This window comes from Gastrolobium bilobum, unplaced genomic scaffold (assembly GCF_033153095.1).
Source record: "Gastrolobium bilobum isolate Gb01-03AN ecotype WA unplaced genomic scaffold, APGP_CSIRO_Gbil_v1 utg6974, whole genome shotgun sequence".
Lineage (NCBI taxonomy): Eukaryota > Viridiplantae > Streptophyta > Magnoliopsida > Fabales > Fabaceae > Gastrolobium > Gastrolobium bilobum.
Genome location: NW_026897472.1, coordinates 130,164 through 274,342, shown reverse-complemented (window position 1 = coordinate 274,342; position 144,179 = coordinate 130,164). Strand labels below are relative to the sequence as shown.

The following is a 144,179-nucleotide window of genomic DNA, read 5'->3' as shown; positions in this document are numbered from 1 at the left end:
CATTAATTTAATCAAAGCTAATTAATTTCCCTTTTTAAAAATTATTAGAATTTGAATCTTCATTAATGCTGACGAGAATAAATGTCGTAAACGTAATTATTAACAGAAAATAATTTAATTCAAAGATATAATTATTTTTCATATGATTTTCAAATGTGATTACTCTGTAATCAAAAATAAATTTAAATAGTTTAATGTGATTGAGGGTTGAAAATAAGGGGAATGATGGTGGGAGCGTAAAACTTTGAAACTGTAAAGCAATATTCGACTGATTGAGCGTTATAAGATAAAAAAAATCTACACGAAACATACTTATCTTCCTATTTTATTAAAATTATATTTGATTAGTCATTAATTCTGTCTGTAAAATTAATGCTAACGAGAATAAAATTGAAAGTTATTCAATATTATTTTGGGAATCATGTAATCGAACCAAATAATGGTAAGGTAGCTGAGTTGGTGCTGAAGCATATATTCAATCTTTTTTTTGGATATTACATGAAATCGAACAACAAACCTAACACCCTCTAAACACACCCAACACCACTAGGCTATCCCTAGTGGTGCAGCATATATTCAATCTTCTTCGTGATGATTAATAGATTAGAATATTTAAAAAAAAAATCATGTAATTGATTGGATTTTGATGAATGTGATAATAAACTTGGCTATTAACCAAAAGTAATTTGATGCAAAATATGATTTTTTTGGGCTCCACTCGATAGTAAATTTAACCAAATTTAAACAAATCAACCAATTTAATTTAATGTGATTTAGGATTGAAAAATAAAGTTGGAAAAAAGGGAGAAAAAAAAGGACAAAATAAGTGATAGAGTGAAACTTGAAAATTGGGAAGCAATATTGCGATTGATTGAAAGTTGTTGGTAAAAAAATATTGAAATACTATTTTAGGTTAGCTGGACACATATCTACCTTTTTCATTTTTTTAAAAATGGATAAATTAGTCATTATTTGATCAGTCCCTATAATTAATTTACTATCTTATAAATTACTAGAATTTGATTGGCCAATAATATTAATGAGAATAGAATGAAAAGTTATTTAATCTATTTTTATGAATCATACAAATGCATATATATATATATATATATATATATATATATATATATATATATATATATATATATATGGGGAAGGATATTGTGACAATCAAATTGTGTTACTAACAAGTGACTACCAATTAATCTCACCGTTAGATCGATTATGTTGACCCAACGGTTATATTTATTTCCATCTTTGTATGGTCATGGTTTCCCAAATTTAAAGTGAAAGCATTAAATATGGGAAATCATAACCATACAAAGGTGGAAATAAATATAAAGTATTAAATTTGTGAAACCATGACCATACAAAGATGGAAATAAATATAACCGTTGGATCAACATAATCGATCTAACGGTGAGATTAATAGGTAGTCACTTGGTAGTAACACAACTTGGTTGTCACAATATCCTTCCCACACACACACACACACACACACACACACATATATATAGGGATAGGTTATTCTGCCTACTCTTATTTTGCTTACATTTGCCTACCTCTCTCAACACTATTAGATTAGATTACAATCTTATTCTACGGTCGAGATTTGCGGAATAAATATTTTTCCCATTTCTTTCTCCTCATTGCCTCCCACAAGAGGTGAAACTAGGCCGGGCCGGCCTACAGGGCCCTACGACTCGGCCTACGTCAGGTCAGACCTGACCTAGTATATTTCGTAAAATGGGTCGGGCTTGAGCCTTGAAAAAACTTGTTTAATAAAAAGGTCGTAGGCTCACTTTCACAAGCCCAGGCATATAAACCTACAGGGCGCCTATATTGTACTATTTATTTTTAAATATAATATAATATAATAAGCATGCTTTGAAGAAAAAACAAAAGATATAAATTTAATCAATTACAATTATTTATAACTTAATTATATTTGATTATATTTTAATAGAAACCTGACTTTATTTCTTATGTAGGAGAAACTAACATCTCAACATGTTAGATTGTATATATGAATATATTAAAAGGTTTTTGGGAGAGATTATACTTACTACGAGTATCATGATGTGTTTGTTCACTTTGTTGGATTCATGTAGTTATTTTAATTTACATAGTATGGATTTGTTTGTTGGATCTGATGAAATATATGTTATTTAGTTTGAGCATTTTGCTTTTGAAAGTGACTTAAATACAGATTGTATGAGTTTTGTTGTGATTCATGATTCTGTTTGGATGTTGAAATTATGATTTTTGGTTTAACAACAGAATTTGAGTATTTTGTAAGGTTGCTTCATGGTTCTGCTTGGAAGTTAAAAATTAACAGGCTAAAGGGTTAGGCCAGGTCATTTGTTTTTTAATAAACGAGTCAAGCCAGGCTAATAGTTAGACTCGTACTAAGTTTGGGCCAGACCAAATTGAAATTTTTTGGCGTAGGCTTGGGCTTTTCAGGGCAAAGCTTGACCCAGCTCAGCCCACTTTCATCCCTACCTCCCATACTCTTTCTTTCTCCTCCATTTTCTCTCTATCGATTTGCGTAATTTACAACATTAATTTATATTTGAATCTAAATCCATAAAATGATTAATGGCATGATAGTTCTACTGGATGAATAAAATTTTCAAAATTCCTTGAATATGATATAATTGAACACGACAGAAACCACATAAATACAAAAAAATGAAAACCACGAATAATCCCTTTCTTTGAATTAATCCTCGATTACCGTAATATTTCTACTTTATTGTTGAAATTTGAAATCGAATCAATCCTTAACTCTTTGGAAGTACGAGGGGTTAATTGATGGAATTGGACGTGGAGGGTGGTGTTTTGAAAGAGAAATTAACTATGCGTGGTTTCATGTAATTTGCCTTAAACTAAATTCATAATAAAATACGCAATTAATAAAATAATTTTGAGCCTTATATATCAACAAAAGGCATTGGCTTAATGATAAACTAAATGCATTTTCCATATCATGTCATACGTTCGAGTTTCAGTCTGCATTTCCATAAATATTTTTCAAAAGCATCCCTGTCAAATCGGCGATTTCACAGTGGTTTGCATACAATCTGATGACAAGTGCAGACCGGTTGGTGTTCTGATTTTCGGTTGAACAAAAGGGGGGAGGCAGAAGGTAATAATAGAAAAGGTGAATGTTCTATTAAGTTTACCAACATCCGGGGATCAAGTGACGAAGGAACACAGAAAGAAAGAACCGTAATAAAGGAGTCTTTAAAATATTTTATCACACCGTAATTTCATCCTTAGAAGAAAGTAGTATGATTGCATTGATAATTTTAGGAATTAGTATTTCTTACGGTGTAGGAGATAATTATCTCCTATACATAAATAATAGTGTCTGAGACTTTTTTTTTTTCTTTGTTCTTTTCACATTGCCGCAGTCTCATGTACTTTTATGTATTTGAATATAAGAGATAATTTTATGTTATAACATAAAAAACATTAATCTCATATTTTAATAATAAAAATTGTCATAAAGTTATGTTAAATAATCACTTGGACCATCTTGGATGCATAATTTGTTCGAATAATGAGTCCACTAATTCTATGCATGCGTTTTTGCTCAAAATGTATGTTACAAGCATTCATCATTATGTTACTAATAATTCCGGAAAACATACATAAATCATGTTTTGGTACGACTCAGGAGAAAAACTTTTTTTTTTTTTTTTGAGATTTTTGGTAATCCCATAGGTTCCTTGTGGACCAGGAGAAAAACTTTGGTGCACCAATTTAGTGCTCCTTTTTATTAAAAAGGGAAAAAATTACCTTTTTATCCATATATTTTTTTATATTTCCCTCTAAGTTCTAAATAATTTCTCTTTTTAGTAAAAGATAGCATGGAGTTTGGTGCTCTCGATATACCAAAGTTTATTCTTTTTTCAGGTGTTTATATTTTTTTGTCTCATTTTTAGTCATTACTTCTGCTTTACTAAATTGTTTATACAATTAAGTGAAAATAAAAGCAATGGAAAAATGCAGGACATAATTTAAAGGAAATAATGTTTCTCGTCCAGGAGATAAATTTATCTTCAGCAACTTTAAACGACATAGGGAAAAAAATACAGGATTTTTAAAAAAATTTACTTTTCCTTTCATACCAAGAATCTTATTAAAAAATTCTGGTATTTTTTTTTCTAAACCCCAAAAAAAGATCGCTTGAAAAATTAAAATAAATTCTAAGATGTTGAGTACAAGAATAGGAAGAAATCAAAAAGCGGAAGTTTTATGCCATATAATATATGAAATAATAGATTGTAGGAGAGAAATTTTTTCTCTTATACACGGTAAAAAATGTGTGGAATCCATATTTTTTTTTCTCTCTCTCCTGACTTCATATGATACCACATGAGCCCTACAAGATAAAATCTCCTATATAAAACATGAGAACATTAATCACTATAATGTATAGGATTTTATTTTTTTCATATTGCATGACACAAATTGTATCATGAAAATAAAAATAAAAATGAGTGAACCCACTAAAAAAGTGAGAACAAATACCAAAGGAGACAGAACCTCACAAGAACAAAAGATAAAACTGCTTACTTTCCATCGATTTAATCAGCAAAACATCAAAAAGTGCACGATCACAGATGATACTAGCTAGAAAATAAAGCATCATTAATACTATCTCATAACTTAGAATTTAATTTTCAACTTGTATGAATTGTGTATATCACACACTGATTTGTTTAAGAACATGAAGGGAAAAAAATAAAATAAAAAACAACAAAAAAACAATCAAGGCGTGTACTCTTGATATGCCTCCGGCTTCTCATACTCTTCAGCGTTGTCAAACACATTTTGGTACTGATTCTTCTTATAGTAACCACCATTTTTAGTGGTTGCTCTCTCTGATTCGAACCCATTGAGGTTGTAATTCTCGTCATCATTATTGACTTGATAATTGTACTTGCCATCCTCAACGAACCTTGTGTCACTCATTCCTTCTCTTTTACCCTCGTAGCCATTGCCATTGTAATTGTTGTTGTAGTAGTTTTCTTTGTCATTGTAGTTGTTGTCATAGCCATTGTTGCCATTGCTCCTGTACTCTTCCTTATTGAAGTTGTCTCTGTCCACTTCATTGTTGTAGTTGCTGTTGAAGTTGGTCTTGGGATAAGCAGTTTTGTAGCTCTCATCATTAAACTCTTCATTTAGGAGCTCATTTTCAAAGTTTGTGGTGGTAGGAGTGTCCTTGATGGGAGAATATTGTGTAGAAGTTCTACCATAAAGGCCATAACCATCACCCTTATCAACAAAATCAAGCTGTGGCACTGGTCCTGGAAAATATGGTATTAGTGATTCAGATGGTGTTGGTGCTGATGATGGTGTTGCTATTGATGCTGGTGCTGGTGCTGACCCAGATGATATTATTGATTCAGATGGTCCTGGTGCTGGTGTTGGTGCTGATGATGGTGTTGTTATTGATGCTGGTGATGGTGCTGACCCAGATGGTGTTATTGGATCAATTGTTGGTGTGGCTGCAGGTACTGAGGTTGGTGCTAGTGATGGTGCTGGAGATTCACATTTTTGTTTCTGGGGCAAAACTTGAGAACTTTTGACATCGTAGTTGGTTCTTGAAAGGGAAAATAAGTTAAAGGGCTTGCCCACTCTGGCATGAATTTGGGGGGACAGAACAACAACAAATAAGAAAAAGAATGAGAGTTTCATTCCAAAAGAAGACATTGTGTGGAGAGACAATAACAATGAGAGACGAATACTATTGAGTGAATGAAATTGTTAGGCTTATTTTATAGAGAGAGCCTGCTCCTAAATCAAAGGACCATAAATTATAACTATGCGAGGATTGTGGAAGGAAGAATGTGCAGAGACAGCACATTAGTCTTAGTCAAAAAGGTAGCATTTTTATTTTTATTTTGTTAAATCTTTTTTTTCCAGTTTTAACTACTGATATGAGTCCGTCCTTTGCTTTTCGAAATTGATTGGCTGACTTAACGCAATCTTTAGTGTTTCTAGTTTATTAGACAACTATAATAAAAATGGAAGTTTGAAAGAAAAAAGGGAAAAAAATATGTAAATGATAGCGTGAAATTTGGAAAATGGGAAACAATATTTCACTGATTGAATCAATAAGGGGAAAAAAAATTAAGTTACTATTTTGGATCATAGGAATCATATTTATGATTTACCTTCCAATCTTATTAAAATTAAATTTGATTAGTAATTATTCAATCAAAGCTAATTGATTTCCCTTTTAAACAATTACTAGTGCAGACTGTGCAGTACCCGTGCAATGCACGGAGGAAAAAGATCAAAATTTTTGTCGACATCTGTCATCGGTTAATTGCTACAAGAAAGAATCATGTTAGTATTTTGTCCTATATAGAGAGGTGAAAAAGCTACAACATTCACATAAAACTTTGTAAGTATCTATCACAAACAAAACTCTGCAAATAAGAAACATCAATTATTATACAAATAAAAAATAGTTATATACTCTATAATTGATTATTTTCATATACAGCAATACATACAGCAGCAACAGTGATGAGATACAGATTGTCCTACCAGAGAGAAATCTTCAAAAAAAAGATGAAAAGTTCATAGAATTTGAATCTTCATTAATGTTAACGTGAATAAATATGTGGTAAACGTAACTATTAAAAAATATTAATGCAAAAATATAATTATTTTCAAATGTGATTTACTCTAATAAAAAATGAATTGAAATAATGTAATCGAAAGTAATTTAATGTGATTTATGATAGAAAATAAAGGTTGAAAAATGGGTTTTTTTTAGCGTCAAACTTTGAAAGTGGAAAGCAATATTGCGACTGATTGAATTATAGAATAGCAAAATGTACACGAAACATATTTATCTTCTTATTTTATTAAAATTAGAATTGATTAGTCATTAATTCCGCCAGTAAAATTAATTTACCTTACTAAAAATTACTAAAATTTGATTTCTCATTAATGCTAACGGGAATAAAATTAAAGGTAATTCAAAATTATTCTAAGAATCATGCAATTGATTGGGTTTTTTTTTATGAATGTGATAATAAACTTTGCTGTTGACCAAAAGTAATTTGATGTGAAAATATGATTGTTTTTGGCTCCATTCGATAGTAAATTTAACCAAATTTAAGTAATTCAACCAATGTAATTTAATGTGATTTAGGTTGAAAACAAAAGTTGGAAAAAATGGGCAAAATAAGTGAGATAGTGAACTAGAAAATCGGGAAGCAATATTGCGATTGATTGAAAGTTATTGGTAAAAAAAAATAAATTAAAATACTATTATAGGTTTGCACAAAACATATTTACCTTTTCATTTTATTAAAATTAGATAGAATTAATAGTCATTAATTGATCAGACCTAGGGGCGGTAAACGAACTAGGGGTCATTCAGTGGTCTTTCACCTGGTTCGTGAAGGCCTAGGCATACATGTTTAAAATTAATTGTTATAACCAAGCTTGGACTTGTATAAAAACTCGTTTAATAAAAAGATTTCATGCTCCAATTGAAAAGTTCGGCCTTAGAATCTCTCAGGCTAACCTAGCATACTAACTTTTATTTATATTTTTTATTTTTTATACTACTAATAGTCCTTTCTCTCTCCTCAAACCATTTTACCTATTTTTTTGATTGAAAAGACTTTTTGAATGATTTTATTTTATATTATGCTATTTGGATATACATTGAATTTATGAATCTTTGTGGAATTATTAGTGTTGTTGATCATATATGTTTGGATAAATTTTTGTTGTCTTATTTTTTTTAATAGGCTAAACCAGACCTTTATTTTATTTTGTAAATAAGTCAGGCTACATGCCGATAATTATATTCATAACAGGTAACAGGCTAGGTCAAACTGACACATTTAAACACATACTCAACTTTTTAAGATCAAAGTCCGGCCCGCCTCTACCTGTTAACACCCCTAATCAAATCCTATAATTAACTTACTTTCTTATAAATTACTAGAATTTGATTGCCCATTGATTTTAATGAGAATAGAATGAAAAGTTATTTAATCTACTTTATGAATCATACAAATTCGCCTATCCATTTTAAAGTAATTTTATTCGTTTGGGATGAACGCAATATATATGAACAAAAGACATCAAATGGTAGCGGTTCAAGGGAGCTTAGTAGTGAAAAGAAAATGGTCTCGTTTCGATTCACACATGTCACTTTTGGGAGGGAATTAAATATCTTCATCTCTGACTTATCATGCACTTCAAATTAGTCTCATAGTTGGCTCAAAAAGTCGAAGCTTGTAGGGATATCAAGAGGAGCCAACTATCCTCAAAAAGATAATTAGAGTTTGGATAACTAAAAAAAAAAGACGACATTTTGGTTAAAAAATAATTGATTTCGTGGGGCATGATGGTTGTAGGCTTCTAGCTATCAATCAAATAAGTAATAGTACACAAAGTGGTGCCCATGTTTTTGAAAGGAAGATTGCTAAGTTAGCTTAATGACCGGCATGATTAGTTAAAAGCAAGTCTGCACTTTTGATATTCCATATGTTTTTGAGTGATGTTGAAGGAACACACTTTATTACTTTGGAGAGTGACTGTGGCGTGATCAGCGGCAGAAAAATTGAAAAACAAAGGCAGAATGAGGACATTTGGAACTTGGAAGTACCGAACATGCCTCTTGGGATGGGTGGGTGACCACTTTTTGACTTTAGATTTGACATCTGCTCCAAAATATGAGGCGATTTTTTGGAAAAATGTCAAATTTTATATGATAACAAACACAATATTGGGGGGGCTGAATGTCATTCAGGCATTGAAGGCCCATGTTTCCTGTGTAAGTAACCCATTGAATTTTATTGGGCCAATTTCTTAAGACTCTTTAAACTCCAGAGAGCAACATGTTGTGTCTTCTTTTAGCAAATAGAAACCCGAATCCATAGACTCCAATATAGTTGTTGGACTACCACCTTACATTAAACCGAAGTCCTTATTCTATTATTTCACATCAACCATGCCTGTCCTGAAGTACGGTTGGCCCAAAATAAAAACAACGTATCCAAAAAGGTTGAGGAGCATCGATGCTCCAGGCAGTATATTTCATATGCATATGATTTATACTTTAGCATATTTTTTATTTAATTATTTTTTTTCGTAGACAATTTCTATCCGATCTCACTTCCTTATGAATTTATCTTGAATCGAGATCTTTTGGTTCTTTTCGATCTCTATGCATTTCACCGCTCCACCGAAAATTTCCTGATCTATGAACTAGTCCATGTTTGACTAGCCAAGCACCATTTTTCCTATTTATATGCCGATAAGCCGAAACCAAAATTTTTATTTTCTGTTGAGGAATAGTTCAAAGAAGACAGCAATAAAATCATATTACGCACAAAAAATACAAAATAACACAAATAAAAAAATGAAATAAATAATAGAATATTCAGGAGGCCGGTAAGGATCAAGAGAAAGATCAAGATTGCTCTGGTGTATCGTATAAATTGTTTGAAATGAAAAAATCAAATAATTCTATGTGGTGGAACAAAATATATCGTGCCCAAGCTGCCACAGCCCACAGGTACGAGAATGATGCAAAAAAAATTTCGTATCGGAGAGGATTCGGTATTCAAACATATCAGGGGCTCATGTTTGTTACCTAAAGAGTAAAACCTGTAGAAACATCTATGGGTGATTGGTATGTTGATCCCTAAAAACAACAGAAATTATGTGGACATTCAAAAGATATAATATAAAGTTATTAATGGATCTTCACTTAATAATTTAGGGTTTGTTTGATGGGGAAGGATATTGTGATAACCAAGTTGTGTTACTACCAAGTGACTACCAATCAAACTTACCGTTCGATCGATTATGTTGATCCAACAGTTATATTTATTTCTATCTTTGTATGGTCATGATTCTCCATATTTAAAGTGAAAACATTAAATATGGGAAATCATAACCATACAAAGGTGAAAATAAATATAAAGTATTAAATTTGGGGAATCATGACCATATAAAGATGAAAATAAATATAACCGTTGGATCAATATAATCGATCTAACGGTAAGATTGATTGGTAGTAACACAACTTGGTTGTCACAATATCCTTCCCCTTGTTTGATTGTGTTTTTAATTTTTTTGTTTTTGTTTTGAAATCTATTTTGTAGAATACTTTTTAAGAATTGATTTTCAGAATAAAAGAAGAAAAAAATCTATTTGAAAAATTTATTTTGAAAATAATTTTAAAAGTTAAAGAACTAAAAAATTTGCTTGATAAATTTGTTTTAAAAATAATTTTTAAAACAAAATAATAAAAAACTCGTTTGATTGGTTTTTTTTTTTATAAATAAGTTCTATTATTATAAATTTGAAGAGGGTAGTGACAAGAGAAGAGATTTCTAGCAATTTCTAAATGTAAGCACAATGGAAGAGGGCCAGGTTTGGTTAACGTTTTGAATATTTAGAAACTCGAGTCCAATCTTGACCTGAGAATTTTTTGAAATACAAGCTTATCGGCCCTATTACTTGTTAGGGCTCTGGTAAACTTGAATGGTATTCCTCTGGTTTGACCTGAATATTGAACAGCCTACTTTCAATGTTCACATTCGTTGCAATTTGAGTAAAATAAGAACTACGCACTCGTCTGTGATTAAAATCTCACTGTTCATTAAGGTTTTTATTCAAATGCCATCTGAATAATATTATTTTTCAATATGACACGCGGACAAGTTTGCTACAGTGCCCAGCGAACTTGGTAGCCAATAATTTCGTTACACGTGGCACATTTTCGCAGGAAAAGTTGACTGTCACGTGTCCAAGTTCGCTACGACTGGTAGCGAACTTGGTAGCCAATGATTTCGTGACACGTGGCATACTTTTGCAGAAAAATCTGACTGGACGAAGTTCGCTAATAGGGGTAGCAAACTTGTTGTGCTATGTGGCACAATCTCGTTGCCCGATCATAATTAATTTTCCAATCTCAATAAAAAAATAGAAAATGAAGGAAAATGACAATTAATTGTAATTAATGTATTAATCACAATTAATGTACCAATCACCAATCACAATTAATGTATCAATCACCATTCACAATTAATTTTGATCATAATAAATGTACTAATCACCAATCACAATGAATGTATCAATCACAATTAATTTTGATTGATACATTACTTGTGATTGGTGATCGGTACATTAATTGTTTATGATACTATTGTTACAAATTCGAACGATGTTTTTTTTTTGTGCGAGATAAAATATGACAAATGAGGTGTCATTGAGTAGATCTCAAAAAATTATATGAAACAACATAAAAAATATCTAATTTGGATATCCGAATTAAAAGTTATGGCCCTCCGAAGTGATTGATGATTTATACATTAATTATGATTGATACAGTCAAAAGTTAATCCCATTGGTATGCTAATTGTGATTGGTGATTGGTATATTAATTGTGATTGGTATGTTAATTGTGATTGGTGATTGGTACATTAATTGTGATCGGTGATTAGTACATTAATTTTGATTGGTACATTAATTAAATAGTCATTTTCCTTCGTTTTCTTTTTTTGATTGTGATTGGTACATTATTTCTGATCGGGCAACGAGATTGTGCCACGTAGCGCACCAAGTTCGGTAGCGAACTTCGTCCAGTCAGCTTTTCCTGCAAAAGTGTGCCACATGTCATGAAATTATTGGCTACCAAGTTTGCTACCAATAGTAGCGAACTTGGACACATGGCAATCAACTTTTCCTGTGAAGATGTGTCACGTGTAACGAAATTATTGTCTACCAAGTTCGCTGGGCACTGTAGCGAACTTGCCCGCGTGACATATTGAGAAATAACACTGTTCGCGTGACATTTGGATAAAAAACTTAATAAACAATGACATTTTGGTCACTTTTCCCACTCGTCTTTGGGTTCTTTTTTTTTTGGATTACATCTGGGTATCCCCACAGCCGATAGCTATGAGACTAATCCTCACCCCGGGTCAGCGCACAAAGCGGTAAAGAGCTGGCCACAGAATGCTTTCCATTCACAAGAGTTGGGATTCAAATCCTCAACCACTTGCTTAAGGGACGAGATGCTGAACCATCACATCCACCCACGTGGTTGTCTTTGGGTTCTCTTTTAAACAGCAATAATGTTTTGTTATTTACGGTGCTGTCGTTAATGAAAACAGAGTGTTCTCCTTGTTTTTATACTTCTCAAAATAGAAAAGTGAAAATCAAAACAAAAATAAGCTAAAGGTGTTCTACAAATTTTATTCTAAAAACTAAAAACATGGAATTTATTTTAATCTTTTAGGAAAAAAAATATTAATATTAATTCTTTTAAGAGACTAATTTGAATTTTCTTTAAATTTTGAGGGACTATAATTTTAAATAACTAAAATTTTAGAACGTTCACAAATTAAATTTTTTTCTCTCTAAAGAATTAAAATAGATTTGATGTTTTTATGTCGAGGACAAAAGAATATTTATTCTAATAAAAAAAAAGAAGAACTAGATGCCAAAGTCTGCGTTAGAAAAGGTATTCACGTCAGAGACATGGAGACATGATTAACGAAAATAGGCAGAGGCATAAAAAATGAAAGGAAAGGAACCTGGAAAGCATTCATAAGAAAGGAAACTTGAAAGTAACAAATGTACTGTTGCTCTTGTATTTTTTTTTTTTTTTTTTGCATTACATAAGAATTGAACACACACTACAAATACCTAACACACCCCACATCACTAGGCTAATCCTAGTGGATTGCTCTTGTATCTTTGAATGGACTACATTGGGGACCTCAAAGTCTTCTGGCCATAAAAATGAAGCGAAGGTTAGATTAGAAGGGGGATGGGTTTCTGGCTCTAGGAGAGCTATGGAGTTATGAGGAAATAAAAAGGAGAGATCTACTTCTGAGATGGGGTTTCTTAGAATAACAAAAGAAAAGAGAGATTTTATTCTGAGAGTACCCTCCTCTTTGTGTTTTTAAATGTTGAGAACGTATTTAGTGTTTCATCAACACATAATATTTAGTGGGACGGAAAAGTAAAAAAAAAAAAACTGATGAGAGAGGAGAGAAACAAAAGATTAAAAATATTTTAATCAAAGTGTCAAAATTTCAATTGAAGGACACGGTAGTCCTGACTCACCATAATTTTTTTTTTTAAATGTTGTGCTTGCTGTATATATATTCTGATATATGTATAAAAGTGAGATACACTTCTTTCAAAAAAAAAGTGAGATACACATCTATTTCAACTTTTGATTGCAACGGCTGTCTTATTATCTTTCTTTTTTTTGACATGTCTACGTGAAAAATTATAACTAAATAAATGTAATAAAAAAATGAAAATATTAAAATAAATAATTATAAAATTATAATCGTTATTCATTTTTGTATAATTATAATCTTCTCACATTATCATATACGAAAAAGTGTCTGTCATTTTAAAGGAGGTAAGGTTGTGTCATTTAGAAGGATAAACACTTTTTCCTATCATATTTAGAAAGAGATAGATAAAGGAGGAGAGAGAGTTGACAAAAAAAAATAAAGGTGTGAGTCCCACTACTTTGTGAGAGAAAAATGATGTAAATTGTGTCATTTAGAAGGATAAACACTTTTTCCTATCCTATAATATTTTTTCGACAAATCCATTTCCGAATTTAATAAACACAGCCCCACACCATCACCTCCTTACCATGATGGTTGCCATCTCTGCTCCTTTACCCACAAATCTTTGGTCATCCTCTAATCACCCATCAAGGTATAGACTTTCATAACCATGAAACTCAGTGCAAAGACCCATGATCCTGCCATCCATTCTCCATCATCACGTCTCCGTTACTAGGCTGTCCAAAGCCACCTTTTCGCTGCCACCATATTTCCATAGTGCTCTCGGTTTTCCTCTTTTAATTGCTTAGGGCTTAGATATTTTTTCTTTATTATATTTTAGTTTTATTTTTTTCTGTTTGGTTTTAATTTATTCATGATGTCTTTGCTCTCTTTCAAAAAGAATGGGCCTTGGCCTATTAGGAAGATGGGTCCAGGACAATGACGAAGTGTTTTTGTTTATGTTTAGACAGCTTGTATTATTAAAGTGATTTTTTCCAAAAAAAATAAAGGATGATTAGATTAGAGTTAAACGAGAAAAATTTTATGAAGAGCAAATAAAATAAAAGTATTAGAGGACATTGAAAAATAATAATAATTAATACTGTTATATTTCTTTCTTTCTTTCTTTTTCATATCGTGCTATTGTTTGCTCACATTTTGATACATACCTCCTGTAACCTGTTTTGCTAAATGGAAGCCAAGGCTCTTTCAAGCATATTAGAATAAGGGAAATAGTAATCTCATGTTGTAGGATACTACTATCTTATGCCATAGATACTTCGATAAGTGTGCTGTTATTTTCTTTTCTTTTCTTTTTTCTTTTTTAGTGGTGGGTCCCATCATCTTGTGTCTTAGCATAAGATATGATCTCTCCTACAACATGAGAGTAGACAAACCCTTAGAATAATAGTAATAATAAATTTTAGAATGTTAAGAGACTCAAATTTTTTATATATAATAAAATAAGAAAGTATTGTTGACATTTTATGATGGGTTTGTTTTTTCTGATGTTACTTTAAATAATTTTATCTAATGTTCATCAAAACGACGTCGTTTTGAGACGGAAATCATGGTATTTTTGTAATTTTAATTTATTTCAGGGTTATAATAGTCTTTATCACTCTAATTTTTTAATTTTTCAATCCCAAAACGACGTTGTTTCGATGAACATTAGATAAAGTTATCTAAAGTAACATCGAAAACTTTTTTCCCTTTTATGATATATACATCCATTCTCGAAATCATTTTATGATATATATATAATAAAATAATTGTAAGTTTAGCCACAATGGCTTGCTTAGTGCATGTTTGGATCATCTTTTTTTTTAAGCTAGAAACTACTTATAAGCATAAGCTAGGCCAAACAGGTTTTGAGAAAAGCTCTTATAATGAAAAGCTTTTCTTTTTATAATGAAGAAAAAAACTGAAAATTAAAAGCTCCTTTTTTTTAAGCTCTTATTTGTTTTTCTTGAATTGTGTGCTTTTTTTAAAATGAAGAGTGATAAAGATGGAGAGAGAGATAATTTTCTTGAAATATGTGTTTTTAAGTAATTTTTAAGCTAAGTTTTTTATATAATTTCCAAACAGCTCTTAGCTTCTTTTTTTAAGCTCTTTTTTTTAGCTTTAGCTTATAAGTAACTTCTAGCTTAAAAATAAGAGGATCCAAACAGGCTCTTAGTATGTGGCTTTCACGTTACTTTAGTTGTGACAACTTGGTTTATCATAAATTTTATAATGATAAAACTTATATCATTAAAATTATTTTATAGGGGTGATTTAGCCATGATGGCTTGTCAACCCTGAACATGTTCAGAATTATTTTAGTTGTGCCAGTTGATAGTCCAAAACTTCTTTTATCATTAACTCTGTAATAACAAAACACATAATATTAAAATTATTCTATCATATAGAGATAATTTGACCTCGACGACTTGTTGATGTCACATATTTTATTTCATGTCATTTTGGCTATAATATCCTGATGACTTTAAATTCCCAAAACTTAATGAATTCCCTAAAGTAAAATTATTTTAAACTATTTTTTAAAAATCAACCAACAACATAAACATTTTCTAAAGAACGACATAACTTTGATTTTCTCATTGCACCAAGGGATATGTCGGAGCGGAACACTTTTCGTCAAGTTAAAATAAAATTTTAAAATTTAGTCTTCCTACTTCCTAAACAATCATATTTATTTTTTAAGGAATAAAACAAATATTTTTAAAAGCTAACAATTTACACAATTAATTGAATATAACAATTTTTTAACGGATGTGTCAAGGGTGCAGTGAGATTAAGTTTCCACCTTCCCTGTACATACTTAGACTCTCGAACCTTGATCTAAAATTTTAAAAGATCAGTTTGCAACAAAAAAAATTTCAATTTTTTCATTAAAATAAAATTGGTGGCGACTCCCCATGTTTTTTTTATATATTTAAAAATTTTGGGTCGTTACAATAAGACTTGATAGTATAAACTTATACTATCTATTATGACATTTTTAGTTGTTTGGTGTGATCATCATATAATATAGGCTTATACAACAAAGTCTCCCTAATACATCAAAATGATGTATAACTTAATCAAACCTATGGGGTGAGATTATGTCTGATAAGAGATTAATGTATTAACATTGACCAATGCAATTCTAAAGAATTAATATATTAAAATAAAAAATGAAATTTTCAATATATTAATTTTTAAAATATTGGATCTTTTTATTTTTAAAAAATTAATATATTTTATGGACACACTGATCAATAGATTTTTTTAAAAATTAATATCATATGACATATTTGAAAGAATTATATAAATTCTTTATTAAAGAATATTTTTATCAAAAATATTTATTTTTATCATATCTAGTATTAAACAGTGCATTAACAAACACTAGATGATATTATCTTATATAATATCATGTCAAACACTGGATAATATTAAAATTTAATCAGATCTTATACTATCAGATCTTATACTATCAGACCTCATCATATACGGTGCATCAAACATGCCTAGTTCTTTAACTACCTTCATTTGTGTAAATGTATAGAGGGAAATTATTCCCACTTTAGAAATTGCAAAGCCCATGCATGTGTCCAACTTATGGCGCTTTTTTTTTAAAAAAGTAAAATAAAAATCTTTATCCGTTCATCATAAATCGTATTAATCTCAATTCAAATGGATAGAGAAGGATAGCATCTATATTGCTATATTCTTAGACTTGTGTGTGTACATATGAAAGCTGAAAGTAACTCATTTAATAACTAGATGTCCACCAAAAAAAAATCTTTCAATAAAGTACTTTATTGAGATTCCTCACCTTATTAGTCTCAACATATCATCTACGACTAATACAAAAATCACAGCCATTATAATCACACATATTAGACAAAATGGCTGATGATAAAGACTTCAATTCAAAGTATTCGTGCTGGATACAGCACTTGAACAAATTAAATAAAGATCTTAAAAGTCTCTATTGCTAAAACAAGCAAAAACAAGAACAATATGAAGAAAGCGCTCGCATCCTAGCTTAGATCTATCATGCAATAGTTGAGAATTGAGAAGTCGTCGAATTAGGGTTTTGTGGCCTTCACAGCGCTCCCAATATTTATGAGGGAAAAAAAAATTCCTCTCCCATATAGGATTGCCGTTCAAGCACAAGAAGGTGGAATTTTTGGAATTCCTTGTCTCTGTAATTCACCCATTACACCATCAAGCGCTGGAGCTTTAAGCCCAAGAGGCAGCGGCAACCATGGTTTTGCTAAAACATCTCCAATAGCTGCATCTATGCTCTCCTTTGACTGCCAAAACAACTCACAAGTTCTATTAACCAAGCAATATTATTTATGCTATTCATAAAATATAACTCTATGCTGATATATTTTAAATCAGCGTAACTTAAATTTTCAATCTTGATACTTGAAACTACTTATATTTAATGATTATAATTTTTTAGTTACGGGAGTTATTATATATGAATATATTAATAGACAATACTAATAAGTGGAAAACCTTTTACTTTTACAATTGTAAGAATAATCTATATATATATATGGGCTTATTATTTCTCAGCTTGAAATAATTTATCTCCGGCTACTAAATCATAACCGTACAAAGATGGGTCAATGGTGATAAAGGAAGAGAGAGAAAAAGAGAATCATAACCATTTAAAGGTAAATCAATTAATATAAGGAAATAAATAAATAAAACGACGTAGTTTTGGAGGGATCGGAGATAAAATTATCTCAAGTAGCTAAAGAAATAATAAGCCCTATATATATATATAGGGGAATGATTTGTTTACAAATTACACCAAGTATGATCGGTCATACCCTCTTGATTGAAGTATGACCGGTCATACTCAGTGTAGTTTGTAAGAGTTTGTAAACTGTTAGAGAATAATATAAATCATTAAAAAGGCTCTCACCCAGAACCTTAAGGTTGTGGGTTGAAGTGGTTCTTTAACATGGTATCAGAGCTTGAGTGACTACAAGGTCACAAGTTCGATCCTCACCACCCCCCACTTTAAAGTGGAATTAAAATAAAAAGTACAAAAGGTAAACTAAAAATTGGGCATGTGTAATATTCACGCTTCTAGCCCAAAGGGCTCTTGCGTGAGGGAGTGCATGTGTAATATCCACGCTTCTAGCCCAAAGGGCTCTTGCCTGAGAGGGTGTGTTTGAGAATAATATAAATCATTAAAAAAGCCCTCACCCAACACTTTAAGGTTTTGGGTTGAAGTGGTTCTTTAACATAAACAAAAAGTTTGTAAATATAACCTTCCCCCACACATATATACATATAGGGCTTGGTGTTTGTCATTTTAAACGACATAAGTTATGTCATTTTAGGAGAGATAGACACAAAATGAAAATCATGGGAGAGAGAGAATGCCCGATTTTTTTTATTTTAAAATTTAAATAAAAAATTTATTCTGTGTCTATCTCTCTTAAAATGACGTAACTTTACGTCATTTAAAATGACAAACACTTTTCCCATATATATATATAGGGGCAGGTTATATTTACAAACTTTTTTGTTTACAAACTCTTACAAACTATACTATGTAGGACCGGTCCTACATTAATCACACAGTACGACCGGTCCTAAATTAGTGTAATTGCAAAAAAAGTTTGTAAACGGATCCTGTCTTATATATATATTTCTTTCTTTCTTTTGCATATCTTTTCAGCAAAACAAATATTTAGTTTGTTGTGTGATTTTTTTTATTTTTTTTTTGGCTAGATGTGAAATGAAACATGAAATTAACTGTCCACAAGAAGTACGCGAATCCAACAAACAAAACTTTGTATTCATAGATAGGGAAATATTTTAGTGGTGCAGGACCACCCAAATTGGCTGATCCCTTTTCTCAAAATGAAAAAAATGTGATTTTATTTAAATCCCTTCATTTTTTTCATAATTCCCTCTTAATCCCTCATTTTTTTTTAGAAAGGAATATGGGGATCTTGGAGCACCAAAAAATCTCTCCATATATGGTGATGAACAATGATACTTCTCCGGAGTGTGTAATATTCGAGAAAGAGAGAAATGTGGAGAGAGAAGAAAGAAAATGACCGTAGAGAGGGAAATATACCAAACCATAACTTCATTTGTACACATGCAAACATGTTGGCGTGTGTATGCAAGGAAATAAAACACCAAGTAACAAAGCTTGGCTTAACTATCAAGGCATAACGACAAATCAATCTCGAGTGTTAGTTTGTATTTTATTTAAAAAATATATTTATTCTCACTTTTTTTAAAAAAAGAAGTTAAAAGTCATAAAAAAAATTTAATTTAAATACTATTCTCGTAGATTAGAAAGAATAATTTCTTAAAAAATTATTTAAAAGAAACTAATCTCAACAAAAATTTATTTTATTTTTTTACCGGATGGAAGTCGAAGAGTGGTCGAGGTCGTGGTTGTCCTGCAGGGACGCCAATGCTGGGATCTACTTTGTACATGACATGTGGTGGTAGCATACCCGTGACAGTTGGAGACCCTAATCTCTGCATGTTTTTGTGTTTCCTCCAAAGTGAGTGAGCCAAAATTATACTAGAGTTATTTGCGTGACTAAATAAGCCAATATTAACTTGGTGAAGGTTATATTTACAAAATTTTTGTTTACCAACTCTTATAAATATTATGTCTGACTAGTCATACACTAATCAAGAATATTGAACCGATCATGTTTGTAATTTGTAAATGAATCATTTTCCTATTAATTTTATAGAATAAAGTTATTCGCAACTTTCAAAGGAGAAGACAACTTGAGTTGCTCCAAAAAGAGTAATAAAGGCAAAGAATAGTTACCGATGTTGTCAGAGGTCGTGCAAAACAAGGGGTTCCTGGGATTGGTGCATTTGGAGCCTGTATCAAAAAAGAAAATGCCAATTTAGACAAGCAAAGAAATTGATGGGGTTATAGGATTGGTTGTTTTGGAGAAAGTTTCTTAAGTACATCACAATACAATGAATCTAAGGGTTTGATAGCTCAAATAATTTAAAAGACAAAAAAGAGTTAACCATTTGATGCCAAAATGAAGGGTCTCGCGGTGCCCATGCTGGTGGTGAAGGCGAACAAGGTATATGTTTAGGCCACATGTGCATAAATGATTGGTCCATCGTGTGATGCCCCCATACATGTAAGGGTCTAAAATGGTGTATTGGTGTCATGGGAGGGAAACCCATGGTTGTTGGTGCAAGCCAAGGACTCACGTTTCTCTTGCCTCCACCTCCTCTATCTACACAAAACATTTGCCTCCGTTGACTCCAGCTTGCTGCTTCTGCTTCACGCGCTAGCAAATGTTTCCTATGCGATCTATATTTCTGCGTCCAATTTAAAAGGTTCTATGTTATAGAGAAAGTAACAACCTCTTTATTAACTAAAACAAATAGCTGTAACGATAACAAGCATAATCTTTTTTTTTTTTGTGTTTTGGTCCTTCGAATTTGTAAAAGAGAGTGAAAAGAATAAAAGGAGAAGGAATTGAAGGATGTACTTGAAGGTGGCTAGCAATGTTATGGCGAGTGAGACAATCAATTCCCATAATCTCCAAAATCCTTGAAGGCACAGCCTTATCCACTCCTAGCTGTTCTACTGCCTGCACAAATCGCCTATGCAACTCTGGGGTCCAATCCACCTTCACACAACCCAAGATAAAACAAAATCCATTACACTACAAATAAAAAGTCCGGCAAAATAATCAATGAACAGTTCATTTCAATCTTCTGACACACACACACTCTCTCTCTTCAACTTATAGTACCCGTGAGTACTCTTAACACTCAGGAACTTTGGGAAGATCCATTAAGGGTTACCTCACTGCACATGAACTTCACTGAAACCTAATCAACAAATTACCTATTCAAAAAAAAAAATATTTTTATATATTCCCTAAGCAAGGAAAAGAGTGTTATAGTTAGATAAGTAGTCACATAATATAATATGAAATTATTAAAGTATCATTCATCTAACACCTTAAATTTTTATATAATATCAAGATTTCAGAGATTACGTGATTAAATAGTCACGAATTCGATCAGTTCTGATTTAAATTTTTGGATTAAAATAATTATTTAAAAAAATCAAGTTAATTTACCTTAACCTTTCTCTTCCCATGAGGATTCTTTGATAGGGCTGAAGATTTTCTTACTTTGTCACCTTCCTTAGGCGATGGATTCACAACCACGGATTCGTCTGTTTTGCTCACAATCTCTTCCCCTCTACTTGACCCAGAATTCGCACCCGAATCCGAAGAAGCTGTTTTATCTTCATCGTGTTTTGTCGTGTTAATTATATTCCTATCATCATCGTTATCAGATTTGTTGTTAACCATTGAAACCGAAGAGACCATCTCGGATTCCTCACCGCCACTGACGGAGAACTCAGCCAGCATTTCAGGGTCCATCTCGAGATCTGGCAAGATGTCACCGTCGACGTCGATGCCGGCGAATAGGTCATCGAAGTCAATGCTTTCCAACAAGTTCCCGTCGGAAAGGTCAGCAAAGTCATCAACTCCGATCGAGAAACTCTCCATCTCACCTTGGCTTTCATTTTCATCTCTTGTGATCCTCAAAGGTGACTCCGCTAGCATGAATAGTACTATTTTACCACTCTAACCACAAACTCAACCTTAGAATATAAATAATGAAATGAAAACTCTACTTATATATATGGAAAAACTGTTTATCTTTATATCTTTTTACTCTCACAAAGAAGTGAGACCCACATCTTTATATATTTTTGTTCACTCTCTTTCTTCTTTTATCTATCTCTTTCTCTCACTTAAAATGACACAACTTTACATCCTTTGAAATGATACATATTTTTTCCTATATATATACATATAGGGGCAGGATATTCTTACACCAGTGTAAACCGGTGTAAGAGTTAGAAGTCTTACACTAAATCTTGACCATTAATTCACTTGTATCCAATGACTCACATACTAAAAAATTAGAGCTCTTACATATAAGTAGAATCAACGGATAAGATTAAGAGTGTAACTTACACTGGTGTAAAATGATCGTGACCTATATATATATATATGATTCGCGTTTTCTAAGGTAAATGTATATAACTTATCTATATTGAGTCCAAAACGACGTCGTATTTTTGTAATTATAATTTTTTTTATAGACTTTGTAATTATAATTTATTTAAGGGTTATAATAGTCTTTTTTATTATAATTTTTTAATTTTTCAACTCAAAACGACGTCATTTTGTGAGCGAATGTAGATATCTTATCTACATTCACTTGTAGAAACATTAAAGTCATATATATATATATATATATATAAGTCCAAAAATCATTTTAACTCAAAAATCTAATTATATATGTGTTAACAAATTCCCCAATGCTTAATTATTTATTAATTAAATGGAAGGCATCGAACTCATGACCACCGATAATGGAGGCTCTGATACCTTAAAAGAATCATTTCAACCCAAAAACTTAAACGGTTGGCTGAGACTATATTAATAATTTTTATATTTCTCTAACATAAAGACAAATCATAATTAAACAGTGGTCAAATGCTAGTGCATGTAATTGAATATGAGGGATATGAAAGAAGATAGGGATTTGGCTAGTGAATTCTTTGTAGGCCTCAAGGGGATTAGTGTTACTTTTCTTTCGGTAACAGTTGTCCAATACATCCTCTGCAATGAGAAGCTAGTATTAGAAGTCTTACTCCGAGGACAAGGTGGCTAGAGGAGGTTGTGTGGTGATACCTCTATATTATTAATAAAAAAACTATTGCTCATTAATATGCTTGAAAATTGTAATTAATTTGCCATTTTTTTTTGGAAGCGGCAAGGGAGAGAGTTAGGTTGGATGTCTCACAACCACAACTTTAGGTCGAGTATCAAAACAGAATTGTTTTGATGTTTTTGTTTGCGCCTGTGCAACTAGCAGTGTTGGTCTTCATTGCTTCTCTATATTATATAATATTTCTGTTTGTGGACAACAACCATTTTCGAATATTGTTGAACTGAGTTTTGAAAATGAATGAGAGCTTATTATGGACTTTTGGTAATTTAATTTAAAACACTTCTAATCTGTAATGGATATACATGAACAGAAACGGACAAATTTGAAAAATAACATAACAAATTTGTATATTACTCCAATTATTATTTTTTTTGGTATAAAATATTACTCCTACAATATTCCTGTCACTGTTGTAATTGTAACACTACAAAAGAAACGAAAGGGATGTATGTATATGTATGCCATGTTGATGTTGGGGAACAAATTGACCGCTGTATTTTCTTTCCCCCACTTAACAGATAATGTATATCTTGTTTCCATGATAATCCAAAGATTGAAAAGCAAGTTGGAGAAGCTTACATTAAGTCATTAATTATTTGGTTTCTTTGCTACCCATTTAATTTAAAAAGTAAACAATAGCCCGGGTTTGAAACGCGGATATTGGATAGGTCCAAATTTTTTTTGTTGATTTATCTTATGCTTATTTAATTTTACAAGTGAGGATAGTGAGAATCAAACTCGTAACCTTATAGTCACTTAAACTCTGGTATCATATAAAGAAGTAAAGAACCAATCTAACCCAAAATCTTAATGTATTGGGTGAAAATCTTTTTAATAATTTAATTATTCTCTAAGAGTGACAGTGATTCAAATGTGAAACTATCTGAATTGGGTCAGTGTCGAATACATGCAAATCTAACAGTTATATTTTAACCGTGGTAAATGTTCATTATTAAACGAGTAAATATCATTTTTGGTCCCCAACAAATTTTACGAGACCCGCTTTAGTCCCTAGCAAATAAAAAGGCCCATCGTGGTCCCTAAAAAATTCAAAATGGACCAATTTTAGTCCTTTTGAGGACTAACATGGGTCTTTTTTAAATTTGTGAGGGACCACGATTTCAACTAAATGGGTCCATTTTGAATTTTTTAGAAACGGCATTTTTATTTGCTAGGGACTAAAGAGAATATCGTAAAATTTGCTGGGGACCAAAAATAATATTTACTCTTATTAAATTGTTCAAAGTATAACTCTGCGCTTCTCTCACATAGACTGTTTCCCTACTCATCCCATACGGACTCATTAGATTACTTTGATAATATGTTTCAAAGTTGCATTATTTCAATTTGTTTTTCCTTTTTAAATTAAATTGGTTGCCTTATTAGCTATGCCCATTGCATTTCTACAGAAATTTGATGATTAATTTCGAGGAAAAGGATGATTATCAGGAAACTGAGGACTTTTTAATTTGAACTTTGCTGCGTATGTGATTTTACCTAATTCGAGATTAATCAAATAATTAATTAACCGAGGAATAATATTAAAAAATATCAACAAAAACTTACTCGATTAATTCTGTTTAGAGAATAATTAAGTTTAAAAAATTTGATATATATTCCACTAATAATAATGGTAGTGTCTGGGGCGGTAGCTTCAACGATACGGTAGCTATAGTGGCAGTGGAAATGACTCTGAATAGGGAAAAAATCTTCTATGCTAAAGATGTATGGTACATCTTTGAGGACTTACATAGGAATAAAAATAGAAAAAAAGGAGTAGAAAGAAATTATTATTATTTTTTTCAAAATTCGAAAAAACGAGTATCCAATAGGATACTCCAGCAGCACTGAAGTTTTTCTCCGGGGTAGGACCGTGATTATAAGTAAGAGTAGAAAATTTTAAAAATAAGAAGAAGAAAAAAATTTGTAGAGTAAATTTACAATCACAGCCGGGACCGGTTTATGGGCAACTATGTGTGACAAACTGACACCCATGAATTTAAAAATTTTAAAAACTAAAATTCATTTATGTTCTAAAAACAAATAATGAGAACAAGTTTTGAAAACAATGACATAATAAAAAAAACAGATAACCCAACAAAAGGAAACAAACATCCGTGAATTTCGTAAAATGACAAGAATGTGTGAAACGAGTTTAGATGATAAAAAAAAAAACTGGAGGGGCTTATAGTTACAATCAATGTTATTAAATCACACCCGGTGATTTACTAGGCCAAGGTACCGATTTAATAGGTCATTGGTTCGATTGATATGAATAAATATATTAAATGAGGTAGAATATTTTGATATCAGTGTCAAATTTGAAATTTAACATCTTATCTGAGAGCCGTTAGATCAAAAATATCAATGGTGTCACATGCTTACAAATCAGAGTCGTTGATCTTTTTGATCTAACGGCTGTCAGATAAGGTGTCAAATTTCAAATTTGACACTGGTGTCAAAGGATCATACCTCATATTAAATATATGCAAATTTATATTTTATACTTGAAATTTCACAAAAATATTAAAATACTTAATTATACATATATTTGTGTTGCAATTTAGGAATTTGGATTGCCCGTAGTGGTGTAAAAATACAACATTTCACTATTTTATCTTTGTCTTTTAAAAAAAAATTTGCATGACCACCGGTTCATTCGGTTTAAAGAAAATTTGTCGGGCCATCGATTTTTGTCAAAAAACTGACCGAGTCAAACCGATTCTCACCAAGTCTGTTACATGGCCAATCCATTGACTCACTCGGACCGGTTGTATCATCGGTTCACTGATTTTTGGGTCAAACCAACCAATCCGAGCCAAGTTTAATAACACTAGTTAGACTTAGACCGAAAAAGACTATGTGTGGGTGATTATTATTATTTTTTTAATTTTGATAATTTCATATCATAACTTGGGAAAAGATATTGTGACAACCAAGTTGTGTTACTACCAAGTGACTACCAATTAATCTCCCCGTTAGATCGATTATGTTGATCTAACGGTTATATTTATTTCCATCTTTGTATGGTCATGGTTTTCCAAATTTAAAGTGAAATCATTAAATATGGGAAATCATAATCATACAAAGATGGAAATAAATATAACCGTTGGATCAACATAATCGATCTAACGGTGAGATTAATTGGTAGTCACTTGGTATAGTAACACAGCTTGGTTGTCACAATATCCTTCCCCTCATAACTTATATATCTTTTTACACTTTTTTATTTAGATAAATAAAAGTGAAGAAGATTTGTAATGTGAAAATTTGTGATTTTATAATTTAAAAATATAAAAGTAATGGAACAAAAATAGTGTGCTAATATATATATATATATTTATATATATATATATATATATATATATATATATATATATATATATATTTTACTTCATATGGGAACAATTTCACCAATTTTATTCGTGATATATAGCATTTTTTTGTGAAGGTGATGTGCTACGATGCTGATAATTTGAGATGTGGTGGTGGAGGCATTGGTTGAGGTTGAAGTTAGGGTAGGGAAAATTGAAATTTCGATAAAAATATTTAACTTTCACTTCTACTCTTTTTTAAAAGTCAGAAATTTTAAATAAAAAAAAGTTTCCATTCTTTGTGGGTTTAGAATTTTTTCAAACATTTAAATACTTACTTAGAGTGAGAAACACTTTTTTAAATAAAAAAAATCAACTTCTCGCGAAAAAAAAGACACTCAAACCAACTTTAAAAGTAAGTAAAGAATTTCTGCAGTCAATGAAGATGAGTTATCTCCAGTGAGTTCAAAACGACATCGTTTTGAGACGGAAATCAATGTATTTTTGTAATTCTAATATATTGCAGGGTTATATTAGTCTTTATCATTTTAATTTTTTAATCTTATAACACTAAGACGACGTCGTTTTGAGCTCACTGGAAATAATTTTATCTCCGATGACAAGAAAAATACTTTTTCCTTAAAATTAATAGAAAAAGAGGCACTTACAAATATATTTGGTTAATAAATTTAATTTCGATACTCTAAGTATAAAATGTTTGACACTTGCATATAATTAATAACGTGTTACTATATTATAGGGCTCGTTTGAATTAGTTTTTGAAAAAAATAATTTTTTATGACTTGTTTCGGATGTAATATATGAAAAGCACTTTTAACTAAAAAAATTATTTAGATGTTAAAATTAAAAAGTAAGTTTTATGTATAAAATTATTAAAAAAGTAAATTTTATCCTGGTTCAGTCACCCCAATTTAATCTATGTTCACAATGCTAGTCAATCAACAATTCTTTAGTATTGACCAAACTTTGCGGATACTTGATAAACCTTTATAACCTCTAAACTTTAGGCGTTTGGAAGTCTAATAATCACCAAGTTTTTGAATGTTTTGAAACCTTACAACTTTAACCAAATTTATATGTATTTTATAACGATCACAACCTTGGGGTGGATATATTAAAAATAATAATATAAAAATTATTAAGAGTAAATATCCTTTTTGGTCCTCAGCAAATTTCACGATGCCTGTTTTAGTCCCTAGCAAATAAAAAGGCCCATCGTGGTCCCTGAGAAATTCAAAATGGACTCATTTAGTTGAAATCGTAGTCCCTCACAAATTCAAAAAAGATCTATATTAGTCCCTTAAACGGACTAAAAAGGGTCCATTTTAAATTTCTTAGGGACCACGATGAGCCTTTTTATTTGCTAGGGACTAAAGTGGGCATCGTGAAATTTACTGAGGACCAAAAAATGTATTTACTCAATTATTAATATGATTATTACTTACCAATTTAAGTATTTGGATCGAATTAATTATTTTCATATACTTTAGAATAATTAAACTTTCTCTTGAATTTGCATCTATCCAACTTTTTAATATAGAATGTAATGCTATATAATATTTAAGTTCAATTTTCTTATTGATTATCTTTCTGTTGAGAATTCAGACGTGAAGTTTAAGTGAACATTGAGTTAAAGGATTTTCTCATTGACATAGAATTGATAAAAGCAATGATTTTGTAGAGTGCAAAAATATGTAAATTCATTATTTTAAATTTTGAATCGAGACATAAAGACAAACCGACCACGACACCAGTATTGTGGTTCCTATTTTGAGTTTATTGAAAACTAATCGCTCCTGCCTTGTAATATATTTATTAGGAGACAAGTGTTTCTCAATAACATAAAGTTATATCATTTTAAAATAGAGATTGACACAAGAAATTATTTTTTATTTAAAATTTAAATTAAAAAAAACACGCATTTTTCTCACGTGATTTTCATTTCTTGTATTTATCTCTCTCCTAAAATAACATAACTTATATCATTTAAAATGACAAATATCAAACCTATTTATTATATAATTTAATATAAATTTAATTAAATTGATTGAACCAATAATTTACTTATTGAATTAATTTACCTCAATCAAATCAATGATTAAGCCAGAGTTTTAAAACACTAATTTGTTCTAACACTTTTCTCATATCCTATCGGCTATTTGACCATTTGGTCATGAGTATTTCACATGTTTCGTTACACCTTTAGTAGTTATTTTTCAGTGGGGTGTTTAGTTCCCTGACGGGTTTCGTAGATCTGCTTATATATATATATATATATATATATATATATATATATAATTTGTTCCGCGGACTTCTCTTAAAAGTCATTAATTTTTTTTAAAAAAAAATCAAAAAATCAAAAAATGGAAAAGCACCGTAGGGAATATGGCACGATCTTGGCCATCCAAAATTTTTAACTCTTAAAATAATATTAAGAAGTTTCCCAAAAAACTGGGCCAAACTCAATAAAAAAATATATAAAATCAGTTTTGCGGAGGCAGGCATAACCCTCACCAGAAAATAACTATAAAAGCGTACCAGACAATCGAAGTTACCATTCAATTACTGAAAATAGGCAGGCATAACCTAATATACCGTGTCATTCCCAAAGGCCACATTCCCTATCTTAAAGAAATGAACTCATTGTGTCCATTTTTTTTGCGTTCTAAGATATTCGAACTCCTCCGTCTGGTTACTGAAATATTTCTAGGCATGCTTTGTTCATGGAAAGTTGTTGTAATACTAATATTTCTATGCATTGAAATTCCATTTAAACCTACGGATTTTACAATAATGTGAAAAATATTATATAATGTGGTTCTTAGAACACGTTTGGACTCTAAAAGCTACTTTTAAAAGAAAAAAAAAAAGCACTTCTCACTTTAAATTCGTTTGGATGTCTGCTTTTAAAAAAAGTAAAAGTCAAAAATTTACTTTTTTTAGAATATAAAAATTTTAATTTCTAAAAATAAAATAAATCAAAAGCCAAATATTTTTTTCAAAAATTAAATATTCTTATAAAAATATAAATAACTTTAACTTTTGTAAAAAATACTTCTAAATCAAAAAAGAAATAAAAATTACTTTTTCTAGAAGCTCAAATAAACAGGATCTTAGTCTCCGAAGTACATTAGCTCTGAGTGTCAAGATTACCATGCATAAAGTGTATGAACTATTGGATTTATGCGGAAGCGATTTAGGACATAGTACATTGGTATGCTTACCGAATCATCCTCGTTTCACAATTACCTCTTGGTGCGCAAATCTCGTATAGAATCTTCCCTTGTGTGATTCCTCTTCACCAACTACTCACCTCAACGCCGTAACATGAACAACCTCCTTGTAGCTGGACTATGGTAGATCTTCCAGACTATGTCTCAAGGGGAAATGAAAAGTGTGGGGCACTCTCTCACTTTCAGGAAGATGACCTTACCTCAGCCTTTGCAACCACCCAGTGAAGACTAGAGAGGTTGATGACTATAAGCGTAGAATATATATTGGTCCAAGAAACCCTAACCCTAAGCAGAATGGGCTTTAAGTTTCTTGGGCTCTTCTTACACACTAGGCCCTATAGGGCTTTAGTGAAAGAGCAAAATCCAACAAACTCTCGCTTGCTCTTGAGTACAAACTTGAGCCCAAAGCCCAAGTCCATATATCTCACTAGTCGTCATCAACTGAAATTGCCCTATCCCTTATCTTGAGCTAGCCTGAGGATCTATCATCTGTTATTAATCAAGGCTCTTGATAATCATAAATGATTATCTAATTCGGTGCTACTCCACTAAAAGGCCGAACTTGAACTCTAAGATTAATAACACTTATACCACGAATATGCATCGCCCCTTTGTAGAATGTCTATAATTGATTGACAAGTTTTCTGTAACTTAATCAATTATTTATTCCCTTGCTATGATAGTTTCTCTAATGGATTACATGCACTGGCCAGTGTCTTTAATATCCAAGTACCAAAACATATCAAGGGGATATATTCTACAAACTCCATGTTGTTTATCTCATAAATACCGATAATCAAATAATCTCACTCCCAAAATACCGAGTTATTGGCTTTCAATAAATCGAACCTCACCCGTTAGTAAATCAAAGAATAAAAACTATTTGATTACCTTTTTATAATAAACTTAGGATTAAGAACAATCACATAACTATAGTTAATTGGAGATTTGATACCTTATGACAGAAAAATAACCTTAATCAAATCTTTCCTTGATCCTTTCAATGTGAATGTTAATTCACACCAATATTTTACAATAATTCAGACAAAACCATTTCATAAAATATTGCAGCCTAAATAAAGCGCCCAACTTCATTTAACAGCTATGAACCAGTTCATCAATCGTGAGAACCTATGATCATGTCCTCTATGAACGTATCCAAATGATCATATACTCCACAATTGTTCTGGACCTTAATGTTTGTATATTTTGTGCACTATAAATGAATAAGACCTTACTTATAAAATTCAGAAAATGATTACATTGTTTCATTGTCTTACTCAAAGAGCACAATGAACCCAATATCTCCCACTCGCTTAATGCAAGTCTGAGATCCTCTTAAGACCCAAAGAAGTAACATGCCTTTTGAACTCAAGTTCAGACAAACTCTTAGTAAATGGATCTACAAGATCCACCTCTAATGTTATCCTAGTTGAGTAAAACTCCTAGCTCGAGGCCAATTTTCTTGAGTCAATATCCACTTGAAATAACTAAATCTGTGAAAGCTCAGCTTTTCAAGACTCCTACTAGAATTCACCAGCATAAATTTTCTCTCGTTCTCCGAAGATACTTAAGTACATGCTTAATGTTGTGCAATTTGAATTCAATTAAATCAATCACACAAATACGCAAGTGCACGTGTCACAAGTAATACAGGGATGTGTGAGTCCAAGTATCGTTCCCACGGAGATGATTTATAAAGTTTGAGTTATTCAAGTAAAGAAAAAAGGAAAAAAAGGATTGATTTTGATGATCGCATTTATAAAATAAAAGACAATTAAAACTAAGAAAATAGTAAACTAAATTCAAAGGTATTAAGGTGATGGATGAGATATAGGTCAGGTTCAATTTCCCTGATACAGTAATACTGAAATAATGCTTTAACGGTGATATATCAATGCTTAATTAGTAACCGAACACTAAAGTATGCTGGGGCTTTTGGCCAACTTAACATATATACCCCATAACTAATTCCCACATCTCTATGGCCAAACTATTTACTGAATTGTTCAAGTTCAAGTTCAAATGTTATGTAGTGTGAATTCTACCCACAACTTAATCAAGTTAACTTTAACCTAATTAATCCACATAATTCAACAAGGGTCTGGATTCGAAAACCTCTCGCCCCTAACCTCCTCAATATCACATATGTATCTCTCGACATGCATACATGAATAAGAATAAGCAAACTCGTTGAAAAACTAATTAAACATTAATAAAATAAAGTTTAGGCATACATCTCAATGTTATAGTATAGATACTTTATCACCTAACCTATAGAGCAATTTAGCTCATAATAGAATTAAATAAAACAGAGAAGAGGAAGAAAGAACTCATTGAAAAATAGAAAAGAAATGCTGTTGTAAAACTCTGTCACGGTCTTGCTCCAGCAGCTCTTCCTCCTCCAAGAATCTTACTTTCTCTCTCTTAAACGACCTTTCTGACTTGACTTTCTTCCCTCCTTTTTTCTCTGACTTCTCGACCTCTTTCTCACTTGTCTAACCTCTGGAATCCGTGGGGGACTCCTCTTTAATAGGAAAAGTAGTTGGATAATTGGGCCTTAGGTTTGGGAGTGATATTCCATGAATCGTGTTGCTGCAACCTTATCTTATCCCTAATTTCTTGGGCTGTTGGCACTTGATTGGATAAGATCTTGATATTCTTGATTTTCTTGTGCCAATATTGTTGTTGAATAGATATGAGTTTGTTGTCCTTGATCCTTGCGATTTTAGGATAAGAGTTAATCTTTAAAATCATCCTTGATTTCTGCTTGCTGGTGTTTTATCCAATTGTTTGGGAATAAATAACTTTTGAATTTTGAAATTTCAGTTGTTCCCTTGTCCATACTGTCATGTTGTACCTATTGTTATACCATTACTTCGTCAGCTTCTCTGCTACAACATTCTGACGTCAATTTTTTTGCAAAGACAAACACTCAACAAATCATCTTTTTTTACATAAAATCAAGGAATATTGTCTCATTTTCCATACTTAGTCATCTCAAAGCACTTAATCATGAATATGCAATATTTAGCTTAATTATCATGCAAACAAGACAACTTATATGGAATTTATGCAGCAAATTCATCATAAAAATACCAAATTAACTCTCAATTGGGAAAGTTAACACTTAACAAAATCTAATGTTCCTCTAGGTCCAGAATGGTACCGTCTCACTACTCCCACTGTGTAGCAGATGTCTGGTTTAATGCCTAACATGGTATGCATGAGACTACATTTTGCCAAAGCATAAGGTATCCTACTCATGTATTTTTCCTTCTCAGCAGTCTTTGGTTACTTCTTAGGAAGATGAATTCCACATCTGAGAGTTATAATTCTTCTCTTAGAATTCTCATGTTGAACTTTGGCAAGAGTTTTGTCAATGTAAGTAACCTAAGGTGATTCCAACAATTTATACTTCCGGTCTCATAAGAATTTTATACCAAGAATATAATTGGTTTCCCCAGTACTTCCATACCAAAACACTAACTTAGCCAACTCTTTATGTTTGATATTACCTCCACGTTGTTTCCAATAAGGAGCATATCATTTACATAAAGTACCAGAAAAGCTACCGTCTTCCGTTGGATCCTTTACATACAAATACACATCATTCATCAAGGTTATCTCAAAATTAAAATTTTGATAACCTGATCAAAACATATGTTCTAAGACCTGGATGCTTGCTTAAGTCCACGAAATAGACTTTCACAACTTGCATATCGTGTGTTCCTACCCATTTGCTATAAACCCTTTTGGTTGTTGTATGTAGATATCCTGACATCCAACTCCCAAAATGAAATCTCATAATTGAGACTTATAGCAGCAACTAAGAGAATCTGGATAGACTCAAGCATAGCGTCTGCCAAAAATTGCCTCCAAGCTAGCTTTGAAGGTTTTCACCTTCCTGCCCATCCTTTCTTTGCCTTTTATGTCCACATGCACCTAGTGGGTTTTACCCCTCTTGGTGCCTTTACTAGGACCAAGCAGAGTTGAAATACAAGTATTCCATCTCATTGTTCATAGCTTGAGCAACACTTGATCAATAACATCTTCTAGTGCATTATCGTAACTAGTAGGATCAATGTCACTCAGCAAGAGACAACTTGAGAGTTAACAAGGTTCTCTCCCACTACGAATGTACCGCACTAGACCTAGTGTATTTACAGGTAGATCCAAGATTGGGTCAAATGGTGGATCTTCAATTTCTTGACGATCCACTTATTCTTGATATTGTTCTTCCACAATTGATACTAATATATCTACTAGTTTCACTTATATATTATCATGTTGAATTTCCAATTACGGTTCCCTTGTTTGTTCACTTAGAGATATATCTTTCCCCGCTTTGAACAATCAAGGGAACAACGGATGAAGCTTCTAGAGATTCTAAAAATTCTTGATCTGAGATAAGTCTCATCAAGAATAACCTTACTTAAGAGCTTATAATTTCTCATATAGTCTTCCTTTAAGAAAATCACGTGAGTGTTGATATCACTCACTTAGATCATCTTGTCCTTAGGACTAAATAAGATCTCATCCCTGGTTCTCTTAGGGTAACCAAAATATATGCACTCTCCCGTATAAGATTCCATCTTATTTGACTGCTGTTGTAGGATGTGTGCCATAACACCCAAAATATGAAAACGGTTTGATATAGGCTTGCACTATTTCCATAATTCTTTAGGTGTCTTTACAACAGACTTTGACGAAGCCAAGTTAAAAATGTACATCTTCTTATCTTAGGCATCTCCCTAGAACAATATTAGCAAAGATAAATAACTGAACATGGTCTTCACCAAGTCTAGAAATGTTTGATTATTGCATACTGCAACTTCATTCAACTAACATGTTCCTAGAGTTGACAGTTATCAAAACTATCCCCTCTTAAATCAAGTAAGACCTGAACTTACCAGACAGGTAGCCAACACTTTAGTAAGATCAAAGTGTTTTGATTTGAACACCTACATGCTCAATGTAAACATTTATATAATGAAGTACTCATCACCTCTTCTGGCTTGAATGCTAATTGGTCCACATACATTAGTATGTGCCAGTTTAAGTTGAATAGTTGCACAAATCCTTTTGACCTTGTAGGATTGCTTGGCCATTTTACCTTTCAAATGGGACCAACATGTAGCTTTTAGTTAAAATATTCTTGAACTTTCAGTCCCTCTTTTAACTAAACAATGTTTCCTATTTAAGGTAATCTGACTCAATCATAAAAGCCAAAAATATGTTTCATTTGAAACTTTTATTTCTTTGGTGAATGTTCTTGTTCATCATCCTTTCCATTCGACACAATAAATTTAAGGGGGGTATAGGACATAGGTAATAAAGACTATTTAAACAATGTACCAGAACAAACAAGACCAAGATGAACTTCAAAATATAACTGAGGAATCAATTGCATTGTCAAACCAAAACCACTAACAATAATTAAATTCCTCTTGTAATCCAGAACAAATAAACAGTCACCATAAACCATAGTCTTTTAAATTACTTGTCCTACTGCAAATGCAGACATAAGTTCCCATTTTCAAACTTAAAATATCTTTGTCCACTACTGACAGGCACGCCATGTTTGAACTACTGCAAAGAGTAACAAGCATAATGAGTGATTCCTGAATCAATGATTCATTCACTGATCAGGCCTTAATATACACATATCTGGTTCTTTTCATTACCTCTGGGTAATTTTTCTTTCAATGTCCCTTTATTCTGCACTTGAAGCACTTGCCCTGCGGCTTCTTCATAGCAACTGGTTTGACAACTGATATATTTTGTTCTTGTTATCACCCTTGGATTTTCCCTTGGATTTAACAAGACTTTTAGCAAAACCTGGGCTGACTGAATTTTGTCTAGCAGAGCTGCTATACGCAGCAAACATGTCATTAAGAGTCTAAAGTATTTATACTCCACTCTTAACCATGTATACTTGGTTATGCAAGTATTTGGAAACACTGACAAGAACATAATAGTGAACTACCATGTTTGTCATTTTCCAATCTGAGTATTGCGTCTATGTTTCTTTAGACACATCCTCTGCAGGTTGCTATAGCCCTCGTATTGTCAGGACAAATTCTAGCTTTCATGTTTTAGAACAATATCAAAATTTATTTTCCACATAGTAGATACCATCTAGAGGTTTTTGACTCAAAATCATTTCTAAGATATTTTCTGAAAAACATATAAAGCACACAATTACAAACAAATAATGCAATAAACAAACAAAGTGCAAGTAGATTCTCATTACTACTCTTGTTTATTGTTAACAATCCTTTAGTTTATCTTTACAAGGCTTACGTCGGACAAGTCACTTGTAAAAACTAAAATTATTATTTGGGCCTTCGGTGCCATTATCAGAGCCTCGTCGGGAGGGTTAGTAACTTTACAAAATTTGAATGTAATTAACCATTGTTTAATTTCAAAATTGTCTTTAGTATCCAAATATTGTCGACGACGGGCCGTAAAATATCTTACTAAAATTTTGAAATTATTAAGGTCCAATCAAATAAAATCTGGTCAAGATTATCCGTCAGGGCTTCACATCACCATTTTATTAATGGACCCACAAATGGAGCCCGCAGGTTTTAAAATTAAATACTTAATTGAAAACCTTCACCCATTCAATATTTTTATTTGAGAATTTTCATAAGCTCTGTCAAATTCATTGTTTGATTTTAAAATTGTCTTTAATAACTTAGTATTGTCGACGTTGGGTCGTACAATACTTTATTCAATCACGCTTATCCGTTGGGGCCTCACATAATTATTTTATTGACAGGCCTATAATGCGCCTGGAGGTTAAATTAATTTCTTAATTTAAATCTCCTCCCCCATAATTATTCAGGTCCAATCTAATAAAATTCAATCATGCTTATCTGATGGGGCTTCACATGATTATTTTATTAATGGTCCTATAATGCGCTTGAAGGTTAAATTAATTTCTTAATCTAAATCTCCTTCCATTCAACATAAGCAATTTTTCCAATTTCCAAGAATTATTTAATTGACAATAACCTTTGTTTGATTTCAAAAACTACGTAAGCAAGAGCGCCGATGAACGTGCATCACTTAGCTTATCTGAATTTTGAAATCATCAAGGTCCTAAAATCCGATCATGATAGGCAGCGTGTGCTTCACACAATCATGATACATGATTGTGGTATGCAGCGTGTATTTAACACATGACCATTTTAGAAGACTCACAAATCACTCACAAAATAAACTATTCTCTTAGGAAATTTTCTTAATTATTTTTTTTAGATTTAAATCATCCAAATAACCGATTTAATTATTAATCTAGATTTCAGCATCATAATAATTATCATTTATGAGGTTAATTTGAAATCAAAATAATTTCCATAACGATCATTAAATTATTAAATTCGTTATGCACATATTTCAAAATTATTTTTCTAGATTTAAATCATCCAAATAACTAGTTGAATTATTAATCTAGATTTTAGCAATCATAATAATTATCATTTAAAATGATAATTTGAAATCAAAATAATTACCATAGCGATCATTAAATTATTAAATTCGTTATGCATATATTCCAAAAATTAGAATTAATGGCATAATGACCATTAATTCAGCCTATCAGATGTAATAACAATTAATTTAAAATTTGAAATATGAATTAATTATCATAATGACTATTAATCTAGTCGTATAAACATAACAATCAGCATGCTCATGTAATTAACAAGTTATGCAACAATATGGCACCACCTATTCTATATGGCATGTTATCTCATCAAGCATGTTATCCATCATATAATTCATCCATTCATAAAAATAAAGCAATTATAAATAAAATTTTAATCCATGGTTCACTAGAGAAAAAAATAGAAAATAGGAAACAAAAATAATTTCTTCAGTCCATTTCCTTTTTTCTTTTAGTCCATAGGTTCTATTTCAAGCCCCTTTGGTAATCATGTGCCCAAATGCCTAAAATACCACATTTTGGCAAGAAACCCTAAGTCAACTTTCAGGAACGCTAGCCGTCACGACCACTGCGCCATCACCCGAACTCATCTCAGAACAAAACTTCAGGGTAAGGACCCCTATGCAGAGACGAAGCCATGGCTGCGAGAATCATCCTCATCGAAATTGACACGCGCTGCTTTTTCACCGGCGCATGGTGCCCACACGCAGCCACTTGTGGCGGCGCGTGGAGGCTCCTCCCGGCTGGATCCGGTCATCTTCTTGTTCTTCACCGCTATTTCAACTGGATGATTGCGAAGATACCCAAAACAGTGACGAACACGCTTTTTTTTGCATCTTCTTGATCTTCTTTTATTACAATTTTGTAATACAACGAAAAATTATACAAAAATTGAAATAAAAAATCAAGAAGGAAACCTAATCATAAGGGTTTAGCCTCATTGTTACAACCCAAGAAAATACAACCAAATCTCTACCATGGATTAAAGCTAAAAAACCAAATATAAAAGCATCGATTTTTAAAGAAAAGAATTATAAAGATACACATGTGAAATACATACCAATAAACATAGAACCCTAGGTGCCATATTTCATTAAGCAAAACTAATTACATGAATAGTGAAACTAGATTCACATACCAATGTACAGCCAAGGCTTTGATACCAATTGTAGGAACTATTGGATTTATGCGGAGACGATTTAGGACCTAGTACATTGGTATGCTTACCTAATCATCCTCGTTTCACAATTACCTCTTGGTGCGCAGATCTCGTGTAGAATCTTCCCTTGTATGATTCCTCTTCACCAACTGCTCACCTTAGCGCCGCAGCACGAACAACCTCCTTGTAGCTGGATTGTGGTAGATCTTCCAAACTATGTCTCAAAGGAAAATGGGAAGTGTGTGGGCACTCTCTCACTTTAAGGGAGATGATTGTTGGGTCAAAAGCTTGTTGGGTGAAAAATATATTATGATGAAGTACTTTCTAGTTCAGTAAGAGAAAACACTTGTGTTCTCTTACTTTCAACCCAAGTGCGCAAGTGCACGCATCAAGTAATAAAGGGACTATTAGTGCCTAGATTATCGTTCCCACGAGGATAGAACTCTAATTAATGCCTTAAACTATTTTAAAGAGAATAAAAATGAAAAGAAAAGTTAGCAATTGACATGTTTGGTCAAACGTTCCCTACTGTCTTGACAACGTTCCTCAAGAACAGTAGGTCAATCTGACAGCAAACAGTTCATCGCTCCGTGATGTATGATACCCTTCTTGTTGAGAGAAGGAACATCAATATTCATGAGAGATTTATAGATACAAGATTGAATAAAGAAAGAAAAAATAACAATAGTAATAACAGTAATTAAGAGACAACAATGTGGATTGTTTAAAACAGTTTGACACAAGGAACAGATTCACTGTTCCATTCTTAAATAGTTATTTTCTCTACTCAAGACTTAACACTTTTGGCTTTGTTCCAGTCTCTTCACTGCCAACCTCTGATTCCTCAGCTCATGGACTAAATGGCTCACAAGTATCCGTATTCCTATGGTTCCCTTGACTCCAACAGTTACTTAGCACAGGACCTTTAAATGAACGAGGTGGTCACAAGTTTACACAACACTGCCTTCCCCCTCTGGTTAAGCTGTCTGAAATCCCTTCAATATGGAAGTTCTTTTCTCAATATGTGTTCAATTTTCATTGATACACAATGAATATAGCTTACTTAACCAGAGAAATACAAAAGCTCAGTACAAAAGTTTTGAAAATAATTCTTTAAGAACTTTGCAGCTTTTCCGTTCCCCGGATAATTTAGCCCATGACTACTACTTTAAACAATTATTCTAAACTGAAATCTCATAGACCCGAGATTCAGTTCAGAGATAATGAGTGAAAAGGGAAGAAATAACACTTATGTTTAACTGGAAACAAATTAGGTTACAACAAAATAGAAAGTGGAGAATATGGTTGTTGCTCGTGAGGAGTCTCAAGTGGATGATACAGAATAGAGAAGAAGTGTTGTCACTTAACTGCAACTAAAACTATACAAAAGAAAAAACTACAAAATAAACTAAGTAATCTCTTTTTAAGGAATTCGGTGATGTTCTTCGTGCTGGGACGTCTTATTTATAGCAGAAGAGTGAATGGCAAAGCTTGTAATTTCCATGGAGTTGTTTTCTTGACTGCATGGACGGGGCGGTGTGAACTGTGCTCAGAGGTTTGCAACTTGCTTGGATGAGACACTTATTGTTGAGATTTGTCTTTCCTTCTAATCATCCCCATGCCTTGCTTTCCTCTTAGCCAATGAGAACCCTTTATTCCCTGTTGTACACATTTCTTCGTGCTTGATTGCTACACCGCTTATGCTTTATGGAATATTCTTTTCAACGTTTCCTGCAAAGTGGTCAGAGAGGTTGAGTGAGTGGAGCAGGTGTATTTAATATTCTCAATTTGTTCCCCGTTTATATATTTTTCAAAGGATTACGTCTCCATTTGTTCCCCACTGTGTTTTTGTCATAAAGATATTCAACATGTGCTTTTAGTGCTAAAGTTGCTCATCAGATGAGGGAACAAATGGTATTTTACCATCAAAATGGGCTTAGATGGGAGAAAATTTTCGTCCCATCAAACACCCCAAAGCTAAACTGTTCGTTGTCCTCGAACAACTTAGAAATGAAGGCTTAAGCTGCTCAATTTCAAAGAATAGCTCAACTTCAGAAACTCTAGCCAGTAAGTAATCATAATCTTTTCAAAGACTGAACTACTTTCCATAGGTGACAAGTAAAAAGAATTTGTTCCAAGGTAAGTGAAGAGTGCTTATGTTCTGTCTCACTATAACTCTGGGCTTGGTGTTTCTCTGTCCATTCCTAGATGTGATTCTTCAAACTTGCTTATTTGTTGTCTTCCTAACAAGTGCAGGTGTCTTTTATATCAAAGGATCTTTGTGAAAAAGGATTGATGGGGGGCTTTAGAAATGGCATGGTCACAGGTCTTGGGTCAAGGAATATTTTTCAGTTTTTCTGTTTCAGAGTTGGACTTTTCTAGGTGAGGGAACACCTTGTCTTTTTGTACCCTGTTTTCTTCCTTTGGAGGAATTTTTTTCTGGTATCTTCTTCTGAATTCTTTTGTATGGCTGTTCCTATTTTTCTTTGTTTTCTTTTCTTCTTGTCCTCTTTGCTCATTTAGGATTTGTTCTTTGCTCCTTTTAGTTGACCTGGGGATGGGTATGAGTGTGTGGGGTTGTGCTGCGGTATGAATGAGAATAGAAGTGTTTGTTTGATTGTGAGGGGGTGAGTGTTTGAAGGTTGATCCTTGTTAGTGAAATTCACCTGTTCTTCAGTAGTACTTACAACATGAAGGCATGTTTAGAAGTTTCATTGTGGTGACACCTCAGGAACGCTCTCATGAGTAAGTGTTTGGCATTTTTCTTTCCTCACCAGTTTTAGCTCACACAGATCAGTATCCTTCAAAAATCTGAAGATTAAATTCATTTCACCTTTCCTATTTCAAGCATTCAGAGTAAGAACAAGAATGATTATTTATTGACTTTGTGCTTCATGCCATTGATTATTCAAATTTTCACAGCCACAATACTATAACTGAAATGTATGCTCCAAACAGTTTGAACAAAAATGAGTTTTCTATTTCAAAAAGAAGTTAAAATTTACACTAGGGAACGGAAAAGAAAACAAAAGTAAACTTGCAGAAAGCAATAAATGGGAAATAAACAAAATAGGAGGGTATTTCTCCATTTCACTGTGGACGTCTCTTGCCCAGCTCAGAATTCTTTTCAGCATCTAGTTCCTCCTGCGTAAGTGGCCTTTCCCAAGCTGATCTCTTAATCTTCTTACTTCAGCTTCAGGGAACCACTTCTCAGCGTCCTTCAGTAGATCACTGATCACAGCAGTGAGGTGCACAATGGTGGATCTCATCATTATCCTGCCATTGTGGATATGTACTATCTATCCTTCAACATCCATCACTCGATGTTCCAGCTAAGTGATTCTCCCCTCCAAATATGTACCAAAAGCCTTGAGAGCTTCTGTGGTTTCTGTTCGCACTTCAGTGTTTTGGAGGTAAAGTCTTCTAAGTTGTTTCTCAGCTCTGGTGTTATGCATGGAATGAGCAAACTTCAGGGAATCAGCAGCATTTCTGATTTCATTCCTGACAGCTGGAAGGGTAGGTGCAGAAGGTGCAGCACTGATGTTTTTGATGCTGGCCTGGACGGTGTTGAGGAGCTGCTCCATGTCTTCCTTATGTTGCTCCTGGAATTTGATGAAGGACGATGAAAGTTGATCCAATCTGTTCCTTAGAGCCTTTAACTCTTCAGTAGTGATGGCCATGTCTAGCTGAGGAACAGATGGTGCTTTAGGTAGCAGTTTCTCCATTTTCTTCCCCATCATTTCAAAAATCTCAGCAATCCCAATCTGAGATTTTCTCCTTGATGCAATGGGGATTGCTGGAATGAGGGAGGCTGGTTTCTTCTTCTTCTTCTGGTTGTTGTTGCTGCCAAAAGCTGGAGATTCTTCAGGTGTTTGCCTAATTGCAACCTTCTTTATTTTTGAGGAAGAGGGGGCTGTTGTATTTTGTTCCTCCATCAGTAGAGAAACTTCCAAGCCCTCATCTTCTGCTAGAGCCCTAGCAATGGCCTCGTCCCCAGAAGTATCGGGACGGATAATGGGGCAAGAGAGGGGTCCTCCCAGACAGATTTGCCTGGGAACAGTTGGCTTTTTCTTTTTAGGGGATTCAACAAGAATCTCCTTTCCTTTGTCAAGTTTTTTTTTAGGCTGAGCCTCTTGCTCAGCCACCTGTTCTTCTGCAGCAGGGGCTGTATCCGTTTCTTTAATTCCCTCTCCTTGTTGTTGCCTAGGAGAGGGTTGTTGTGTTCTTGGTGGTAGTGAAGAGTGAGCAGGTGATGGTGGAGGGGACGAAACGTCAGAGGAATCAGAAGTAGCAGAGCTACTTGGGGACGTTTCCTTAGCAGTTGATGTAGGTTTTGACGTTACTTCTGTTTTTAGCCTTTTTGCAATAGGCTCATTGTCTTCACTATCCTCCTCCTTGTCAGAGAGAGTGATGGGCTTCTCAGAGGATGCTCCCTCTGGCCTTTTGGTGCTACTGGAGGATCTCTTCAGCCTCTGACTGGAACACACCCCCTTTCTAGGGAGAACTTTGACAGGAGATTTCTTTTTGCCCTGTTTGCTCTCAGTAGCAACATGGGCTTCCTTCTTTACCTTGGTGGGAGGGGGAACGGTTTTTCTTGCCTGGGTGTAGGAAGAAGTGGTTGTTGATTTTGAAATGGTGGCCTTCGTGGTTTTCTTCTTTGGGGCCTCAAGGCCCTCTTCATCCTCAATTTCATCAACGTCACGTCTGACGTTGTAACCTTCAGGACATGGAATGTCTGTCTCAATCTAAGTAGTCCTCAGACCATTCCATGTTTTGAAATCGATGACAGACCCCAACACTAGGTCTTCATCCTTATAAGTTTTTACTTTAGCTCTTAGACAGAGCTTTGTGATCAGGCAGGGAAGGCAGACGATAGTCTTCCTGATTTCCTTCTTCAGGCTGCCATATATGAGAGGTACTGCATCAAAAGGAATGTTCTTCATGATGCAGTAGATTTGTACCTGTAATGCCCACTTGATAGTGGCATCATGAGTGAAGGGAGTGAGGCTGGTGTTAGTAAAAAGAGACCAGAATCTGGCCTCGTCCTTCAGACTTCCCTTGCAGTGGCTCTTTTTGCGTAAACAATTTCACCAATGGTGATCAAGTTCTTCACGTCCAGTGCGAATCGTGGGACTTCTTTGCTTTCAATGTACCCTTGGTATGGGCAGTTGGAGATGGTTGGGAGGTGGAGCAATTCCTTGATGGCTGCAGGGGAAAATGATACTTTCTTTCCCCTCACAATCACCTCATCAGTGGTGTACCCCTTAGGCAACCTCTTTGCGTGATACAAGAACTCAGCCACCAAGGCAGTGTTGAGTTCTCATACTTCTGTGGCAAACAACGTCCACCTGAGTTTGGTCAAGGCCTTCTTCACGAATGATGGAAGAGGAGCCTTGTCTTGCAAGAAGATGTTTCTCTCTGGGTAGAGAGATACAACTTCTTCGGTGATTTTAGGTGCTTGGTCGGGGCTGGCCACAGGGGTAACAGTTACTGAAAGTCTAGCCATGGTTATGGAAGAAGAATAAGTTAGGGCAGAATGTAGGGGAAAGGGTTTAATAAGAGCAAAAGTTTCTAAGTTAGCAGAAGATAGTAAGGCCTTGAAGGAGAAAAGAGATGAGTTTAAATAGGCTTTCAGAGGAGAGAAAATAAGGAGTTTTTCAGGACGTGGAGGTTAAAGATAGGAAGTTGAGGAGGTAGTGGAAGGGGAACGTTATGGAATGAGTGGTCAGGGTTAGTAGTATTCAATTGCTACTAATGGTGGTAAGGAGGTGGAACGGTTTAGGTTAGAAACGTGGGAGAGAGGGAAATAGGGTAGGAGCAGTTGCATTAATGGCTAAGGAGACAGTTGCTTTTTCAAGGCACGTTTTCAAAATCTGCAATGAGTGCAGATTTGATAACGGCTGCGTATATGTAAGTGACTCGGCAGGGACAGGTGTCTTTGTCACTCTTATCTCCTAAGCCAGGGAATGTTCCCTTTGTCTTTTACCTATATTTAAATAATAATAATAATAAACTAACACCCTAATAATAAAAATGCAAATCTATTTAACAAAAGAAACCGAGATATAAATTGCACTATAAAGAAATACTACTTATTTATTAAGATTAATATTAATATATATATATATATATATATATATAAATATATATAAATATATATATATAAATTTTTTTATACGGGAATGTGTGATTTTTGAACCACCCCAAAACTATGTTCCTGGAACGGAACGTATTTTACTTATTTGGACTTGGAGTTGAACATCAAACGTTCCCTCTATTTTTGGGAGATGTGTGATTAAGTTTAACCACCCCAAAACTTTGCTCTTGTTAAAGGGTAAAGGTATCTACTGAGTTGCCTCCCAGTCAGCGCTTAGTTTAATGTCCTTAGCCAGACATGTTACTTACCTCTTAACTTTCTGGGGAAGATGTTGGGGGAACTTCAGTGTCCCAAGGCAATTTTCCTGGTATCCTAGTGTTGAGGCTAGCAGCTATCTATCCCAAGTGGGATTCAACATTTCTGACCACAACATCATTCCTGGTGACATATTCTTTGATATAGTTTTCCAAGGTGTTGATGTGTTGGTCATCTCTTTGGAACGGAGCATAATTGGTTCTTCTTTGCTGTTCATATGCTCCATTTTTGTGCATTGTTGATATTGCTGCTGCTAATTGTTGTATGGTCTTTGGTTTGTGGGTGGTCTCCATTGAGGATTATGGTTCTGATCTTTCACTAAGGTTCTTCCAAGATTTTGATTATTGTTGCTTCCTGCTTGCTGATTGTCTCTGGATTGGGTGAAGTTTATGTTCCCAAAATGTTCTGCATAATAAACTAAGGCAGTGGATGGGCAGTCTGCTGAATCATGGAGATCACCACAGGCTGAGCAAGGTTCATTCTCAGCTGCTATGAGTTGTAAGACTTCCATCCTTGGTTGTTCATGATCATCTTTCAGATTCTTCACCTCATTCAACAGTGTGGCCAGTTGGGATTCCATGGAAGTTTGTTTGTCTAGTTCTAGCATGCCTGGCTTCCTTACTGGGCTCATCCTGTCTAGTGGCCATTGGAGACATCTTTCTGCAGTGCCTTCTATGATTTCGTACCTGGATTCAAGAGTTCCTGTAAAGAAATATCCTCCTGCAGCAAAGTCTAAATGTGACTGAGAAGTATGATCAATCCCTTTATAAAAAGAATGTAAAATTCCCCAACTTTCCATCCCATGGTTTGGACACTTTCTAATGATGTCCTTATATCTCTCCCAAGCTTCATAAAGATTTTCTCCATAAAACATTCTAAAATTTGACAGCTCTGCTCTAACATCGGCTTGGCGAGACATAGGGAGAAATCTTCCTATGAACTTATTAGAAAGTTCTTCCCAAGAATGTATGGAACCAGGGGTGAGGGTTTTCATCCATGTTTTTGCTTTTGAGCCCAGGGAATGAGGAAACAGCCTCATTCTCATACTTTCCTCTGTTACAACCTCAGTTCTAAAATTATCACAGATATCTTGGAAGTTTGTGAGGTGTGTGTAAGGATCTTCTGCAGGGAGTCCATTGAAGACTCTAGCTTCCGTGATCATGTGAAACATGATGGGTTTGAGTTCAAAGTTGGGAGCTAATGAGGGAAGGATCACTCCCCTTTCTAGTCTGTTCCTTAAAAGAGCAGCCAAAACTCTGAAGTTCTGTTCAGGAGAAATTTCATCATTATTGTTATTATGATCAGCCATATTTTCACAAATATTTTCCCCGAGATCTCTTCTTCTCCTATGTAAAATACGTTCTGGTTCAGGGTCAAAGAAGAACTCAGGTATTTCAGTGGAGTGGTGAGACTCTGTTTCACACTCTTCACTCATAAACCATAAAACACAGATAATATGAACAACAGAATATGTGACAAAACAAATTAAAAAAAATGAAAATGAAATATACAGAGTATGTACTTAAAACAATAGTAAGGACAAAATTTAGTGTGTCCATCCCGGCAACGACACCAAAAACTTGTTGGGTCAAAAGCTTGTTGGGTGAAAAATACTTGTGTTCTCTTACTTTCAACCCAAGTGCGCAAGTGCACGCATCAAGTAATAAAGGGACTATTAGTGCCCAGATTATCATTCCCACGAGGATAAAACTCTAATTAATGCCTTAAACTATTTTAAAAAGAATAAAAATGAAAACAAAAGTTAGCAATTGACCTGTTTGGTCAAACGTTCCCTACTGTCTTGACAACGTTACTCAAGAACAGTAGGTTCAATCTGACAGCAAACAGTTCATCGCTCCGTTATGTATGATACCTTTCTTGTTGAGAGAAAGAACATCAATATTCATGAGAGATTTATAGATACAAGATTGAATAAAGAAAGAAAAAATAACAATAGTAATAACAGTAATTAAGAGACAACAATATGGATGGTTTAAAACAGTTTGACACAAGGAACGGATTCTCTGTTCCATTCTTAAATAGTTATTTTCTCTACTCAAGACTTAACACTTTTGTCTTTGTTCCAGTCTCTTCACTGCCAACCTCTGATTCCTCAGCTCATGGACTAAATGGTTCACAAGTTTCCATATTCCTATGGCTCCCTTGACTCCAACATTTACTTAGCACAGGACCTTTAAATGAACGAGGTTGTCCTATATTCCTAAGGCAACCAGCAGTGTTGTTTACACAACACTGCCTTCCCCCTCTGGTTAAGCTGTCTGAAATCCCTTCCTTATGGAAGTTCCTTTCTCAATATGTGTTCAATTTCCATTGATACACAATGAATATAACTTACTTAACCAGAGAAATACAAAAGCTCAGTACAAAATTTTTGAAAATAATTCTTTAAGAACTTTGCAGCTTTTTCGTTCCACAGATAGTTTAGCCCATGACTACTACTTTAAACAATTATTCTAAACTGAAATCTCATAGACCCGAGATTCAGTTCAGAGATAACGAGTGGAAAAGAGAGAAATAACACTTCTATTTAACTGGAAACAAATTAGGATACAACAAAATAGAAAGTGGAGAATATGGTTGTTGCTCGTGAGGAGTCTCAAGTGGGCGATATAGAATAGAGAAGAAGTGTTGTCACTTAACTACAACTAAAACTATACAAAAGAAAATTCTACAAAATAAACTAAGTGATCTCTTCTTAAGGAATTCGATGATGTTCTTCGTGTTGGGACGTCCTATTTATAGCAGAAGAGTGAATGGCAAAGCTTGTAATTCCCTTGAAGTTGGTTTCTTGACTGCATGGACAGGGCGGTGTGAACAGTGCTCAGAGGGTTGCAACTTGCTTGGATGTGACACTTATTGTTGAGATTTTTCTTTCCTTCTGATCATCCTCATGCCTTGCTTTCCTCTTAGCCAATGAGAACCCTTTATTCCCTGCTGTACACGTTTCTTCGTGCTTGATTGCTGCACCACTTATGCTTTATGGAACCTTCTTTTCAACGTTTCCTGCAAAGTGGTCAGAGAGGTTGAGTGAGGGGAGCAGGTGTATTTAATGTTCTCAATTCGTTGCCTTTTTTATATATTTTCCAAAGGATTATGTCACCATCATTCCCCACTATGTTTTTGCCATAAAGATATTAAACATGTGCTTTAGTGCTAAAGTTGCTCATCAGATGAGGGAACAGACGGTATTTTGCCATCAAAATGGGCTTAGATGGGAGCGAATTTTCATCCCATCAATGACCTTACCTCAGCCTCTGCAACCACCAAGTGAAGACTAGAGAGGCTGATGACTATAAGTCTAGAATATATATGGGTTCCAAGAAACCCTAACCCTAAGCAGAGTGGACTTTAGATTTCTTGAACTTTTCTTACACACTAGGCCTTATTGGGCTTTAGTGGAAGAGTAAAACCCAACATAAAGCATATAAATCAATTTTGTAAAAGGTAAGAATCTTAATGAGGATGGTTATTATATTTAAATGGCTGACTACTTTTGTTTTTTCATCCCCTACAAACTATTTAGTATTTAAATTTGTCCAGTGCAAACTAATTCAAATTCAAGCCAGACATGATTAAAAAGTCAGAAAACTCTTTCTATCAATTTTTAATACCATTGCATTATTGATTACCTAATCCAAATCCAAATTGACTCATCCTATTTGTTGGACAAGTTGCCTTAAACTCAAGAGGGGGGTGAATTGAGTTTTAAAAATATTTTGGCAAAATGTCTCACTTTCTTTCTTGAAAACGAATTTCTTGAATTTATATGATTTGACATAAGTAAAGTTTGAAGAATAGAAATTAGAACAAGAAAATAATATGAAAAGTGTGAATCTAAATATGCTCAAGTATTCTAACAATACTTATGTAAAGAGATAAGGAGTTAGAGAGATTGTAAACAAGATATATCTTGGTTCGGTCACCACCACTGTGACCTACGTCCAGATTGAAGCCACTCGATCAACTTTCTACTAATGGTCAAGCTTCAAGGGTGCTTGACAAACCATTACAACCTTCAAGAATTTTGGTTTGAAACCCTTACACTTCCACTCACTTTCTTAGGCTATAAACAACATTTTCACTAGGGTCTCACTATCCTCAACTCAAATAAACAGAAGGAGAGTGTTTAGAAATGGATTAGTACTCTTAAAGTACATATTATACAAGTTGAAGCTTATGAGTATTGATCAATAACACAAGAATGAAGCTCAAAGGATTTTTATGATCAATATGAGTAAAAACAAGTAATGAATGTGTTTGATTCAATGAGAATAATCAAGAATGATTTCAAAATCAATGGAACAATAATTCTTAGTGTTCTGAATCGCAATAAATGAGTTTATATAGGTATTGGTACGAAACTAGCTGTTGGAATGCTTATTTCCCAGTAAGTATTCAAATACTTCATCAAGTAATCGAATAATTTTCTTAAGGTATTCAAATATTTTGTTCATAACACAAGTATTTGAATACTAGTCAAGAAAGTATTTGAATATTTTCTTGACACAGCTTAAGTATTGCAGTTTTTGAGTTGTAAAGCATCTCAACTTGTCTCTAATCACTTTTAGTGCAATTCCTTGACTGGTTGAAATTGTTTTAAGGTTAATAAATATGTCAAGGGTCTTTTTCATGAATTATTTAAAAACTTTCAAGTGATTAGTGCCATGGATAATGCATGCACAAAATTAAGTATCCTTTGAGCTCATTTATGCACCAATATTAATCAATTACCTTTACATTTAGATCAAAGCCCTAAGGATATACTACAATCTTGATCTTTGATCTTGATCATGTGCGTTGAATGATTTGCTTCTGTTGTCTTGTTGAATTGCTTCCTTGAACTTTTTTATTGTTGCGAGTTGTGTTATCCTTGAAGTCGCTTCTAAGCTTGCTTGTTATCAACAATACTTTTGTGTAATTGAACTCTTCATTTTGAGTACATTGGTTTCACACTATTTTTTCTGTACTCCCAAACCAACTCCTTGAACAAATCAAAAACATATATTTTTTTACGAGCTACTAGTTTAGATTGATATAGTTTATGATGTGATAATTTATGGATTATTAGATTGAATTTTAATTTAAGGGAAATAAAGGGTAAAAAATTTTATTAGGTCAGAATTTGGCCTAAATTAATAAATTATATCCTTATAAAATATTTTGAGTCTAAATTGAACAGAAGTGGATCTTCTCATTTGTTAGTTAATGTGATCATGTCATTTGTAAAAATCTTAACCACACAAGGATAAATTAGTAGTGATAATTTTGTAAATACTTATCTTAATTTTATTTTTATTCCCTTATCACCATTGATTCATCGTTGTATGGTTATGATATTCAATTTTATATAGTTATAATTTATCTTTGTATAGTTAATGATATAAGCTAAATTATAATTATGGTGTAGCATATTTAAAATAAAAAAAAATTGAAACAATATTATTTTATCATTAAATAATAAAATAATATGAACTTTTTAAAGATAGACGTATAATCTATTTTTGAAATAATTTTTTTTAAAAAAATTAAACCTATTCTTTTTTGCTAAACATGTTAATTAGTAGGCACCAATTTGTCAACAACAAAAAAGTTGTAGGCACATGGTAAGTTAAAATATTTACACATATTTACACTCGTAAGAACTGTAGAAAAATAAGAGACGAAAGGAACACTGAAAAATAAATATATACTTTGAATTGATAAATGAGTATACAATATATAGAAACACTATTGTGCTTAATCCAGATCTAACCTAAATCCTAATAAAATAAGTAAATAGATATTTATAAATAATAAAGATATTCTTTCCAACAAGAACAATGTTTTAATGTCATCTTTTTATTAAATTCATAATTATCTAAAAATAAAATAATGTTTTTCAAAATCTCAATATATTTTATGTTTTACTTTTTATTTAATATTTTTTAAATTTTGCAAAGGACTGCCGTAAGGACATTGGTTAAATATTGAATGTAAATACAACACACACATATACACATATATATATATATAAATATATAAACTAAAAAAATATTTATATTTTTATTCTTCACTTATACATATATCAACATAAGTTCAATTTTGATGTATGTGTAAGAAATTTCACACTATCAATCTATCACCAAATCTAGTCTTTAATTTAACGAGTTTAATGTTTATCCGAACAACTTATTTTAGACTATGTACACTTATAACTTTAGAACTTATTTAATAAATTAAAATCGACTAAATATTTAAACATATCCCAACATAGTTTATGCCTGACGATACCTCCGTGACATCGGAATCAATTTAGGTGATCGGTCTTTCAGTCAATCTCAAACCACGTGGGTGAAGGGACCATATATATAGTTAATTGACATACTTTGATAGTACTACAAAAATAGACAAAACACTACTTAATGATGGTCCTGATTATGAACGTCGACGTAAATACGAGTTTATTGTTGCTGGCCTTTTATTACATCCTATAAACACAGGAATCTAACTTTCTCAATCAATGGGTGTCATTCTCAAAAGAGGTCCCAAGATTTTCTTACCCACCAAGATAATCCAAAACCATAGCACTGACATAGAACCGCCCCCCCTCCCTTCTCAATAATTCAACCCGGAAGGGTACTATATCGATCCTTCCCAGCATTTACTAGGGCATTATTTATGAGCCTCAACTTTAACTTTTCAACATTGAATGATTCAATGATATAATATTTCTGTGATTGCCACATAGTATATGTTATTTAAAATGTTCACTCTTTATCTGGAATATCCTAGAGTATAAGACATTTTGTAATTTTCTCCTCAACTCATATGCATGGCGGAAACGTAGTCATGCTTTGCTTGCATTTGTTAATCTGTTCCACATTTGTCATACACCTATATATTTTTTCTTAAGTTGAAAGAATACCAAAATTATAGGTCAAACTAATATTTGCCACTCAAATAAATGATATTTTAAGTTTTAAATTGTTCTTAAACACTTCAAACTTTTTGCGTTAATCTTACTTACATTTAATAACTTATATGACTGATAAATAAAAATCGTTAAATCTATTGGATGGAGCGCACTTATCACTATACCAAAAGCTATATCTGTTACCCAAGTGTGGTGGCTCAGTTAATAGCATAGGGGCTGAGTGGTGGGAGAGGACCTCGGTTCGAATCCCACCATACACCATCCGGGGAGGGGCATAAGTACCGTAATTCTTAGACTCGCACCCGAACTCTGGATTAGTCCCATAGCGGCTCAAAGAGTCGAACCCGTGGGGATACGGGGGGTTCTGATTCGCCTCAAAGAGGTAAATAGGATCAGTTACCAAAAAAAAAAAAAAAACTATATCTGTTAGCTAGGGTGGAACTCTTTCTATTTATCCCTACCAATCCAAATATCATAGTTAATTAAATCTAACTCTTAACGGCCTTGCCAAGGTATAATGTTGGTCTCTGCAACAAAATCCATATAGGATCAACGATAATTAATGCAAGAGTTACGTCTTGATCCTTTCTTTCCTCTCACCATAGATAATGTTTTCCATTATTTGCATGCGAGTTCCATATTTTAAAGTGATCTTAGCCGTAAAAAATTGACACACAATATGTGTGATGAAGATTCATATAAAGCTGTTGAAATCCAATTAAGCTTTCAAAAGTTAGTATTCATTGCACTACATTAATGATAGACAAACTCATGACATGTATATGTATAAAATTAAGATAATGGATTAGCACAGAGACGATTGAATATTCAAATTCTGATAGAGAGGTCAGTTGGATAAGTAGGGTAACAATTTTCTTTTCTTTTCTTTTGTGCAAATAATAGAAAACGATATGGAGAGGGCACAGCCGCGTAGAACGTTGGATCTATGCATTGATGATTTTGAAATGATATTTTAAGATATGGCCCAGAAGCATGAGCAGATATATGTGGATATAAACATTTTGTCTTTCATGCATGGAAGTATTCTATGGAAGTTTTGTGGTGACAAGTATATTGTTTTGATATTGGATCCGTATATAGAGATATGTTTGTATGCATGTATATATATGCGTATAAATCTATATGTGTATACAATAAGAACGACACAGTGGCACTATCACCGTTTTTGTACGTAAATGTAGCCTAGTTCACGAGGCAGAGTCATAATCCCACAACCACAAGTACTTTAAACTGCTAGTTTTATTTATCAATCAAGGACAGCTAGAACTTTTTTTTTTTTTTTTTTTGATAAACGGACAGCTAGAACTTAAAATCAACTTGGCAAGTACATGTCACAGTTCCAATGATAGGAACATATTTAAAGGGTGGAATGTTTGACAATTTTTTTTATTTATATTCCGTTATAATTACTTTTAATTTTTTATTCTTTAATTATTTTTAAGTGATTTCAAAATCAATTTTTTATTTTATTTTTACTTTCTGTATTATATAGTGTTTATTTACATTTCTTATTAGTTGTGGTTTATTTTTTAAAATAAGATATGATAATGTTTTTCAAAATGTTCTTATATGATAATGTCTTTTTTATTACAAAATGAAAAAATTCATTTTCAAATAATCTTTCAATAATTTTATAGTAGTTATATAATTGAAATATTTCAATTACGGTCAATTTTTTTTTTTTTTTTTGTATATCAAACAGTTTTTTTTAGTATGCAACATTATTACATTAATAAGAAAAATTTACACTTCAAATATTAGTATGTTTATTTAAATAAATTAATATCAAATTTTACGCATAATTTTATTTTATGATTAGATGGTTAGGGCATACTCAACTTCAACTAATTTACTTTTCTTCTATGATAAACCTATTCACACTATTTCTCAAATACTTTAAATGTTAATTGTTTAAATTATTTTTCATTAAGCATGAGTCGAACTTTATTATTTTATTTAAATATTTAATTTAAATTTTCTTAATGATTTCATATAATTAAAATTTAACTTGTTTAATTTGTACCAAATAAAATACTTAAGTTGCAAAATGTTCATTTCAAACAAAATTCATCTTTAATTAATTTAATAATTACTTTAAAATTAAAATTTTATCAGCATGTTAAGATTTGAAGCACATATTTTATTTAATATTGTTGTTTCACATTTTTTTACTAATTTAATTATTAAAAGAAGATAATATTTAAAATAATTCAATTATATATTATTAAGAGATCGTTTTTAGAATAAACCTTATTTGTGATTTCATGAAAAATGATATTGTAATATAAGAATATTTGAAAAAAAATTCATGTCTTGTTCTAAAAAGGTCAAATTACAACTAATATGAAATATAAATAGACAATAATATAGAAATTACTATTACAAATAGTGGCAGGATATACTTATCACCAATTAAGTTTACCATTTATTACCATCAAATCTTAACCGTTGATTTTCACTAATTTGATGGTTATAATTTATTGAGAATTAATAATTAATTAATATATAAATGTCATCTAATAAATTATAACCGTCAGATTGACGGAAATTCACAGTTAAAATTTAGTGGTAAAAAGTGATATTAATTGGTAGTAAGTTGAACTCTCCCCTTAAAAATATGTCTGACTTTGAAATAATTTTAGGTAACTAAGAAAATAAAAAATAAAAAATAAAAAGTAGTTATGACAGAGTGTGAATAGATAAAAAGGAGTGTTAATGATTCACCCAGGAAAAAAAGTGTCAATAGCCATACCCTATACAAAAATATTCAAGTTATAAAGAGTCGATCTTATAATATCCATGAGTGACTACAATGAATTAATTGTAAGATTATAAATCATATGACTCTACGTAGGGGTGCTAAACAAACCAGGGATTTTTGGCTCGGCTCGTGAAGGCTTGAGCTTACATGTCTAAAATTGGCTGTTAGCACCAGACTTGAATTTGTAAAAAAACTCGTTTAATAAAAAGGCTTCAGGCTCCAATTCAAAAGTTCGGCCTTAGAGCCTTTCAGGCTGGCCTAATATATTATTTTTTATTTTTATTTTATATTTTTTATACTACTTGTAATAGTCTTTTCTTTCTCTTCAATCCATTTCACCCCATTTTATTGGTTAAACAGACTTTTTGAATCATTTTGTTCTATATTATACTGTTTGGATATATATTGAATTTATAAATATTTATGAAATTACTAGTGTTGTTGATTGTATATTTTGTTTGGATAAATTTTTGTTGTCTTATTTTTTTAAACAGGCTAAACCAGGCTTTTATTTTTTGTAAATAAGCCAGGCCACATGCCGATAATTATATCTATAACAGGTAACATGCTTGGTCAGGCTGACACATTTAAACACAGGCTTAGCTTTTTAAGATCAAAGCTCAGCTCGGTTCGTTAACACCCCTAACTCTACGTATCAGATATAGTTGTAATTGACAACGACAATTAAATTAGGGTTTTATTAATCTGATGTTAAATGAGATAATTATCTCATGTCATAGAGATAAATTTGTGGGCTCCATCACCTGAAAAAAAAAAAAAAAAAAAGGTGGCAAAGTTATTGAAAGATGTGTAAGAGAAAAAGTTATCACACGTAGCATAAGAGTAGTTTCTCCCATTAAATTATGATACCATAATACACAGAAAAGTATCGATATTTTTTTTTTTCTAAAAAGACAAATGGTAATAAAACTTGACATTTACCTCTTTCATTTTAAAAATTACTTACTTCTCTTATGATTTTTGGATCGAAATCCAACCCCTAAAACTTTTAAAAAAATAGGTTAAATTACCTAACACATATGGCAGGACTCGGTGTGGGAGTATAGGACTTGTGTGTGCTTTTAAGAATAGATTGTCGATGCTTCAACAACTTCATCTTGTCTCAATGCATGTACTGTGAAAGTAAAGGGAGATGACAACATATTGGCACCTAAAATGGAAGCAGCCTTCTTTCCCACCCAAGAATATAGAAATGCAAATCAGTGATATAAGAAGCAAAAGCAAGTTCAGGGGGAACATATATAGAATCAAACCAAGACAAAATAAGTAATTTTATCTAATTTTTACCAGGGTAAAGAATCGGACTTAGGTGAAAAAACCATATGGGAGGTAAATAATTATTAAAAAAGAAAAAAGCATAAGGGTAAATAACTCTAGAGAAAACCATAGGGGTGATAAATGAATCAGGAGCTTTGGCTCGGCTCGTGAAGGCCTGAACTTACATGTCTAAAATTGGTTGTTGGAAATAGGTTTTTGGACTTGTATAAAAGCTCGTTTAATAAAAAGGCTCAGACTCCAATTCAAAAGCTCGGCCTTAAAGCCTCTCAGGCCTAGTACATTAATTTTTATTTTTATTTTATATTTTTTATACTACTTGTAATAGCTTTCTCTCTCTCCTCAATCCATTTAAACTATTTTATTGGTTAAATAGATTTTTTGAATGATTGTGTTCTATATTATACTGTTTAGATATACAATGAATTTATGGATATTTATGGAATTACTAGTTTTGTTGATTATATATTATGTTTGGATAATTTTTTGTTGTCTTATTTTTTTTTAAACAGGATAAACCAGACTTTTACTTTTTGTAAATAAGTCAGGCCACATGCCGATAATTATATTCATAACAGGCTGACACATTTAAACTCAAACTTAGCCCTTTAAGACCAAAACTCAGTTCGGCTCGACCCGTTACTAGAAAACCATATAAGATTTTTGAAATTTTCTCTAAAAAGTGCGGACATTCGAGATTCTATAAATCTCGTTGTATATAATCTTTTAAACCACGATGGTGAGTTTCAAGCTACTAATTGATGTTTTATTTGTCATTAATTTTTATTAGTGTGACGAATTCCTATTAAATCACGGTTCTCATTAGCTAACAATGGATGATTCATAAGTAAGCACGTTTCATTGTACTCTGAAGTAAGATAGACTTGAAAATATTCAAAATCTTATATAAGTGCAAAACAATTCTTTTTCAGTATAAGTCAAAGTTATTCTCATATCATTAATTTTTTATATTAAATAGTTACACTATAAAATTGATCATTCGATCGATTGGGTGTTCCTGATATTTATAGATTAGTAAATATTTCATTAATATATATCAAGATTATCGTTATGTATTCTAAAAAAAAATTATCTCCATTCTCGGAATCAATGCATGTTTTTTTTTTTTTTTTTTTTGTCTGAAGGAAAGATGACGAAGTCCAATTCTTTTGGTCCAAGCAATGGTTGGTCAGAGCCCAGAGTAACAACATGGTTCTTCATTGTTAGCCCATTATGTATTCTTGCAAATCAACATGCTATGGCCTGTGAATTATTTGGGCCAATATATTTCATTTATTTCTTTAGATACGTGTATAATTGTTGTTTGAATTCCACAGACAAAAAGCTATTTCCTCAGTCCAAGTCCAAACCCATTTCAGATCCAACAACATTCCACGTTGTACCGGCAAAACAAACAAAAAATGACAAGAGAAGCTATTTAGTGGGTCTAGACTATGGTGGTCCTTTCCTATAATAGAAAAAAAGAGGGACGGAGGGGAAACAAATCAAAAAGAGAAGGGTAAAAATAGAAGAAAATTTTCTATTTATAGAAAAGAGACCACTAAATAAGTGGTGGGCCTGGAACATATTAAAATTTTCTCCATATTAACATCTATCCGAACTTTTTTAACCAATCATGTGTAATTGATCTAATTATTTTTTTTTTTGGAAAAAATATTTGTTTTTTAAAGAATATAACTTTGTATCATTTTAGATCCTAACCGTTGATTTTCGTCAATCAAATGTTAAAATTTATTGGGTCAAAATTATTAATTAATTATTAATTCACAATAAAACTTAATAAATCCTAACAATTGATTGACGAAAATCAACGATTAAGATCTAAAATGACACAAAGTTATATATTTTAAAAAGAAAAATATTTTTTTCTTTTTTCATACCGAATTTAATTATCTCTTCGAGCCGAGTCGACGTTCAATAGTCTTACAAGCTTCAAATTTTGGAGTAAACTATGAGATCAATTCTGAGTCTGCGCTTTAGTCACACCTGGGCCAAAGCTCAGCCCCATAATTCCCGGAACAAGCTCCATACTTGTGTATTTTCTTTTTCAATTCGAATAGTGGGAAATAATGAGAATTCTGACTCGTTTAAACAAATAATTAAAAAGTATATAAAATGCAAAGGATATTTAAATATGAGAATTTTGTTTCATTCTACTAACAACACACTTTTTTTGGGGTTTAGTGTTTATCATTTTAAATGACATAATTTTGTGTCATTTTTAATGAAATTACGTCGTTTTGGTGTATTTTGTAATTTTTTCTAATTTATAAAATTAGAAATAAAAAGAAAATGGAGGAGAGAGAATATTAAAACACACCAAAACGACGTAGTTTCATTAAAAATGACATAACTTTGTGTCATTTAAAATGACAAATATTTTCCCTTTTTTTATATACTTTCTTTATACTATTTATTTTGAACTGAATTTCGTTTGAATCACGTTAAATTAATTCGAGTTCATTTTTATTAGTTCGACACACATACCCAAAGCATAACTTGACGCGGTAAAGCTAGCTTATATTTTCATCTACACTTGCAAGACTGAGTATGACATGGTCAAAACCAGGGGAAAAAGAAAAAATAAAGTAGTAAAAAATTTAATTTAATAGATGGAGAAATAATTATAATAATAAAGAAGAAGAAGAAGTCCACTTCAACGTGGGAAAATGGCCAAATGGATAGTAATGTGACAGCCAACTAACCTTCTATTCCCTGAAACATAGAAGGAAACTTCCAAAGAGTGAAATACAAAAATTAACCCTTTGTTAGACATAAGTTATGAGGTTAGCAGGGGCATTTCAGTCTACAAGTGAATGTTCGTAGACGCTACTCATTATCTGAATAAACAATTGGCGTCCGCGTCAAGGTGGTTTCCATCTTCGAAATTAATTTGAAAAATCAACGCAACACGCTTAATAGCTTTATATAACCCAATATCCACTACCCCTCAATGTTCTTCACGTTCAACACACCTAATAGCGTTTCAGAGACAGAGGAAAAGACAACATGGGAGATGATGGAGATTGTGAATGCAGGCCATTGGGTTTCTTGATTGGATTGCCCTTTGCTCTCTTGGCTTTGATTTTATCTCTTGTGGGTGCAGTTATCTGGGTTCTTGGGTACGTAATTTCTCTTTAAATTTTCAATCTTTTTGCTTATTCTGTTACTTTGGTTTGTTTTTTCTTCAATTTTATTATCTGGGTTGTGTCACATTCTTTCAATTTTTATAATCACATTCATAGGTCATTAGTTCAATTAATCTCGCACAAAATGTCTTCTAATTCTTTTTACCTTTATTGTTTTTCTTCATTTTTCTTTTTCTTTTTTCTGATTTTCCGTTCTCAGCATGAATTGTGATGATGGGTTATGATGCAGGTCTATATTGAGTTGCTTGTGCCCATGTTGCATTTGCTGCACCGGATTGGCTAATTTGGCTGTGAGTCTTGTAAAGCTTCCAATTCGGATTCTTAGATGGTTCATTCATCAAATTCCTTGCTAGAGATTACAAATTTTCGCCTTTCCCTTTGTAGTAAAAGTTTGACTTGTTTGCAGCAATTATTGACCCTTTTTTTTCCTTTTTCTTGGGATTTGCCTATTTGTGTGATTAATTGGATTACTTATGATCTTTCGTTTGTATTTGATTCTTTCTTGTTATATTATACAGAATAAAATAGAATGCAGTTACCTAGTTTATATGTTTGTTTCATTTTTATTTTTATTTTTAAAAAAATTGGGGTTGACATTTCAATCATATATGACAAATTGCATCTGTATGATGAGTTGGAGCACCAATCTAATTAGTCAAAACCATTGACTCACTGTTTTATTTTTCCTCCCTCTTATTGTAGCGATCATTATATCGATTAAATAAAATTTAAGCCCTGTCCTTCAAACTTGGTGATTGTATTGTTTGAAATGTAGATGGGTGTTGGTTGTAGAACTGACTATGATAACATGATTATGATCATATACACTGGTGCAAAAATGAAGAAGAAAAGGTTAACTTCGAAGACAATGTAAAAAGTGATTGTGCTTGATTCAAGCTATAATCTTTTCAAGCCCAACATTCGGTTATTGGACTTGTATCACACAGTTCCCACATTAAGGATTCGCTTAACCTCATATACATATCCATATACTAGAAAATTTCTTCAGCCCAGAGGCAAGATGGACTTGATGGCCTGGTCCACAAATGAAATTAGGGTCGGTTTATATTTTACTAAAATTAAAAAAAAAAAAGATTTTTAAACTGTTTGTATTAAATGTAAGCTATGTTGCACCGATACTGACACGGAAAACGACACGCTGAAAGTTAATTCTAAAAAATGTCATATTTCGACACGTTAGGACACGTTTTGATATTAAATAATATTTTTAATATATAATATAATTTATATTTAATACTTATAACAGCTCATAATAAGTCATATAATCAATCAAATATTCAAATTTCATAACATAAATATAAATATAAATAATTTGGTTAATAAATTTAAATTTAGACTGGAAAAAAAAAGTGTCGGAGGCAGTGTTAAGAAACCCAGACCGACCCAGCCGGGTCGACCCGGGAACTGGTAAACCGGTCATATAATCGGTCCGGTTGAAGCAACGAACCGGTCATGCATCAGAACCAGTGCGACCCGGTCCGACCCGGCCAATTTTCATGAAAACCGGTGACCCGGTCGGTTAACCGGTGACCCGCCCAGTCCCAAAAAAAAATCCAATTATTTTTTTTCAAAAAAAAAATCATAATGGACATATTTCAATATTTTTTTTGCTTATTGATTTACATAAGTTATGTACCTACAACACTAATATTATCTCAATTATGCACTATACAAATTTTTTTGATTTGATTTATAAATAGAGATGTCGTTTTCTGAACCTAAAGCCCCGTATCACGATCATTATATTTGTGTTTGATCTTTTATTGGATAATAATATGTGATTTATTATTTTTGATATTAAAATTTTTAACATTTTTTTTTAGATATTTGAGTATGTTTATAATTTTTTAATATAAATTATAAAATTGCATATAATTACCGGGTCATGCGGTTGAACTAGTGACCCAGTGACCCAGTACCTCGACCGGGTCAATGACCGGGCCGGTTTTAATAACAATGGTCGGAGGTGTGTCAGAGCTTTGACCGCATGTCCAAAAATGTTGATCGCGTGTCGGATCGTGTCGGTGTCTGACACGCATTTTTCAAAAAAAAAATGTGTGTCCGTGCTTTTCAGGATGTAGGTATGTTTCTCTCGATGGATATTTTATATCGATATAGTAGTGATTTAGTGGAATAGATGTATAAACTTAATTTTAACATGAGACTCACAATGAGTGAATCTGAGGCTGACAAGGAGTTGATCCTCTTATGTTAAAATTTCACATACAATGTCAAATGAAATTTTTGTATCTATTTCTCTTTTTTCACATCATTAATAGAAAAAGAGATAGATACAAAACTTAAAATGACTAAGTCAAGTGAAATTTTGATATGAGAGCATCTATTCCCGAGCTCTTTGAATATATTCTGACAAGGGAATAAGTGTATAATTCTTCAATGATAAATGAGCGAAAGTCATAACCAATTTTACTATTGTGGGCTCCCCATAACATATGAGGAGAGCATTTTCACATGTTGTAGGAGCTACGAGTAGAGACGAATAAAATTCTATGTGATGAAATAAACCAAACAGGTGGTAGTTTAGTTGCTAGTAAGGGAGTTGAGTAAGTGGAAGAAAAGAATCTTGGTTCGATCTCCACATGTCACCTTTGGGAGGTATTTAAATATTTTCATTCATGACTCGCCTAGGACTTCAGATTAGTCTCATAGCCGGTTCAAAGAGTCGACGTGAGGATATTCGGGGGAACCAATTCGCCTCAAAGAAATAATTATGGTTGGGCTAATTAAAAAAATGTGATAGATAAATACTTGTCTTACTTTAACAATGTAAAGTGTTGAACCAGTGATGGTTCATAGATGTACCTGATGGGACGAAATTTCGTTCCCATCTAAGCCCATTTTGATGGCAAAATACCAACCGTTCTCTCATCTGATGAGCAACTTTAGCATTAAAAGCACGTGTGTTATATCTTTTTTACAAAAACACAGTGGGGAACGGATGATGACGTAATATTTTGGAAAATATATAAAGGGGAACGGATTTGGAACATTAAATACACCTGCTTCACTTACTCAATCTCTCTGACCACTTTTCAGAAAACGTTGAAAAGAAGTTTCCTATTAGCACAAGTAATGCAGCAATTAACCAAGAGGAAACATGCGCAGCAGGGAATAAACAGTTCCCATTGGCTAAGAGGAAAGCAAGGTATGAGGGAGAGCAGAAGGAAAGACAAATCTCAACAATAATTGTCTCATCCAGCCACTTGCGCCCCTCAAATCATTGTTTACACCGCCCCTTTCATGCAGTCAAGAAAACAACCCCAACAGAATTACCCACTTTTCCATTCACTCTTCTGCCTATAAATAGGACGTTCTAGCATGAAGAAAATCATTGAATTCCTTAAGAAGAGATCACTTAGTTTATTTTATAGTTTTCTTTGTATTTGTATAGTTTTAGCTTTAGTTAAGTGACAACATTTCTTCTTCATTCTATATCACCCACTTGAGACTCCTCACGAGCAGCAACCATATTCCCCACTTTTCATTTTGTTGTAATCAATTTGTTTTCATTTAAATACAAGTGTTATTTTTCTCCTTTACATTCGTTATCTCTGAACTGAATCTCGGGTCTATAGGACTTCAGTTTGGAATAATTATGCTTAAACTAGTAGTCATGGGCTAAACTATCTGTGGAATGAAAAAAATGCAAAGTTCTTAAAGAATTATTTTCAAAACTCTTGTATTACAGCTTTTGTGTTGCTTTGGTTAAGTGAGCTATATTCATTGTGTATAAATGGAAATTGAACACATACTGAAAAAGGAACTTTCATAAGGAAGGGATTTCAGACAGCTTAACTAGAAGGGGAAGGCAGTCTTGTGGAAACAAGAATGCTGGTTGCCTTAGGAATAAGGGACCACCTCGTTCACTTGAAGGTCATGTACCCAGTACCTATTGGAGTCAAGGGAGCCATAGAAATATGAAAACTTGTGAGCCATGTAGTCAATGAGCTGAGGAATCAGAGTTGGCAGTGAAGAGACTGGAACAAATACAAAAGTGCTGAGTCTTGAGTAGGGAAAATAAGTTTTTATGAATGGAGCAGTGGATACGTTCATTCTGTTATTACTGTTTTTAAAACCATCCATATTGTTGTCTCTTAATTATTGTTATTACTTTTATTATTCCTTGCTTTATTCAATCTTATATCTACAAAACTCCAATGAAAATTGTCGTATCTTCTTTTATGAAGAAGAATTTCATATATAACGACGTGAAGAGCTATTTGCTGTCAGATTGCACCTACTGTTCTTGAGGAACGTTGTCAAGACAGTAGGGAACGTTTGATCAAACAGGTCAATTACTAACTTTTCTTTTCATTTTCATTCTTTGTAAAATAGTATAAGACATTAATTAGAGTTATATCCTCGTGGGAACGATAATATGGGCATTAATACTCCCATTTATTACTAGATGCGTGCACTTGCGCACTTGAGTTGAAACTAATAGAGCAATTGTGTTTTCTCTTATCGAACTGAGGAACGTTCTACAACATATATATTTTCCACCCAACAAGCTTTTGACCCAACAGTACCCTTTGAGGGTGAAGTATATTAATATAGGGTGTTCATAGTGGCATTGGTAGGAACCAAGGCAATAGTGAAGCTTTCCATGATGCTGCATATGAAAAGCGGAGGAGTGTGTATGGGTGGCTCTCCATAGAGGTAGAGTATCAGCATTAGAGTGAAGAAGATTGGATCCCTCTTCAACGTAATAGGAGGGTATTTAGAGAAGAAGTCCCTCTCAAGCATGGGAAAGAGTATTGGTCAGTCTCATGAGCTGTCACATCAAGCTATGTCTTGTCTTGAGATAAGGCATGCTGCCCACTGTCAGTGTAAAGGGGAAGCAGTGCAGGGAAAAGGGAATATCCAGTGATGAGCCTCTATGGCTCATCATGAATGCCCTCTAGAAGGATCTAGAAGTGGATTTTAGCATTGGTCCCAATTGCTGGGCCTACAGTGGGGTATCCAGAACAGAAGCCCCCAACTTTAGCTTACAGAGTCAGGGTGCCAAGATGTATGACCGCGTGGGCCGGTTACCCGTAGTGTGTAGTGTTCCAAGTAGAATTCAATGTCACTGATCGGTAGCACATCGACCTTCATATCTTGTTTATTCATTGTCTTTGAGTATGGATTGTCTGGTCGGCGATGTTTAAGTGCTTCAGGAGGGCCTTCAATTCTGACTTGCAATTGTGTTGGATTTTTTGTGGTCTTCAAAGTTGTGCCTATAATCTTTACTATCTGATCATTGTTGGTCGTCTCATTATTAAGAAAAGCCTTCAATTGTTGTTGAAGCGGCGATAATTTGATTGTAAGAATAAGTTGGTGGGCCCATGTTGAATCAAGTCGTCTAAGAAAATAATGTTGTAGATGAAAGCATCTTGAGATGATGGAGATAAATATATATATCCTCTTTTTCAGCAATAAACATTATTGGTGTCATGGATATATGATAAACAATGCCTGGTGACTTGGGTCTTTGATGTCCAATTGCTCAGATATGTTGCTCTATGATTATGACCTGCAATACCTAAAATAATAGTATTTAAATGACAATAAAAATGTGTCTAGATAGGACGTTGGCCCGGCGCAAGCCATCTAGGACTTCTGCTGAGGGGTAACATATCCCGAACTTTGTTTGCCGAGGGGTTAAATAAGTGGGAACAGTAAACTTGCGAGTGGACTTTATGTCCATTAATTGTTAGGGTGCTTAAATAAGTGTTGTAACCACATGAGGAAGTATAAAATGCTCAATGTGTTAATCATGAATATACTAGTGGAGAAATATTCTCATTGAATGTTAAAAATGAACATAGATAATTAGAATGTTATAAGAAGTTTTGTGTGTAGATGTTGGTTGGATAGCTTTAAATATGAGAACTTTGTGAGATGGCTTTATGATTCAGATGGCTTTCTTTAATGTTTGTTTTGAAGGGCGCATGTCCCACGAGGAAGTTTGATTGAAGCTTTGGCAGATTTTCTTTGGTCTTTGCATGTTGAGCTTTGGTTGGCTGACTGGGTGGGTAGTATGAAGGTCGGTCCTTCTACTTGCTGATTGGACTGGTAGCGTGAAAGCTGGTCATCCAGTTGGACTGGTGGAAGGGCAGCGTTAAGGTTGATCTTCCTACTTGCTGGTTGGATGGGCAGCGTGAAGGCTGGTTATCTTGTTGGCCGGGCAGAAAGGCAACATGAAGGCTGGTCTTCCTCCTTGCTGGTTGGATGGGAAACATGAAGGTTGTTTATCCTATTTGTTGTTCAGTTGAGTAATGTGGAAATTGGCACGCACGAAATGAAAAGAAGCCAGGGTTGTCAAATTTTTGCACGAAACACCCGCCTTTTGATACTTCGTGGGTCTTTGCACGAAATGAAAAGAAGCCAGGGTTGTCAAATTTTTGCTTTGCATTCCCTTGCTCTTCGTTGGTCCCGCCATTTGAATTTATCTTGGGGAGTTAGCTTGCCAAATGGTAGTGTAATCAATAGTTGTCACATGTCATTGTCATTTTACAAACACCTATCTATTATAATAATCAACATGTGGATGTCGTATCTCCAAATTAAAAAAGATCGGAGGCTCGTGGACGGTTCTGAAATTCAGATTGTGAGGTTGTGGTAACTGCTTCGAAATTCGATCTTCACATTGAATCGCTGCCGAAGTCTACCCTTTCTATGGATTTCGTTCTTCGCAAATCAAAGCAGGCTCGATTCAAAGACCGGTCTTGGCAGCGAACTGGCGGGGACGACCACCGGTTAGGTGGGCTTTGACGATTTGATTAGCGGAGGTGGTTATCTTGATCAATCTTGGCGGGGAGGCACTCGACGAGGTGGGCTCTTGACGATCTGCCTTAATGAGCATCTTCACGCTGTGGTTCATGGGTCTTCAAGGTTCGGTGATCACAACATCATTAAGTCACCTTGGGTACCAAATCGATTAGAGGCCATAGCCGAAAAGGTTCACTTGAGGTTGAGCGGGGAAGATGGTTGTGTGGCAAACACCCCAACTAAGAATTGACCGAAGATGGTGCCTAGACATGACCTAGATGTTCGGCGATGGTAGGGGTTTGTCGATAAACAGGCTAATGATCGGCAGTGGCCCCCTGGGCTGGAGGATAACCGAAAGCGGCGCTCTGAACCGGAGACCGGTCGGTTTTTGCCTCACAAACCAGAAACCGACAGGTGGTGGCGCTCTGAACACGGGTTTGGTTCAACGTAGACTATTGTTTCGAGAAGATGGTCTGAGAATGTTTGGTTGGGATCGAGGTGGGGGTAATGCCATTTTTTCTTTCGTGATGAAGTTGACGAGTTGAAGGAGTTGCAGGATCTACGTTGTTGCGTGAAATAAATCTTGGGTCTGATTCTTGACTTGGTGATCAATTATAGAGGTCGTGATTCTTCATGGTAAGGTTGACGGTATCTTTTGAATCTTTGATCGAATTTTGTCAAGCGAGTGGATGTTTGAGAGCCTAGAAGACATCGAAGGTGACTCAGTGGAGCGCTGTTCTTGGCCCTTTACACAGTGGTTCCTTTGGCTAGTGCTGACCTTCGTGACGACCAATACGACTCCGTTTGTTATCGGTATGTAAGGATATAATCTCTTTTTGGATCTTAAGGCTTCAGACATGGTAGGCATAATGTTGAGTTCCGCAAATCTGCAGGGAACTGGTGGCTGGTTCCCATATTTTGCCGGTGACTATTTTTCGATAAGAGATGAATCGGTGAAGAGTAGGATTCTGGTTTGCATCAGTGGTATGCGTATCCTTATCAGGTCTGGTCGGCATGCTTTCTATATTTTCCTGGTTGGCACTTGTTCCTTTTGGTTCTGGTTGATTTTTGTGAATAATGGGTTCTAATAATGAATAACCATATGCTTTTCAGATCGATAAAACAACATGTTTTCAATCACTTTTTAATCAAAATTGGTTTTCAACATTTAACGGGTTCTAAAACTGGTTTCAAACCAGTTTTGAAATAGTATAACCGGTTTTGAAAAATATGAAATCAATTCGATTTAAAAATCAAACTATTAAATTTGGTTCAGTCTGGTTCTTATCAAAAACTGAACCAAACTGGTCCACGCACATCCCTAACTGCAACAACATATGCTCCATTTTGGATGTTGAGAATCCCGCTGTCTCTTCCCCAATACCACCAGTTGCCCTTGTGATAGGAGCCACCTGACCTACTAACCTGTAAAATCTCATCATATCAAGAAAAAATCAAGTAATCAATATTGATCACAGAAGCAAAAGGTCGGAATTTGGAACTTCCTATTTGTTATTTTCTGATTTGGGACATGTTTAATTTGTGTCTCCTATGCTCCATATTGACATGTAATAGCAGATTCTAAATTTCATTTAGAAAGGTATGATGAGAAAACTTTGATAGCTAAATGCTAAGGAGTGTCATCCGTCATTCTCACAGCAATAATAAATAATTGCTTCTTATCATTATTAATCCTGGTTGCCCACCTGAATAAATTTATGAATATAAAAAAATCTCTCATGACATGGGCTAGCTCAATGTAAGCCGGGCCGTAGGCTGTGCTGGGCCAGCCTACCCATTTACACCCTTACGTGTAGTAACGTATTTTATATGAAAAAAAAAACAGTACAAATAGTTGTGATTTCTGGAATTTTCTAGAGCATTCTCAAAGCATCAAAAACATCTTCCGAATGCCACGAAGGCTGCGACGCTCGCCCATAAACCCCTCATCAGCACACCGTAGCCCAATTCGAAGTTCAGAATCCTCGTACAGAAAAGAAGAACAACGAAGGTCAGAGAAACTGAAGAAGAGAAAGAGAGGAGACATGGGTGTTGATTATTACAAGATCTTACAGGTTGATAGGAATGCCAAAGACGATGACTTGAAGAAGGCTTACAGAAAGCTCGCCATGAAATATCACCCAGATAAGAACCCAAACAACAAAAAAGATGCTGAATCGAAATTCAAAGAAATCTCAGAAGCCTACGAGGTAAGTTCAGTTTTCTCGTAAAGGGTATCTCAAAAATTTCACCTTTTTCTCAATAACAATAGATTTCAACAACAACAAAATGTGTTTTTTTTTTTTTTTTTTTTTTTTCTGGGTGATGTGTTGATGCTTACTTTCTGTTGGATTTTCTGATAGGTGCTGAGTGATCCTCAGAAGAGGGCTGTCTATGATAAATATGGGGAAGAGGGTCTGAAGGGTCAGGTGCCACCTCCTGATGCTACTTTTGGTGGTGCTAATGGTGGAAGTAGAACCACTTTCTATTCCACCGGAGACATTCCGACGTCGTTTAGGTTCAATCCGCGGAACGCTGATGACATTTTTGCTGAGTTTTTTGGGTCCTCGAGCCCGTTTGGGGGCATGGGAAGAAGTAGTGGTGGTGGTGGTGGTGGCGGCGGCGGCGGCTTTGGAATGAGATCGAGGTTCTCTAATGGGATGTTTGATGATGATATGTTTGCATCTTTTGGGGAAGGAGGAGGAGTTCATGTGAGTCAAAGTGCCCCTCGTAAGGCTCCTCCCATTGAGAACAGGTTGCCTTGCTCTCTCGAAGATATTTATAAAGGGACCACTAAGAAGATGAAGATTTCTAGAGAAGTTGTTGATGCCACTGGGTGAGTTGTTCTGCTTTGTTATTTCTAATGCTATGTTTAGTGCTAAGGTTTTTTAAATGGTTCATTTTTTGTGTGATAGATGGTATAGCATTTATGAGAATTTTGAGTTTGAACCAATGTAGAAACATATAGGTGAAGAAGAAATTACTTGGCTGCTTAACAATTTTGATTGGATTCATCACTATAATGCTCTGCTGAATTTTGTTTGTATTTGATTTTGTAGTCAATACTTTGCGTGAAAATTCACACCTGAAAACTTACACTTGCGAATTTGATCTTTTGTGTGGATACCCTTTTTTTCAGTGTTGAATGGTATTCTTCATTTATTTATTTATTAATTCATTCAACCTGGATAGAATATGCTGGAAGACTTTGTAGTTCCGATTGATGCATTAAATTGTTTTGTGTTATTGTGTGGCATTTGCTTCTTTGTTTAGAGAAGAAAACCAAACCACCTAGAAGTTTCTAATAATTTTTAAATGATTATTTGAACATAACATGCTTTGTACTTTGATACATACAACAGTTGATCCCCCCTTCCCTGTAAAGTACTGATGGTTTAGAGTTTAACTGAATCATTTTTTAATTGCACTTGGTAGTTTTCCCTTTGATACATATGTAGCAGTAGTGTTGTTTTATGAGTTGTAGTAGACATCAGATAGGATGGTTATGCTGGATGTTAAGTTAGAGATCTATCGTTGTAAACTATATATTTTGGTAACTATTGCTATTTTGAATCATGAATTTATGGAATTTTAACCTATAATCATTAAGGGTTATTAATAGCTATTCAGTAGCTGCTTGGCGAATTGCTATGTCAATAACTTTTGCTTTTATAATCAATTGTAATGTTATGCTACTAAGGCATAAATACCTATGCTAGAACACTAGCGTTTGAGCAATGCCCTTTTAGCTAATGGTGTATAACAAAATTGGCGGATCACATTGCACATATATCAAGAAGTTTATCTCTCTAGTTTTTCAGGCTATATCAGTCCCCATTTTATTCTAGTCTAGAGCTGAAAAGTCTTCTGCGAATGAACGATTTGATGATATCTTCTTTCTTCTTTCTGTTTAGCGCTGCAATAGGTTGTGTGCAATAAACAGAGCAATAACTGTGTTGCTCCAATGAAATAGTGGATTTACAAATTATGTTAGAGCTAAAATTTAGCAGTTCTGGCTAGGAACTTGGAGGTTTTCCTTAGCATAATGGATTTTGTCGGTTAGTCCGCATAATTGCCTCTAATTTAAGTATCAAATTTTATATTTAAGATATCTAATTATGGAATTAAGGCCTCTTGTTGTAGAATGCTCCATTAATTATTAGGTTGTTAGCTAAACCTTAGAAGAGTACACTGAACTTTTATTCCCATGAGTATTACATGTATAGTGCAAGTTGAAGTTGTAGTAGACATGATATAATCTATCTTGTAGTTGTCCAAGGCTTTATCAAGTTCATGGGGCGCGATGATTTCTATATCTGTTATCCTTTATCTTTAAGAACCATAAATATTACATGGATATTTCTTATGCATTATCTGCTTTAAGTAATTTTCTTTGTGTATAAAGAAGTTGTTATTGTAACTTGAACTTATGACCTTCCATCCTAAACCCCACCAATCCGAACCACTTGATCGTAGTGTTTAAATGAATTTTTGAAGTTAAAATATCATTTATGGTGCTTTCAGAATTTCATTATTTTTGCAACAAAATAAAAGGAATGTAGCTGCTGATTTCCATTTTACAAATTTGTTATTATTCAATCAGAATATAGGATCATCTTATTTTCAGATTGTAGGTTTAGCTTCCTATTTTATTGTGTTGATTTTGTAATCTTACTTCTTCTAACTTCGGCCAACTCTTAATAAATTTTCTTTCATCTCCTTGTGGGTGCAGCAAAACCATGCAGGTGGAGGAGATCTTGCCGATTAATGTCAAGCCTGGTTGGAAGAAGGGGACAAAGATCACCTTCGCAGAGAAGGGAAACGAACAGCCAAATGTGACTCCTGCAGACCTTGTTTTCATTATCGATGAAAAACCGCACAGTGTCTTTACCCGTGATGGTAATGATCTGATTGTAACCCAGAAGATTTCTCTTGCAGAAGCCTTAACTGGTTACACAGTGAACCTCACTACATTGGATGGTAGAAACTTATCCATACCAATCAACAATGTTATTCCTCCTGATTATGAGGAGGTTGTTCCAAGAGAAGGAATGCCACTCCCAAGGGATCCAACAATGAAGGGTAACTTGAGGATAAAGTTCAACATCAGATTCCCAACCAGGCTCAATGCAGACCAGAAGGCAGGAATCAAGAAACTCTTGGGATCCTGAAATATATAAATTGTCACAACTCTTGTGGCGCCTTTCTTTGAAAATATATATTAGATTACCAGAATCTTGACAGGAGGGTGAATGGGATAATTTGGTTGTTTTTATATATTTATTTTAACTTAATATAGTGATTAAATTTGTAGTCCCGGCATTGGTTTTTGGTTAAAAAGCTCTTTTAAAGTGAGCTCATAAAGTGCACTGGTAACAATATATTTCACCATTGAGTTTTAGTATGATAATAAGGTATACATGTGCAGTGATTTTCTTCTTGTAAATTGATATAAGGTGTATATATATGCAGTGTGGATTTTGTCTGATAAAGGGTGAGAAAAGATTTTCAATCGCCCTAGTACAAAATGAGAATGCATTATAATAAAGGTGGAGAAAAGGATCACTCTTGATATATGGCTGAGTTCTCCATGCATTAAAATCTTGTCCATTTAGTAGTTCCTTTCATGTATTTGCACGTACAATCAATTCTGGCCCAATTCACTAGAAAATCTCGTACATGAATTGGTTCAATCATAACATGGGGTTGGGCCGGTTGGGATACCGCAAGGAAAAATAAACCATATCATAGGAGTGCTTGAATGATAAAGCATATGAGAATAGTTTCACCTATTCTGTTATTCATCATTGCAATAAGAGTTTAAATACCTGGAAAACGATGATATATGGTACATTTTTATGACATATTGGAAACACTTTCATGTACCCCCCGGGGAATAATGCCTTGTAAAGTTGTAGTCTTTGTTTTTTGGGCTTTGGCCCTAATTTGATTTTTTTTTTTCAAAAAAAAAAAATGTAACAAAAGGAAAAACCATACATAACACCACCTAAAAGAAACCTACTATAAATCGATAACTAGAGAAGATATATATTCTAGAATACCTGAAGCCTATAATTTATAGATATCAATCTTTGGTTCTTTAGCCATGTGCAGAGTCTTATAGCTTTTCTTTGCTGGCATGGACAATATTAGTATTCAGGTAGGCCAATGCCATATCTATAAACACTGGTAGTTGTATGACATTTTGTTTCATTCTTCAGTTCCGTGTGGAAGTTCATAAAACTATTTAATAAACCTAACAAACACATACCTAAATTTGGAAAGAGATTGAACTTGATGAGGACAGCAAATGCTTTTACTTTTATATTTTTTAACCCAAAACAAAATTGAGAAATAATTTCGAGTCACATAACATTCATATCAATTGCGTTACAAAAACAACAGCAATAACATATTGAGTTATTCTTTTTTCGCTCCTTGCATGAGACATTTCTTCAATTTTGTGCAATGAATATCCACAAATTTCTACTTGAATTTTGTTGACTGTCAAGGTGCACAAGAGAGAGAGAGAGGGGTCTGGATATATAATGAACAAATATTCACATGATGTCATTTTTTATGGAAAAAAGGAAATGACATATAATATGTTATTTAAAATTAATCAAATGTGCTCTTAATCACCAATAAGAAGTATTTAAATCAATAAACAAAAAAAAATTAACATGTGAATTTGTAATGCATGTCGTTCTATCAAATTAATAGTGTCATTTTTATTAAACAAAGTAAAGACTTGACTAGTACTAGAGTAGGTGTTAAAAAGACTTACATAAAGATAAATCCACAAGAAAAAGAGAGTGAAATGAAAAATAAGAAATAAGAAAAGAATAACACATTTTTTATAGATCAAATTGCATATCAAAAATAAAGAAATAAGTAATAAGAAGCATCCCTCAACTCTTCCGCATCAAAGTATACACTACATGTGCATTTTTCCTTAATTTTATCTTCGTATGCACACTACATGTGCATGTTTTTACAATAGTGGTAGGCTGGTAGCTGCTGCGAGTTGACATGCATTTCATCATGGAAGCGTCCATGTTAAAAAGGTATCCTATTAGTCTTAGAGATTCCAAGCTATTTTTTTCAACACCACAGTGATTTTGGGCAACAAAGTGGAGTCAAAAAAGAAGTGTGCACAACTAACTTTTTGAAAATTTGTTGGTGATGCTTAATGATTCATCAATAACAATCATTCATTGGAAACTAATCAGAGTAATTTTATCAGTGCCATCAATTCAATATTCGTTGTCCCCACAAGAGGACTACCACCACTACTTGCCAGTTTGAATAGTATCCACTACTATATCATGTGGAAGATTTTGTCAAATGAACACTTTATTGTTTTGGATGTTGCTGACAGCACTATGCTATGTATGTTAGCAGCCTTTAATGTTCTTTTTTCTTCTTTCTTCTTTCTTTTTTTCTTGAGATATGTGGAATGTCATAAAAAAACCGTAGTGAGACAAAAGCTCAAAGTGCATATTGTTCTGAAGCAGTGTCCGAATATTTTTTTGCATGTTTATTGAAACCTCCATTAACATTTTTGAGAGGACGTTTGGATCACCCAAATGGGAGTTTTGAGAGACTAAACGTGTTTGATTTTACTACTAAAACAGCTTTTGGTTTAAAGCAAGAGTGTATATTTGCTTACTACACTTTGGATAAATTTGATTATAATTGAATGATACAAACTGTATAATATGAAGTAATATATGCAAGAGTGTACGGAAAATATTATTTATAAAACAAATTGACCAAAGAATGTTATTCAAATAGAAGATATAAATGTAGGCCTGAAGAGTCAAAAAAGCAAGCAGAAAGTTGTTAAATTCAACAGTGGCTTTCAGGTTTGGGACATGGCCCTTGAAAGCTACTCCAACAAGTTTCAAAGCTGTCTTTTTACGTTCAAAGTGTTCGACCTTCCCTAGTGCAGAATTCAGACTACTAGGGAATTCGGATGCAATCTTTATCATTACCAACAACTCCCTTTTGTCTCTTTTTTCTTGGTAGTTGACCCAGAGAGTCCCACACACTGCGTGGCTTGAAATTTCATTGTCATTTTCGGTGCTTACTATATTACTATTTGCTTGCATGTGCTGGTTGAAGTTTTCAACTTGAGAAACGTTTTTGGTGCCATTTTGGTTCATTCTCTACCCACCCATTTATTAATAATTATACAAATTATTAAGTTCATTGGTAAAGTTACTGCTTGCATATATTTTTATGGCTGTGGTTCTAATTGTACTCTTAGTGAGAATCAACTCATGTGGCTGCCACATCTCCTATTCTTATGCAAATAATTGAATTCTATTTTGCACTTGTGCATTTATGGTCATCTTGATCTAGTAAATATGCATAAGGTAAAAGTCAATATTTCCAATACATTTATTTACATTGAATGCAACTATGCAGTTCTCAATGAGAATTATTTATGGGTCTCTCTTTTTTTCTCTCAGATTAAATTTTGTGACTTTATTTTAATTATAACGGCATGTTTTGTAAATGTACATATTTTTTTATTAAAACTAGTCAAAGATAAGGTTAGAATAATGTATATTATTTTTCAATACTATTTCGTTTTTTTACATTGAATGTTTTTATCTTCTTTCTTTTGGTTAGTATATAAATTTAGGGTATCTACAAGCTTTTTTTAAGCTTTAATAAAGGCTTAAAATATCTTTAAAATGGTTTAAATTGTATTTATAGATCATTTATTAAAACTTTAAATGAAATTCCAGTTTCTATAGTCCTAGTAATATATATAATTTATAACACTAGATAATTTTACTCATTTGAATTTTAATATCTGTCATTATAATATCAATCTTTATATTTTTCACCCATTTAAATTTTAATTCTTATAATTTTTAACCATTAAGATATTAATATTTATTTTTTGAGAAATTAATCCCTATATTTTTAATTTATCAAGATAATGGTATGTAAATGAGTAAAAATATAACCAAAAATACATACAAAAATTTCAAAGACTATAATTAAATTGGTAAAAATATAAAAAAAAGCTTGTTCAAAACCTTCGTTAAAAACACTATTTACTCAGAAAATTGAACAAATTAAAAATACTCCTAATTATTATCATCTAGGAAAACTCCAATTTTTTAATGTTCTTACATGAAAAGTTTTAAATCTTCATCTCTGTACGTCCACGATGGTTTTTTGTTTTTATCTTACCTTTGTTATGATTTTTCATTTAATTGCATACTTAATACTATTAGAAAATTAGGTAACCCAACGATTTTACCCCCATAAAACAATAACTTCTTATTTTCAAGTTTGTAGGGATTACCATTTGCATAAACGACACCATTCTAACTGAATACCTTTCCAACATGATTTATTTGAAACCCAAAGCCTTTGCTCGCAACAATTTTTTACACACAAATTTATAATAATAACAAAGGAAAATACTACTCTCATTTTATATGAGAACAATTATCTCATGTTATAGAAAGAAATCATGTGGGATCTACTATTAAAAGGAAAAAAAAAGGAGTGAAATTTTCGAACTAAGGGAACATGAGATAACTACAAATGAGACTAATATTAATATTTTCTTAATAAAAAAGAAAGACATGTTTATAAAAAAAAAAACAAAGAAAGACATAGTGAAGATAAAATAAAGAGCTAAATAAATAGAATGTAAAAATATAAATGCAATCTAAAATAAAATTAATGTCTTGCATATAAAAGTATGAAAATTGTAATACGCATAATAGGAACTTGAGACTTGATACCACATTCTCTCTCTCCCTCTCTAATTTTCTTGTCATATTCTCTATCTGCTCTCATTCTTCACTGTTATTCAATAAATTGTATTAAAAATAAGGGAGAAATTATACTTATCATTATTTCAGACTTATTATTCTTATTATCTGATTGGTTACTCTTACGTCAATTTGAAATTAACAGTTGAAAAATGAAAAAAATTAACTGTCATTAATTTCAAATTGATCCAATAAAGTAGTAAAAGTGATAAACTTAAAATAATGATAAGTATTGTTACCAAAAAAAAATAAAAATAATGATAAGTATAACTTTCCCTTTAAAAATATCTAAAAAAATATATTTGTTAAACAAAATATTGCTTCAAACACAGTTTTTCAAATATTTTTCAGGGTTGAGACTTTGAGACCACATTTCAAACTTGTTTGATAATTAGGAAATGACAGTTTTCCAAAGCATTATTCTTTGAACATTAAAAGATGTCAATTTCCAACGCAAGAGAGATATGTGATCAATAATTAAAAAAGCAGTGTATTAAAAAAAAGTAAAAAAAAATTGATGGTATTCATCTTTATATTAAAAACGATCATATTTTCAGGGAAGAAAACGCAAAACAGAGTATGGTGTTAATTATGACTTTGTAACACACATTTTCCTCCCAACTTTCTCATGCATTTCGTTTCCCTCTCACGTTCATAGCACACTCTCTCTCTCACTATTTCTATCTCTCTCTCTCGCCTTTGCCATTGTTATGTAACGCAGAGCATAGCATAGCATAACATAGCATAGTAGCAACGCAACCATGGTTCACCTCTTCCACCTTCTCCTCCTCTTTCTCTCTCTATCTCATGTTCTCTCTCTAAACCAAGATGGCCTCTTCCTCATGGAAGCTAAGCTCCAACTCTCAGACCCAACCAATTCTCTCTCTAACTGGAACCACCGTGACCCCACCCCATGTAACTGGACCGGCGTAACCTGCCACCGCATCACCGGCGTCGTCACCGCCGTCAACCTCCCCAACTCCCAACTCGCCGGTCCCTTCCCCACCGCACTCTGCCGCCCTCCATTTCTCTCCTATCTCTCTCTCAACAACAACAACCTCAACTCCACCATCCCCTCCGCCGCATTCTCCGCCTGCACCCGCCGCCTCCGCCACCTCGACCTCTCCGGCAACCTCTTCACCGGAACAATCCCGGAAACTCTCTCCGGACTCACCTCACTCCGCCGCCTCGACCTCTCGCAAAACAATTTCTCCGGCGACATTCCGGCGAGCTTCGGCCAGTTTCAGCGCCTTGAGTCGCTGGTCCTCGTGAACAACCTTTTGAATGGAACCATAGCGAGTTCTCTCGGTAACATTTCGACACTGAAGGAGCTTCACCTCGCTTATAACATCTTCTATCACGCTATACCGAGTGAGTTGGGGAACCTTACGAACCTCGAGGATCTTTGGCTCGCAGGGAGTCACCTCGTGGGTTCGATTCCGGTTTCGCTTCGGGGTTTGGTTCGGCTTCGGAACCTCGACTTGTCACAGAACATGCTCACGGGGACCATACCGGAACAAGCGTTGTCGGGGCTTAGCAGCATTGTGCAAATCGAGCTTTATCAGAACTCTCTCTCCGGCGAGTTACCCGGTGCCGGATTTTCCAACCTGACACGGTTGGAACTTTTCGATGCTTCGGCGAACGAGTTGACTGGGACGATTCCTGACCAGTTATGCAGGTTGAAAACGCTTGTCTCTCTAAACTTGGATCTTAATTTTCTCGAAGGTTCTTTGCCGGAGAACATAACAGTGTCTGAGAGCTTGTATGAGTTGAAATTGTTCAACAACTCGCTCTCTGGACCGTTGCCGAGTGCTCTGGGGAAAAACTCGCGGTTGGTGATGCTTGATATTTCGTTTAATCAGTTTTCCGGTGAAATTCCGGCGGGTTTGTGCGGTGGTGGAAGGTTGGAACAGTTGTTGCTAATGTACAATTCGTTTTCGGGGGAAATCCCTGAGAGTCTCGGGAATTGCAAGAGCTTGTTAAGGGTTCGGCTTAGGAACAATAACCTTTCTGGTGTTGTTCCTGATGGTTTTTGGGGTTTGCCTCGTCTGTATTATTTGGAGCTTGTTGAAAATTCTCTTTCTGGGCCGGTTTCTAATGCAATTTCCGGTGCTTATAATCTGTCAAGTTTGTTAATTTCGAGGAACAAGTTTTCTGGGTCGATTCCTGATGCAATTGGGTCGTTGAATTGTCTTGAGCAGTTTGATGCCAGCCATAATAGTCTTACTGGTCGGATTCCGACCAGTGTGGTCAAGCTCCGCCAGTTGGATAGGCTTATTCTGAGTGACAATAAACTTTCTGGAGAAATTCCTGGTGGAATTGGTAATATGACAATGCTTAATGAGCTTGATTTGGCGAATAATGGACTCGATGGCAATATTCCAAGAGAGTTAGGAACTTTGAAGGTGCTTAATTATCTTGATCTTTCTGGTAATGCCTTTTCTGGTGAAATTCCAAATGAGCTGGCAAATTTGAAGCTTAATTTGCTGAATTTGTCAAACAATTTTCTTTCTGGGCCTATCCCTCATATTTATGACAATGCGAATTACAGAGATAGTTTTGTAGGAAATCCGGACCTCTGTGGTGAACTTCGTGGACTATGTCGAAGCTCTGATGAAAGTAAGAACAGCAAATATGCACGGAGTTTTTGGTTAATATTTGTATTTGCTGGGATTGTGTTAATCATTGGGGTGGTATGGTTTTACTTCAAATTCCGGAACTTGAAGAAGATGAAAACGGTATTGAACATGTCAAAGTGGATGTCATTTCATAAGCTGGGCTTCAGTGAGTTTGAGATTCTTAAATTCCTGAGTGAAGATAATGTAATAGGAAGCGGATCATCTGGGAAGGTCTACAAAGTAGGGCTGAGTAATGGTGAGGTGGTGGCAGTGAAGAAATTGTGGGGAGCAGATAAGATGCAAAATAGAAGTGTTGATACTGAGAAGGATGGATTTGAAATTGAAGTTGAAACACTGGGAAAGATTAGGCACAAGAATATTGTGAGGTTATTGTGTTGCTGCAAGTCTGGGGATAGCAAGCTCCTAGTTTATGAGTATATGCCAAATGGGAGCCTGGCTGATTTGTTGCATTATAGGAAGAAAAGCTTGTTGGATTGGCCAACTAGATATAAAATTGCTATTGATGCTGCTGAGGGACTTTGTTATTTGCATCACGATTGTGTCCCACCTATTGTTCATAGGGATGTAAAATCTAGCAATATCTTGCTAGATGGAGAATTTGGTGCAAAAGTTGCAGATTTTGGAGTTGCCAAAATTGTTAAGGGTGTCAGCCAAGGGGAAGAATCCATGTCTGTGATTGCTGGATCTTATGGTTACATTGCACCAGGTACCACCTTAAAGTTGAATTCTTAATCTTTCTTTCTCATTTTTGATTGCTGAATAAGTGTTTATTCATGTGCTTCATTAGTCTGTATAAATTTAATATGGTTTGTTGGTTCAATGTGATGCAGAATATGCTTATACTGTTCGGGTGAACGAAAAGAGTGACATTTATAGCTTTGGTGTAGTGATTTTGGAGTTGGTAACTGGAAGACCCCCTCTTGATCCAGAGTATGGCGAAAATGATCTTGTTAAATGGGTTTACTTAACTTTGGATGAGAAAGGACAGGATCAAGTGATTGATCCCACTCTGGATTTGAAGTATGGGGAAGAAATCAACAAGGTACTTAGCTTGGGGCTTCTTTGTACCAGCCCTCTTCCTATAAACCGCCCTTCAATGCGCAGAGTGGTAAAAATGCTGCATGAAGTAACTTCAGTTCGCAAATCCAGGAGTGGAAATCTCTCTCCTTACTATCAAGAAGAGGTCTCTGACAATGATAATCAGGGAAGCATAGTTTAAGTTAGGGGCTTAAAAAACAAGATATTCAGCTTCAGTTTTCATTTTTTAACTTTGGTACTTAAAAATTAGTCCTTTAGGTGATAGTACTTGAAACAGCCATTGTAGCGAATGGTAAGAGAGACTTTGCAATTTCAATCATGCCATTGTCTCAATTCCAAAGGAATATCTACTTGGCTTTAAACTATAATATATTCTTGCAAAAAATCGTTATCTGCAAATGTTTATCTGGTATTGCCGCCAATATCTACTTGCCTAGGTGCTTATCTGTTTTTGTTGGCTTTTTAGGAATGGCTATTATGCCAACCCCATACCTCTAGGATGGACTCAGTAGCTCACACTAATATTTTGGGATATTATGTGATTTGAAGTTGTCACATATCATGGCCATAAACATAAAATGGTGTCACGTGAAAGTACCAAATCGAGATACTTTTTGGAAGACTGTTTATTATTATTTTTAGTTTATGAATTGTGCATGATCATTGATGTGGTTGATAGAGTGAAACACGTTTTAGATTGGTTAATGTAACTCCCACACGAAGAAGTGCTATTGCACACAGGAGCGGGTCTAAAGTTGTTGAAAATGGGTAACATTCAAGCATACAAATTTAAAACTCTCTTTCATCATATTAGCCATTAGCTTTTTTGTTCGCATGAAGTTTTTAAACTTTACTTTCTTCATATGAATGAATAAATTTCAACGAGAATTTGTTCCTCATCCTTCTTTATTGTGTTACTGCTTCTGACCACTTAAAGTTTGGTTTCATCATTGATTACACATTACGTTATTTGAATATAATATTAAGGGTCTAACTATCTAAGTAAGGAAAGGAATAAAACAAAAAGTGGCATAATAGATTACCAGATTTCTGACATTAACATCATACCTAACCTAAGACATGGCATAGGCCAATTGAATTACAAAGTCGTTTGGGTTAAAGAATCATCGTCGAAAAGAGACATTTGTGTGAAATTCATTGATCTTTCCTTGTTTGCACATATAAAATGTCATCTGCAGTGGCATTTCTTTGTGAATTTCTCTTTTTAGGCCAAGTTAGCAACATATGTTATCTCCTGATCCAACGTTTTTCACTCATCATCATCATTTTGGATAGTCTATATAAAAAATAAAATAAAAAAACGTTAAGTTAAAGTATCTTTAGGAGTTATGATCATGCAAGAGCCAGAAAGAAAGGGAAAGTATAAAAAGAAGTTAACAGCTAATTATTCTTATCTTATTTCACTTCGAATAATCCAATCTTTTTATTCATTTCAGTTTGATAATCATGTAATACTATATAATATGGATTTATTATTTCTCGTATTGTAGGAGATAAATTTATCTCCTACACATATATAAAAGTATATGAAACTCATTTATCTCTGTTTTTTTTCATCCATATGAACTTCATATATTTTTATGTATGTATAGGAGATAAAATTGATCTCTTATAACATATGAATCATTAAACCCATATAATATATGAGATCTATTAATCTCATGTTGCATGAGATAATTATTTCCCATAATATATATGGTGCTGCCTAACAACCTGTAAGTTTATGCTTTAATGAATGCATGACATTCTCGATATTTAGCACCAAGTATCACGTACATTGGCAATTAAAGCCAACGATTTTCTTATATGCATGGGTCCCATTTTGCTATATTCATGATACACGTTCTGCTGATTCCTGAGCATGTCGTATGCAAGCCTATTCAGTGTGAGTTCCCTAATTATACCTTGCGTAAAATACTCTCTCTTTATTGTAAAATAAAAAGGTATGTTTACATATTGGTCTTGCTAAAATGCAAAAATATTCCCTCTAACTGTAGATGTAAATTTTTGTTCGGAATTTTAAATTTAGCAATTTAACTTGTTAAACTTATTAAATTGTGCGTAGTTATTGTAAATTTACTTCCTTATGCATGTCCCAAAAATTCTATAAAGAAGTCAACATGCATAATTTGTCAAGTTTGAAGAATTAAGTTTGAGTTTCAAATCACAAAAAGGTTTTATGCAATTAACATATAGTTGAAGGATTCTTTGCTGAGTTTAACATATTTTTTTTAGTAGATTAACATATTCTTTTCAGTATATTAATATAACTCATCGTAATAAATTTTTTTTATATATCTAACATGTGTTGAGATAGAAAAATATTGTTGACTTGATTGCGCAATATTATCTAAAATTCTCACTTACCATATTTATACTTCATTATATGTCCTTGCGAGGGTAGCAAAAAAAATTATATACTCAATCTTACATTTATATTTTTGCAAATATATTATTTTTCATATTTTGACCCATAACCTTTTTTACCGCTACACCAAGTCTTACATTCAATCTCATCATATGAGAAATGTTGTATATTATAGTCTACTAATATCTCTCTATTTATATCTAGACATAGGAACCCAACGATTTTCACCTTTGGTACACAAATGCATTAACGGCCAAAGGATATCCCAATAGCCGCCAGCACATAAATAAATGTAGGGGACAGTACTTCCAATCTTGGCGAAACTCATTGTATTACAAAATCTTTCTGGTTTATATAGATAAAGCAATTGTGTAAAATGAACTTGAGAAGTAAGGATCTTAGCCCAAAAAAATTGAACCTCCAATATGTTATTGTCTCTTTCCTTCACCTAGTACTTATTTTGGCACGTGGACAATTTTGCTTTTGCCATGTGGCAATAGATAGTATGCTGCAACTATCAAAGACGTTGAGGGCTAAAGACTGTCTACAAACATTGAGAGAGGTTTCTTGCTATGCATGAGAAGTGGACATGAAGGAATGAAATTATGGTTGGCTGAAAAATGTTTTCTTCAATGTTATTTTTAGTTTTATGGTATTTAACTTTTTAACTTTATCTACACTCCAGGGTGACATTGGACCTAAGTTCTCACTCTTTGTGCATGTACATTAGGTTGCCCCAATGCCACTCAACTCTTCTATTTAGGGGTGTTCGCGGTCTGGATTGGATCGGTTTTGGAAGCAAAAATCATCTGATCCAATCTCTTCGGTTTGATCATATAATCATCCATTCGGTTTTGATTTTTTTCCAAATCCGATCCGATCCAATCCAATTTTTTCCGATTTGGATTGGATCGGTTTTCGGTTTTTTGAAAATACTAAAATTTATTTCATGATTATTGTGCAAATAACATCTTTTGTATATATTGGCTTTGTAAATTTTTTTTTGAAATACAAAAGCATTAGTAAACTATAATATAATTTTTTTAATTTTGGCAATGAGGTATGAAGCTTTATAAAGATAAAATTTTGTTGATGAGATATGACTAGAATTTTTCTTGGAATTAGTTGATGGGTTAATGGGTCTTGGGTTTAGAAATTTTTAGGCTATGATTAGGGAAATATCCAAATAGGTAGAGGAAAATTAATATATTGGATCGGTTTGGATTGGATCGGTTTTCATCAACTCATCCAAAAACCGATCCAATCCAATTAAAATTTGCGGTTTTTAATCGGTTTTCGGTTATCGATTTTTCGGTTCGGTCGCCGTGATTTGAATCGGTTTGGATCAGTTGATGAACACCTCTACTTCTATCCATATTTTAGTTTTCTTAGTTAAAACTGGTTTTATTTTAGATTCCATAATCCATATTTTAGTTGTTGGTTTCCAAGTTAGAGTTGGATTTATTTTAGATTTTAATTAAAGCTACCTTTAGTCAGAGTAAAAAGGACAAAAACCTATATTTATTCTTCTACAAGTCTTCATACAAATATGCAAAGCAAAACAAAACTTGAGATCAAAGCAATCTTATATTTTTTATTCTTATCTCTCTGTGCAACCAACCCTATCTCTAATTGTTAATTTCATTCTCTATTTAGAATTTGTAGGTATCACACTCTCTCCTCTTTCTCGTAAGAGCAAGATCAGGAGGTTGGGAAGGGCTGCAATATTCACTCATGCAAAAGAAAGCAACAAAAAAAGTAAGGGAGAATTTAATTCCTTCCCAACCCTCAACAAGAACTGGCACGAGGGGAGCAACCTTTAGTAGAGACAAGTTTTTCTTTTCTCCCTCTTATTAATTATCACCACTTTAAATTCTTCTCTTAACTCAACCTATCTAGAAATGGAATGAGGGAGGATAAGAAGGAAATGACTCAGTGCAGTTACCCTGAAAACAATCATAGCATCATTGTGGAGAGGCACAAAGACAGCTTAATCAGAACATGTCCCACATGTGGTCATCATATCAAAAACCAAGAGCAGGTTCATATAACTCCTTAATCATTTCTTTTTTTACTATTTTTGTTTTGTGAAATTATTGATCTTAGAGTGTTTACTTTTACTATGTTTTTGGGGTGTCGATGGATAATTATAAATATTGTGGTGTTAATTAGGCTGCTGGAATTCATGACTTACCTGGACTACCTGCTGGAGTGAAGTTTGACCCTACTGATCAAGAGATTCTTGAACATTTGGAAGCCAAGGTGCGCTCTGATATTCACAAGCTTCATCCATTAATTGATGAGTTCATCCCTACACTTGAAGGCGAGAATGGAATCTGCTGTACCCATCCAGAGAAGTTGCCAGGTATATTAAATACAATTAAGCCACCAAATCCTTATGATTGATTTCCATTTCATTTACTCTTTAATAATTTCTGATGAGGACTCTCATGTCCTATATATATAATTTACATTTTAATTTTCATTAACATATGTTGATTGCCAACATAATATATATACATAGTTCCTGAAAATATATGATCAGAAGTTTGTTTCCATTAGACTTTAGTAACTTGAAAAGAAGAAAGCAACAGATTTCGTTGAAGTCACACTTTTGTGGCAGAAGAACATTTCCTACCCTTTTTTGGTATAAATCATATCCATATATAGCATCTACCAATTAATTACCCGTGACTTTCATATATGCATGCCCTCAGAAACCCTTCCACCAAACCTTGCTGTTACAAGTGTTTATCTTCCATTTCTTAATGATGTAGCACAAAAAAACTCTTCATTTTGGAACAAGTTATAAGCTTTATTATATTTTTTTAATGTAAATTAACATCTAAATGGTTAATTTTGCTGCAGGAGTTAGCAAGGATGGCCTGATCCGACATTTCTTCCACCGGCCTTCCAAAGCATACACGACAGGAACAAGGAAAAGGAGAAAGGTGCACACTGATGCAGATGGCAGTGAGACCCGGTGGCACAAAACAGGTAAGACTAGGCCAATCTATATCAGTGGCAAGTTGAAAGGGTACAAGAAAATTCTTGTGCTTTACACTAACTACAAAAAGCAAAGAAAACCGGAGAAAACAAATTGGGTCATGCATCAGTACCACCTTGGCAATAATGAAGAGGAGAAGGAAGGGGAGTTTGTAGTCTCCAAAGTTTTCTATCAAACACAACCTAGACAATGTGGTTCACTCATGAAAGATTCATTTCCTGCAAAACCAAGTGGCCAAGGCATGCACGAGGTAACTAATCATAAAAACAGTGGGTTTGTCGAGTACTACAATACTTCTTTCATACCCTTTGATCAAGGGGACCAACATAGATCTAACAGTACTCAAATTTCCCATTTTTCTGTCCATGATGGTGCTTCTTTCATTCCTTAAAAGAAGCAGTGGAAGGGAAGAGGAAATGTTAGATGCCATGAAAGGATATGGAATATTAAAATTGTATTCTGCAATAATGAAATAAGTTAATAACCAACACTAGTTAGGTGGGGAAAAGGCGGTACAGAATAAGGAGAATCTGCTTCATCTGAAAGCTTAGTGGTCAGATACTTCTATTGAGACAAACAAGACTTGGCGAAGTAAAGAAATAGAATATTTAGCTGTAACTGTGTTTTCTTTCTTTCTACTAATTTTTTTGAAAGGTAACTGGTATCATGCTTTGTAAAGGGACACAAAAATATGTCAAAGGCTTCATGTCCTTACTCGGGGAAATACTAACCATCAATCTGTACCAACATGATTTTTACCTGAAGCAGTCTTGAACTACAGATTCTAAATGTGCGTTTTTCACTGAATTTTGATTATATATGAGATGTTATATATCGGCTAAAAACGCGTCCATGTGTTGTCACTGAAGAAACTTTGATGCACATAGAATGTTATTCTCTGTTGTCAAGCATCACAGCAAATTAAACCACCCTCGTTATAGGAATACAAATAGCAATCAAAATGCTGACTATAGTATTGATGAGTGCCTTTAAATATGGCGTGCTATTGTTATATCATGCATTGGCTATCTAATAAAAATAATAACTAGTGCCAAAATAACACTAATATGAAAATTACAAGTCATGGTAACTATTCATCAATTTCAGTCCATTTCAGTGACATTTGAACAAGAGAACTAGAATATTATTCTACTCAATCGGGAAAGATAAAGATCAACAGCTTCAAGAACCAAAAAAGAAAGTGCTAGAAAAGAAACATCAGCTATGAAGCCTATCTTTTGACTCAGCTTTAGACAGAACAATGTCGAATCTATAAACTACCATTATATTCAATGCTGCAAGAAATGAAAATTACTATATAATTCTACACAGAAAGAGCAAAGAACACACATTTAGTCAGCTTTTCTTCATCTGCGTCTTCTTCTCGGTCTTCGCTTTCTTTATCGGTGGCTGGCCTGGCCATTCTCCACCCTACATGTCCTTCGGCTGTTTTTCTTGGGTAGTTTGTTTGTACTGAGAAAGTTGAATATAGTGTCAATACTGATTGTGTAATTTACGTGGAGTGCAATCAAGTCAATCAACTTTAAGCCATTAAAGCTGCAGAGCCATCAATCTTCAACCTTAAGAAATTACATTTGCCTGTCGATTTGCGTATTTAGGATAAAGTGTCTTGTGTATCTGGTGCGCACAAGTCTACTCACAAGATATATAACACACAAGTGCAAATGCAGGTAGCATTATTCACATATTTAAATTTCTCCATTATGTTATTTTCAAATTATTGGAACTTAACAAAAAAACAAAATAGAAAAAGATTTTGAATATAAGAACAGAAGACTAACTACCAACTAACAAGAATGTTCTGAGCTTCAATATATCAGAGATCATTAAGAATATCTAACTCTAGGGTAGGTGCATGAATTTTTTTTCTGAAAGGCAAATGCAATGCATATATAGCTAACCAGTTAACACAAGTATTACCTTTCCCATAAACATGGTTCATCTGCACGGTTCATTCTTTTGAAAGTAAGGAGAGAGCACAAATTAAAAGTTGAGATTCAGCTCCTGTACTAGCACCCCAAATTTATGTCTCTTTAAGTTCGAGAGAATAGATAATGCAGCTAAATCATATTTATAGGGAAGTGTTGGCTGATTAGCTACTTATGCATTGTAGTTATATTTGAGAGTGGGGTATTCTTGTGATCTTTAATGTAATGAAGATAGCAAGTTTCTGATTAGTCGGTAGTTAGACTTCTTATTTCCGGGCCTCGTGCCCCCGATATTAAAAAAAAAAACAATGAAGTGTTTTAACACAAATTTTATGTCGATTAAATTGTGATCCAAAACCCTTTTCTTTTAAAATAAAAAAGGACAATAATTTGAAAAGAATATAATGGAGAGGATTAAATATGATAATATTGCCACCTATCCTTTTTTTTTTATTCACACCAAGGGAACTCAAAGTTCAAAACTCAGATACAGTAGCAAGTATTAGAGAAGCACAGGCTTCTCAAGTGATCAAGGATCCTCGCTGGCAATCATTTGGAGGGTCAACATAAACACCAGCTGTCACACCCTGTTAACAAGAATCTGTCTCCACAATAAGTTTCTCAAGGCCGTCCCAGACAGACAATATACAAACTAGAAAGTACAAAAAGAAAATTTGCATAAAAACACTCTGAAAATGGAATTTTCATATTCTTCCAGACTACTACTCAAAGAATAAATGGAATTTTCATTATCAACTAACAATAAGGTGAAAATCAGAAAATGCACAAATGGAGTATAACTAGTACTCATGGAACTTCAGATAATACCTAGGCTAGGCTGCAGGACTACTGCATCTTTCATCAAATCTATCACTAGCCATCTCTCAAAATTCTCTTTACCTCTACTTATTATTATAGAATGAAAACAAGTATGAAGGTGAACCTAAGCTTGCTAATGGGATCCACCCTGCAATCAAATGATGTATCAAAACGCACACTCAAACCAAAAGCAACACGAAATTAACCTTTTCAGTTACTCTAAACTTCAGTCCATAGAGTAGGCTACATCAAGTGATTAATCAAATTCAAAATCATTACAAAGCATAAAGCACCAACATTGATCAAATGCTAATATTTAATAAAAATTTGATTGACACTACATTACACTATACTACCATACCCTAACTTTTCAAGTTTCAAAATTTCTTGGGTAGTTTGTTTGTACTGAGAAAGTTGAATATAGTGTCAATACTGATTGTGTAATTTACGTGGAGTGCAATCAAGTCAATCAACTTTAAGCCATTAAAGCTGCAGAGCCATCAATCTTCAACCTTAAGAAATTACATTTGCCTGTGGATTTGCGTATTTAGGATAAAGTGTCTTGTGTATCTCGTGCGCACAAGTCTACTCACAAGATATATAACACACAAGTGCAAATGCAGGTAGCATTACTCACATATTTAAATTTCTCCATTATGTTATTTTCAAATTATTCGAACTTAACAAAAAAACAAAATAGAAATTTTTTTTGAATATAAGAACAGAAGGCTAACTACCAACTAACAAGAATATTCCGAGCTTCAATATATCAGAGATCATTAAGAATATCTAACTCTAGGGTAGGTGCATGAAATTTTTTTCTGAAAGGCAAATGCAATGCATAGATAGCTAACCAGTTAACACAAGTATTACCTTTCCCATAAACATGGTTCATCCGCACCGTTCATTCTTTTGAAAATAAGGAGAGAGCAAAATTAAAAATTGAGATTCAGCTCCTGTACTAGCACCCAAATTTATGTCTCTTTAAGTTCGAGAGAATAGATAATGCAGCTAAATCATATTTATAGGGAAGTGTTGGATGATTAGCTACTTATGCATTGTAGTTATATTTGAAAGTGGGGTATTCTTGTGATCTTTAATGTAATGAAGATAGCAAGTTTCTGATTAGTCGGTAGTTAGACTTATTTTCGGGCCTCGTGCCCCCGATATTAAAAAAAAAAAACAATGAAGTGTTTTAACACAAATTTTATGTCGATTAAATTGTGATCCAAAATCCTTTTCTTTTTAAAAAAAGGACAATAATTTGAAAAGAATATAATGGAGAGGATTAAATATGATAATATTGCCACCTATCCTCTTTTTTTTATTCACACCAAGGGAGCTCAAAGTTCAAAACTCAGATACAGCAGCAAGTATTAGAGAAGCACAGGCTTCGCAAGTGGTCAAGGATCCTCGCTGGCAATCATTTGGAGGGTCAACATAAACACCAGCTGTCACACCCTGTTAACAAGAATCTGTCTCCACAATAAGTTTCTCAAGGCCGTCCCAGACAGACAATATACAAACTAGAAAGTACAAAAAGAAAATTTGCATAAAAACACTCTGAAAATGGAATTTTCATATTCTTCCAGACTACTACTTAAAGAATAAATGGAATTTTCATTATCAACTAACAATAAGGTGAAAATCAGAAAATGCACAAATGGAGTATAACTAGTACTCATGGAACTTCAGATAATACCTAGGCTAGGCTGCAGGACTACTGCATCTTTCATCACATCTATCACTAGCCATCTCTCAACATTCTCTTTACCTCTACTTATTATTATAGAATGAAAACAAGTATGAACGTGAACCTAAGCTTGCTAATGGGATCCATCCCTGCAATCAAATGATGTATCAAAACGCACACTCAAACCAAAAGCAACACGAAATTAACCTTTTCAGTTACTCTAAACTTCAGTCCATAGAGTAGGCTAAATCAAGTGATTAATCAAATTCAAAATCATTACAAAGCATTAAGCACCAACATTGATCAAATGCCAATATTCAATAAAAATTTGATTGACACTACATTACACTATACTACCATACACTAACTTTTCAAGTTCCAAAATTTCTTCTAATGTCACGTGAATTGCACAATCGAGTCAAAAAGTTCAAAACTTTACCGATCAGCGTTCTTTCTTCTTCTTCCTCAATAGATAAACATGGGTCTCTTCGTATGCATATTCAGGATGGAGATGGTCGTGAGGGACCTCTTCGACGTCGAACACTTGGTCGCACAATTCCCAGAAAAGCTTGTGCGCCTCGGGGGACCTGACCTGATACCCTAGCAAAACGACGCCGTCGTCGGCGAGGAGGGTTTCCATTGCAGAAACCAACGGAGCCACGGTTTCCTCGATGTAAACGACGTCGGTGGCGATGACGAAATCGAAGGGCGGGTTGAGGGAGCTAATCTGGTGCGGGTTGTTCCAGTAGAGAATCGTGTGCTTCAGGTTCTTGCGGAGAACGGGCTTGTTGACCTTGAGGTTGCGCTTCAGTGCGGGCATTACTGGGCCGATGTCGGTGAGGACCAGGTCCGTCAGGCCCAATAGGTATAGGCCCATACCGGCAACGCCGCACCCGGTTCCGAGCTCCACCGCGCGCTTGCCTCGGAAATCGAGGAGGTGAGCGTAAGGGTTGTTAGCGGTGGTGGTGGTATGTGGGGCCCAGCGGTCAACGAATTTGACGAGTACGAGGGAACAGGGCCAGACGGAAGTTCCGACGTGCATGGAGCCGTTGTCTTGTTGCAAAGAGAGAACGGCGTTGCCGACGGGAAGCTCAATCACCGGCGAGTCTGTGAACTTCATGCTTTCTCTCTCTCTCTCTCTCCAAACACCAAAGACAAACAGGTGAAGCTCGAATGGTAGTTGTTTTGGGTTGTGGGCTAAGCGGGTGTTGTTGGGTTCTGGAATGTTCTTATGATATGGGTCATGGGCTGGAATTTAAAAATTGAGACTGGGCCAACTAAACATATGAAATTTTTCTTAAAGAAAGAGTATCAATAAAGGGTAATATTTCTCTTATGTTGCATAAGAGAAGTATTATCGCATGCTCAAACAAAAGTTAGGAGAGAAAAAAAAATTGGAGGTGAGAGAAAAAAATATTGTGAGACCCATTTGAAAAATGTGAGTGTAGGAGATAAATTTTTTTTATGTAACATAAGAAAAGTAATTCCCATCAATAAATTATGGCCTAGACTTCATGCATGGCAACCACCGTGTGATATATTTGGTTTTGTGATTTATCTAAGTTGAATTGTGTTGGGTTTAATATGCTCTTTTCACTTACGCCCAATAGCTTTAGTGAGAGTGAGTCCAAAGTCCAATGTTAACTCATGAAGCTTAGGTTAGTTTTGGATTAGGCAGAGTATATAAACTCTATTTTCTCTCAAGTGCCTCCTAGGGTTGCAGACATCAGAAACACACCTAAGAGGCATACGTTCATCGTCTGAACGGTTGCCCACACGACCACCTGATCCCTTTGAGTCATAGCTTGGAAGATCAACCGTAGAGTGGAATTGCGACCGTTCGTGGTGCGTTGTTGCAGATCGTGAGGCTTGAGGAAGAGAACTGAACGTGAGAAATTGGCACGCTCGCTGCTTCATCTCAGGTAATCAAAGCGGTGTTCTTCATTCCTCATCGCATCGGTACAATGACGCTTTCGCGTTTCTAATGATATACCTTCAAATTGTGTAACTATTCATCAATTTAATTTTTTTTCAGAATGATTTATCAATTTAATGTGAAAAGATGTTCATTCAGATAATGTTTGTTCAAGTCTCACATACATTATGAAAGACTTGAACATATATGAAAGTGATGTGCATTTTTGCAAAGCACAAACTTTTCAAAGAAGTTGATTTTTACACAAATTACACATGGAATTAATGTGCAACTTGAACGCGTATAGTTAATATATGTACGTGTCTTCATATTGAATTGGTAAATTATTTCTCAAAAAAATTAAACGATTAAAGTTACGCATTTTACTTTACACGGGTCAAAAAGCCAACATATTTTCCCTACATATAAACGTTGTCATTTATCATAGGCTGTCAAATCTTTAAACATATGTTACGTTTTCAATAAATAAAAAATTCGTTTTTGTGTATTAATCGTGAACAACAATTTGAGCCACCCCACCCCATCATGTAACCAAAAGTAAAAACAAAATCATAGAGCTGTGAGTGCGGCAGTCAAAACTGAAGAACATGGCTTCTCTTCTTTACTTTTCCCCACTTTTTTCTTTTGATCCATATATGTTTTCTTCCCCTTTTGATCGATATAATGCAACCGAGCATAGGGTCACTGTTAAATATTGTGACGGGATCTAGCTGTGGCTAATACCTAGGTACACAGCTACCTCCAGCTAATTGTTTTTCGTAGGAAGCATATTCCTTTTCCGAAAGGCTCATTCAGTATAGTAGAACAGTAGAGAATCCATAGAAGACAAAATGGTAATCGAAGCATTTTTTTTTTCTTACCTTAAAAACAAAAAGTTATTTGTCCTCGTCAAAACTGACGAAGCTCATAGTTTTTGTATTCTGGTGAATGTTATGTTTTATACTTTTATTATCGAGGAATTCCGGTTATATATTGGAAGCTAAAAGGGTGGTAATGGATTAGACATGCATGTACAAGGACATACCTAATATCCTTATAGAATACTATTAATAAGAAAAAGAGGTTGATTCAATATATTGATTTTATTTAAATAAAATTTTGGGTTCAATTACTTATGAATGCAAAAAAAATTCTTTAGAAAGAATTAGCCCCACAATAATGTGATATTTCCAACTCGTACACAATAGTCTCCCGTAAATGATACATATAATTTATCTAAAAATAAGTAAATACTATTAATGAGAATAAATCTAAGAATTTACATCATAAAAAAAGAATAATCATGATATCTATAATTAAATATTCAGTTATTTACTATAACCATTGAAGGAACATTTGATCATTAAATTAAAAAAAACCCTAATCTACCCTTAAATCTTTCTTTCTTAAGAATATATAAATGATTTAACATTATTCTCTAACGGCCTCTAATCCGTGTCTTGTTTTTTTTTTCTGCACTTATATTAGAAAAGCTAAGATAATCTACACGTATGCAATTTTGGTCGAATCAAAGAGTACATCAGTTTATTTTAAACAGCATGCTAAAAGCCTATTTGTACTATAGAATCATGCTTTTTTTTTTTTTTTTTGTAAATTAGAATCATGCTTTTTTGTCATTGAAAATTCTCTTTTTGAGTCCAGTTTGACAGGCAACAACCACAACAGAGATTAAACTGTGCAATAATGGAGTCCAAAAGCGTTCCTATTCTTTGCCCCCACTACTCCACAAACCACCCCCCTTCCCTTTATACAAAAAATTAAAGCCACCAATTTTAAAAGTAGTCAACTTTCAGGATTCAAAAGAATATGCATGGATCTCTCTTCTTTCGCCCCTTAAATAGTTTTCTAGCAATAACTTTTCAGCCTTCATCAAGCACTCAATTCCCCCCACCTTTTCCTCCAAGCAAAGTTTGGAGATATATACTTAAATTTCATTATTTTTTTGGATTTGTTCTGTCTTTCAGACAGAGATGTTCAGCCCAGTAGGCTGATATGTTATTCTTAGATCTAGTACCCTCTCCAAGTATTTATGAAGGAGATACCCTTGAGTCAAGCAGATCACTGTGCACAGAATACTATAAGGACGTTAGCCAATGAGGTGTGTGTGCGCAACAGCAAGAGTGACGTTACAAGAGTGACAGCATAAAGAGAGAGCGTATCTTTAGGGTTTACCTTATATTTATAGAGGTTACCTGTGGTAGTGTGGATGGACCTTTGGTGCCTCTGATAGGGGCCCAGACCTGCTTGCTATGCTGTCGTATTAGGATTAGTATCCTTAATGAATATTTATCCATAATTATCACTGATTCATATCTTGAATTACCCCTTATTAAGTTTATTACTTAATGGACCCTTTATATGGTACATAACAGGATTAATCAATTAATCCATGGAGGATTAAAAGGATGGCAAAATTTTCCTTACCAAAATTTTAATATTCAAAATTAAAACTCGAACCCACTTATTATATTGAAACAGCCCCTTATCCACGTGATTGATAGTAAATTCTATTCCTCTTGCTCTTACTAATTCCAACTTCATTCACCATTCGCATCATTTATTATCACATTTTTTCCTTTCATTGAGAAAAATAAACAACCAAGAAATTAAAACTTGACATTTCAATACATGATCAAATAAAATCCATTCGTTGATTGATGAAGGGTGGCAAATGGTTTGCACGCACTCCAACACCAAGAAAATCCCTAGTCTGTCCCCATGCATTCTCTTCATTCTGCATTTGCCATCGTTTTGTAGGGGGCATTTGTGACAAATCACCTGAATAGTTCTCTGGCTCACTCCCGTGACTTGTGAGCAATGAATTTGAACCGTATATCCCACAAAATTTGTTCCCATCTTGACTTGGACTATTGCATTTCAAACCTAAGCTTCCAAGGAATGATGGGTCAGTTGAAGTTGTCCCAATTTGTGCAGCTTTTTGCAACAAAGCTGTTGCTGACATGTTTGCTGAGGTTGTTTGATGAGATTGGTGTTGTGAGCTATACAAGGAAGGAACACTAATAAGTTGGTTTGTGTTATCCTTGACATTAATATTGACTAGTGGAAGTGAAGTTGTACTAGTTAGCTCTTGACTTCCATTGGATGAAAGCTTATTACCAAACACCCAATTTAGCTGATAATTAGAGGGTGGTGGTGGTGGATTTGAGCATGAAACAAGTGGGTTCCTCCCAAGTTGATGAATCTCATGCAAATTGGTATTAACCATTGTCTCATGAGCTTGAGATGCTTGAGCCATCCAAAGGGATAGCCCTCTAGTTGTTTGAATATTACTAATTGTTTCATCAGTGCTTGAAATTGGCTTGAAAATTGAAGAAAAATTGGTTCCCATGTTAGGCCCCAGGGAATTTTGCATGACACTGTAACCCACGTTAGACCCCAATGGGTTGTTTATGTTTGCGTTTACCCTTGCTGTTTCTTCTGCTAAGGCATCACAGAAGGCCCTGTGAGTGATGAAGCTATCCCTCCTGCTCCATCAAAATTAATCAAAAAGAGAAATGTTAGAAAAATTGTATCAGCTCACAGAAAGTCTACATGATAGAAAATTAATAGCAGAAGACCAAGAAATTTGTAGGTGTTACCTAGCAAGAGAAAAAATTTCTTACTTTATAACATTTAATGTATATACCACCTCAATTATATCATTAAAAATATAATTAAGGTAGATTAGTAAAAGAAATTAAAACAGAATAATATTCACATAAGGAAAGGTTAATTAAGATAATTCCAAACTAGCTTAGAACTTTTGTCTTTTAAGATGATTGCAAAAAGGTAATAAAACTTGTGTGGGTTCTTTCAAGTTGTTTTCACTGCACTAAGACCCATTCTCTTTTATACTCCTAAAAGCCAAATAGACAGAAGGCACTCAGATACACATGAGTCACCATCACCACACACAAATCCACATGCACCAGCAACGAGAGGAGTCAGAGACAAAGATATCCTAACTACAGTACTCCACGGACTTCAGCATCATGATTCATTTTTTCCTACATCTTTTTTGAGTTTGATTACCACTATAGTGCATGAAGAAAGCGATGCCCTTTCTTTTGCCACAAAGATAAGGACAGTAATTGTTGCCTTATTTTTCAATGCTTTTTTAGACCACTAGACAAGTTACCACTTTTACATAAAATTTGATTACTATCATGATTTGGATAACAGTTTTGATCTAGCTACAAGATAAGATAGATAGGTAACTACCGTGAAAAGATAGTTCCACAGTCACATTTGTATTCTCTGGTGCCACAGGTTTTTGAGTGTGCTTTCCAATCTGATTGCACAGCATAACGCTTTGAGCACTTCTCACACTTCCACTTCTTCTCACCGTGCTTTCTGCAAAAGTGCTTTTTTATCCCAGTTAAGTCTCCAAGAGCCCTTGAAGGATGGTGGTGAACACAAGTCTTCTCTGGACAGACATAAACTCGCTTCCTTACTTCTTTACTTGTCCTCTGCTTGAGCTTCCAAGGAAGGTTATGTCCACGTCGATGAAGTTGAAGATTTTGATCCCTTTGGAAACCCTTTAGACAAATTTCACACACGAATCTATTGGTTGCCATTAAAGTCTTTGGTGATAAGGCTATGACTTCAGCTTCAGGATCTATGCATATAGAATATTCACACAATAAATCATTGCTTTTTTCACTATTAAAAAAGCAATTACCTTTGAATATACTTATGACAATAAAAAAAGAAAAAAAGAAAAAACAAATAAGCCATGAAAGAACGAGCTTACCTGGGTTTCCAGGGAGGTTTCTCTTCCTCTTCAAAACAGGAGGATTATTTGATCCACATGTTGGGTTCTGAGGAGGGAAATTACCATTTGAAATTTCTCCATCATCCATGATCTTTTCTTGCATCTCAAGGTGTTTCTTCAGTTCTAAGTTTGACTCAGTTTGAAAGAAACACAGAAACAGTTAAAGCTAAAAGCTAACTACGGTGGAACGAAGTATATATATATATATATATATTAGTGTTTGAATTAGGAGAAGACCAGAGAGAATGTGTAGGTACCCTTGTTAATTATATGGTTCCAACCCTAAACAACACGAACTGATATATGCTAAGATGGGATCTCTCTGTCCCTCCCTTTATCTCTCTCTCAAATGTTACACAGTCAATTTAATTATCTACTTTTTAGGTGGAATAAAAAACTAAGATGCTGTGGGAGGCGGAAAAGTAAAAAGAGGAGAGAGAAAGAAAGATGAAAAGAAAGGGAAGTGGGGATCTAGACAGGGAAATATAGAGAGAGAGAGAGAGAAATCAAGAGGAGGTGAAACAAAGGTGTATGATGACACATATGATGAGGTCGGAAGAAAGTTACCCTCCATTTGGAATGATTATCCCATAATTTGTTGCTTTTTGTGCTCTTATTTTTCAAATCCTTTCTCATTCAATGATCTTTGTTTTTTAATTTAACTTTATAGATTTGATAATTAAATAGGAAGGAACCCCACTATGTTCTTAAATATATAAAGCTTATATTTATCGGACAGAGCAGTAATGCTCAATTTTTTTTTTGTAGGTTACAGGGAATAGAACACACAACCACACACTCTCACACACCCTATTACACACACCCACACCACTAGGCTAGCCCTAGTGGAATTTGAAAGTAGAAACAAATTGTTGCGTATATATCATATATATTTCATATATTAGTTACTTAAATATAATTGAGCTTAATTAGATTATGAGATTCTAGATCTATATGTTCCCTAAGGATGAAATATGTCAATATGTCAGAGACGAAGAAGGCAGTAATATAGATCAAAGTTCTAAGGTGTTACCGTGCTATCCTCAATTTAGCTGAGGGTGCCAAAAGTAAGAGATGTTTGAGGGCTGGTTATGTTTGATGAAAGAATTTTGCAGAGTAATAATAATGGAGAATGAATGTAAAGATGAATGTGAGGGAGTAAAGGTCCTTTTACATAGGAGGTTGGAGATTATACACAAAGTGTGATGCCATAAATCATTTCCAACTCTATTGGCCCCATTAGGTGTGAGGTTGCATGATTATTCATGCGGGGAAAATGTGGAGAAATAAGTGTAGAAAAAAGTTGTGTGCGCCACGTGTCAAGTGACAGTAATTCTCTTGGGTAGATATTCGTAACGGTTGAACTGGACCATCCGCCCGGACCAAAACAATAATCTAGTCTCTATAAAATAAAAACGTAGTTACTCAAAGACCTTTGTCTTCTATAGAATTGGTCCTTTTGCTAGATTAATATCTCAACTTGAAATGTTCCCACTTGCAACCATTTAAATCAAAGCAAACGCTGTTTGTGTCAAAAAGTGAAAATCATTGTGCCTCGTGTGTGAGTGTGACTGAAAAAAAGAAGCCTACCCTAAACCCATATCTAAATTGTTCATTTTTTACAAAAAGCAAAACCTTTCGAGTCTTTCAAACATAGTCAAAGTGAAAGTAGCAGGTCATTTCCCCGAAGAAGATTGATAGATTCCAAAATGTTGTAAAATGCTTGAAATAATTAAGTTTGTCATTATAAATTAAAGATCAGTTAGTTAGATATATATATACTTGTTAATTGCTTTGGAACTCTTACTTGAAAACAGCCATGCACGTGTGTCCATACACTCTCATCAAACTGTCCAGGAAGATAAATCCAAACGAAAAGACGAAAAAAACATAGAAAAGGGAATAATCGTCCGAATGACAACATGACCATGTCTCACATTGACTGTATTTCTAGCCCACTTGGAGCTTATATTCATCAAACGTATCTGTTGTTTCTTCTTTTAGTATTAATATATATTAATCATTTCTATTATCATATCACGATGATGATGCACCCAGTGGTCAAACATACTTTTGACTTCTTAAAACAAATTGAAGGTCTATGAAGAACTTAATTGGGTGGTAGATGTATAGCGTGCCTTATACATTTCTGATGTTAATTTTTCGATGCTAGATAGTTTACTTTATAGCCCTTTCTCATCCTCTTTTGCGTATAGTTCTTTTTCTTTTAAATAAAGGTTTGTTTCGATAAAAATGTTAACCTGCTTATCCATGAATAATGTGACCTAACAAATTAAAACGATGATTAAATTGCAAAAACAATGGTTTTTTTTTAAGTAATAATATAATCTAGTATGAAAGGCATATACTTTTAGAATCTTTTAATAATTTTCATGGTCTCCAAGAATTTTATTAATTAAATTCATGTTGTTATATAACATCTTTTTGGTTTAGTGTTGTTATATAACATTTTAAAACTATATATGTGCACTCAATATTCGATTTTGGCATAAAACTTGCATATGTGATATTAATTTGAAATTTATTGTTCATTACTGGTCATGCTTGATAGATTTACGTATATAACAATTTATGTATAATTAATTTTAGATCCACGATTTCAATAAGATATAATGGTGTCATTTACAACTTGGGATTGTATATTTTGTGGCGACATCAAGAAATAAGCTATTGGTTTGAGACTTATTTTTAACGAACTTTTTTTCTAAAATTAAAATTAGACAATTGATTACACATAAGTGGAATGATTCTTTGTTACGATCATTTATGTTTATTAGTTTTGCAAAAATAAAAAAATTGACTAATGCTATGATTCATTTCAAGATGCTTTAAAACCCAATAATTTAGTGATCTAGCTATTTGTAATGGAATCAAGGCACCTAAAACTTGGTCAGCTTTGTTTAATACAATTAGCTAGTGTAGGTCTTAATTTAAGAGATTTTTGATGAGAAGATCCATCAAGTTATAAGCCCAATGATTTTTTGATGTAATATAAAGTACTATTTTTCTGTAGACTCAGTTGAATATGAAATATGTTAATCTAGGAAATGCCGCTGAGTAAAGCTTTGCGTCGGTGCTAGAGTATTAAATAAGTTTGAGATTTGAATAAATATAAAAAAAAAAAAAAAAAAGTTTGAGATTTTATTAAATACTAAGAATATTATGAAAGAGAATATGTTAGAAGACAGCCAGCTTACAAAGGCAGTGAATTTTTCGAAGTGTGAGTAGTCGTCTCCTTATGGGCTGACTTTTCCTGTTAAATTGGTAATCCTTAATCATAATCTAATGATTTTTTCCTTTCTTACATTGTTTAAAATAAAATTTTGGAATTTAGCTGTTGAACTTTGGTGGCCCTAGAATATTCTCTCCCCTTCAACACTTCTCCCAAAGGCTTCAACTTTCAAGGCTTTGTGAGATTCCTATTCAAACTTCACAAACGTCCTTAATTGCCCCACCCTCTTCTTTCTGTCTCTAGCTTGACATAGTTGTTAACAGTATACATTTTAATGCAAATGAGTTTAGGGAAAAGCAAATTGTTGTCACCAAGGGTATGTTTGTTTCTTTGTCCTCTTGTTCCCAAAAACTGAAGAGTATTAATACCATGACATGCACAATATTGTTTGCAGCTGTCTCAATGTAAAATTTCCATCTAGAAAGACTATATAATAATAGCTCTGCTCTATTATTTCTTATGGAAAATTTTGCTTTGATTGTTTATGCAATTTTGTTTCTACATTGCTCCAATATTAAAACAAGTTATGCCATCAATGCGTAAAAATAATGCATGTATACGTTTAAATTATAAACAAAAGCATCTTGACAAAGAAATTTAAGCTCAAATTACTAGAAAGGGTAATATTTTAAAGTCCAAATTTTCAAAATTTCTACAAGTAGATTTAGCTTGATTAAATTGGAATAAATGAGCAAAAGTAGAACCGATTTAGATCTGGGAATCGATTACAGAAACCCACATGCTTCTGATTATCAAAAGATGGAGAATATGTTCCTTTTAATATTGAGCACTTAATAATTCTTTTCTTTAATATTTTGTTGTTTCCTTCTTTTTTTGGGTCATTTGCTGTACAAATGCATGATGCTACAAGATCTTATTGCAGTTTAGCAACTTTACGGACACACAAAACAGCCCTTGACATGAATATTCCCTTTTGGATTTGCCATTTGTACTTCACTTTATAATGCACGGTATTCTTTATAATGCATAATTGCAACATTATGCATGTTTTTCCATTAGAATGAAATATAGAAAAGGTTCGTCGTTTTCTTTCTTATCAATGATATGAGAAAAGGAAAAACAAAGTTGCAATAAAAGCAAAACAACTCAGCCACTATATGCTGTCTTAAATTTGTTAGTAAATATTTTGATGAATCACACTAAAATCAAAAAGGGAATTAAGAGCAGAGAGAGAAAGAAAGAGATATATATTTTTCATTATACTTTCCTTATAACACTCGTTAGAATCACCCTATTATAAGGGAATATAAATAACCACCAAAACCCTAAGATGCAATATAACTGGACTTAAACTCAAACTATTAAAATAAAAGTAAGGCCTATCAAAGATGACATATTAGTTGACGTCAAATAATTGAGCAAGTGGAGGTAAGAGCACGTGTTTGATCCTTCATAGTATCATCTTTGGGAGAGGTTTAAAGCCTTAATCCCGATATCCTTAGTCGCGAAGCGATGAACTGATTGGAATATCTCCAAAAAATTAAAACTAAGGCCCAAAATGATGCAAGTCTTTATAGGCGCGAGGACACTATCCTACACCTTGAGCGACTCCCCCACTCTACGCTCGCTCGTCGGGGAATATTTGATATATAATTATTAGGTTTAAAGTTTCTAAAATTATTTTAAATAACTTTATCTATGTTCATCAAAATATACACATAAAAGTGTGTTAGGCTCATGTTTTCTTTTTCTCTCTCTTCTCTTTACATGGGTCCACATGGACCCCACACACTTTTTTGTATCTATTTTGGTGAACATTAGATAAAATTATCTAAAGTAATTTTAGAAACTTAATTTAAACCCATAATTCTTAGGCTTTTCTTCACTTTTTTTTTTTTAGATAATCTAATCAGTTCAGGACTTTGCGACTAGTCCGATTCGGAAGTCCCGAATTAAGATTTTAACCCCTTCCAAAGACGATACTTATTTTTCTTTTCTTTCTTTTGTTAGTAAACTGAGTCACAGAACCAATAATCACTTTTCTAAAATCATTGTCGTATTTTAAAACTCAATATAAGTGAAGTGATTTAAGAGGAATAGTAGGGAGGTTGTCAATATAATTCATTTTGCCGTTTATATTAACACGTTTTGAATTGGTTTATATTTTGCTTTTACTAAAAAAAATCATTATCGTGTAAGTAATTTCATAAAATGGATTATATAATTTTAGAACACCAAAAGATTTAGGTTTACTTGTTGAAGACATAATTCTTGATTTCTTGAAGACTTATTGTTTCCTCTGATGCTCCTGCAATGAAAAGACTAGATCTTCCTCTGTAATTCACATCACTCCCTGATCACAACCGTCGATGGGGCAAGTTGTGGAGTAACAGTTTTCTAACACATTGTGAATGCAGAGAGGACCTAGCCAAACTTATTAACTCTAGTCCTCTTCCCATCATGAACCTATGGATTAGACCTACACTGTTACCCACACTAATCAATTTACAGATATCCAAGCTCAAATAAAAGGATCACTTAATTAAATGGGCTTTATATTGCACCCTCATATGGATCATGACTTAGTCCGTTTTTATCAAAACAAAAAAACTATAATTGATTGAATCCCACAATTATTATAAAAATTTCTAACATTCAAAACTATGGAGAGAGTTATTGACTGAGACTTTTGAAAGAGTAAAAAAATAAAAAAATAAATTAACCAAAATATGCACAAATTACAACGTAAGGGAAACTAGTCTTCTTTATTTTCTGTCATTGGTTGACGTCTAAATTAGATTCGTATGTTTCATGACATTTAAGACGTCTTACACAATTTGATGTCTATATATAATTGCATATAATAAATTATGATTAAAGGTAAATATCATCCAAAAAAAAAAACTATAAAGTAAAAAACTCCCATGTGTGATAACAACATGATTGAATGCCCCTATATATTCCATGAAATTTAATGGAACAGCATGAATAAGAAAAGGGATTAGTTAATCAACAACAGTTATTGTATATATGGGATTGATTTGTGTTTCTGAACACGCTTAGAGCGTGAAGAGGCAGGCACTTTGTCCTCATGGATAATGAATTGACCACCACTATAACCTCAATCAACAGATTACGAGATTGCCATGTAACATTACAAGATTAGAAGGATTGGATTCTCTTTCTTACCAAAAAGAAAAAATAAAATACTCTGAATTAAAAATAAAATAAAAAAGAAGAAGCAGCCATGGGCACTAATATTCTCTCTTTCTTTTCAAGGTGATTCGAGCAGGCCATAGCTATTAATTATCCCCTTTTAATAAAGAGGTAGGGACCAAGCGTATGAAGAGAGATAGAGAGAGATCAAATAATGCCCAAATTCGAAATTATTTATTCAAGAAAACCAAGTCGTCAGGCTGTATTTGTGGTAAACAAAGGTCACTATCTATCTTCTCTCTGATGTGTTTGCAAGCAAGGTCACCATCAAGAATTATATGAGCACAAGGAAGTTGCACTATGGATAAAAGAACAATGTTTTTTAATACAAGAAGAAATCAAATTGGGATATTGTCCTTCATTTTGTTCATTGAATTATTGGCAAATTTTGATGGGCAAGATAGCAAAAGGACAGATTTCAAAACTCCCTTGTAGGAATGATTTCAAAGACATGGAGGGCCATCTTCCACTCCGATGATTGATAATTTGATATAGTTAATCACACTGGGTACATAACATTGGCCACGTATAAAAATGGGTCTTTGTTATCTACCTTAATGTTCAAATTGATGGTGGCGTAGAAAGAGATGTTAGTTATACAAGAGATATTTGCATAGAGAAATAATATTAATAATATGCTAATCAATCTAGTCAAATCCTACATCTCTTCTCTTGGAGCGGTTCATGAGTCTTGAAGAGGCAAGCGTTAATATTCTGCTAACTAATATCAATTCAAGTAGCCGACAATATTATCATAGCCAAGTTGTCCATTCCATGAAGATGAAGAAAGGAGAAAAGGGGTGGATGATGATTAAGGTGGATTTGGAGAAGGCTTGTGATTGCCTTAGCTGGAATTTTGTTAAGGAGACTTTGAATGAGTTGGGGCTTAACAACAATCTGTCCAATCTAATATTTAATTGCATATCAACCAATACAATGAATCTGTTGTGGAATGGTGTCTTAATCAAAGATTTTGAACCCCAAAGAGGTATAAGACAAGGAGATCCATTATCTCCATACCTTTTTGTGTTGTGTGTTGAGAGATTAGCCCACTTGATCCAAATAGCTGTGGATACTAAGGCTTGGAAGCCTATTGCTTTAAATAAGAAGGCTCCCCCTCTATCCCATTTGTTCTTTGCAGACGATATTATTCTCTGTGCAGAGGCATCCTTGGAGCAAGCTCATGTTATTAATCAGGTCCTGAAGATGTTTTCTGTGGCATCAGGTCAAAAAGTCAGTGGAGACAAGACTAGAGTCTTTTTCTGCAGTAATGTAGGCTTCACCAGAGCTAAGGAAATCAGTGAGTGCCTTGGAGTGGGAATTACTAATGACTTGGGTAAGTATCTTGGAGTTAAGTTGAATCATAAAAGAGTTTCCAGACAATCTCTTAACCATGTAGTGGAAAGGGTCCAGAGCAGACTCTCTTCTTGGAACCAGTCCTCCTTATCTTTAGCAGGGAGGATCACGTTGGCTAAAGTTATTCTGGAGGATCTTCCTGCATACACAATGCAAACTACTATTGTTCCTGTTAGTGTTTGAAAGGAGGTGGAAAAATTAACCAGGAGCTTCATTTGGGGTTCAAATCCAAGCAAAAGGAAGATGCTGGAGCAGTGTATACAGAACCAAGGAGGAAGGAGGCCTTGGGCTAAGGAATCAAAGGACAGTAAACAAAGCTTTTGCTATGAAGATTGGTTATGGTATGATGACTAATAAAGATACACTCTGGGCCAAAATTCTTCGCAGCAAGTATAAGTTGGGACTTGATCTTATACCTATATTAAAAGAAGATAGGAACAACTCCAACACTTGGAAATGAGTCTGTAAAACTTGGAAGCATGTTCCGGATGGTTCGAGAGTTTTTGTTGAAAATGGGAATAGAACAAAATTTTGGTGGGATAAATGGGTTCCTGAGATGGGAAGGCTGATAGATAGGGTGATAAGACCAATCCCAGAGGAAGCTAATGAGTGGTATGTGGCTGACTGTTTGAATCAAGAAGGGAATTGGCAGTGGTCTAAGTTTGAGCAGTTCCAAGATGTTGAGGTTGTTAGGGCCATTGAAAATGTGATACCTCCATCTGATGCAGCAGGTCCTGATAAGGTTATTTGGGGCCACTCTTCAACAGGTGATTTTATAGTTAAATCAACTTATAGTCTTCTAAACCCTCCTATTATTTGCAATAAATGTAGAAAGTGGTCTCTGGCTTGGGAGTGGGAGGGTCCTCAAAGAGTAAAAGCCTTCCTCTGGTTGCTGATTGGTAAAAATTTACTCACTAATGATCAAAGAAATAGAAGGAACCTAAGTGAAGATGTGAAATGTAGTAGATGCCATGCCCCTATTGAAAACTGTAACCACATCTTCAGGGAGTGTGATTGTGCCCAACAAGTTTGGAGGCTATGTTTCAAAGGTACGAATTTTAACTCCTTTTGTAATGGTGACTTCAAATGCTGGATTGAGGAGAACTTAAGTAGAAAGAATTCTAATAAGAATTGGAGAAGATTTTTTGGGGTTATGTGCTGGTTGATATGGCAGGAAAGGAACAATTTTATTTTCAATGATTCTAGGAAACATCCCATCGAGGTGGTTCATCAAGCTTCTACTTTTGTCCAGAACATGGTAGTGGTAGATAGCACTTTGTTAAAAGCTGGTCTTCATCCTAAGACTAGGAAAGAACTAACTATTCAATGGAAACCTCCCCCTCCTAATTGAATTAAAATTAACTCTGATGGATCATGTCGTGATAATGGAACCAGACTGAGTTGTGTGGGTGTAATTAGAAATTGTGTTAGAGAATGGATTTCTGATTTTTCAAAAAGACTTGGTTGTGGTAATGTGTTGATGGCTGAGATTTGGGGAGTCGTAATTGGGTTGGAATGGGCCTAGGATATGGGTTACCAGGAGGTGATTCATGAAATAGAGTCTATGGAAGTGCAAAAGGTGATTTTGGGTGGATGTATTGAGTCTCATCCATGCTTTGCCCTGGTTTTTCGAATCAAGAAGATGATTGAAAAGAATTGGAAGGTGGATATAGCTCATATCCATAGGGAAGGTAACAAGGTAGCTAATTGGTTGGCTTGTCAAGCCTCTAGAATGATTGGAACACTGTTTGGTATGGACCTCCTCCTGATAGCTGCAAAGACTTGCTTATGGGGATTGTATGGGTGATGGTGTGCCCAGAATGTTAGGTAGTTAGGTTGTTCTGTTTATTTTCTTTCATACTTATACAAAAAAAAATATCAATTCAAGTACCACAAAGTTTAATCCAAGAATCAACAGAGGATCTCAGCCAACTTAAATTATTTTTGATAAAATGGTGGCATTGAGGTTTGAACCCGTAATCTTATGCACCAAAGATATTTACTTTATGCAGATTACTTAAATCTCTTATTATTAGACCAATCCTAATGATTTAGCACAAATGCACTATCTTCCAATGATGAAAAAACTGGACCGGACCGGCCGGGTCGACCCGGAACCCGGTAAACCGGTCACCTGACCGGTCCGATTAGCTATTTGGATGGGGAATGTAACAGAACCGGTTTGACCCGGTATGACTCGGTCGGGTTTTGAGAGAACCGGTGACCCGACCGGTTTTGAGTTGAACCGACTGGGTCATGTATATATATATATATTTTTTGAAAAAACAAACAAAAACAACGTCGTTGGGTCAAATGAGAAGGGAGACTCAGAACAGAAGAACTGGTGTTGTCCATCACAAACCACAGGCACAAACAAAGCACCCAATCCAAAAAAAAAAATAGAGAACAGCTGAGACTGTGGGAGAGTGGAAGAAAAAGAGAACCACAAGCAGATCTGATTATTCCATAGTTGCGAAGATGATACCTTGAGAATCGATTGAAGCATCGTTTAAGATGATACCTTGAAGAGTCGATCGGAATAGGTAACCTTCTTTTTTGCTTTGTTGATTCTTTTTTTGTTTTTTGTTAATAAAAAGTATCTGGAGACTCCACCACTTCACCCCTCGTGAATTTAGTATAAGTGAAAAATGAAATTTCTAGGAAGGTGATTCTTTTACATTACTTTTTTTCTATTTTAATATGCAGATTGGACAAGACTACTTGTCTTCGACTTGAATAAGCATAGAGCCATAGACTTTCTTTGATGATACGGTTGGAGTAAAAATTGATGATTCTTTTTCTATTTTTGTTATGTATTGGTATTTTAATTGATTCATGACTAAAACACGAAAAGGAATAACAGATAGGATAGAAAATCTACTTGCCAGATTCTCTCGAAAAAATAGAAAATTCTGTCTGATTCATAAAGTGAAAATAGATGATGTTCCATTTCACAGTTCACTATCGGAATTGCTTTGTTTATTTTTTTTGTTAGATTACTTTCCATCCAAAGAAAGTGACTGTACCGAATACATGCATTTGGTGTTCTACACTGGTCTGACTTACATGATGAATGTTGCACATGAGCTTCACTTCCTTGGTATCTGATTTAACAATTAACATCAGATTATTCAATATTAGGTGGGTTGTCTCAAACTTTCATGTAAATGGGTTTTTGTTTCGGGTGGGAATGGTTAAGGATGTCTTAGGAGGGGATGATGTGAATGTGGGACTTCAGTCATCAGTTGATTGCTTGAAAATTTAAGAGTATTTGTGGTAAGCAATATCTTCATCTACTCGGTTATTTCCTTATTCCGTTATAATCTTTCATGATCTAATTTGATAACACACTGGATATTTCATGATTATGCATAGAAACCTTCTCAATGTATTGGAATGTTGATTATTTGAACTGTGAGATGTTAAGAAGTAGAAATTTGGCAAAGATTAACAAGAAAAAATGGCAGATGATTCCAATAAAGAGACAAGTACCAAAAAAATGCTAATATCACTTCTAAATTGCTGATATCGATATGATTTGATTGATTGCTCACAACCTTTTAAATTATAAAGTTTTGAATTTAATCTCTGCAAAGTCTGATACCACCACATGTATTACTCCCCTAGATAAGTAGCCACATTAATGGTTCGATTCTAATTATGCTATCTATTGGTAAACTAATTTATTACTTCAAATACATGTATTCTGATGGTCCAAAAAAATATATACATGCATTTTTCTCTAATCAGCATATTTGAAATTACCAATATCAAATAACTTGTAATTATTGCATGGAATTTTTATTTTATTAAAGCTAGAGATGTCTTCTACTCAACCTGAAGCACCAATCTCGCAAGAAATTTCATCTCAACATTCATCTAAAAAAAATCAACACAGGGGAAAAACTGATCCAAGTTGGGCACATTGTAAACAACTTGCTTAAGAGAATGGCAAAGTTGTTCTAGTATGTCTTTATTGTGATAAGATAATTAGGGGAGGTGGCATCAATCAGCTTAAAACCCACTTGGCCAGAGAAAAATGGCAAGTTGAACAATACAAGAAGGTTCCGGTAGATGTTCGTTTTTAAATGAAGCAAAATATTGATGAGTGTAGGAACAAAAAAAGAAAAGTTCAAGTGGAATATCAAGATAGTAATCCATATGATGAACATCAAGTGCTACCAGTTGATGAAGTGCTAGAAAATCCATCAAGAAAAGCTCCTTCTACATCTCAAAAGGGGAAGAATATTAATCCTCTAGGTTCTTATTTTATGCCTAGAACAACTCCTGGAGCTCAACCTGGCATTAAAAGAGTGTTGCAGAGTAAAGAAGTAATGGAGAAGTGTGACATCGCAATTTCCAAATGGATGATTGATGCTGGTGTACCATTTAATGCTGTTAATTCATCATATTACCAGCCAATGATTGATGCTATTTGTAGCATGGGTCCAGGGTATAAATGTCCAAACTTTTACAGAGTTCGTGGTCATTTGTTGAATAAGTGGGTTGGCGAAGTCAAGAAACTTGTTGAGAGTTATCGCACTGTTTGGAAGCAAACAGGATGTACTATTATGGAAGATGGGTGGACTAATCGTTGTAGGAGAACTCTTATCAATTTTCTAATTTATTGCCCAAAAGGAACTATTTTTCTGAAGTCGGTTGATGCTTCTAATGCTTAAAAAACTGCAGATTTATTGTAAGCTTTTTAGAGATGTGGTGTTAGATGTTGGCTCTGAAAATGTTGTTCAGGTTGTGACTGATACTGCTGCAAATTATGTTGCTGTTGGGAGGTTATTGGAGGCTGAGTTTCCTACTATTTTTTGGTCTCCTTGTGCTGCTCATTGTATAAATTTGATGTTACAAGACTTTGGAAAGTTAGAGGAAGAAAGTTTTGTTGTGTCTCATGCTGCCAAAATTACCAAATACATCTATAATCATTGTCATCCATTGCATTTGATGAGAAAATATACAGGTGGAAGGGAAATACTTCGTCTAGCTCCGACTCGCTTTGCCACTAATTTTATTGCCTTACAAAGCATATTGGCTCAAAAGAATGCATTAAGGGCTATGGTAACTTCTAGAGATTGGACAAGCTCAGCTTATTCGCAAAAAAATTTGTGGAACAAGTTTTAGATTCTAATTTCTGGAAACAATGTGCTGATATTTTGAAGCTTACTGAGCCATTTATTCGTGTGTTGCGTATTGTTGATAGTGAAGACAAACCTGCCATGGGTTTTCTTTATCAAGCTATATTTAAAGCTAAAGAGGAAATGATAAGGAGATTTCAAAGAAATAAGAAGAAGGTGGAGCCTTACTTGACCAACTTAGATAGTTGCTGGGATTCACAACTTCGCAAAAATCTTCATGCCTCTAATTATTGGTTGAATCCAGGTTGTCGTTTCAATAATGAAGAATTTGAAAAACATAAATTCACAACATCAGGCCTTTTGGATGTCATTGAGAGATATGCTTATGGGAATCCTGATTTAAATTCTAAGTTGACAAGTGAGATGAGAATATTCAAAAATGCTGAGTTAGATTTTGGAAGGCCATCTCCTAAACGTGAACGGAATACCGTGATACCAGGTAAAATTTATGATTTATATCTTTCTTTTTTTATGAGCATTAATTGTTATTATTGTTGAATAATATTAATACTAATTTATCACATGCAATATTCTAGATCAATGGTGGGAATCTTATGGATGTGGTGCACCAAATTTGCAAAAATTGGCTATTCGTATTTTAAGTCAAACTTGTAATGCTTCGGGTTGTGAACGCAATTGGAGCACATTTGAACACATTCATTCGAATAAGAGAAATAGATTAGAGCATCAAAAGCTTAATGATCTTGTCTATGTTCGTTATAACTTGAGGTTGGCACAAAGGTATTATTGAGTATTTTTTTTATATAATTATTTCTCTAAGTATTTTCTAATTTTGAAAATTGGACAATTTAATAAACGTAGGAGTCAATTGAAGCATCAAAATTATGATCCAATAAATTTTGAAACATTTGAGGAGCACTCTAATTGGGTACTGGAGGAATCACCACCATACTTAACAGTTGAAGAAATGGAAGCTTTACGGACGGAGCTTGCACATATGTCCATTCAACCAACTTTAGATGAAGCAGGTGTGTTTACTTATTGTTTTATGATTATTTGATTGTTTGACTACTTCATGTTAATAACTAACATACATGAAAAATTGGCATTTGTTTTAGATCAACTAAATTTGGATGATGATGATGAAGATGAGGCACAAGACAACATCATGGAAAGTGCAAATCAAACTGAAGGCAATGAAGAAGGAGAGCATGAATTAATTGACACAACTTTGCCTCCTAGGGCATAATTATATGTTCTTTTTTTTTTTTGGAAATAATAATTATATGTTCTTGTGCTAGCAATTTGAGCTGTTTGTTTTCTCTTGATAGTGACAAAAGCTATTGTTATAGACTTGTGATGGATATTAAATGTTTAGGGACAAGACAAATATTATATGTTTGTTGGATCTTTTGTTGGAAAATGTTGTGTGATTTATTTCTTTTCAAATTAGAATATTTGGAATTGGTATCATATTTTACAGGTATTTGAGTGTGTTAATAGTTTTTTTTTTTTTTAATAAAAATTAAAAATTTGTATATACTTACCAGGTCATGCAGTTGAACCAGTGACCCAGTGTCCCGGTACCTCGACCGGGTCGATGACCGGGCCGAGTTTAATAATATTGCTATCTTCTGTTTCAGTTTTGGTTTAGTCAATTATTTGAAATTATAATTTCTTGAAAGATATCAATTAAGGTCATGAAAGATGAAACTATAGATTGTTCCATTTTAGAGATACTAGGCCCGCATACTAACCCATGGCCCATGACTTAAAAGTTGAAGGTCCATGAGGAACCCATAAGTTTTTATGCATCTTAATAATTTAGGAACAACTGTTTCTAACCTCCTTAAAATATGACTCATTTGCAAAAAGCCACATAGATTATTAAATATTTCTATTCAATCTCTCAATCATAGCCATTATTACAATAACTTTTTTTTTATCTCTATTTCTAACAAATTGAAAAATTCAGATCGCCTGTACATAAACTATCATTGACATGGCAAAATTTACTATCTTTCATATGATTAACGGTTTATTATAGGGTATATTATTTCTCCTATTATATAAGATAAATTCTCCTACTTTGACCCAAAACGATTGAGAAATTTTTTTTTATAATTTCATTTGATTTTAAGTTATATTAGTTTTTATCATGACAATTTTTTATCAATTCCCAAATCATATTGTTTAGGATGATAACACTTTTTTTTTTTGGTAAACTAGGATGATAACTCTAATAATAATAAACCCTTATTATATTTAATTTTTATTTTTTCACGTAATTAATTAATTTTTAAAATAAATAACATATACAAAGAATAAAAGGAGAAGAAAAATGAGGTTCTCAACTAAGTTCAATTTGAGTGGCTCCAGTGAGACCCTTAAAGAGGTTCCGCATAATTTGACAATAATAGACTTTTTTTTAATATAATTTATGATAAAATAAAATACATAAACTTGGAATAAAAATTAATTTATATTACAGGATAAAATTATAAGCAAATAAAAAGTTTGATTATGCCACGTCATTTCTTTATTAAGAACTTTAACCAATAATTGACCAAACGGTGTATTAATGTATTTTGATAATTTTTATAATTTGAGAGTAATTGATTGCAATTGAGTGAAAATTTCGAGATGTAACACTTCCCAACATTCATTTACGATGTCGTTTAAGGAGACAGAATAGGTATACACATACAGAGAAAGGTAATGGGTTCTATTCTATCGATATATAAACACACGGTGCGGCGCTGCACCCTAGTGGTCAATTTCCTACAAACATAGCTGAATTCCAATAGTTATTTCCTCATACGAATAAAAGGGTTTGGAAATGGATCCTCTTATCTCAGAAAAAATATGACATTGTCACGTGAGAAGATCACAATCATATAAAAGTAAATCAATGATTATGATTTTGTAACTACTTATTTTAATATATTTTTTCTCTACTCTTTTATTACCATTGATCTACATTTGTATAGTTATGATTTTCCACATGTGATTTTTTCATATTAAAGGATACTCCAGATCCGGTTTGGAAATGGATCCTCTTATGTCAGAAGAAGGGTTTTGAGTTTCTTGTGATTGTATGAACCGTTGAGGTATCCATGGATCTCATAATCTTCTGGATATATTTCAAAATACAGAAAACCCCGCTTCGGTATATATATATATATGTTGAAGCGATTGATTACTTTGGAATATATCCGAATACTATGAGATCCGTGGGAGCCAATCCATCCAACTATTTCTCATTCTGAATGCTTGCTATAGACTGGTGTCATAATACTAATATCATAAGAGTTTCATATGCATCTTTTTGTTTAAGATTACAACTTTTTTTGAGGCAAATTTTAAACAAAAACCAAGATTCTTATCTGGCCTCTTGACCTCATGATTACAGGAACCCTTTTTTGTTTCTTGCTATCAGTTTGGACTTTTATCAACATATGGTTTTTATTGTATGTTTAAAATAACTGATAAACTATTTCTCTTGGGATGCCTAAATGTGTGAAATCTTATCTGCATTGTTGTTGTGTCAGTGTCTCCTCATATTTCCTCTTACTTTAAATCAGACTTGACTCAGATTCATATGCTGGTTTATTTTTCATCTGAATTTGCTATATTTGTTCCTTTGTTTGCATTGTTGCATCTAAGGAAGCACGGACACCTCAAAAAACAGGAAGTGTCGTGTCAACACTGTCAAATGGAATTTGACCGTGTCCGACACGCAAATTTGACTGTGTCCGACATGGTCAAATGACATTTCGTAAATTTTTTTTTTAAAAAAATTAAAATATATTAATAAAACTTCCACCTGATCATATCAATCTTCTTCTTTTTTTTTTTTTTGTCTTTTCCCCCTTAAGTAGATAAGAAATCATCTCATCATCATTGTTGTCAATTCCTATTACGCTCTTGCTGTATCTCCTTCTCTCTTATGTATCTCTCTCTCATCTGATTTGATCTCTCTATATGATATTATCTCTCTCTCATCCCAGTTTCTATTTTTTTATTAAAGCTTCCATCTTTATAACGTGTTGGTGGATATTATTAATTTAGTTTTATTTGTTTGTTAAATTATTGAATATTAAATAAAATATACGCTATATAAATTAAAAATATTATTTAATATTAAAACTGTTCCAACGTGTCGAAATTCATATTTTTTTAAGCTTGACGTGTCGAAATGTTATGTCGTGTCGTGTCACGTATCGCGTGTCGTATCAGTGCTACATATATCCCTAATTTTTTCTGCTACAGATTATTATTGAGTGTTATAATTCTGCTATATGAATGGTAATATTGTATTTGTTGCTCTATGATAATTTTGCAAACATTTTTTTTTAATAAATGATGGCACTAAGATTCATGGGAAGACAAACAGAGATGAAAATTGAGCCTCATTGTTGACAGGGGTATGAGTCATAATAGAGGCGGACCCAGGTGGGAGCCCGTATCCGCAAGTGCGGACATAAGATTTTACTTTTTTTTTTACAGGTTCTTATTTATCTCTTGGTTAAATATTTATATTAGGAGTAAATATCCTTTTAAGTCCTTAACAAAAAATACAGTCCCTACATTAGTCCTTTATAAAAAATTAGTCTTGAGGTTTCTAAGAAATTCAAGGTGGATCAATTTAGTTAAAATCGTGATCCCTCACAAATTCAAAAAAGACCCACATTAGTTGCTCAAAAGGACTAAAATGTGCCCACTTTGAATTTCATAAGGAGAGCAGGTACCTAAATTTTTTTTGTAAAGGACTAAAGTGGAGATCGAATTTTTTGTTAGGAACCAAAAAGAGTACAGGTAGTGTTGACTTTTTCATTCACCATTATAAAATAGAATGATGATGTATGATGTACTAGAGTATATTCTAATATTTGTTTTGGAGGATTGGTAAGATTTAGAGAGAAAATGATTGGTCAAACTATTCCCTGCAGCTGGTTATGGAAGCAACTAGATTATGAGCGAGTTCATAACCTTGTATATAAAGCGTTAATTTAAACTGTCTTTACAAAAAAAAAAATTCGGGGGCAACACCACTAAATGTGCGACGATAAAGAATTTTTTCTGGATCCGCCACTGAGTCATGACACACCACATGCAAGAAGTCTGCAACATGGACCTATGTGCTTTTGTGAACGGTAACTGGAGTTCCTTTGTCTTCCTTAGTCCAATGAAGCATTAATGAAAACAATTATTATTAATGAATTTTTGGTGAATGATGAAAGTTTCTGACCTTAAGCAATTTCTTTGTTCAGTATGAAGTCATGTAAAAGATATCTAGGTTATGAAACTATATATTGTTTCCATTTGAGAGATAATAGGCCCGTATGCTATCCCATGGCCCATAACTTAAAAGTTGAAGGTCCATGAGGAACCCATAAGTTTTTAGTGTCTTAATAATTTATGAACAACATCTAAACACCCAATGATAGAAATTCAGTTGATAAGTGAAAAGAAAAATGTCTCCATTCGATTTTCATATGTCATTTTTAGAAGGGCATTAAATATCTCCATCGATAACACATCTTGTACTCAGAGGTATTTAGAGTTGACTTAACTGTCATGAAATCGAGCAAAGGAACCAACTTGTAGAAGAGTCGAAACTTGTAGAAATACAAAGGAGCCAACTCGATTAATCCTTATAGGTTGCTCAAAAAGTCAAAACTTGTAAAAATACTAAAGAGCCAACTCGTCTCAAAGAGATAATTAGAGTTGACTAAACTCAAAAAAGTAAATAAATAATAATAATAATTTTGGAACAACTGTGTCTATGTCTATCCTCCTTAAACTATGACTCATTTACAAATAGTCACATAAAATATTAAATATTTCTATTCAATCTCTCAATCAAAGCCATTATCAAAATAAAATTTATAACAACTTGAAAAATCACATAACCTTTACATGACAATTTTATGACATGGCAAAATTTACTATCATACGTATGATTGATGTTTTAGTGCCTGGGTTTATTGTTCCTGTCATGAGACAAAATTATTTTCTTTGAATTAAAATAATGTTATTTTGAGATTGAAGATATTTTTTTTTAATTTGAATTTATTTGGGACTACGTTAATATTTATTATGAGAAAATTTTTTCCTCAAAAACGACGCGAAGGTCACAAAAGATTATTTCCCATTATAGGAGAAACAATAAATCTTTATTATTTTTTTTTTATTTCTTTTACCTAATTAGTTAATTTTCAGATATAAATAATATATACAAAAGAAAAAAGGGAAAAAAAATGAGATTTTCAAATAAATTAAATTTGAGTGGCTCCAGTGAAACCATTAGGTACCATTAGGTGCTGTTTGGTTGTGGCTTTCTTAAAAGTTACTCATGCAAATCAACTTGGCAATAGTTGAAGTCTTTGTTTGGTAGACAATTTCTTAAAATTAAGATAGGCTTTCTATTTGCATAACTTTTCAGATTTGGCCGTAGAAATTGAGAATCAATCACTGTTACGAAAGACATCTTTGATATGATTTTTGTTAGTTAGCTGGGTAAATGAAAAAAGGTTAAAGTCAACCCACACCAAAATACCCTTTATATTTGTAATTTTATTGGACATGGTTTTTGGGGTTATATTTGTAATTTTATACAATTTACCCATCATTATTTTTTCTTCAACCAAACATAGGTAACACAAATTTTAAACAATTTGCCTGTTAAAATTTGTCCCAACCAAACAATTTTTTTTAACTTTCCTATCTAATTCACTTTCTCAGTAGATCCATAGTAATTACTTTTTCCTGGTGAACTAAAATTTTCATTTGAACCAAAGAGCACCTTAAAGCCGTTCAACATAATTTCATTAATTTGACAATAACATATTATAGACATTGTTTTTTACTTTTTAATATAATTATGGTAAAATAAAATACATAGAATAATAATAAAAATTAATTGATATGATCGGATAAAATTATAAACAAATGAAAAGTTTTGATTATGCAAGGTCATTTCTTTATTAATAAATCGTGAAAATCGAGATTAATTGATAGCAAATGAGAGAAAATTTAGAGATGTTATTGTTAATGCACTTTCTATTATTCATTTACGACGTCGTTTAGGGAGACAGATTAGGTATACACATATGCAGAGGAAGATAGTGGTTTCTAAGTTCTAACGACTTATAACCACATGGTGCGGCGCTGAACCTTTGAGATCAATTTCAAAGAAACAAAGCTGAATTCCAACAGTTATTTCCTCATAAGAATAAAGGGTTTTTAGTTTGTTGTGATCGTAAGAAAAGTTTAGGTATCCATGGTTGGATCAATTGACTCTGGCATGGATATCATAGTCTTCGGGATATATTCCAAAATACAGAAAACCCCGCTTCGGTATATATATGTTGAAGCGATTGATTATTTTGGAATAAAGCCGAATACTATGAGATCCATTCTCTTATGGATTGAAGATATGATAATTTTGTGTTATAGGATAAGACAGGTGCAACTCACGAGGTATTTTATGGTACCCTACCTGAGGTAAACTTCAAATGTTTGTTGGTTGCTAATTTTATGATTGATGTTTGATAATTCATTAAATATACGATTAATGTTGTTACAGGAACCCTTTTTTGTTTCTTGCTATCAGTTGGGACCTTTTATCCACTGATGGTTTTTTATTGTATGTTTGAATTAACTGTTAAACTCTTTTCTCTTGGGATGTTTAAATGCGTTAATTCTTATCGTGTATGTCTGTGTCAACTCCTATTTTCTCCTGCTTGAAATCAGACTTGACTCAGATTCATATGCTGGTTCATTTGTCATCTAAATTTTCTGTATATGCTCCCTTGTTTGCATTGTTGTATCCCTAACTTTTTTCTGCTGACAATCTGAGATGAAGATTGAGCCGCATGCTGACAGGGGCATGAGCCATAACACACCACATACAACAAGTCTGCAACATGGCCCTATGTGCTTTTGTGAATGGTAACTTGGAGTTCATTTGTCCTTCTTAGTCCAATGAAGCCTTAATGAAAACAATTATTATTATTGAATTTTTGGCCGATGATGAAAGTTTCTGACCTTAAGCTATTTTTATGTTCAGTATGAAGTCATGTTTTATGGTGTTTCCTGCTCAAAAAATGTAGCTTAACATAGAGGAAGCATAAGTTTAAGGAAATTGTTTGATAATTGGAATTTCAAGTAGAGTCATACTCACTAGAGACTCGAGAAACAAAGAGATCTATATTGTCAGAATATAGATCTCAGAATAACCCCTGTGAACCCCATGAATAAGTAAGAGAATGAATTTTACTCTCATATTCCCTGTAAATGATATATACAGACGCCACATTAACATGGTTTGTTTTATAATTTATTTACAGTGGGTGGAAGGCTCAGCAGTGGGAAGCAATGAAGAACCTGACAAACTTTACCCTACAGAGAACATTGAAATAGCAAATATAATATCAGGAGAATTAATTCTTAGATGATTTTGCTGCTGATTTTAAGACTGCTGATCTGATCGCATTAGTTCCTATGGCAGCAGCCATACTGCTTCTGCTTTTGCCTTGTCTGACAATTTTCTCATTCCAATGTACTATGTTGATGTTGAATTTACCCAACATCTCAGTTCTGATGAAAACAAAGCGTTTGATCCAAGTGTAGAAGCTAATTTACATTCTATTGAAGTAACAGAAAGGGACCAAGAATCTAGATTATAGATCTCTTCCTGTTTCACTGGGAGTCACTTCTGTGGATCCTCCTCAGATTTCAAGTAAGGAACCGGTTTCACCCAAAGCTGCATCAATTACTTCCAGTCTAGATGATGCACTTGCCAGAGGAAACATCTACTTTGATGAATCCAAATGTTCTATTACGGCCACAGGAAGAAAAATCTTTTCCTCCACACCGTGCAAAGTTTTATTCAAAGTGGGAGTAAGTCCAAAGTGTCACGTGATTTTGATTCATGGACGGACGCAATTTGATTATGTAAGTTTTGTACTACTTGCTTGTTAATGTGTAATATGATGTGTTAATTGCTGCTAATCTAAGAGTGGCATTATCCTTTTCCGGGAGTCTGGTGAATGAAAAAAAGGCCCTCCTTCCTGACTCTTTGGCTGGAAATATGATCAGAAAACTTGTCCCACTGGGGTTAACATTCATATAAAACTCTAACCATTGTTTGCCTAATTGACAGTGTATGATTCATTTCTCATCAATAAAATTGTTTAAAAGGAAAAAAGCATGTCATGCAAATGAAATTCACAAGCTTGCTTTTGGAAGGGAGGAGTTTTGTTGCCCTTCAAACTAATAATTTGATATTGTTACTAGTAAAGGGAGATGAAAAATTATGTCTCTATAAGATGAACAAATTACACTGTTTATGTTGATGTAGCTACAATGGAGCCCCAGTCAAATTCAGGATATGGTGGAGTGAAAACTTGTACGTATGAAAGCATGTTTGGATCCTCTTATTTTTAAGCTAGAAGCTACTTATAAGCTAAAGTTAAAAAAAAGAGCTTAAAAAAAGAAGCTAAAAGCTGTTTTGGTAATTATATAAAAAATTTAGCTTAAAAATTATTTAAAAGCAATGTTTCAAGAAAATTATTTCTCTCTCTATCTTTATAACTCTTCATTTAAAAAAAAAACACACAATTCAAGAAAAACAGATAAGAGCTTAAAAAAAAGCTCCTCCTAGGAGCTTTTAATTTTCAGCTTTTTTCTTCGTTATAAAAAAAAGAGCTTTTCATTATAAGAGCTTTTTTTAAAACCTGTTTGGCCTAATTTATGCTTATAAGTAACTTCTAGCTTAAAATTAAGAGGATCCAAACAGGCAGAAAGTCAATATGGGTTAACGGAATTTGAATGCTATTAAAACATTGAGATTCAGTTATAATATAAATAGAGAAATTCTCGATAAAGAGAATGGGACACAAAAAATGGAATACATTTTCTATTACCCGAAAATGGAATCATGAGGATTATAAAATTTTCTCACTACATAAATACCTACGCAAAATATGTCAAGGTCTAGGGTAGGGTTTTTTGGGGGATTATAACTTGGGATAGGCTTATGAATATTAAAGGCTTGAAGTTTTTAAAAGTTCTACGGATCATGGAAACATGTTTGTTTATTATAATATATTTCTTTACATTTTTTTAATAATCGAACAAATTAAAAAATAGAAATCTTAATATTCAATAGATCAAGCTAACTTGATACAGTGTTTTGGTGTTTGGGACACGGGATTGGATCCCGTGACATTGGGGCCTAACATGATGCGGTTGGTACATTAAAACTAGTACAAAATTATATACGGTGTTATCTCTATTTGAATAAATAAATAAATAAATTAATGTCATTATATATATGTTTGATTTTAAATAATTTTAAAAACACAAGATAAGTTAATTTAATCATACAAAGATGAAAATAAATATAATCGTTAATGTAAATATAGGGAATCATGACCATACAAAGATGGAAATAAATATAACCGTTGGATCAACATACTCGATTCAACGGTGAGATTGATTGGTAGTCACTTGGTAGTAACACAACTTGGTTGTCACAATATCCTTCCCTAAAAAAATCATATATATAACAAGAAAAAAATATAAACACACCAGAAAGAGGAATTTCAGAACTGCACAAATTAACCAGGTTTTCTACCTTTTTTTACGTCAACCCAGAAGGAGAAAAGAAAGAAAAATATAAAGTTATTTGCACAAGAAAAGCAAGTACATGAATTTTACAAACAAATATTTTCACATGAAACCAATAAAGAGAGGAAGAAAGAAATCTCCAATAAATATAAAAAAAAACCCCAACAAGGTATGCATTACCACCTTAAATACAATATTAGTAGTTCATTTACTTATTTAGCATCGCAATACTTGAGAATGTTTTCGTTTTCCGTAGTCGACTAGTCGGTGATGAACAAAATTGAAAAAAGCTGACACGCAACCGAATGCATCAAATTGTATTGTTGCCTAATTCTAAATTCTAAACCCAGAGCATTAGTACGATGAGCTTGTCCATTAAAAGATGAAATGTTTATGTTTCCTTGATGATTGGATATTCAATTGATGTACTACATAATATTATGATGCATTGATTAACAATAAGAGTACATCAGAATTCATGTCATCAAACTAGCCTGCCAAATTGAAGGCTCAAAGAAAGTGATTTTAATAAACATTTCGGAAATTTACAAAGAAGAGGAATTAGAGAAAATGAAAAATTAAAATAGAGGGAAATAAATATAATGTCATGAAACAGAGAGAGTCATAGCCATAAAGCACCAGCTTCTTTGAGCATAGGAACCAATTCACCAGAAATATGAGTAGCCATAAGACGATCCAATCCTCCAAACATTTTGCCACCTATAAACACAGCTGGGAACTGCACATTTCCCTGTTTCCCATCAATTGCTTCCAATTCTCTAACAACACCCTCTTCATCTTTCTCTTCAACCTCATAAACAGCAGGGTTAACACCAAGACTCAGAAGTAGACGCTTCACCACATGGCTCATACAGCACCCGCGCCTCCCAAACACTATAACAGCGTTTTCAGAAACCATGTTGAGCACCATTGTTCCCTCTGCTGCAGAAGGGTCTTTGGATGAAACAGAGAATGAAGGATTGTTCTTCTTCTTCTTATTATTATTACTACTACTATTGTTGTTGTTGTTGTCAGAATCTGTGATAAATGGGTGTGGGGTGAAGTGGGTTGTGGGGGTGTGTAGAGGACCCCATGACCTATAAGGAATTGCTTGATGCATGATGGAGTTTTGAGTAAATGTTAGAAGGAAGAGAGAAAGAGAGAAAAAGAGAAAAAGATGCGTGGTTCTGAAGTGGGTGGGTTATGGTTGTGGTTATGGAGATATTGAAAGAGGGTGTGGAATATAAATGGTGTGATGAATTTGAAAGGGTCATTGCTCATTGCGTCAACGGGAATTAGGCAATTTTTGTCAAAGGAACGCGGTGGCATTGGGTCATGTTGGTAATGGCTGACGTTTAAGGTTGTGTCACTTTGCTCATCTTTTTTGTTTTTTGTTAACCTATTGATTTGGACGGCTCCCAACTTGTCCTGTTCCTCCATGTTTATTTAATCTAAAATAATTTAAATGTTTCTTCTGTTTCCAATTCAATTCTCAATTCTCAATTCTCAATTCTCAATCTTATCGGTGCTCAACGGTTTGATTTGGATTTCTTCTCTCTTCATGAATTATCTGATTAAATGAGTGTTGCACCGCAAGACCATATAAATTGTATCAAAATTTTAACACAATTGTGTTTTCAGAATTTAACAATTCCATTTCAGTTTATTTATATACTTGATAGTAATTTCATTTTCATTTTTAAATTTTTGATATTTTCTTTATCGGTTCATCAATTAATTAATTAATCGAATTGAAGGAGACAGGACTATAAAAGTGAAAAAACTCTCCATATTAAAATTTTAATATAATTGAATATCAAGAATTCAAATTCAAAACCATTAAATAAGTTGAAAGAAATTCATGGTAGTTGATATACATACTTGATGGTGGTTACATTTTTTTTTTAATCTTATGGCAAAGGAGAAATTTTATTTGCATCATTTTCACATTTATTATATACATGATGGAATTGGACTTCTATTGATTTATTTAATGTTTTAAATAAACTACACCATCTCTTTGTTTTTAAGGATGTTTAACTATAATATTTTATTTATTTGAATAAATTGCACTTGTTTCTTTCACAAATTAATGACTTTAATGTTTCTACAATAAATGTAGACATGTTATCTATATTCGCTTCCAAAACTATATCGTTTTGGGTTGAAAAATAAAAAAAATATTATAACCTTAAATAAATTATAATTACAAAAATACTATGATTTCTGTTTAAAATAATGACATTTTGAACTCAATATAAATAAGTTATCTACAATCACCGTAAGAAAAGCCAACCCTGAATTAATATGTGCTATCCTTTAGTTGAATCTTTCGGGGACAGTTTTATGCAACTCTCAGAGTTGAGATAAGTTTTGAATTTATATTATCGGGACTTTAGAAAATGAAATAAATATTTGGAATGAAATTCAAAAATCGATAATAAATTAAGACATTTAAAACTTAACTTCATCTTCTGAAGTCCTAAAATTAATAATAAGGTGCTCAAATATAAAGAGAAAAAATCTCTGAAAGAATTTATAGTTACTTATCATTATTAAGAGAATTATTTACATTGAAATAATTTGAAGTGTAGAACATTTCTATTTCTTAAAAAATTGTAATTTTTAAAACAAAATTTATCCTAAATTTCTTTTTAAAAAAATATATTTTCACTTAATTTTTCGTATGCAATTCAAATTTTTACACGGACTTACGTATACTAAATGATGTGTTAAGATTGTTGTGCATTATGCAATATTTATATATTAATTGAAATTCTCTTCTAGAAATAAGAGTTTATATCTATAAAAAAATATAAAATCAATGCAAACTCAAAGTTTTGATCCGAAGCGTCACCGATATCGACACGGAACACGAGATACGATAGATACTTCGACACGTTAATTCTAAAAAATGTTAGATTTTGACATGTTAAGACACATTTTGATATTGAATAATATTTTTAATTTATGTTGCATATACTATATTTAATATTCAATAATTTAAAAAAAGAAGAAGCTAAACTTATAAATTATAATACCAATTAATTTTGTAAAGAAACATAAGATATCACAAATATTTATATTAAATTCATTAAAATAGTAATAGTAATCTAACGAATCTAATAGTTAGAACTAAAAACACAACGCAACACAATCTTTGAATCTTTTTTTGAGTTTCTACAACGCGTGTTGAAGTGTCGAAAAGTATCAAAGTATCAGAGAGTACCAGAAAATATCAGACACAACACGTTAGAATTTTTAAAGTGTCGTGCTTCATTCTTTGTTCTAAATAAAATTAAAACATGGTACACGTTTTTTTAGTCTCATAACATTAACTTTTTACTGTTACTGGTAAGTAAGTATAAATCCAATCAATGCTTTGTTGAAAAACTAAAGATTCGAAAGAACACGGCAGAAAGAGAAAAGCAGAGATAATATTTCGGATCTCATGTGTAAAATCCACATGATTTTTGTATAAATTTTATGCCTATCTTTTTTCTTATAAGTATTAAATAGGTGGAGTTCAATCAATATTTGTGAATATATATAAAAAGAGAGACATACAATTTTCATAAATTATGTGAAATTTATACATAAGAAAAAGGAAATAGACTGTGCAAAAAAGTTATATAAACTTAATTTGTATTTATTATGAACTTATTTAAGAGTTTAAATTTATGTAATTGATTCTACATAGAATTATTAAATCTGATTATACATCATTGACCCCCCCCCCCCCCCCCCCCCCCCCCCCCCCCCCCCCCCCAAAAAAAAAAAAAACAAAAATCTCATTATGTATATAACAAATCCAATTCAAACTATATGATCCTTGCACAATCAACACTAACAAAGAGGTAGCCGCAATATTTACTTGTATTTTTTTTTTTTTTGGCGGTGCCTTGAATCTTTTTTAGGTGCTTTGTTTCTTGTAGTGTCCTTCCTCATTTTTTTGACTTCGGCTTCACCTCTCTCTGTTTTTTTTTTTACTTTATATGTTTTCGTAATATTTTTTAATAAGTTTACTTAATTTTTTTAAAAATATATTTGAACAGTTCGATTTCAAAATCAACACACGTTATGATAAATATGAACTTTTTTATTTAAATTTTTGAAATTAATAGCAAGCTTTAATTTTATGAAATAATAATGGATTCGGTTTTTCTGTAATTACTGCACATAAGTTATCTGCAGTAAGCCCAATGCGACATTTTTTTGGTAGAAATTATGGTATTTTTGTAATTTTAATTTATTTCATAATTATTATAGTTTATAATTATAATTTTTTAATCTTTCAATTTCAAAACGACGTCGTTTTAGAAATAAATACAAATAACTTATGTGCATTAACTGCAGAAATATTTTTCTGAACAATAATACTTTTAATTAAGAACAAAATTATATATTATCCATTATTTTTTTATAAATATTTATATTTATATTTATTTATTCTATTAACAAATTTAATATTTTTACTAAAATAGTAGGCGCGTGCAACCATTATATGATTGGATTGACCGAAAAAAAAAAACCGAAATGAAAAAGAAAAAGGTTGAGTACAAAAATTCGTTAAAACGAGGATAAGCACATGACACACGCCGTGTCGTTGACGGCGAAAGCGAAAGGGCTGAAGCTGAGCGAATCCTACGTCAGCAATAGGTTCAATGCATTCCATGTGTCGACGAATGCTGTGACGTTTTCTGACGTCAGCATCTTGCTAACAACCAAACCAGCCACGTAACCAGCAATGCTTCCAGAATCATCACGTCATGGCTGCGTTCGAACCTAAGTAATGCACAGTTCCACTTCTTAAAGTATGTTTGGTACCATGAAATATTAATGTTAATTAAAAAATTAGTTATGTATCATTCAATTAAAATGAAGGAATTTTTTTTTTTTAGTTTTATATATAAAAAATATGAATATTGATCGGGAATGAAATATAAGGCATCTACACAAGGACTAATTGTAATACTTTGTTATCTCATCACTTGCAGTGAATTATGTAAAGCTAGTTATTTTTCTACTAGATTTTATTAGTCTCATTTAACATAAAATAGATTGTTGAGATATATAGTCCCACATTGGTTGTATGTGCAACTAATGTGGAGTTTATAAGGCCTTGGGCACTCCCACCCTTTGAGCTAGCTTTTGGGGTGGTGTATCCCAAGGTTCTTTACATGGTATCAGAGCCTCATCGTCCTCCGCTTTAAAGTGGAATTAAAAAAAAAAAAAAAGCACAAAAGGTAAACAAAAAATGGGCCTGTGCAATTTTCACGGTTCAAGCCCAAAGGGCTCTCGTGTGAGGGGGCGTGTTGAGATATATAGTCCCACATTGGTTGTATGTGCAACTAATGTGGAGGTTATAAGGCCTTGGGCACTCCCACCCTTTGAGCTAGCTTTTGGGGTGGTGTATCCCAAGGTTCTTTACATAGATATCTTATGTTGTAGAAAGAAAATATGTAGGTTCCACCTTTACAAGAAAAAAAAAAGTGGAGTACGAAAATCGAAATGAGAGAAAATAAAAGATGATATCTCATGTAAAAAGTGAGTAATATTTCCCTAAATATAAATGTGATAAATATAAGGTACACGTCTTCTACATAAAAAAAATATTTATACAAGATCTAATTTGAGGATTAGGATGTTTTACAGGTATAACCCGACAAATGGAAAATCATTATGGTGAGTTCAAGTAAATTTAATTCTGATTAAATATACATAAATAGTTGTTAGATTTGTATTAAAAAATTATTGTTAATTTGATTATTTTATTACTTTTTTAATAAATAAAGTTAGAAAAAAAATAAGAATATGCGAGATTCATTTAGTAAACGAAATAAAAAAATCATAACCTTTTATTCATGAAAAAATAACTCACTGCTCCGATTCGTTTCCTTTTATTTAGTAAACGAATTATAATATATAATTATTAATACAATTTTATTTAACTATTTGAATTTTTGGATTGAATTTAGGGGTATATTTTTCTTCTATTCTCAGAGAAAAGCATACCTCCTACAAAGATATAAAAAAAAAATATGCCAGCTTTATTTTATTTTTATTTTTTAAAGTGGTGAAATCCACAATAATTTTTTGTGTTGTAGGAGAAACAATTACCCCTTGAATTTATTATGTTGATGCTATTAAAGTTTTTGTAACTAAGAGGTCACAAATTCCTTTGTAATTTTTTTTTTCAATCCTCTCTATAATAAAAAGATGCAAAATATATAGACTCCATTAAAAAATACGTTATCTAAATCTCTTTCTTTCATAGCAGTGTTTACTGGTTACGTGGCTGGTTTGGTTGTTAGCAAGATGCTGACGTCAGGAACCGGCACATTATGAAATACGTTATCTAAAGGTCTGTTTGATTGTGTTCAGGGTTTTTTATTCTTAAAATTGTTTTGTAAAATAGTTATGGAAACAATTGTTTTCTATATTTATTTATGGGAATAACATCTGTCATTTTAAATGATATAAGTTTATATCCTTTTAGATTTTAATCGTTGATTTCTGTCTATCAACGGTTATAATTTATTGGATCAAAATTATTAATTAATTAATAATAATTTTGACCCATTAAGTTTGACCCAATAGATTATAACCGTTGATGGACGAAAATCAACTGTTAGGATCTAAAAGGATATAAGCTTATATCCTTTAAAAGGATAGATGTTTTTTCCTTTATTTATTTTTGAAAGTTAAAAACCAAAATAGAAAACAAAAAAAAACTCAGACATATTCTCTAATTTTGATTCTAAAAACAAAAAAACAATTATAGTTTTCAAAACATTTTTTACAAAACAGGCCTTACCAAACGAGTTTTTTAGTTTTTTTTTTAAAAACAACAATCAAACAGATCTCTTTCATTCAAGGGGTCACCGGCCTATCATGATGATAAATCCTGGTTATCTAAATCTCTTTCTTTCAGAGCAGTGTTTACTGGTTACGTGGCTGGTTTGGTTGTTAGCAAGATGCTGACATCAGGAACCGGCACATTATGAAATACGTTATCTAAGGGCCTGTTTGATTGTGTTCAGATTTTTTTATTCTTAAAACTGTTTCGTAAAATAGTTATGGAAACAATTGTTTTCTATATTTATTTATGGGAATAACATCTGTCATTTTAAATGATATAAGTTTATATCCTTTTAGATCCTAATCGTTGATTTCCGTCCATCAACGGTTATAATTTATTGGATCAAAATTATTAATTAATTAATAATAATTTTGGCCCATTAAGTTTGACCCAATAGATTATAACCGTTGATGGACGAAAATCAACGGTTAGGATCTAAAAGGATATAAGCTTATATCCTTTAAAAGGATAGATATTTTTTCCTTTATTTATTTTTGAAAGTTAAAAACCAAAACAGAAAACAAAAAAAAACTCAGACATATTCTCTAATTTTGATTCTAAAAACAAAAAAACAATTATAGTTTTCAAAACATTTTTTACAAAACAGGCCTTACCAAACGAGTCTTTTAGTTTTTTTTTTAAAAACAACAATCAAACAGATCTCTTTCATTCAAGGGGTCACCGGGCTATCACGATGATAAATCTTGGTTCAACCGATGAACCATTATCGGTTTTCTCATTAAACCGGGTTTTTAAAATTAGCTACAAAATATTTGAACCCGGCACATTAAAGTGAGAGGAGCGCCATTTCAAACCACTAGACCACCATCATCAGTTGAATAAAATATACCATTTAATATATAACTATTAAGTTAAGAGAATTAATTCAAAAATTGCATCCAATGGGATTTGAACTCCTTCCATTGAAGATATACAACATAGCAAATACCACTAAACTACATCAAGATATTGTTTAGATAACACCATTCAAAATATTTATTATATAATTAAGTATAAAATATAAATTTATATATATATATATATATATATATATATTCGGTTCATGCGGTTCAACCAGTGACTCACCGGTTAAACCATTGACCCAGTACCTCGGTCGGGTCAATGATCAGTCCGGTTCTAATAACATTGTTTCAGAGTATTAAATACAAGAAAAGGGTTGTTATTATTATTATTATTATTATTATTATTATTATTATTATTCTTTTTCACTCAAAAATAGCAAACGCTAATTGGCAGGCACAACACACTACAGTTTCTTTGTTCCAACTTCCAAGTCATTGCCCCTCGTCCTCGATATTCTGATAGAGCGAAGCTCTGAGAAGGAACAGAATGAACACAATTTTATTATTTTTGATATGTATTTCCTCTCAACAATCCCCTATATACGGATACAAGGATCCTACTAATACAAAAGAATCATTCAATGTTCTCAGGTCCATCAATATTGGACCACTATTTTACAAATGGTAATCTACGGCCCAACTAGGGGCACTGGTTAGCCTTTTGGGCCTAGCCTTGACCGTATCACTTGTCCCTCCTTCAAAAGGGACCTTGACCTCAAGGTCCAACTCAGGATAGAACTTCTGCAAGTCCTCTTCATATTCCCATGAAGCATCTTCTGCCAATGAATGAGACCATTGAACAAGCCACTGTCGAAATTCCTTGTTCTGCTGATGAATGGTACGAAAATAAACCACAGCCAATGGTTGTTGAGTTGGTTGATTTTCATGGTAATCTACAGGCAATTCAGTTACTGCTACAGTGGAATTCCCAACATAAGGTTTCAACACTGATATATGGAAAGAGGGATGAATTCGAGAGTGTGGAGGTAATTCTAATTGGTATGCTACCTTACTCAATACCTTCTTAACCGGAAAGGGGCCAAAATACCTTTTGGCTAACTTTTGATTAGTTCTTCGAGCCAAAGAGATTTGCCTGTATGGTTGAAGTTTGAGCAATACCAAATCTCCAACTTGAAATTTCTTATCTGTCCTATGTTTATCAGCGGCCATTTTCATCCGATTTTGAGCTGCCTTTAAATGGTGCTTTAAGCTGGTAAGCAACTCATTTCGATAAGAAAGCATTGTATCCACAACTGCCACACGCACAGATCCCTGTTGATATGAAGGAATTAGAGTAGGTTGCTTCCCATATAAAGCTTGAAAGAGAGTCATGCCAATTGAAGAATGATGAGCAGTGTTATAATGTAATTCAGCCCATCCTAGATAAAAAGACCACTTGCTATTTTGATCATGACAAAATGCTCTGATATATTGCTCCAAATATCGATTAGTCACCTCCGTTTGCCTATCTGTTTGTGGGTGATAAGCTGAGCTCATTTTAAGAGCTGTACCACTAAGCTTAAAAAGAGAAGACCAGAATTGGCTCATGAAAATTCTGTCTCTGTCAGAAACCAGTGACTTGGGAAATCCATGTAACTTCACCACCATTTCACAAAACAATTTGGCCACTGTCACAGCCGAGTAATTACCTGCTAAAGCTCCAAAATGAGCATATTTAGTCAGTCTATCTACAGTAACTAATATAGCTGAAACCCCTGCAGAAATAGGCAAACCAGTGATAAAGTCAAGAGTAAGGTCTTCAAAAACTCCTTCTGGAATAGAAAGTGGCTGTAACAAACCAAGAGGAGGACCAGTGACTGATTTAATACATTGACATATATGACATGCCTTTACAAATGAAGTCACATCCCTACGCATGTGCTCCCAATAAAAAGAAGCAGACAACCTAAGTAAAGTTCTGGTAATACCCGCATGGCCTCCTAGTGGTGAAGAATGTGCTTCAGTCATGAGAATTTGTCTCAAAACAGATGTTGGACTCAACAAGTATCGTCCTTTATGAAACAACAGCCCATCCTTTGATGTAATCAATACATCCACACAATTATTATAACTAACCTTTTGATGCAACCCCAACAAGTAAGGATCTGAAATATTTTCTGCACGGATTTGATCTACAATTGCATAAGTGGGTGCAGAAACTAAACAGAACAAGGAGGCAGCAGAATCTTCCTCATGTCGTCTGGACAATGCATCTGCAACCATATTGGAAACTCCACTTTTATATTCAATTGTAAAATCAAATCCTAAAAGCTTACATACATACTTCTGCTGCTCAGTAGTAGAAATAGTCTGAGATAATAATTCCTTAAGGCTCCTGTGATCAGTTTTTATAACAAACTTTGAACCCAGCAAATAATGCCTCCACCTTTTGATAGCCTCGGTCACTGCATACAACTTTCTCACATAAGTTGATGCTGACTGCATTTTCTGATTCATCTTCTTACTAAAAAATGCTATGGGTTGTCCTTCTTGCAATAACACAGCTCCTACTCCATAGTTTGAAGCATCCGATTCAATTATAAATGGCAAGGAAAAGTTGGGAAGCCGCAGAACAGGTGTCTCTGTCATGGCTCTTTTTAATGCTAAAAAAGCATCATCTGTGCTTGGTGACCAATGGAATGAATCACTTTTAAGAAGATCTGTCAGAGGAGTAGCTAGAGAAGCATATTGTCGTACAAATCGTCTGTAATATCCCGTTAAACCCAAGAAACCCCGAAGCTGTTTTAAGGTTCTTGGAACTGGCCAATGAATCATGGCAGAGACCTTCTTGGGATCAGCTGTAACTCCCTCACCCGAGACTAAATGTCCCAAATATTCTATCTCAGAAACTCCAAAAACTCATTTACTCATCTTGACATAAAATTGATTCTGCAAAAGACAGTGCAATGCAGTCCTCAAATGCAGAATGTGATCTTCCATGGTAGTGCTATACACAAGTATATCATCAAAAAAAACAATCACGAACCTGCGAAGATGAGCCTTAAACAAGTGATTCATAGCCGCTTGGAAGGTAGAAGGAGCATTAGTTAAGCCGAACGGCATAACCAAAAACTCGTAATGACCCTCATGGGTTCGAAAAGCAGTCTTGAACACGTCATCCAGAGTCATTCTTATCTGGTGATAGCCACTGCGTAAGTCCAATTTGGAGAATACCTTTGCCCCATGTAACTCGTCCAACAACTCATCAATTGTCGGAATAGGAAAGCGATCCTTAACAGTGATATTGTTAAGCTTCCTATAGTCAATACACATGCGCCAAGTGCCATCTTGTTTCTTGACTAACAACACTGGAGAAGAAAATGGACTTCTACTTTCTTGTATGTACCCAGAAGTTAACAAGTCAGCAACTTGTTGCTCTATTTCAGCCTTCTGGTGATAAGCATACCTATAAGGACGTACTGATACTGGCTTCGCACCCTCCTCAAGATGAATTGAATGATTACAGCCTCTAAATGGGGGTAACGCATTAGGAATCTGGAAAACAGCTTGAAAGGCCACTAGTACCTTCCATAATTCCGGAGAAACCTTATCTTTCATCATCTCCACCTCTGCATTAGACTGCTGTACTCCCAAATGGAGCATCAATTTGGAATTGGAATGCTGATCAGAACCCCCTTTCAACAATACCCTCTTGCTGCACCACTCAAACTCCATGGTTAAAAGCTCATAATCATGTATCACCCTTCCCAATTTGGCTAACCACATGATTCCCAAAATTATTCCCAAATCATGCAATTCAATAACCCACAAATCAACTACAAATTGATGTCCTTGAATCAAGAGTTTCACATCAAGACATTTTTTCTCACACAACAAAAATTCTCCATTTCCCAAATAAACCCGCATCTTAGTGGTTCTGGACATAGGTAAATCAAATTTTTCAACTAACTCCCTATTGATAAAGTTGTGAGAGCTACCTGAGTCGATTAAAACCTGGACCATTTCTCCATGGAATGGAATGTCAAAATGCAAGGCCCGAGGATTGGTGTCTCCCACCATTGAATGTAAGGCTGCATCAGACATTTCAATAGTTTTGGCCTCTGGCTGCCAAACTATCTGCTCATCTGGTTGATCCCCCAACTCATCCTCCTCACCTATCAACAGTAGCATCCTCCCTTGACATCTATGGCGCACATTCCATTTTTCATTACAATGATAACAGAGACCTGACTCTCTCCGTTTCTGCAGGTATTCATGTGAGAACTTCTTAATCGGAGGTAAATTGAGGGCAGGTAAAGCTGGTACCGAATTGATGGGTTTAACTTGAGATACCTGTGGGGACAAAGAAAACGAAGGATCTCCCACCGATTGCCTCCCATAGAGCGGTTTGGAGTTAGCCGGGAATGAAGTACGAAGCTCACTATGATGGGCCTCATATGCCACCGCCAATTTCATGGCTTGATGGAGAGAAGTGGGGTTATGAAATTGGATGGCGCGCCTCAGATCAGCATGCAAACCAGAAATGAAAAAACTAGCAAGTACCTCATCCGAAAATTCAGTTACTTGATTGATTAGGGCTTCAAATTCACGGATGTAATCCTTCAAAGCACCCGATTGTGTAAGTTTGGAAAGAACCCCCTTGAGATCCATGTACGATTCAGCCCCAAATCTTTGACACAAAGCTGTCTTAAAATCCGTCCAAGATTTAAGAGACCCTCCTCTGTACAACCATTGATACCAAGGTAAAGCTGCTCCTTCCATTTTGAGCCCTGCCAATCGTACTTTATACTCCTCTGGAACATGTTGCAATTCATACAACATCTCTGTTTTAAAGATCCAACCGTTTGGATCCACGCCCAGAAATGCCGGAAACTCCATACGAACGAACTTAAGAAATGACCGTGGGTCGTTATGGTCAACCCTAACACCGCCTTGCCCATTGGTGTGGGGTGGATCTTCTGGAATCGACGATAATGGTGGATCCCCTTGCATGTGCGAAGACGAAGAAGACGAAGATGGTTCTTTCTGTGGTCCTGGGTCACGACATCGACTTTCCAAACCCAGCAACACTGAATGAATTTGTTGCAATTGATTGTTGAAAGTAGCGATTTGAGCCTGATTTTCATCCAATCGTTGCTCTATTCGGAGTTGGAAAGTGCCAAACTCTTCTGCAAGATCCTGCACCTTCATGGTGGAAAGTCTTGGAGAAGCCAGTGAAAGCACCAATGATAGAGCGAAGCTCTGAGAAGGAACAGAATGAACACAATTTTATTATTTTTGATATGTATTTCCTCTCAACAATCCCCTATATACGGATACAAGGATCCTACTAATACAAAAAAATCATTCAATGTTCTCAGGTCCATCAATATTGGACCACTATTTTACAAATGGTAATCTACGGCCCAACTAGGGGCACTGGTTAGCCTTTTGGGCCTAGCCTTGACCGTATCATATTCACTGCCCCCTGTTGGACTCTACTTAATAATAATTTGTTACACATCATGATTCGTGTAGCACAACACTATCAAGTTCTAATCAGTATTTATTAGGAAAAGTTATTATCATACATCAGTCGAATTTCTTACATTATCAAGTTCTATAATATAAGTACACAAAAAAAAGTTAAATAAGTGTGTTTAATATTATTTTATTGAAGAACAATATTACACAGAAAAACATAATAATGTATACAACTTCATATTTGTATAATTTTGTAATTTAAAATAATTAATCTCATTAATTTTTATTTCCTGTATTCTGATTTTTTTTTTAAATAACATGTGATCCTTATATATATATATATACATAGAAAATATAGTTTCTCATGTTACAAAGACAAATTTATCTCATGTACAAAATAACAAAAATGGGTGGAACCCATTAAAAAAGAGAAAAAGAAAATAAATGAGTTCTATCCATTTTTTTATATGTATATGGAGAAAATTTTGTCTCATGAAACATAAAAAACTATATTCCCATATAGATATTAACAAACATTTTCCCATTATGAAATGAACTACGATGTACAGTGTGAATGATTTTTTGTTTCCCCCCTTAAAATTCCTTTGTTTACTTAATAAACAGGAATATTACATCAAAAGAATTAGGGGAAAAATATTTGTCATTTTAAATGATATATAATTATGTCATTTTAAGAGAGAGATAGATACAAAATATTATTTTTTATTTAAAATAAATTAAAAAAAACTACTTACTTTCTTCTCTATAATTTTTATTCTCTGTATCTATCTCTCTCTTAAAATGACATATTTATGTCATTTAAAATGACAAACATCAAACCCAAGGATTAGTAAGTCTTAATGTAAAGCTTTTTCATTTACATATCGATTAAGTTCTTCAAAGGCGGAAAAACGAAAGCAGTTGGCTTGACATCAAAGTTTTGCATAATAGGATTATAATTAAATATTTAATAAATTTAGATATTCGAGTGTATTGATAGATTAACGTTAATAACGAGCATAAGCCATGACACATGCTGTGCATCCATTGTTCCAGGACGGCATATATCATCACAAGTGATGTTTGATTTCTTTCGTTACGATAGCAAATACGCTGTACCTGAACTCATCAAACCAATCAAAAAATATTTATTTTTGGCTAGGCTAAAGATATAGTGTATATCTGAAATCCACGTCGCACACAATATAGTATAACGTAAATTTATTAAAATTTAATACGTCAAAGCATGACGTGGTACAATTATCAAATATATCAAATGAATCCCCAATTGGCCAATATCTCCATACATTGACAGCTTAAAAAAGAAAGAAAGAAAAAACAATTGAAAAATTAATAATTGAAACTTTCTTATGTGACGTTTTAGGTTGAATATGAAATGAATCAAACAAACCAAGAAGCGGCATCAGGTTTTTAATATTGTATTTTTGGTTATCAGAATCTTCATGATGTCGATTCTGTATTAATTTACTAGTAACAACTATCGTTTAGCAGATATGATGGAGCCCATTATGGCATTATCATAATATAATACAAAAGTGATTGTGAAAGCAGATCCATGTTGTATGTCTATGAGTTTATATGAATAAAAAAATCTATTGTAAGAATATGAAAACAAAAAAATTGTTCACATATAAATATGAATACTAAATTATATTACGGGCAGGATATTCTTACACCGGTGTAAGAGTTAGAAGTCTTACCCTCAATCTTGACCATTGAACCACTTATATCCAATGGCTCACATTACTAAAAAATTTGAACCGTTAGATATAAATGAAATCAACGGATAAGATTGAGAGTGTAACTTACACTGGTGTAAAATGATCCTGACCCTTATATTACTAATGTCCCACCAAAAATACATATATATAACAATGTGAATGGAAACCATGGATCAGACCATGGGGCAGCGCGCCAATGGTATTTTTAGGATTTACAATCAGGATATGCTTAACTTAAAGAAGCATCCTCCACGTATACTAGAGAACAAAAAACCGTGACAAATCTCGATATTTTATTAAAAGATGCATGGACTAAGCAAGCATATCGCATATTTTGTAGCAAAAGTTTAACCTCAAATCTGAATTGTCAAGATTGCTTCTTCAGCAATGTTATCAAAACTGATCATTGATCTGGCCGAGGTATTGGTGAAGATCTTCTAAGTATTATAGAATGCAAATTTTGATAATGACAAAAAGTTTATAAAAAGTCTCAAATTGAAGATAGAACTTAAAGACACATGAAAGCATAGCAATTTAAATAGGTTAAATTTTTGTAACACACTTTATTATATCACAAAATATCATCCTAAGCTCTATTGCATCACATGCATATAGCTCCATATCTTTCATATTAAAAGTAATAATTAATTGTTTTTTGTTATGGGTTAAAAATAAAAAAAGTTTAAAATTAAGTAATCAGGTTTTAAAAATAAAATCTAAGTTATTAATAATCAGTTTTAATATAAAGAAACAAAAAGTAAATCAATTAAATATATTGTGTAACATAATTCTAAGTTTTTCAATTAATGAAAGTGATCAGGCAATTAAAGACCATAACAATATATGTTTTTCATCATTACTTTAACACCTGGGTTAGTCTTCTGATAATAAAAAAATTAAAAACTAAATCTGTTATGAACCAATTAAATGGTCCCCACCTCCTATCCTCGTTACTAGGGGTGCTAAACAAACCAGGGGCCTTTCGTTCGGCTCGTAAAGGCTTAGACTTACATGTCTAAAATTGGTTGTTAGAATCAGATTTGAACTTATATAAAAGCTCGTTTAATAAAAAAAAGCCTCAGGCTTCAATTCAAAAGCTCGACCTTAGAGCCTTTTAAGCTAGCCTAGTATACTAATTTTTATTTTATTTAATATTTTTTATATTACTCATAATAGCATACTTTCTCTCTCCTCAACCCATTCCATCCCATTTTACTGGTTAAACAGACTTTTTGAATGATTTTGTTTTATATTATGCTATTTGGATATACATTGAATTTATGAAGTTTTGTAACATTATTAGTGCTATTTATCGTATTTTCTGTTCGGATAAACTTTTGTTGGCTTATTTTTTTTAACAGGCGAAAGTAGAATTTTATTTTTTGGTAAATAAGTCAGGCAACGTGCCAATAATTATATTCATAACAGGTAACAGGTTAGGCCAGACTGACATATTTAAGCGCAGACTTGGCCTTTTAAGACCAAAGTCCGGCCGGGCTCAACGTGTTAACACCCTTACTCACTATATGACATGCACCATCTCACTCCACCACTCTCTTGCAACTTCCATCCACTACAAATAACACCCACGAAGCACTACATGACACCACTAAATCACTTGCTAAACTACCCACAATGTGCACAACCTCCTAGTGTACCGTTCATTTCAAGTAATAAAAGTGATAAGTAAGATATCGTTCCCTCGAGGATTAATGCACCAACTACTAATTTAACTATTTCCCTTGAATTGGAAAAACTAAGGTTGATTGTGAAAATATTTGTTGGAATTTAGAAACAGAAGTAATTAAAAGCATGCAAGAATTAATCAAGAATGTCAAAGAGATTATGAATAATTGAAATTGTAAAAGGAACTGCAGTCAGGATGCACTTCACCTCTGCTCCTCCTTTATAGTCCTAAATTGAATTTTATAACTAACTAATTTATTAGCTCAGATAATTCATTATTTCCCTATTAAATAGTTGAACCCTAATGTCTTAGTGATTTCAACCATTTAATCCAATTAGAATCCTAGTGTCCTAGTAATTCCTCTTGAATTAAGCATTAAGCAAATGAATTAAAAGTCTGCAATCTATGTAAGCCTATGTCTAGGTCATGCACAGATTGTTATTCTACCATTGTCTGAATTAAAACTCCAATATGTCTATTGTGAGCTCTAACCCTCAAAACTTTATAATAGAGCGATCAATTCTATCTAGGATATAGAAGAATTAACACAGGTAGAATAAAGCTATATAAATTACATTAATTATAAAAATAATTTAAAACATAAAGAATTCACATTGTATCTGTGATCCCAACTACAAAAAGAAAACTCGTCAGACATATCGGACTTCAACAAATTAAAATAGTAAAAAGAATTCATAACAAAGAAAGAAAAGAAAAAGATGACGAAGAAAGATCAATGGTCTTCAATCTTCAAGTTCTCTGAAATCCTGATCTCCAACGTGAGTCTTGTAAGAACCCGCACCGTTAATTTAGGAATTTAAATTAATTAAATGTGAATTTAGAAAATAATTCCATAATTGACCCTAATAATTATTGGAAGGCCTAAATAATTATAGTAAATGATTAATAATGTCGAAAGCCGCTTTTCTGATGAAAAGTGCAGATATCGGTTCTGCCTCACGGTATAAATGCGTACCGATGAAGTATCCCGAAAAAATATGAAAAGTATGTACATATCACTAGAATAATATCTAGGCCTAGTATAACAAGTTTGGAGTCAAAATAATGAGAACTGGCGTCAGGACTGATACCAGCTACGTAAAAGCGTGTATCGGAAAGTGCTGCGAAAAATAAAATAAAAATATGACAAATCCTAGAACAATGGCTAGGTTCAGAATCCAAAGTTTAGGATTAAAATGATTAGCGTAGCTATTAGTGATAATACAATGTGATTAAACTTAATGAGGCTATATATACAAACTTACACAGAACCCTAGGCTGATTCTAATCAACTCTACGTGCCTCCATTTCTGAGTTTGTGCTCTCCAAGCTTGCCACCTCCATTTCTCTTCAAAACTTCTCCAAGTGACTACCTTTCTTCACTTTTCCTTCATCAAAACATCATTGTTGAGTGTAGGGAAGACTTGAGTGGGTGAGAGGCTCTTGTTTTCTGAGTTGAAGTTGCTGTGAGTTGTGGTAGGGGCTGAGTTCTTGATTTTGGGTTGAGAGCTACCTTGACTTGGAATTTTGAGCTTCAAGAAGCCATTTGTATTGAGAAAGGACCAAGCTTTATGTGCTATTAGCGTGTACCCTTGAAGTCAAAATCTTGTGGCTAGTTTGAGAGCTCCAAGAGCATTTGTGTTGCTGTTTTGAGCCTTTGGGGTATATCCCTCACCTTTGATCATGTGTTTCTTTGTTAAAAATCAAGCCTTGGCATGTAATATGATAAAATGAAGTAACCAACATGATCACTGCCCTTATTGTGTTTGAAAATGCATGCCTAGTCGTGTAATAGTGTTAAAAAATGAGTACTTGCATGGGTATCTTCGCGAAATGCAAAAACTGTACTCTATCGCGAAATATCCGAATATTGATATCCGGATATGGATATCCGGATACGATATCCGGATATGGATATCCGGATATGGCCCCGACAAATATTTGGATATTTTGGGAATTTCGAGATGGTCACTGATTTGTTCATACATAATGGGATTTTGGGTTTGTGGACCCATGATTGGTTGAGTTGAACCTCTGTAATAATTAATCTAAGTCAGAATCAATTGGATTAAGGGCTTAGGGCTTTGGGAGAAGCCTAATGGCATGAAACGATAAAGAGAACGTTGTCATTGTGCCATGAACTCTTAGATTGTAAATATTCATATGATTACTGGTCTAAACAGATTGTGATTGTGCTGTTTGTGGACCTTGAGATTGTATGGACTTTGGCTTAGATTATTTGCTTAAGAGGTAAGCTTTTGTGTCCTCGGTTTTGCCATTGTTGGTTCCACCAAACCACATGGAGGGATATTTTATATGCATGATGTGTTTTCATGTATTGATATTTGAAATGCTATTGAGCTGTTAAGTGCAATGCCTTATGATATGTATGTGTTGTTCCACTTAGACGGTAAGCCTGAGTATGTAGTGTCATATAATATGGTGATTCTGTGGGTGGGTGCAAGTAGCGTCTTGCACTGATTGTAGGTTGTAGACGTATGTAATTCCTGCATGTTCTCTGGCCAGTAGGATTTTGACACACATGACATGATTATATGTTGCATTGCACTGATTTTGGAACTTATATTACTATACTGCTTTTGAACTTATATTGCACATGTAAGTGAGCTTGGGGTGGAGAGATCCTTGAGGATCCCTTGTCTTACTGAGATTTCTTTTTAGAGATCCCACCCCACGTTTGGAGCACATTTTCAGGTTCAGGTAACTTGGGGGTTGATACCTCGGGCGGTAGGAGGCTGGAGCTTAGTTGACTGATGTATGCTTGTTTATGCTGATCTCCTTGGATGTTGATTTATGTTTTATTGTCATTATATTGTTATTTGAGCTAATACTCTGTTGGGCTTTGTTGCCTTATTTGGTGAGCATGGGGATTGTCCATGCCACATCGATTATGCTTCGTTTCTTTAGACTCATGTTGTATAATCTATCAGGATATTGTTCGGTCTACGTGTTGTAGCTCCGTGACTAGAAACACATTTATATATGAGGTATTTCAGTTAGTTGTTTATAGCAATATACATACAGGCAATGTTTTGAAAAATGATTAAGTAATCAACTTGGTTAATAATAATGACGTCATAATTGAAATTAAAAAGTTAGCTTCTGCATTTAATTGAGTTGCGCTTAATATCGTATCATGATAACCATCCGGGTATACACGGGGTGTTACAAGTCTCCTCCTCTGAATATTGTTGTCTCTGTCGAATTGTCCTCTGTGTTTTCAAGAGATGCCTTTTATAGGTATGAAAATGATATCTTTTAATTATCCATACTATCTTCAATGGAATCTTCACTATAATCTCTAATCATATCTTTGATCCAATCCTTCAAATATTTCCCTTTTTATTTAATAGAAAATTTTCCTTAAAAATATTCAAACGAAGATTTGATAAGATCTTGAATGATTCAGAAATCCAAAGCAATCTACTTGATCTCTCCAATTTATCTTTTTATCGAGCTGAAATTTACTGTAAAATATAAGAAATATTATGAGAATATTATTGAAAATAAAATAACAATTTAATTATAATTTTCATAACTTTTAGTTATTTTTAAATCAATTTCATACTCATATTGACCATTAATACATAGTAAATTGGAGATTCATCACTTGCCACCACGACTACAGCTTTCGTAAATACAATTACTAGCACCATCGCTGGACATTGATGTTCACCACCGAACAAAATCCATTATATAAAAAAGATTTACTGTCACGTGAAAAGCAATGGTAACTTTACTATATATGAAATGCATTTTTTCAAATTGGAAAAAGGAAAGCAGTTAGATGTCGGTTCCCAAAAGTTTCTCTTGGGTTAATTGTTTTGAAAACAAAAGAAAGTAATAAAAAAATAATTAAAAGGCATCACCTTTACTTTTTTTCTTCTTTTCAATCAATTTGTTTTTTCATGACCAATGCATTGATTATTTGTCTTCGTCTTTACATGATAAGGGCATTCTATTTTTTCCGAAATCGTTGGAATGAATAAGAGCATTCTCTCTCCTTGTTCTACACACCATTCAAAAGAAAAATAAAGAACCGAGTGCGAGCATCTCCATGAGCAAAAAAAAGTCTGGGAATATTTTTTAGTGACAAAATTGTGAATCCTCTTTCAACATTCTTTGTGGTGTCTGCATCATTTTCTTGCAGAAAAATTGCTTTGGAGAAAAATCTTGTTATGTGTTGGATTTGCGCCTGATATTTCTTTGGGTCATTCGAAACAAATTTTCTTGAAAACCAAAATTCAAGAATCCTATCCACATGTCTTTGGTTTGTACACAGAAATTTAGAGTCTTTTCTGAAATCAACTAAAATATGAATTTAGGGTTTTTGTGTGGTATATTCTGAAACTTAAATTCCATGCATTGATTTTTTGAGACATATCCAGGTTCCTTGATATTATAATCTTAGGGTTTTTTACACGTATTTCATAATCTTGATTATTTGCATATGTCATATAAATTTTGGAGCTTGGACTATGCTTAATGTGATATATCTAGTGTGATAGAACACTGTAATTTCTAATGTTATTTTTGAGAATAATTATGAATATTATATTATGTGTTAAAGTGTTATGCCTGCGTGAGAGAGTTATCCTAGGTGTGTTAGGTCCAACCAAAAGGGCTGGTGATCTTGTTGCTTAGCTTGAAAGTGTGTCTCAAGGCTTGGAGCCTCAAAAATCCACTAGGGAGTGTGGAGTTCTTGTGTGAGAAGAGTTGATGAACTCCTAGGTTCGGCTTGAGAGAATTCTGGGAGCTTAGAGAAGTGTAGGAACTAGGATAGTTTTGGACATTTTGATTGATTGTGTGTGAGACATATGTTTGTAGAGCACTGTTTTGAATCAATAAAATATCAATGGGTACTTCAATCTGGAAGTAGCATCCTATTGTACTAAGGGGTGTAAACCAGGATATATCATGTGTCTTTCTCTTTTACTAATTTAAATTCTGATTTTTCTGTGTAGAGGTTGAAAGTAACATTGTTTATGGTTTGAAAGTGCTATAGCAGTTTTCTGTTGATATAATAATGTTGTAGCGGTTATCTATTGCATTAAATGCAGTGTTTTAAAAATCGGCTCAGAACGGCTGGTTCAACCCAGAAACTAGTGTATCAGACATGTGACTAGTCCGAGCAACACATCAGATCAATTATGCATCTAAACTGGTAAAAATCGCGATAACTCGACGAGTTTGAATGAAAACAGAAGACCCGCGACTCGCATCATACCAGACCAAGCTTATTCAAACACGGAGATGAAACTTTAACTTGTGCGGTCCTCAAGTGGGTTATAAATATTATGTTTTGTCATACGCTAGTCGATGTCGACTTGAATTCAGGAAAGAAGACCAGGTGAATGACTGCATACCTTATTGTTGATGGGGTCACAATGCCAGAGCTTGAGTCATCATACACCATGAATAATGACTCAGCACCACTTTTGCCACAAGAAGATAACCCATCAATGGAGGATTAAGAGTTTGGCTTTCTAAGCAGTAACAAGCATAATACTAGCTGAAGAATATCTCTAAGGCACTCTTCTTATTGGGGTTATCTTTTCTATTCACGCTATCCAAAGACCACAGAGGAATGACTTTGATAATGACTTTTACTTCTTTCATTTGATCTATTGTGTAGAGACTCCACAGATTTGAAGTTGAACCATCAGAAGCCATATCTTTTTCTCGATCTTTAATAAAGAACCAAGTTCACTCCTCTTCCTGATACTTTCATTGCTAATTCTTATCTAGATCGATTCTTCGCTTGTGGTATAGGTTCCATCATCACTTTCCAGGTACATTTTCATGCTCACTCTCTTCCTGATTTAGATTCTTATCTGGCATTTTATACAGGGTATCATGTTATCATCTCCTAATTGCCACACTACTTGTTTTTCCAATATAGACTTGGAGGAAAATGCATTGTTTCTCTAAATGCCATAAACTTGACTAATTGGTAGGATATGATTGGTGGCGGAAAGCTTCTATTTTCAAAGGAGAGCCACAACAAGACGATGACTTCTATATGTGCGGGTCGAATTAGGAAAGATTCTGGGGAGGAATCGAATCAATTCAGGATTTTAAGTGTGGGTTTGGATGGGTACATGAAGATGTTTGATTATATGTCTCAATGAAGGTTACATATTCTATGAGGTTCCTTGCACTTCTTTTGTCCGTTGGCTACTCCCAGATTGTTCTACAAAGGCGATTGAAACTTCCAATGAGATAATCTATGTTGGAAGGAGTAAGACAAAAAAGGAAAATGAAAATGAAAATGAGGTGATTGAGTGAAGTTTATTTTAATATAAGAAATATATTTATAATTTTTAATATGTTAACAGTATATCCGGTTGAACTAATGACCCAGTACCATGATCGAGTCGATGACCGATCCGAGTTTTAAAACACTAATTATTAGTGTTTTAAGCATATATACTATTACTATATACGTGTTGTAGCATTTAATTGTTTTTCTGATCATTGAACATTATTCATTTTCTGATTTGTATAAGAAAGTTAAGCTGCGTTTACTTTATGTATGAAAAGGTCAAGTACGTTCTCCGTTGTTATACGTCATATAGAAATTTATAGGGCATATAGGGACACTAAGTAAATTAGTAAAACTGTTATATTGTGTGACAGTTAACTGAATTAATTTTTGTAAAATAATTTGAGGACGGTCAATCTAATTGTGTTGTTGTGCTGCTTGAACTGATAAGTTCAACTTTGTCTAAACTTTACAAATTTAAAGATCTAGTATCAAAAACTTTTTTGAAAAAGTAAGAACACATATTCACCGCCGTCTAGGTGTTCAGTAAGCATCCTGTATAAGAATCCACTTGCCCATCAAGTGATATTAGAGCTTTGTGCTATAAGTGATTTGCCATTATCAAAGAGTAAAAAATCCTATGGCTTCTTTCCATTAGGATATTCTTCTTGAGGGTGGTCCCATCAACTGTCCTCTGTTTTTCAATGGGATTGATTATGCTTATTGGAAAACTCGGATGAAGATTTTCCTTAAATCAACAGATCTTAAAATTTAGTATAATGTAAAGGAAGGATATGAACCTCTAACTAGACTAGATGACAATGCTAAAACTGTGATTAAAAACACACATAGTTCATTAGAGAAGAATTAGAGAGAGCCCAATACAACTCCAAAGCAAAGAACTTAATGGTTACTGCATTTGGAAAGGATAAATACTACAGAGTATCTTCATGCAAAACCGCATATGAGATTTGGCTCATATTAGAAACAACCTATGAAGGAACTAGTGAAGTAAAGCGTTCCAAGCAAAATGTATTAGCTAGAGAGTTTGAGCTATTTGAGATGCATGAAGGTGAATTCATATTTGACATGCAAAAATGGTTCATTCATATTGTTACATCTATGAATGCATTAAATATTTTCCATGATGACGAACTACTTGTTAACAGAGTACTAAGATATTTGACAAGGAATGGGATGTAAATGCTTCAGCTATCTATGAAGCTAAAGATCTCGCAACTATGTTTATTGCTACCTAGTTTGGGAAGCTTCAAGAGTACGAGTTGGAGATGAACAGAAGGGCTAACTGTGAGCTTAACAAGAAGAAAAAAAAGGCCTAGCCCTCAAGGTTTCATCATCTCATTCAAAGGAAAACAAAGAAAGCAAACAAAGTAAGGAAAGTATTGAAACATCATCAAGTGACTTAAGCATCGATGAAGACAAAAAAATGACAATGTTTGTGAAGAAGTTCAACAAGTCGTTCACCAAGTTCTTCAATAAGAAGTTTAACAAAAGGAGAAGAAGGGATATTGCCCCAAGACAAAACGAAAACAATTTTAGCAATACAAACAACAACAACGCTTGTTTTGAGTGTGAAAAGGAAGGCCACTTCCAAAAGAACTGCCCGAACAAAAAATATATATATGACAATGGCAATTTCAAGAAAGGTAAAGGAAAAAAATAAAAAAAGGCCTATATGACATTCTCAGATAGCTCATCAAGTTCTTCAAGTAGTGAAAAAGAAAACTTATGCTTAATGGCTACCCATGAGGATGAACTCACCGAGGTATAGTGATATATGATATGATTCAAATTTTATGTGTGACACTAGTTCATGTAATACTTCTTTTATTGTTGGTTCATCTTATGATGACTTGTTGCATGCTTTTAAGTGTTTTCAAGTTGAAAATGAGAAACTAACCTCTAAGCTTGACAAAGATAAAAATGAGAAAAATAACTTGCAAGACAATGTTGATAGCTTGACAACCATAATAAATGATCTAATGAAAGACAATGAATATCTTAAGAATGAAAATTCTTTTATGAATTGTATTGTTAGATCATGTGATGATGTGAATCCCCCTTCCATTTTCTCATGCGCTAAATGTGTGGAATTATCTAATGAAGTGGATAGGTTAAAGACTATGGTAGAAAGAATGACTAGTGGGAAAGATAACTTGGATGTTCTCCTTGGTAGATAAAGGATTGAATCAACTAAACATGGACTTGGTTTTCAAAAGTCCCTTTGCTCAACCAAGAAAGACAAACTGTTATCCCCTTA

General features: G+C 33.6%; 12 protein-coding genes across 18 annotated transcripts; 5 read left to right on the top strand and 7 right to left on the bottom strand.

Annotated features, from left to right (window-relative positions):
• Positions 1 to 4,779: 4,779 nt before the first annotated feature.
• LOC133307199 (uncharacterized) lies at positions 4,780 to 5,724 on the bottom strand. The gene has a single exon (XM_061507656.1). It carries the CDS (start codon positions 5,722 to 5,724, stop codon positions 4,780 to 4,782), a length of 945 nt encoding a protein of 314 aa, XP_061363640.1.
• Positions 5,725 to 16,873: 11,149 nt separating this feature from the next.
• LOC133307205 (transcription activator GLK1) lies at positions 16,874 to 21,728 on the bottom strand. Of its 2 annotated transcripts, XM_061507669.1 has the most exons (6): positions 21,206 to 21,728; positions 20,606 to 20,746; positions 20,130 to 20,432; positions 19,918 to 19,974; positions 19,494 to 19,613; positions 16,874 to 17,401 (listed from the first exon to the last, which is right to left on the bottom strand). In XM_061507669.1, exons 1-6 carry the CDS (start codon positions 21,698 to 21,700, stop codon positions 17,252 to 17,254), a joined length of 1,266 nt encoding a protein of 421 aa, XP_061363653.1. In that variant the 5' UTR covers positions 21,701 to 21,728; the 3' UTR covers positions 16,874 to 17,251. The 2 variants fall into 2 exon arrangements, with proteins under 2 accessions (XP_061363653.1, XP_061363655.1); XM_061507671.1 differs by lacking the exon at positions 19,494 to 19,613.
• Positions 21,729 to 41,395: 19,667 nt separating this feature from the next.
• LOC133307198 (uncharacterized) lies at positions 41,396 to 43,569 on the bottom strand. Its single transcript, XM_061507655.1, has 2 exons — positions 43,390 to 43,569; positions 41,396 to 42,808 (listed from the first exon to the last, which is right to left on the bottom strand). Exons 1-2 carry the CDS (start codon positions 43,567 to 43,569, stop codon positions 41,396 to 41,398), a joined length of 1,593 nt encoding a protein of 530 aa, XP_061363639.1.
• Positions 43,570 to 58,502: 14,933 nt separating this feature from the next.
• On the top strand, positions 58,503 to 59,079 carry LOC133307189 (signaling peptide TAXIMIN 2-like). Its single transcript, XM_061507647.1, has 2 exons — positions 58,503 to 58,630; positions 58,887 to 59,079. The coding sequence occupies exons 1-2, from the start codon at positions 58,518 to 58,520 to the stop codon at positions 59,008 to 59,010; spliced, it is 237 nt and encodes a 78-aa protein (XP_061363631.1). The 5' UTR covers positions 58,503 to 58,517; the 3' UTR covers positions 59,011 to 59,079.
• A 6,162-nt stretch (positions 59,080 to 65,241) lies between these two features.
• Positions 65,242 to 70,937, top strand: LOC133307190 (uncharacterized). Its single transcript, XM_061507648.1, has 4 exons — positions 65,242 to 66,265; positions 66,346 to 67,662; positions 67,816 to 68,288; positions 70,185 to 70,937. Exons 2-4 carry the CDS (start codon positions 67,363 to 67,365, stop codon positions 70,621 to 70,623), a joined length of 1,212 nt encoding a protein of 403 aa, XP_061363632.1. The 5' UTR covers positions 65,242 to 66,265; positions 66,346 to 67,362; the 3' UTR covers positions 70,624 to 70,937.
• A 5,082-nt stretch (positions 70,938 to 76,019) lies between these two features.
• Positions 76,020 to 79,116, top strand: LOC133307212 (receptor-like protein kinase HSL1). Its single transcript, XM_061507683.1, has 2 exons — positions 76,020 to 78,603; positions 78,728 to 79,116. Exons 1-2 carry the CDS (start codon positions 76,020 to 76,022, stop codon positions 79,114 to 79,116), a joined length of 2,973 nt encoding a protein of 990 aa, XP_061363667.1.
• A 4,114-nt stretch (positions 79,117 to 83,230) lies between these two features.
• LOC133307210 (NAC domain-containing protein 73-like) lies at positions 83,231 to 84,973 on the top strand. The gene is made up of 3 exons (XM_061507681.1): positions 83,231 to 83,365; positions 83,497 to 83,689; positions 84,193 to 84,973. The coding sequence occupies exons 1-3, from the start codon at positions 83,231 to 83,233 to the stop codon at positions 84,720 to 84,722; spliced, it is 858 nt and encodes a 285-aa protein (XP_061363665.1). The 3' UTR covers positions 84,723 to 84,973.
• Positions 84,974 to 85,417: 444 nt separating this feature from the next.
• On the bottom strand, positions 85,418 to 89,975 carry LOC133307206 (uncharacterized). Of its 6 annotated transcripts, none has more exons than XR_009751014.1 (3): positions 89,232 to 89,975; positions 86,273 to 88,560; positions 85,418 to 85,804 (listed from the first exon to the last, which is right to left on the bottom strand). XR_009751014.1 is itself a non-coding variant. In XM_061507673.1 (2 exons), the coding sequence occupies exon 1, from the start codon at positions 89,910 to 89,912 to the stop codon at positions 89,235 to 89,237; it is 678 nt and encodes a 225-aa protein (XP_061363657.1). In that variant the 5' UTR covers positions 89,913 to 89,975; the 3' UTR covers positions 85,418 to 88,574; positions 89,232 to 89,234. The 6 variants fall into 6 exon arrangements, 4 of the variants coding, with proteins under 4 accessions (XP_061363657.1, XP_061363656.1, XP_061363658.1 ...); XR_009751015.1 differs by having other exon boundaries at positions 87,109 to 88,560; XM_061507673.1 differs by having other exon boundaries at positions 85,418 to 88,574.
• A 3,306-nt stretch (positions 89,976 to 93,281) lies between these two features.
• Positions 93,282 to 95,590, bottom strand: LOC133307197 (zinc finger protein NUTCRACKER). The gene is given in 4 exon segments (XM_061507654.1): positions 93,282 to 93,407; positions 93,409 to 94,213; positions 94,950 to 95,346; positions 95,482 to 95,590. Coding segments are annotated over 4 exon segments (1,437 nt in total).
• A 9,226-nt stretch (positions 95,591 to 104,816) lies between these two features.
• LOC133307195 (uncharacterized) lies at positions 104,817 to 109,645 on the top strand. The gene is made up of 7 exons (XM_061507653.1): positions 104,817 to 105,085; positions 107,403 to 107,832; positions 107,978 to 108,358; positions 108,460 to 108,874; positions 108,972 to 109,176; positions 109,258 to 109,424; positions 109,515 to 109,645. The coding sequence occupies exons 1-7, from the start codon at positions 104,817 to 104,819 to the stop codon at positions 109,643 to 109,645; spliced, it is 1,998 nt and encodes a 665-aa protein (XP_061363637.1).
• Positions 109,646 to 119,520: 9,875 nt separating this feature from the next.
• Positions 119,521 to 120,229, bottom strand: LOC133307217 (glutaredoxin-C9-like). Its single transcript, XM_061507691.1, has one exon. The coding sequence runs from the start codon at positions 120,152 to 120,154 to the stop codon at positions 119,657 to 119,659; it is 498 nt and encodes a 165-aa protein (XP_061363675.1). The 5' UTR covers positions 120,155 to 120,229; the 3' UTR covers positions 119,521 to 119,656.
• Positions 120,230 to 129,618: 9,389 nt separating this feature from the next.
• Positions 129,619 to 131,910, bottom strand: LOC133307194 (uncharacterized). The gene has a single exon (XM_061507652.1). It carries the CDS (start codon positions 131,908 to 131,910, stop codon positions 129,619 to 129,621), a length of 2,292 nt encoding a protein of 763 aa, XP_061363636.1.
• Positions 131,911 to 144,179: the final 12,269 nt, after the last annotated feature.

Excerpts from the sequence above, each read along its gene's own strand:
- LOC133307194 (XM_061507652.1), bottom strand. The coding sequence starts at position 131,910 with ATGAAGGTGCAGGATCTTGCAGAAGAGTTTGGCACTTTCCAACTCCGA.
- LOC133307195 (XM_061507653.1), top strand. The coding sequence starts at position 104,817 with ATGGGTTACCAGGAGGTGATTCATGAAATAGAGTCTATGGAAGTGCAA. Across the intron at positions 109,177-109,257 it reads AACTTGAGGTTGGCACAAAG|GAGTCAATTGAAGCATCAAA; the intron begins GTATTATTGAGT and ends TAATAAACGTAG. Across the intron at positions 109,425-109,514 it reads ACCAACTTTAGATGAAGCAG|ATCAACTAAATTTGGATGAT; the intron begins GTGTGTTTACTT and ends CATTTGTTTTAG.
- LOC133307199 (XM_061507656.1), bottom strand. The coding sequence starts at position 5,724 with ATGTCTTCTTTTGGAATGAAACTCTCATTCTTTTTCTTATTTGTTGTT.
- LOC133307205 (XM_061507669.1), bottom strand. The coding sequence starts at position 21,700 with ATGCTAGCGGAGTCACCTTTGAGGATCACAAGAGATGAAAATGAAAGC. Across the intron at positions 19,614-19,917 it reads CACGACCTCTGACAACATCG|AGATTAGGGTCTCCAACTGT; the intron begins GTAACTATTCTT and ends AAAAACATGCAG. Across the intron at positions 17,402-19,493 it reads CACTCTTCGACTTCCATCCG|TCAAAGGAGAGCATAGATGC; the intron begins GTAAAAAAATAA and ends TTGTTTTGGCAG.
- LOC133307212 (XM_061507683.1), top strand. The coding sequence starts at position 76,020 with ATGGTTCACCTCTTCCACCTTCTCCTCCTCTTTCTCTCTCTATCTCAT. Across the intron at positions 78,604-78,727 it reads TTATGGTTACATTGCACCAG|AATATGCTTATACTGTTCGG; the intron begins GTACCACCTTAA and ends AATGTGATGCAG.
- LOC133307206 (XM_061507673.1), bottom strand. The coding sequence starts at position 89,912 with ATGAAGTTCACAGACTCGCCGGTGATTGAGCTTCCCGTCGGCAACGCC.
- LOC133307189 (XM_061507647.1), top strand. The coding sequence starts at position 58,518 with ATGGGAGATGATGGAGATTGTGAATGCAGGCCATTGGGTTTCTTGATT. Across the intron at positions 58,631-58,886 it reads GCAGTTATCTGGGTTCTTGG|GTCTATATTGAGTTGCTTGT; the intron begins GTACGTAATTTC and ends GTTATGATGCAG.
- LOC133307190 (XM_061507648.1), top strand. The coding sequence starts at position 67,363 with ATGCCACGAAGGCTGCGACGCTCGCCCATAAACCCCTCATCAGCACAC. Across the intron at positions 67,663-67,815 it reads AAATCTCAGAAGCCTACGAG|GTGCTGAGTGATCCTCAGAA; the intron begins GTAAGTTCAGTT and ends ATTTTCTGATAG. Across the intron at positions 68,289-70,184 it reads GAAGTTGTTGATGCCACTGG|CAAAACCATGCAGGTGGAGG; the intron begins GTGAGTTGTTCT and ends TTGTGGGTGCAG.
- LOC133307210 (XM_061507681.1), top strand. The coding sequence starts at position 83,231 with ATGAGGGAGGATAAGAAGGAAATGACTCAGTGCAGTTACCCTGAAAAC. Across the intron at positions 83,366-83,496 it reads ATATCAAAAACCAAGAGCAG|GCTGCTGGAATTCATGACTT; the intron begins GTTCATATAACT and ends GGTGTTAATTAG. Across the intron at positions 83,690-84,192 it reads CCATCCAGAGAAGTTGCCAG|GAGTTAGCAAGGATGGCCTG; the intron begins GTATATTAAATA and ends ATTTTGCTGCAG.
- LOC133307217 (XM_061507691.1), bottom strand. The coding sequence starts at position 120,154 with ATGCATCAAGCAATTCCTTATAGGTCATGGGGTCCTCTACACACCCCC.
- LOC133307198 (XM_061507655.1), bottom strand. The coding sequence starts at position 43,569 with ATGGCTAGACTTTCAGTAACTGTTACCCCTGTGGCCAGCCCCGACCAA. Across the intron at positions 42,809-43,389 it reads GGACGTTGTTTGCCACAGAA|ATTGAGACAGACATTCCATG; the intron begins GTATGAGAACTC and ends AGGACTACTTAG.